We start from the raw sequence: 144,179 nt of genomic DNA, 5'->3' as shown, positions 1-144,179 counted from the left end.
TTTGTAGTTTAAAAAGTTTAATGGTCTCAAAACCAAAAGTCATAGCAACACAAGTTAGACCTCTGCAAGTTGGATTGGTGTGCTTGCTTAAGCAAGCCCACCTAATAATAATAATAATAATAATAATAATAATAATAATAATAATAATAATAAGTATGTCGAAGAACCATAGTTGGACTTGCTGAAGCAACCCACCTAACAAGCATCTTTGTAAAAATGTCAGTTAGATTTAATAACCTCTTTGTTTTGTTTTTTTGTAGATAAACAGGCATGTTTAGGTTGGAATAAAGCAGGTAAAAGAAGCCTCATCAGCTTAATTAATGTCTGGGATATTGCGCAATACAATGTGTTGCATGGCTAAGTAAGTAGCTAGGGTTTTAGGGTGCCCCTGTCATTCTGTGTTTATACTTTTCACCAATGACGACAATGACCACAATTAATGTCGGCAACAATGGAATGTTGATGATGTATTTGCGACTTGTCAAACAGGAGTCGCCCTCTGGGTATAAACCGTAGCAAAAATCGTCAAATGGAGATCGTCAACAAAGATAAACCAATGCATTTGGGGATCTTTTCTCTGTAAACACGCAGTATGTTAATGACAAAATTCAGTTTTATCTGAAAACAAATCCACAGATGTAATTTGACAGTTCTAACGAAATTATTGGATACCCACACAACTTCGTTTTTATTCACACATTGTGACATTTGTTTGCAAATGTAAGTTTATTTATTCACAAATCTTTAGTCATATTTACAAATCATTTTGCATGTATTGAAATAATCGTTTACAAATACAAATCAAGAGGTGTTTGTGTGTGGATAGTAAATTTGATTTGTGGTTAGTGTTTTTTGTTTTTTTGTGTACACATTTGTGAGTTGTACTCTATTTATTCAAATTTCTGAATGTCTTTTTCAGCTTTTGACAACTTCAAATATCTAACTTAAAACATAAGTTGTTGTATTGAATACACGTATATGTCTCTCAACTCTAGTATTATTACATTTAGATTATATTATGCTGTCTCAACAAGGTCTTGGTCTACATTAGATACCACTGCTCACTGTGTCACATGGCTGTGCGTAGTACAGTCAGAGACGTTGGAAACTAGTTTTGTGATGCCACCTCCTGGTCATTCATATGACTTGCATACTGTTTATTCATTTTAAACTCACAGAAATCTGTTCTGCTAAATCCAAGTTAATTGCATTTAAATAAGGTTACTTAAAATCTGCTGGATATTCTTAGCCTATTTTCATATTGATTTACTTTTATTCAAAGTCTCTTACGCATCTATTTAGCTTTCATATCATGCACAAATAGCAGTCATATCTTCCTCATTAGAGAAATTAGAAGTATGGATAATGAAGGTAGCTATTTTCCAGTGTTAGATGCATATATTATCTTTAAATCCTTAAATCCTTTAAAAAGGATGACCATGTCTAGTCATTTAAAAAAAAAAAATGACTGGATACTTCTAATAATGGCAATGCTGATCATCATTTACTGTTATGAAATGATGATGTACGGTACTCAGTTTCATTGGAACTGAATTGATTGATGCGATGTCCACCCTGAGGTCATTGATGTCATTGGCTATGACCTGTAAAGTTTTTCACTGGCCATGGCACAACACTGCTGCCATGTTTCCTGGGAACCAGTGGGTTTTGATCTAATGTGACCATATTAAGGAAGCTTGTGGGCACAGTGGCAGACATTGAGCAAGGGAAGGGAGTTTTGATGCAAGCATGGACATTCAAAACCCAAACCTTTATCTCTCCCTTCTTCCATCTCTCCTTTTCTCACTTTTTCTCTAACTCTCTTCCTGTCACTCAATATACAATACAAAATATACTCTCTGGTTTTCTCTTTCTTTCTTTCTTTCTTTCTCTCTCTTTCTCTCTCTTTCGCTCTCTCTCTCTCTCTTTCTCTTTCTCTCATTTTGTCCCTTTTTTGGTTAGACCTCTGTCCTTGTTTCGAAAAGGATATATGAAGAGGAAGTGTGCAGATGCTATTTGAGAATTCATAACATCCCAACATTGTTTCAAATGTGCGGAGACACATAATTGTATATTAGTCATATCAGCTTGATAAGGATATCAGATGAGATTTTTACCGAAACAAATTAAAATCAGTATTGCTCTTCCAGTAAAAGGAGAAAACAGAGAAACACATGACAAATACATGTTTTCTATTTTATAATCATATTTCTTTATTCTGTCTTTCTTGCTTATGTAAACAATAGCACCTCATCCTTCTACCCAAAACTATAGCTTTCAGACCACAGTATAACAGATGACTAAGGCCATTCTCTTGTCTGAAGGGGGTCCTAGATAATGTGTTTGACTGAGGAAAAATGTTCTGATGGGGTCAAAGGTCAGTTGTAGTGACCTTCAGTCCATGGCTTTCCTGGCATTCACATGCCCTGTAGTACTGCAAAACAAAAATAACCCTGCTTCATCCACCACAACAAACCCTGCTGGGGTTTTGTGCATAGTCTGAGTAGATCCTGTTTAAAGTGACATTTTTGCCTCCAGTGACCTGCAAACATCCACCAACAGAATCCCCTGGTCATGCCTGTGGAATTTACAGTGCTTGCAAGTAGTCTACTGTATATAGTAGTATGGATCTAGTAGTCTACTGTATATAGTAGTATGGATCTAGTAGTCTACTGTATATAGTAGTATGGATCTAGTAGTCTACTGTATATAGTAGTATGGATCTAGTAGTCTACTGTATATAGTAGTATGGATCTAGTAGTCTACTGTATATAGTAGTATGGATCTAGTAGTCTACTGTATATAGTAGTATGGATCTAGTAGTCTACTGTATATAGTAGTATAGTAGTCTACTGTATATAGTAGTATAGTAGTCTACTGTATATAGTAGTATAGTAGTCTACTGTATATAGTAGTATGGATCTTATATGATACAATTGTATGATGTTTATAGACAAAGATAAGAGACAAGACATATATCAATACCTGACATACTGTATGTATCATGCTTGGTTTATAATGCTATAAAAATGTACAATTAAAGGAAACATTTAGGCAAGATTGCAATGCAATATACTATAACTAGATAAGTACTATGTAATTACTTCAACTACTGTGTAATTCAATAATTATTTTTTATCTTTAATCTCTGGTGTAAGTAGATTTATTGTGTTAAATCACACAATAAGAACGCAAGGTCCACCTTTTGTTTGCTTTGTGAACAAAAGATAATTTTTATGCTTATGACGCCATCTAAACTGAGTTGAAGTGAACTGAAGGCGTCCCATGGGAGGTTGGCTGTGGTGGGAAGCCCTAGTAGAGGGTTAAAGGTACAGTAGAGTGCGTCAGCTGATGTGTGGCGTAGTTTAAGGGATGGGGGGATAGATCCTCACACTGAGCTCACAGCACAACGCAGCTTCCTGCCCACTGCTCCTGACAAACAGCTCATTCTGAACTCATATCATGTGCCTCTGCCACTGGCTCACACAGCACTGCAGCAGGAAGTAAGCCTTGTTTTCTTCCCCCCCTCTCCTCTGCTCTGCTCTTCTATTCTCTCCCACCCCCATTCACACACTATCTCTCTACTATATTTTCTCTCTGCTGATTCTCTCTCTCCTGCTCTGTCAGGCGTAAGAGCTGCCTATGTGTGCTGCTCTGTAGCACAGGCAGAGAGAAGGACAGTCAGGCTCTCTGAGGGGAACAGCCACTACAAAGCATCGGGATTGGCCCCCAGTCTGCTTCCTTTCCTCTGACCAGAGACAGCCAGCCATGGAGGCCCCGGTGAGGGAGATAGAGCTGTCGCTGGGTAACGAGTCTCTGCCTCCTCCTACCCTCAGCCCAGCTGTGCCTCCCTACGTGAAGCTGGGTCTGACGGTGGTCTACACAGTATTCTACTCGCTGCTCTTTCTCTTTGTGTATGCCCAGCTGTGGCTGGTTCTGCGATACAGACACAAGCGCTTCAGCTACCAGACAGTGTTCCTGTTCCTGTGCCTGCTATGGGCAGCCTTGCGAGCTGTGCTCTTCTCCTTCTACTTCAAGAACTTTGTGACAGCCAACACTCTGGGACCCTTTCCCTTCTGGCTGCTTTACTGCTTCCCCGTCTGCCTGCAGTTCTTCACCCTCAGCCTCATGAATCTCTACTTTGCACAGGTGAGTGGAGCCTGAACTATGTCCATACTGTTACTGGGTTATAAGCAACTTGGTTTCACCTGTATCGTTTGTTCTGATGATTATGCTTGTTAATGTTGCTTAGAGAAACGTTTGAGAGCTCTATCTCTATTCTGAGAATAAAATCTGAAGAGATGCAGTGATTCATTCAAACATGCACAGGACAGGTAGGTTACTCAGGCCAGAGGGAAGGCCACAATCTCACTGAGAGGCAAAGGCCATCACTGGTTTTCTCTCTAACCATTTGGCATGGCAGTTGAAAACAGACTAAAGCTGACAGGTACGAACAAGGATTTTGTCCAGTTTAGCCTGGGATCTAAGTAATACAATGCAGAGTAGACTGCAGAGTACTGTATACTAACATATTTTAGAATTCACACTTATTTTTAACATACACTGTTTAAAATATTCAGATTTAGGCTATACATCTGTATAACAGTGTAACAGTTGCAATTGACACAAATGCTGGTGGTGCTACAACTGGCAAGTAGCAACTGCATTCACTCTACTACTTTGAGCACATCTAGAGGTTCCTGTTTCAAAAGAAAGCCTGGTCGCTTTTTAGCAGAGGAAAAGCAGAAGTGAGAAAGCCTCTAAACTTAAAATGTGACACATTGAATCTCTTGGGGGGGTCACATAACATTTTTTTCTTTTTTCTAACAGGTTGTATTCAAGGCAAAGTCTAAATATGCACCAGAGCTTCTCAAGTACAGGTAAAATAGCTATCATCAGAAAACCATAAAGAGTAGGATCTCAGGCAAAAGTATCAGTGCATATTTCCTAAAAAACTAAATATCCAAATATCCCAAATATTTCAATAGAGATGCAGGGAATATGTAATTATTCTTCCATTTATGCATATGATGTATATGATGTATATGTACAGTACATCATAACATAACATCAAGTATAACCACTTCTCCCTCTCCAGGTTACCCCTGTACCTCCTCTTCCTGTTCATCAGTCTGGTGTTTTTGGTAGTGAACCTAACATGTGCCCTGCTGGTGAGGATGACCTCTACAGAGGCCCAAACCATTGTGCTAGTGAGGGTAGCCATCAATGACACACTCTTTGTCCTGTGTGCTGTCTCACTCTCTCTGTGCCTCTACAAGATTGCCAAGATGTCTTTGGCCAACATCTACCTTGAGTCCAAGGTAAGGACTGCTCAACAGTGGTATACAGTAAATAGATGTTATACATAGGTATAAGGTAGTGGTATAAGATTAAAATAAAGGCCAGTTTGAGCTGATACTGCAGATGACAGATGACAGTATAAAGAGCATAACACGTTATAAAATTAAAGTATAGAAATATGTAAGCTGCTTCCTAAAATAGGTCTTTTCCTCCAAATGAATTGACTGTTCTCCATGCTAATGTGTTTTATCAAATCACACCTATCATTTGCCAAATGGACTGCCTACTGTAAGTTAAATCTGCTATGAAAGTGCGCTTTCCACTTGATCATCACCGTTGATTTTAAGCTTATGCATGATGAGTATGTGTTGCCTAGCAACGCGGTGCCTGCATTGTGCCTTTTTGAGTTTTCTGTGTGCACATGTAAGCATAGAGAGTCAAAGGGCACAGTTGGATGGTCATTTTGTTGGTGTGTGACTTCACTGACAGCCTGATATGGTGATATGGACATGATAAAGCGGACTCCTCACAAGTTATCATTATGTTATATCTGACTCCAAAATGTGTTATGGTTAATAATAATGATAATGATTACATTAATGATAATGATTTGCTCATTCCTGTGATAATGATTTGCTCATTCCATTAAGAATACCCAATATGCTACCACCATGTTCTCAAGTTGCAAACAATGAATCGCAAGGAGTTTACGTTTGGTCCAATACCTGAAACTGATCACTTGACTCTACATGTTGTTAATGATGCATGTGAACATTACACCTTAATGGTGAACTCTATCTCTAATATGTGATAACCTGGTAACGATTATGTTGTGCTGTTTTAACAGAACCTTTATCCAGCACACAACATCACATTAATGCACATAGGAAGAATGAGAATAGAGTATGAGCAAATTAACCATTTTAACAGTTTCAAGTGAACATATAAAATAAACAAACTGTAGTAAACAAATGGAAATTTAACCATACGTCTGACGCTATGTGTGTCAAGGACAACACAGGAGACCAGTGCCCATAGGCTACCCAGAGAAACTGAAATAATGAATGGTCTGTATCTTCCTTAAATATCCTCCAAAGATAGATGGGAGAGGCCAGTTGGCCTATACTATATACTGTACATTACAATAGCAAAGGAATTGACAACAATCAAGGTGTGATACTTTGGCCAACATCTACTGGCATTACGACTGCCAATGGCCCCTGGTGTGAGCATTGATTACTTTGTCTTATGATGACTGTTGGATAGATGATTCACTTACTTAAACAAATGTATTGTTGTACGTCGCTTTGGATAAAGGCGTCTACTAAATGCCATAAATGTATATGTAAATTATATCTTCAGGATGTCCGCCAAGCATGCTCATTCAACTGTAAATAGGTGTTCCGGGCTGAGAGAGGGGGGCATTGATCAGCATTCACAACGGAAGATCAGACTGTGGTGGAAAATCTAGGGTTACCACTTAGTATTCGGTGACACTACACAAATAGGCATGAAGTGTAGTGTATCGGACATCTGTGAGTATCTGACATGTGGTGTGTTTTGTTTCCCATAACTCTCTATGCAGGGAACGTCAGTATGTCAGGTGACAGCTATAGGAGCCACTGTCATCCTCTTGTACACGTCTCGAGCCTGCTACAATCTAGTGGTCCTGGCCCTCACCAACATCAAGAGTATCAACTCCTTTGACTATGACTGGTACAATGTTTCAGACCAGGTAACAGTATGCTATAAATGTAATAGGCACAAATGTAAATCTAATTTAACTATACTGAGTATATACTGTGCTGTACTGTGCTGTCCTACACTAGATATTTAAATTCCATCAGTGCCCTAAAACCTCCCATACTCTATAATAAACCATGGCCTTGATCAAATGAAATGAAATGGTTATGCAGTTGCAATGTAGTTTTTATCGAAGTTAACAGAGGGATTACAGCCCTGTCAGTTTGCATCCTGACTCCTGTGTAACATGATATTTTTTCTCTCAGGCAGATTTGCGGTCGACTCTCGGGGATACAGGATATATTGTGTTTGGGGTGATCCTGTTTGTGTGGGAGTTGCTGCCTACCTCCCTGGTGGTCTTCTTCTTCAGAGTACGCCAGCCCATGCAGGATAGGGTGAGGAGAGGGTTTACCATGATGTACAGTCCAGGCCTACATTAATTCTACAGTACACGATCCTACACAGATTTTATATCACAACCTGTACATATGTATTCCATCTTAATTAAATGAATCCCAGCAAACCCCAGAATAGATTCAACACAATCTGTGTCTGTGTTGTTCTGCAGAGTGGATCGGGGATCCCAGGACATGTTTTTTCCTCAAGGGCATATTTATTTGACAACCCACGGCGCTATGACAGTGATGATGACCTGGCATGGAGCATCATCCCTCAGAACATCCAGGCTAGGTAGATACAAACATACCCGTGTTCTGCTCATTTCATGGATTGGCCCAAGAGTAAAAAAGTTCAGGCGGTCAGTCAGCCTTTTATTTGTTGGATACACCACTATATACAGCATATATATATACATATATATACATATATGTATACATATACATATATACATATCATATCATACTGCATCCTATTTATTCTGCTTATAATGCTACTACTAATTCAGATACTGCTTACACTGCACTACTTATACTATACTGCACTACTATACTGCTCATATACTGCACTACCTGTATATACTGTTCACACTGCACTTCACTGTTGCTTTTTTGCACTTCTGGTTAGACGCTAACTGCATTTCGTTGTCTCTGTACTTGTACTCTGGACAATGACAATAAAGTTGAATCTAATCTAATCTAATCTAATATGATGTTGTGGATGGAATCACTATTGTTGATATTACTACATCAAGTAGTAGGGATCTAATGATAATGTTTCTTTTTCCATCACAGTTTGGCAGTGGACAGCTATGACTGGGGTAGCCGAAGCAGCAGCCTCACAGCTTACATAGGAGGGGAGGAGCCCTATCTCCCTCCACCCCCAGAGGAGTTGAACCCTTATTGAGCCAGTTCCTGTTTGCCCTTAGGCTTTTTTTGCACACACCTCCACAGATAACACCAAAACGTTAAGGGCCAGAGGTCTAGAGTCTAGACTCTAGACTCAAGAGGGTGAATCTGACTCTGGACTTTATACATTGTATTTCTACCCACTGTTAAGTCTTATCTTAAGTTGCTAAGAAAAAATATATTCTCTCATGGCCAGTAAGTATGGAGGTGATGAATGAATATCTTGCACATTCTTTGTACAAAAGTATTTTCACTATAAGTCTTCTGTATACTGTACATGTCACAGAAGATGATTAATATATTTCCAAATCTTTGTATGTAAAATGTACATTGTACAATTTATTCTCAATGTATCTTTTTTATATGGTCACATGTAGAGTTTTTCACAAATAGTTCAAATTTGTCTTTTCAAAATTGTATTTTCATATAGGCATAGTTCATTTTGTTATTATTGTTTAATGAGGTGCAAGGAAATGCTTGTGGGGTCCATTACAATTGACAACACCATTGACAAATTGACCTCCACCATTGACCGAATTTACCTTTGGTAATTATTTTGTGCGTTTTAATGCACACTACGATGGCATAATAATAAAGAGCACTTTTAAGGAATATCTTGATTGGGCACAGTATGTAAGTATGCTGGATTTTGATCACTGTTTTCAAGAATTCCCAACTGATACTCATAGAAAAACCATGAATTTGCACAACACATGGGAGAGACAGAAATTTGTCTTGTAGGCTCATTTTCTATGTATCATATAGTAGGCTATGTGGCAAGATGCCATGTTTGCAGAAACATGACTGTGACAAAGTTTTGCATGTACAGATTTTTGGCATACTGTATTTTTCTTCATGAATCTCAGCAGTCAGAGACAATCCATAACATAATTTAATGAAGTAGGCTACAATATTCATACTTGAAAAAATAAATAAATAATATATTTTGAATAGTTTTAATTGTTCTGCTGCAACAATGAAAACATTACACATTTACTCTGACTTCAATATATGAGTTAAATGTGCTAAATGTTGTTTCTCGTGAATGAATAGTGTACTTTGAATCATTTTGGAAAACAACAAGCCTGAACAACAAGCCTCGTCGAATATTCTAGTACATTTCTCAATTGTAAAGATGCCTTTCAATGTATTACAATAGAGGTACAGATATCTTGGCAAAGTGCCCTTAAAGTGTGCCAGTTCAGGAAGTATCAGCACAGAGGCCTGCACACAGCTCAGAATACTGACTGGTATACAGTCACAGCGCCCTCTGGGTATTGAGTGCTGACAATGCAGTTGCACCCGCTGCAGGCTAAGTGCACAGTGATTTTGTTCAGAGATAGCATATGAATACAATCTACAGATAATTTAATTTAATTTGTCATTTAATAATGTACAAAAATCACATAATCCTAATTATAGTGGGCAGCTTGAGGCCACATTTTGAAGAAATCATGCCTTTTCAGATTAAAGCACCACATTTTACACAGAACAAGGATGGGAATCACTTGCATCTTATAGCAGGGTCAGAGTGCAAAAACACTCGTCTGACGTATTTTAACACGGTATGAATTTTTTTTAGGAAGTAAACACAAACCTTGTGTTTCGATAGCTATGATGCAGCTGCACGTGAAATAGTAATAGTTCAAGATGGTATGCATAGTGGAGGTACCAGAAATACACATGAACATTTATTTTGCGTAAACATCCCCTTTAAAGAGCAATTTTAGCTATAGGGCCATCACAGATTTCCTCTTATACCCCCCTGGCGGCCGCTAATATCGCTTTGGGGCCAAGACCACACTTATTTTGAATGGCAAAACCGATTATTGGTGCAGTAAGCCAATGATGGTTAATAATGTGTTCAAGGGTGTAATAGAACACAAACATAAGACAAAAGGGTGTCCTTTGAATGGTTGGCAGAAATATGACAGAAAAGTCCCCTCAAAACGGTCACTGTTATTTCATCCCTAGTTTCAACACATAGAAAGGGACATATTACTAGTATGTACTGATTAAAATGATATGCAACATGACTCCTCATATGATGTTAGTGTTAAGCAATATGACAAGAAATCTGGCCTGAGCATTTCACTCTATGGGAAATCCCATTTTAGTAAGGTGTCTTAATGATGAGAGTAAAAAACCTTTCTACTCAGATAGAAAGGGACCTAACATTTGGATAGAGGGCCATCGTAGATTTTTATCCAAACTGGCAGTACAGGGCCAATAAATGGTCATAACTGAATTATTGTATAATTATTGGTGCAGTAAGCCCAATGATAATTAGTAATGTTTGTAGGGTTGTAGAGAGAATAAACAAGACAATATAGTGACTTCCAGTTGAGCACATTTCCAGGCCTGACAATTATACCATACATCTAGTACATGATCTCCTGAGGGGAAAGAAAAGAATCCCACATTTACACATCATTCAGAGACCCAACAAAAGACTGTGCTGCATCAAACCCTTCACCATAGGAGTCCTGTTCCTGACCAAGGACGACACTGGGGACCCCAGTGAGGGATCCGCATGGCTGACAGAATTCCGGGCTTCCATACTTGAGCAACAGTGGAGATGGTGGAGGTAGAAATTGGAGAACGGGCTCATTGTAATGCATGGAATGGAATAAGGAATGGTATCTGTTTTTATATGGACGCCATATATCACTCCAGCCACTCACTCCACCCTTGCTAATTGTCTTGCCGTCCTGGATGCAATGCAACTTCATCAAACTCAACTGCAACAAATCTGAAATCATACTTGTTGGCCCAAAGTCCCACTCTGCCCAAGACTTCACCCTCAACATGGTGGCTCCACATCAAGAGAGGTCCGTAACCTTGGTGTCATCCTGGACTCCACCCTCTCATTTGAACCACATGTCAAACACATGGCTAAAACTGCCTTCTTCCACCTCAGGAATGCTGTCCATCTCCGACCCTCCCTGTCGTTCAGTGATGCAGAGATCATCATTCATGCGTTTGTTACTTCCAGGATGAACTACTGCAATAGTGTTGTATTTGGGGCCACCAATAGAGTCCTCAACAGACTCCAACATGTTCACAACTCAGCTGCCCGCCTGCTCACTAGAACCCACTCCAGAGACCACATGACTCCAGTCCTCCAAAACCTCCACTGGCTCCCAGTCCGAATAAAGATTCAGTTTAAGATTCTCCTCACTACCTACAAAGCCCTCAACAACATGGCACCCTCCTACAGCTCTGAACCTCCTCCTTCAGCACACCCATACCCAGTCTCCTGTCTGCTGATTTTCTCTCCATGAAATGTAGTGTCTTTGAGTACTGAGAAAAGTGCGATACAAAAATAAATGCATTATTATTATTATTGATGATTAAACAAGGTCGATGATGTGTCATAATTAAGCAATAATGCCCTATTATCGTCAATATTGTCACGGGTAGGGGGAGTTGTTAGGCACGATGCACAGTGCAGGAATATTGACGATAAATCACGGCCTCTAGGGCATTATTGCTTTTATAAAACGGTTACCCAACAAATCTGAAAATTGTGACAAGAAACAATGCTTAAAGTATTTATTTCGTGATACATTGTGGTGGTTTTGCCCTGCGCTGAGAAATATAGTTCCCAAAAGTACAAACAGATACACAGATCTAGGCCCGGCGTCAGGGGAAAGTAACTATGGGGACAACTGAAATTTCTGAGGGGGCACCACTATTTAAGCAAAACAAAGACAACAAAATGACGAAGCTCGATTTGGGCTTGGTCATAACAAAGGTTGGATAATGTTTTCATAGAACGGCATACAATGCAGCCATAGGCAGATGAGAGAGGTTTATGTGCCGCCCTACAAAGAGATTTCAACGACATTGCAAGTAAACGATTCAAACTTTATACTCAAAAATATATAGGTTATAGTTAGCTGGCTATTTCTTTAGGTAGGCAGGTAGGTTTATTTCCTCAGACGATGTTGCTGCCCACCTGACAATACCTTCAGCCCAGGCACCTGGCTTTCATTCAATCAGTGACACATTCACTCACATAAACAGGTGTGTTTGCCTAGAGAGGTGTTTTACGAAAAGCGACAAATGCATTTCCAGAGTCCAGCCAAAATCAAATTAAGAGTTTTTTTTGCAGGCGGGTGGAGCAATTAGCTGATTTTGAGACAGTTAACCCTTTGTGGAGCGGATAAAATGAATTGACATAAGACGGTTCAGAATTATCACATTTTTGGGGCACAAAATGTAATCGCCCCCGTGGCGCTAGGCCCGGAATTAAGCGTGACATTATGAACGCCTCTTGGCCACTCACAATGATTGTTTCCACAACCCGCTGTATATATTAATTAATAAATAACAGAAAGTTGGTTTAAAGCCATGCCAACAGACCAATGAGCATGCCCAGTTACTGACTGACTGATGCTCTGTGTTGGATTTGCTACAAACTAAACACTTTGCATTTAGACCAAACTACAATGTTGGACATATGTATGCATCTTTATGCATATTAGCCATTATTAGCTTTTTTATAGCTATATTCATTATTGAGTTAGTGATTTATTCCAATGAATGTGTTTTGTGAAAACAGCAAAACAAAATCAACATCAACATGCAGGTAGAATATTAACAGGTTACAATAAATGTTTGCCTTGAGAGAGGTGTATTAGTATATTAGTGTATTAGTATATTACAAGCAAATGCATTTAAACATACAAATAGCACTTGATTTGTATGACATATCAGTCTAAATGCTCAATGAGTGGCATTCCATTAGAGCAGCATTACTTTTAATAACATGATTTGAGGCTATATGGCATAATGAAGGTTACTTTTAATTACCTCACTCTTGCATCAGTAGATTCATCATCATATATTAGATCATAGAACTCAACCACAAATGCAGTGTGTGTGTGTGTGTGTGTGTGTGTGTGTGTGTGTGTGTGTGTGTGTGTGTGTGTGTGTGTCTCATTAGTCTAAGAGCTTGTGATTGAGGAGAGCTCAGAGAAGCAAGCTCCCAAGTTTGTGTGTGTGTAGATGCGTGTGCCTTCTTTCAATTATTACAAAGCAATGTGGTATGTTTATCATATGTTTATATGTTTATGTTTATAAATATTCATCCATCTGACATGATATATTCAACTCTACATGGTAAACATACTCTTCATAACATGTATGAGAGAAGTGTCACAGGCCTACACTGTCATTAGCGTTAATGCCATCGGTACTTGTCAATGTCAACGTCTTTAAAACTTTGCCAAACACAATATCTCTGCCAGAGAAATGGTCCATTCCTTGAATATCTATTCTCACCCAGATAAGCTCAAAGCAGCATTACACTCTAGCAAACAGTCCAGCGAATACCTCTCGGTTTCACTTATCACAAACCTTTTCGAAATGTTCGGAGGTTTCTCAACGAAACGGCATGTATTTAGCATACTCTCCGAAAGCAATTCATCCGAAACCACACAGACGCGTAATACTGGGCCCGTTGCGCACCTGCCTTGCCCGCTCATTTTACCCACTGACATTTTTCACCCAGAAAGTAAGCCAAACTTGCACTGCCATCTTGTCTCGTATACAGTTCTTATGTAGACATTCTTAGTTTATAAAGACATGAAAATAAAATAGCTAACGGATGTTATTGGACATCATAGCCTAATCAATAATGGGACATAAAGTCTATCTACAATATCTTATTTTCCATTTCGCAAGCTACAGTAGGGGCGGCGTTTTTAAAGCCCATGATGTGTGAGTGTGTGGGCCAACAACCGCAGAATTTGGTTAGGGTCTACTTTTCAAAGCAATTTTGCGAAAACTTATTTTACTGTAGCTAAATGTGTCACTAATAGAATTCCATAGAATTCCTTGATTGCGTAATGCTACGTAATCGAATGTTGCAGTTGCGAGGAATCCTAATCCATCTCTTTGATAGAGCATCACAATACAAAGACATTCTTTTAACTTCTGAAGAACTCCATAAATTAGTTCTTCTTTGCTCGCAAACAAGACAGTCACACAGCGATAACCTTACATATTACAACATTAATTACGGACGACAATGGACGACCATTACTTTTCAGGTGAGAATACGAAATTATAATTCAAATTGTAGTTTTAAAATGCAGCCTTGTATTGAAAATGTAAACCTCAGTGCATGGGGTTATGTAGGTGAAATGTAGGTGAAATTGTCTCAAATCACTGTATACTGTTTTTCTTGTTACCAAGCAATACAAGAAACAAATATTGTTAAATATCTCCTGCATTGGTGTAGGATTTATTATTAATGGATTTTAAAATACTTTCTGTAGTTTTTAAGAGTTCAGAGAGGGGAAAATGATATGTTTGTTGTCTAATATCCTTTGCCTTCAGAGACAAAATCAGTTGTGTTTCCCCTATGTTTCATGGTGTTCCTTTCAGACTTCTCAGATGAGAGGGTGAATCAACTCAATGCCCTCAAAGGGCCTGACAGCGAATACATCGCCCAGACCTATGCTGAGATGGTGGGAGAGAAGTTTTGCTATGCCCCAGCAGGCTGTGAGGACTTCCTACTCTGGGTGGATGACTGTTCCCCAACCTCACCCCACACTCTGGATGACTGTTCCCCAGCTGTTCTGCTACCAGCATGCTTACTTCTTGCGAGCACCTCAAGTCAGCGTCAGTGGTTGATATCAGTCTGCCCCACCCTGGTGAGGACATCACACCAGCAGCAGTCAGTGGTACCAGCCTGCTCCCCCAGGCCAAATCTATGTTCCAGTCCTTCTGTGAGCTACTGGTGAGAAATACTTATATGCTCCAGCAGCCTGCGACAACTCTCTGCTCAGGATGGATGAATGCTCCCCATCCTCACCCCCCACTCTGGGCAGGCCTAGCATAGTGTGGGAGCCCATGGTGATAATGGACTCAGCTTCTATTCAATTCCTGCTGGAGTTGGAAGAGAAACATGAGCAGAGTGGTTTGTAGCCTGGTCCACCCTGGTGAGGACCTCAAGCCTGCTGCCGTGGTTGACACCAGCCTGCTCCACCCCTGGCAAGGACCTCATGTCCAATGCAGCCAGCCTGCTTCTGTCTGGTGAGGTCAAGTCTTCTGAAGTCAGCCTGCTTAAGCCTAGCCAGGACCTGAAGTCAGCAATGACTAACACCAGCCTGGTCAACTCTAACCAGGACCTCAAACCTGTAAGCAGTAAGTCCTACTGTCCCTCTCTGTTACACTGTTGTACTGTTTTTTTCTCATTATAGATTTATTAACACATTATTCATCTTTATTTATCCTGTATGAATCAATATTTTCATTAAAACAATGTCATTATCAATGTGAAAATGAAATAATGTGTTTATTTTTGTTCATTGAAATGTGATGGTAAAATGTTCATGCAATTGTCACTGTATTACACATTTTGTCAAAACAGTATTCAATAAGTTTCCGGTTGTCGCCGATGGGGTAGGCACGAAATAAACTCGCTCCTGTTACTTTTCTCAATTTACCTTTATTAACCCCAACATTTTGTTACAAAAATTAGCCATGTGGATGATATCGACAATATTCTAAGCGTAACACAGAAAAAAAATGACAAAACCAAAACAAAGAGAGCAGTCCAGTAAATCCGTCCCTTCTGGTGAGGCTAGTGGTAATGACGGTGAACTCAGCATGGCATCGATAGCAGACCTGTTTGACTCGAGGCTTGATGACCACCGAAGAGCCCTCTCTGCTGACTTCAAAGCGTCCATTTCGACCCTCGAAGCAAAGCTAGACCCTATCCAATCGACAGTCTCGGACCATGCTCAGTCGATTGCTTCGCTGGAGTCCAATGCTAACGCACAAGATGGTCGTTTGCTAGGTCTGGAGGCAACGTGCTCCAGGCTAACCGAAAACAACGCTAGGCTACAATCCAAGCTCACCGACTTGGAATCACGCAGTCGACGGAACAACATCAGGATCGTTGGCCTACCCGAGTCCATTGAAGGGCCACATCATTCTGCATTTTTTCCGGATCTCCTGGTGGAGGTTTTTGGCATTGGTGTCCTCGATTCACCCCCCGAGTGTGACAGGGCTCATCGCTCACTGACGGAGAAACCTGCAGCTGGCATGAGGCCTAGGTCCGTCACAGGTACCAGCAAAAGGAGAAAATAATCCGTGAGGCCCGCTCCAAGAGAGGCAAACTGCAGTACCGAGGCACTCCCATCGCCATATACGAAGACTACGCGCCGGAGGTGGTCGAGCAACGATACAAATATCGGGAGGTCATGTCGGAGCTCTACAAGCTAGGCCTCAGGCCATCCCTGCTGTTTCCTGCCAAGCTATCTGTCGTGTTGAGGGAGGTAGGAGGAGATTCTCCTCGGTAGCTGAGGCCAAATGTTTTATAGCATCCATCAGTCCTGATGCTAGCATGGTTATGTTGCTGGCTCCATCGGTCTGCTGTGTGGGCTGGGGTTAGCCACTTTAGCCTATTGTTGCTACATTAGGCTCCTAGCATGAGGGCCAACTGGCACTTTAAAGAAAAACATTTTTTTTTATTTTTTTTTTATATAACCTTTTTTCCCAAGTGTCATTCCAAATATATACACAAGTGTATACACATTCCATTGTTTTGTGGCTGCACTGTGGTTCATATCCTATGTATACTGCTTGTACACTTTTCCTAAGTGTGCCAATACACATATATACACATTCCATTTTAATTTGCTCAAATGTCTCAATTGAGAGAGAATGAGTGCACCAGATGAAATTATACTTTTGTAAGTTAAGGCAGAGATTTGGAGGAAGATAATTGAATTGAGAACAAAACTGATGTATCTCTAAATTAATGGTATTACTGATTTATTATTACTGTTAAGTATAATTGTTCCAACCAGCTCTACAGGGGCCATTTTGTTCAGGTCAACCATAGTGCCTGTGTAAAGCTCGGCCAATGCATCTTTTGGGCTTCTTTGCGGCCTCAGTTGTTGATCCGGTCACTTTTCTGATCGGGGGTGAGGCTCTGCCCATTGTAGGCTTATCCCTTTTCACTGTTGTTTTAATTGGTGTGTGCATTGCTACCTTGCACGTATAATCAGTGTCTGGCAGACATACTTTATTTATTTATTAATTTTTATAAAAAAAAATCTTATTTTGGAGTTTGGAGTTATTTGGTGGTGGTATGTGATTCTGTGTTCTCTTGTTCATCCACCTGCATTGTATGGGGTTGTCTGCTGTTAACCCTGTAAAGCCCAACCAATCAAAAAATAGCCAGAAAATTCTAATTTCTTGGAACTGAAATCCCCAAAAAATCAACAAAATCCCCCAAAAATGTTTTGCCATATCATTTTGTTTGTGATATTTTTTTTGTATCACATTTGATACATTGGGGTTTTTGGCAACTTTTTGCTCACAACAATGTTAATTTTAGATACAAAAACAAATTTTGCCCATAACATTTTGAAAATATACAACATTTCAGGCAGTTTTTTTTTTAGTTTTTTTACATAAAACTTTTTACAGCCTTTTTTATTTCACTTTGTGGTAGGCACGAAAACAGTTTCTGTCCTTGTTCAGGCAAAGATGCACCTTACACTTCTCACAGTAGACATGTGAGAAGTGATTGCCAGTGCAGTGCTTGCATCTCTGTCGGGTTTCCCATGTTGGAAAATGATCAATGTCATCCCTTCTCACATCAAGAGGCACACTGCAGCTTGGCCTTTTACGGGGTGGTGTTGGAGTCGCTTCTGGAGAGGATAGTGGTCTGCCACACTTGATTTTGGCCTTTCCTGCACTTATGAGAGAAGTGCCAACAAAAGCCTGAAACCTTTGCAGAGCCATGGGTTTCATCTGGGGCTCTAGCTTCTTCTGGTCTCTTCTGTAGAGGTTCCACGCATTGACGACTGCCACTGTAACAGTGTGCCACCAGATGTACACGTACCATCTTCGGGATCTGAAGCTGAACTTGTAAAGTGCAGACAGCATATCAAGGAGATCAACACCTCCCATGAACTTGTTGTATGTTTCAACAATGGCTGGTCTGGGAACCATTATGTGAGTTTTGGATTTGCGATCCCAGCGTTTCACATTTCCCACAGGTTCAATGCCAACAAAAGAGGACATCAGGTTCACTGCTTTGTTGTCGTACGAACTTACAATGATGTTGTTGTCCTGGTTCACTCTGAAGTCCATTGACCCTCTTCCATTTTTCTTCAATTCTTTTTCATCCATCATGGTGCAGTCTTTCACCCTGTTCATCCGGACCGTGCCAAGGTAGTGGATTCCTCTCTCTTTTAGGTGTTGCACCAGGGGAACTGATGTAAAGTAGTTGTCTGCAAAGACCTTGTGATTTTTTCCTGCTGGAAGTGTTGATGTCATTTTCAACACAACTTCTCCTGTAACACCAACTTCAACTCTGTCTGGATTTTCTGCACCTTGACAAACATCAAAGTCATAAAGAAAGCCACTTTGTCCAGCACGTCCCCACATCTTGAAACCCCATTTGTGAGGTTTTGCAGGCATGTAGACACGTAGATGAGATTTTCCCTTGAATGGCACCATAATTTCATCAACTGCATGGCATTCTTCAGGAGGTATGCAGAGAAACTGTTCTCGCAGTTTTTGTAACCATGGCCTGAGCTTCCACAGTTTATCTTTCTTTGCATTATCAGACACACTGAGGTTGTCCTGAAAGTGAATCAGTGTCAGAAATTTCAGAAATCGACCTCGAGACATCACATCACAAACTGCAGGGAACTTTGTCTCCATCTCTCAATAGGCTTTCACACAGGACATCTGTACTAACCCCATATTCATGTACATGCCTAGAACCTGCTCTATCTCTTTGGCAGTTGTGTTTATTGACATGCCCTCTTTTTGTACACTGTACAGGTTTGTTTTTTCTGTAGTTTCCTGTAGCATTTCATCAGTGACAAACTGTTTGAAATACATGTATGGTGTCCAGTCACACCTGTCCTCTGTGCCTTCCTCAACACATGCAATGAAATCGACAGATGGAGCTTGATATTCAGTTTTTCTCCATCTGTATTCTTTCCTTTTTGCTTTGCCCTTTACTGACTCCTTCCTGATTGTGTCCTGTGTTGTTGTTGGGACCTCAACTTCTGTGCTAGTCTGGGCTACACTTTCATCTTTGTCATCAGTACTATCTGAACTTCCATCATCATGCATGGCCTGAGGAGTCCATTCCTCATCATCATCTTCCCCTAACTCCTCTATGTCACTTGAATTGCCATCAATTATCATGCTAATGACATTTTCAATGTACTTTCTTTTTCTCTCTTCTTCCTCTATTCTTTTTGACATCTGAAAATACACACATAACAAATCAAAACAAACAAAAAATGGCCAATATAGCATAGCGATTATGATTTTATTGTGAAAATTTTGAAAATTGTGAACAACAATTGTGAATTGTTATTGTGAAAATACCCCAAATGTATTTTAAGATGGCATTTCAGTCATTAATTAGATTAATTAAATCATCAAAATAGTGTGTGTTTGTATTGTGGTAGGCATGATGTAGACTACATTACAAACACGTGACATAACAGTTCAGGGATAAAGCACCTTATATACCTGCAGTATCAAATTTGATACACACATTTTTAACATGATTTAACTGTAATATAAAGAATGAATTATTAAGTAATCCACTAGAGGGCAGCATACATGTATCAGATTATATACAACGGGTTTTTAAGGAAAGTATTGATCATGTTGATATAGATAGAGGTCTCGGAAACTCGTGTATCAAATATGATACAAATGGTTTTATTAGGGAAGGAGGCCCCGGAAGACAAGTTTAGCTGTTAAAGCTTTGAGCTATATTGCTCATTCATGGTTTGCATTGTGGGTATGGTCACAATTCTGGGTTGTTGTTTTTCCCTGTTTGTTTTACTTTTATGTATGTACTTATTTCTGGCCAGTTTTTTCTCTTTTCTTTCTCTCTTCTCTTTCTTGCCTTTCCCTTGGCTTCTCTCACCCCCCCCCCCCCCCCCCCCCCGTAACACAATGCGCCTTTTTAGGTCGACTCACTACCTTGTGGATTCCTAGATGGCTACACCTATGACGACGACGGGTAGAAGTGTACGTCTAATCTCCTGGAATACTAAGGGAATGAACAAAGCTACTAAGGTTGGTAAGGTCCTGACACGGTTGCAACATCTTAAGGGGGACATTGTATTCCTTCAGAAAACTCACCTCCAGACTTCTGACACCCTTCGTATTAAGAGGCCGTGGATGAGTCATCTATTCCACTCTAAATTCTCTCATAAAGCAAGAGGGGCTGCAATTATCATTCATAAAAACGTCAGGTTCGAACTGACAAATTCAATACTAGATGTTAACGGCCGCTATGTTGTGGTTTCGGGCATGTTACAAAACACACCAGTAATTCTTGTCTCCATTTATGTCCCCAATTGGGATGATGACAAATTTTTCATAAATAGTTCAGGATGTGAGCCTTGACAGATCATCCCCTACCCAAGCCACCCTGTCCAAATCTGGTGATCCAAATCAGTTTGGACTCTCGGACCCATGGAGATTTAGAAACCCTCAAAGTAAAGCTTTCTCCTTCTTTTCGCACAGGCACCGAACATTTTCACGAATTGACTTCTTTCTGCTCGATAATAATTTGTTGCATCTGGTGAATACCATCCTATAGCCACCTCGGATCATGCCCCTACATCAGTTGACATTCAGTTTCCTCTTGCTATCTCCCCTCCTCCTTTGTGGAAATTTAGCTCGCACTTGCTGTCAGATGGTGAATTTAAAGATTTTGTGGAGGCACAGATTCGTCTCTATATTGAACTTAATGATACTTCTGACGTGGGCAGTGGCATCTTGTGGGAGGCTCTTAAGGCCACGATCCGGGGGCAGGTCATTTCCTATATCTCACATGTGAGAAGGGCTGAGAGGGCCAGGTTAGCAGAAATCTCAGACGAGCTTCTCATACTTGATGGAGCGTACTCTTCCGCTCCCTCCCCCATCCCCCAATAAAAAAATGGCTTCTATTGCACTCGGAACATGACCTTCTGTTGATGCGCATAGTAGAGAGACAACTGATGCAATCCAGGCAACGCTTTTTTGAACAGGGAGACAATGCTGGGAGGCTCCTAGCGCAACAGGCCCGCGCCGCCAGTGCCTCAAGATTAATTCCGAAAATCAAGTTGCCCTCGGGCGATCTTATCTCTGATCCGGCTGAAATTAATAAGTCCTTCTTGGAATTCTACACCAAACTTTACACTTCTGAATGCAGTGTTCGCAATGACCCCCAATCCTCTTAACTCATTGACTTACCCTAAGATCAACGAAACCACCGCTAGGGAACTGGGTGGCCCCATTTCCACCGTAGAGATACACAATGCGATCAAATCTATGCAAAGCGGGAAGTCCCCTGGTCCTGATGGCTTCACAGTCGAATTCTACAAGGCGTATTCTACACTGTTAGTCCCAATTCTAGTTAGAATGTACAATGAGGCACTACAGGAAGGACGATTACCAGCAACTTTGTCTATGGCCTCCATCTCTTTGCTTCTGAAGAAGGATAAGGACCCTACCTCTTGCGGTAGCTATAGGCCCATCTCGCTTTTGAATGTTGACTGTAAATTACTTGCCAAAATCACACTAGGAGATTACTCAATGTTATTCATTCTCCCTCCTCTAACTCCTGAAATCGTTTTAGCACTTGACGCAGAGAAAGCTTTCGATAAGGTGGAGTGGGGCTACCTGTTTTTTATTTTAGAAAAATGTGGCTTTGACTCCCAATTTATCTCCTGGATTAAGCTTTTATTTGCCTGCCCATCTGCATCCGTACATACCAATGGCGTCCGATCACCCCCTTTCCCTCTCCAACGAGGAACACGCCAAGGTTGGCCAATTTCCCCACTCTTGTTCAACTTAGCTATCGAGCCTCTTGCCATCTGGCTCAGAGGTCACGATGGGTTTGAAGGCATCACTCGCCACGTCTGGTCCATAAACTTTCCCTCTATGCTGATGACCTTCTCCTCTTTGTTTCCAATCCCACATCCTCTCTTCCCCCAATTTTGTCAATATTAGACCAGTTTGGTCGCATTTCAGGCTACAAACCAAATCTCCAAAAGAGCGAATTATTTTCGCTCTTTTGGAGATTCTTTGACATTGGCTAATGCCAATGTCAAAGAAGATAGAAATCAATCTAGAAAGGTCACTCCTTCAAATGAAAATGATGCTTTTTCTAAACCCTGTGTCTACTGTAAAAGAGAGCATGCCATGGAAAGATGTGAAACAATGTCAAAACTCCCACACAAGGAGAAAGTGGAATTTCTTAAGAAACATGGATTTTGTTTTGCCTGTCTGATAAAGGGACATCTCAGCAAGACATGTAAGAAACGCCTGACATGCTGCTCATGTGATAAGAAACACCCTACGCTCTTACACATTGAAAACTGGCCACCAGATGGCGCCATAGAAACTAAAGCACCTGCAGTAGCCACAAACAATACCAGCTGTGGTACAGCCGTTCAGGCCAACTCTGTCACAGTCAGCCTGCCACCAACCGACCAAACAGGGGCCGGCAATACCGACCACAAACTGGCAATTGTACCTGTGAGAGTGAAGGCGACCAAGGGTAGTCATTCAATAGAAACATATGCATTCCTGGATCCCGGGAGTTCTGCTACCTTCTGTACAGAAAAACTAATGGAAAAACTGTCTGTCAGAGGGAGGAAAACAGAAATTCTGCTTCAAACCATGAGTTATGAAAAATCTGTGAAAACCTTCAAAATATATGGACTGGAAGTATGCAGCCTTGATGGCAAAGAATTCATAGAACTTCCAGAGGTCTTTACACAACGAGCTATTCCCGTAAGCGATCAAAACATCCCGAGAGAAGAAGATCTTAAACAATGGCCTTACCTTAATGAGGTCAAGTTGAACTCCATTAAAGCTGATGTGAATCTGTTGATCGGGGTGAACATCCCCAAAGCTATGGAACCACTCAAGGTCATCAACAGCCAAGGCAATGGCCCTTATGCCGTTCTGACACATCTGGGATGGATAGTGAACGGCCCACTGGGAATCAGCTCACATGTTGACAAACATGGACGACCACAGATAACAACGAATAGAATATCAGTGGCTCGCTTGGGCGATCTTCTGATCCAACAATACAACCAAGACTTTCCAGAATTGACCTATGAAGAGAAAACCGAACATTCTTTTGAGGATAAAAGGTTTTTGCAAATCATGAAAGAATCCTTAAGAAAAAAAGACGGTCATTATGAAATCCGACTTCCTTTCCGTAAGGATGATCTTCGTATGCCAAATAATAGGCAAATGGCTGAACAAAGAGCATATAGCCTTAAGAAAAAACTTGAGAAGGATGAGTCTTTTATGTGTGTTTTATGTGTGTTTTATGAACGATGTCTTAGTGAAAGGACATGCAGAGATGGTACCTGAAGAACAGGTCCACCGGACTGATGGAAGACTCTGGTACATTCCCCACCACGGAGTGTACCACAAACGTAAAAAGACAATCCGGGTGGTCTTCGACTGTACTTCGGCCTACCGAGGTACCTCTTTGAACACTGAGTTATTACAAGGCCCAGACCTTATGAACACCTTGCTAGGGGTACTTCTGAAGTTCAGACAGGAACCAGTAGCTGTGATGGGGGACATCGAAGGAATGTTCCACCAAGTGAAGATTCCTGAAACGGACGTGGACTTTCTGAGGTTCTTGTGGTGGCCAGGTGGTGACACTACTCAAGCACTGAGAGAATTTCGAATGACTGTGCATCTATTCGGTGCAGTTTCATCTCCCAGCTGTGCAAATTTTGTCCTCAAGCAGACGGCCGAGTATAATGAGGGAAAAGCTGATAGCTCAGCACTGAACACTATTCGTCACAATTTCTATGTGGATGATTGTGTTAAATCAGTTCCAGATGAAAACCAAGCCATTAGTCTAGTTCAGAACTTGAAGAAAATATGTGCAACTGGAGGATTTAAACTTATCAAATGGACCAGCAACAGTCGTTCTGTCCTTGCGTCTTTACCTGCAGAGGAAAGGGCAAAGGAAGTAAAGAACATTGATCTTGACCAAGACAAGCTTCCTGTAGAGAGAGCACTTGGCATGCGTTGGCATGTTGAGTCTGATACATTCTTCTTTGACACCACTCTGAAACTACAACCAGTTAGTCGAAGGGGAATCTTGTCTGTGCTCAATTCTGTCTATGATCCTATGGGATTCTTATCACCAGTTATGCTCACAGGAAAACTGATACAGCAGGAGCTGTGTAAGATCAACTGTGGATGGGACGATGAAATCCCAACTGCCCTTGCGTCAAAATGGAGCGAGTGGCAGAAAGATCTTCACAGGATCTCTGACTTCAAGATTAAAAGATGCTACAAACCCGTGGATTTTGATGTCACTGACACCCAATTACACCACTTCTGCGATGCCAGTGGCTATGGGACAGTCAGTTATATGAAATTTACCAGCAGAAGCAGACCTCCTCACATTGTGTTTGTGATGGGGAAAGCGAGGGTTGCACCCCTGAAAGTGGTCACGATTCCCAGAATGGAGCTCACCTCAGCAGTTTTGGCCGCCCGTATCGACAATATGCTCAAGAAAGAACTGGAGCTTCAGATCTCAGACTCCTTCTTCTGGACTGATAGTACTTCTGTCCTGAAGTACATTCTGAATGACACTCAGAGATTCAAGACTTTTGTGGCTAACCGAGTATCTGTGATTCATGACCTGACACAGAAATCTCAGTGGCGTCACATTAGGACTGATCTCAACCCAGCAGACAATGCGTCTAGGGGAATGCGAGCCGAGGCTTTTCTGAAAGAAGGATGTTGGCTTAACGGTCCAGACTCTCTGGCCAAATGCGAAGCTGACTGGCCGAAACTTTCCACAGAACCACTCATGCTTTCTGACAGTGACTCAGAGGTAAAGAAAACTGTTGTGGCCTTCGCTATAGCAGCACATGAAGACCCTCTGACTCGCTTTATTGAATACTTCTCATCATGGGACAAACTCATCAGATCTACGGCATGGCTTTTGAAGTTCAAGCGGACTCTGAGACACTTTATCCAATTGAAAAAGGCAGGTAACTCACACAGTGCATCAGTTAAAAAAGAATATGCAAAGAACAAGCAGCTATCCGACCAGCAGCTATCCATGCAGGATTTTACAGATGCTGAGGAATCACTTGTTGCTTATGTGCAACAGAAAGCCTTCAGGGATGAAGTGAATGCCTTACGAGCAGGCCAAGCTGTAAGAAGGAGTAGCAGACTCTACAAGTTGGATCCCATTCTTAATGATGGAATACTGAGAGTGGGAGGTAGATTGAGTAAGTTGGCTATGCCGGAGGACTTTAAACACCCGGCCATTCTGTCTAATGTAGACCACTTCTTGACACTTCTTCTGAACCACACCCACCATCTGGTAGGTCATTGTGGAAAAAATCAAATGCTTTCTAAGCTCAGGACAAAATATTGGATTCTCAAAGCGAATCAGGCTGCAAGGAAAATAACCCGCGACTGCACACTCTGCAGACGATGGCATGGCACTGCTATGAAACAGAAAATGGCTGATTTACCGCTCACACGCATAACACCAGATCTTCCCCCATTCACTCACACTGGCTTGGACTATTTTGGGCCCATAGAAGTCAAGAGTGGCCGTAGCAAGGTGAAGAGATACGGAGCCTTGTTTACGTGTCTTGCCTAAGTGGCTGTTTTGTACAGTGTGCCCAAGTGCTGGAGAAAAAGGAGTGAAAGTGAAGCTGAACAAACCTTCTTATCCCAGCTAGTGAGAAGCCCAAGAGGTCCACAATCAGCCATGAAGTGCTCTGTTTTGAGAGAGAGATACTGACATTACAGCAAACACTGCACCTAGAACACTTTATAAATGGATCGGCCCTATGAAAGTCATGTGACAGCACCACAATAATAACCTTTCTCATACAGATTATTGCTGAGATCTTGCATTACCTGCATCACTTACTTGTTTGGAAAGGAGAGGGGATGGGGGTCAGTGGGGTACAACAAGGAACTGTATCAACTCCCTCAAAATGAAACTACATATTCCATAAATTGGTAAAAAAAAAAAAAAATACACACTACCAATAAAATCTGTAAGCAAAAGCTTTAATTTCAATACGCACCCTGTAGAGGGCAGTGTAAGACAACATAATAAGTCACAGGATCACCATAGGATAAGTAATGACTAATAATAATTGAGCCATGTCACAATTTATTCATCACTCAAGAGTTATAGTCATACTTTGAAAAGGGCAACTTTTCTAGTGGATTCATGTGGCATAGTTAGTACATGAAGAACACATGCTCACTATGAGTGAATCATGAAATTATGGGCATTAGCATTCATTGCAATGTTGTCTACAATGCAAGATATGATAATGAATAGAAAAAACACATGTTTACTTCAGAATCACTGTTTATTTTCTCTATTAGGCACCAATGACACTGCCCTTCCCTGTCTCTCAAAGTTTAAGAGCAAAACATGGTGAAAACCACTGCACCAAACTGTTATAGCCAGTTGAATATTTACAAGTATGCCCTTTAATTGATCCAGTGTGAAGCAAGGACAAAGATCCATGATACACAGTTCCTGGACAAAACAGCAGTCAAGTAAAAAAAAATTGTTAGAACTCCACCAAAACCCAAACACTTTTGTTTATCAAGTGGTATTTTCACTACACCACTATCCAGTATCTGAGGTATTTGCTCAATTAGCGTATAGCATATTGCTAATGGTTCACCACTTTCATTGAGAATACAACACATTTCTGGTCAGTGTCAGGGGAGACACAGAGATACATAAATACATGTTCCTAAGTGATTGGCAGCTAGAATTTAATTCATATTTTAAATTTCTTCTTTTAAATCTATGAATGTTCTGTTGAAAGGCCTAATATGTTTTGTGTGAACTATGGTGTGCGAGTCCACAGTGACAGCTATAAGGTGTGGTTAAATGGGGGGGGGGATTCTGGAAAAACATTACAAAATGCAACCATCTTTCCTCATAGTCTACCACAGCCGGAAAGGGGGCCAACAACTGCAGACAGTGCAGTTGACAGACAGGCACTATCTGAAGTAAGATTATCATAGCCAAAATAAAAACAAAATAAATACATTTCGTCCAATAATGTGTTTTAATTCAGATCACTCCTTATGTTATCCAAAACTCAAGCGCATTTTAACACAGCTTAAAACAGATCATTCCTTGTGAATCGCATTAACACAACAAGCGTATGCAGAACATTGTACCTTTTAAGGAATTAACCGCAAAACCAATAGGTTAAAGATAACAGATGAACAGTCTCTCAAGGCTTAATGCATAAAGCATTTTCTAAATGTAAGCTTTTCTTTTTCTTCACCGAAAAGCCAAAGGAAGAAAGGAGAGTCCTTTGCAGTACAATGACATCACATTCAAGGTCAGTTGGGTCAGCCATGTTTGATGGAAAGTGAAAAAAAAATCACTTTTTTTCTCCATAATCATGCATCTCCCACCCACTCTAGCAGGGTCCACACACACACACACACACGCACACACACACACACTCACACACTCACACTCACAACACACAGTGAGTTTAGGTATCTCTCTCTCAAAACAGAGCACTTCATGGCTGATTGTGGACCTCTTGGGCTTCTCACTAGCTGGGATCAGAAGGTTTGTTCAGCTCCACTTTCACTCCTTTTTCTCCAGCACCTGGGCACACAGAACAAAACAGCCACTTAGACAGGGATGTGGGTAAAGCTAACAAGCACATCTTTACATAAAAGATAAGCATTTAAACACAAACTCAAGCACCAAATCTTATGTTCCACAGCACAGATATATACCAGTGCTGATCAACAGGACAGAGAACATTGACTTGGAAGGCAATAACACAAAAGTGTACACAAATTAACTGAGTAAAAGTGTGGACGAAGCCTACCTGTTAGGTATTTTTCTTTAGCCCTGGCTCGCTCATTAGCGTCGAAATACCACACTGTGATGGCATACCTGTGGAGACAGATGAAATGTGTGTGTCAGAGTGAAGGCATCTTGGAGAGGGAGTGAGACAGATGGACCAGAGATGTCAAAGCTCTGTTCTGGACCAGTGAGAGTGGTTGAGGTTGTGGTTACAAGATGCTGACCTGGTGGCGTGGGCAGGCTGGACCTCATGAGGGTTCCTTCTGTCCGACCAGAAGAACAGCAACCTGTCAAATTTGGGTTCAATGTCGGCAAACTGCGTTTTCCCTTCAGGGAATATCCGAAGCAGGCCCCCATGTTCCTAGAAGACGAGACAAAAATGATGTTATGAGTGATATACAGTCATTTAAAAAAATATTTTGTTTGACATGGAAGAAAGAAATGGATTGAGAACAACAACTGGGTGAAGGCTTGAGGGATTAAAGGGCTCTTCAATTGTATGTCTCAGTTACAAACATAGGGCTATGAAAAAGAAAACACACAACACACACAAACAAACACACGTAAGGCCAGGCCTTGATATCAGAATGAAGCTATACATGGATCTTTCTCAACTCTGTGAAAATGTTGGTAAATAATGGGAACAATTGAACATGGACATTCCACAGCCATGTCATCCCCTGATGGTGTCTTGATATCCAGGCAACCAAATTCTATAACATAAAAGCTAACCAAAGGCCCAACAGTCACAGCCAATCACAAAGTAAATGGCAATTAACACATTTACATGTCTAATCTGTTTTCTGAGGATGGCTCATTTGAATAAAGGCAGAGATCTTTCGCTGAGAGTGAAAATACAGTAATCATACTATGACAAAGCATAAAATATAAATATAAATCTTGATCAACAGTCAAAAACCGAATGTTTCCTCAGAACTTGCCAAACCGTTCATTTATCTTTTCTAGTGTAAGTCAGAGAGATGCAAACAAACAAAAAAGAGCTATCGGATAGAGGTAGTAATAATACATTGGACCAGGCTTGGCTGTGTGTGAAAACGTATGTTCAGTTGAGTTGTTGACAACTTTCCCAATGTATGCATTCAACTTTTCATACCACTCAGAATTTTCACAATAGTGGCTAATGACCTCCTAATGGAAGGACAGAGAATTAGTCTAGTCTCTATTATACAACATATTATCTTCTACAGGCAAAACAGCTTTCCTATAATTAGATAATTCCCTAAGCAGGTCTGGAGGTCAAGTATTGGACGTGCCTTTTTCCTATCACTGGTTCCTCTGAAAAAAACAAAAAACTATCCCTCCTCTATATTATTGTTGCTATTTGTTATGACATTATCATTGTTTCCTGATATGCAGCATCCTGTTTTTTCCCCTTAACTAAACTGGTAAGTTCCTGCTCCACTAAGCCAATGACCTTTGACTTTTTTTTTTCTTTCTTTTTTGAAGGCTCAATGTTATCTTCCATCTCGGGATGTGAGAGACATGTTACAAGAGAAGTGACTAGAGTGAGGATTATTCTCCTCAACTGGAGAAGGGTTGGTTAGTGTGTTAGTGTACACTGTATGTGTGGGAGGTCAGATGTTTTGGAGAACACCTTGTTCCCCTCCACCTGTCTGTGCACTTCCTATGTAAGCGTCCTAACTGTGAAAGCTCCTTTGGGTGTGTACTTCATGCTGCTCTGGTCTGGTCTGGGAGGATTAGCTGGATCCCTGTGTTTTAATGGGATTATGGGAGAGGGAGAGTCGCCGAGGAGACTGACTGAGTTGTTTAAATAACTTCAGCTAACTTTGCAGTGCAAACGTTCCAATATGTGTGGCCAAATCATCTCAAATTAACTCTCTGACTTGGTTGGAAGTTACTTCGAGGTGATTTATTTACTCATACTGTTTTTTTGGTAGTGGTGCCTACAGTAAAATGAAGTTAGTAGTGGCTATTTAAATAACTTTGAACCATGGATTACAGTTTCTCCTGGGCCACAGACTATTGTCAGGGTAAAGAACCATCTGACTATAAGATGTGAAATAGTGGCCACTGTAAAAAAAAAAAAAAGGTAATAGTATTGGTAATAGTCTTATCATAGTGGCCAGGGAATTAGGGATAAATGAGAAACATAAAATGGTATTGAGACACAGTGACAGTATTCACATACCTTGGCATCCCAATCTTTATTAAGGTAATATATGCATGTGACACATCGCCCATCCCCATTCGGGTTATCCACATGACGCACGTATCCTGTTCCGTTGCCTGGATAACATGCCACCATTGCCTATAAACATAAAGGAAACACAATGATTAGAAGGGGTGATTTGCCAGAGCATAACATAATTACATTTACAACATTTGAGCTCTCTTAACAATTGTCATAGACTGAGCAAGACCAAAGCCCTGCGACCCTGTTCTCCACCTTTTTCTCTACCCCAAATGGTTTAAAAAGCATAGGATTTGTGTAAACAGGGGCTCCTGTCTGTTCTGCTAAACATGTTAGATTCAGTGCATACCCTTCCCTCCCCTCGAGGGGGAATTCCTGTTTTACCCAGATGTAAGATGGCAGCAAAAAGCGAGGTGCTTCCATTCCGTTGGAAGTGAGGAAAGGGGTAATTCTATCCCCTCCAATATCCACTTCCACCAAGTCAACAAAAAACATCCCTTCGGCGTGAAGGGTATCCCACAATTCATTCAACATGCCACTTCCTCTGCCATTTTCAAAGCAATTCAAAGATGTAAGGCATACAAATGTAAGCAGCTTGCTATATCTACTGTTAAATTAGATGTCTTTCCAATGTGTATAGCTAAAAACAATACAATTATAGCTATGTATAGGAAGGAAATGGTATTGATTTTAAATCTCCTTCCCTCGTTTACTTCCCTTTGTTCAGGTAGGCTTCACTTGCAGAAATGTAATCTAAACGTCAGTGAAGGGCTTACTCATTAGGAGGAGTAAGGAAGGCGATGTGTTAATTTGGAATGAAAGGAACCCCTAGGCTTTTAGACCAACCCTACATATTTTAATCCATACAGGGGAGAGCACACTTGTACACAAGTACACATTTGACAAGTACATGTTTGAAGGAATTGGGACACAGGGCTTTGTGTGTGTGTGTGTGTGTGTGTGTGTGTGTGTGTGCTAGTCTGTCAGGGAGGAGCAGGAAGAGATTGGTTGAAGTAACTCAATTGTATGTGTGTAAACATGCCATTGTTTACACACCACATTTGTGTATGCTAACTTCCTTGGCATGGGGTGATTTTATTGTCCCTACCCCACCTGAGACCACAGTGTGGTGCGGGCTCACTTACAAACCAGTGTTCAGATTATAAACTTTAAACTAGCGGGAAAATAAACCGGAAATATCATAGCGCATGTCAACTTCCCCTTGCCGTTTCCTGCTCTAACAGGACTTGCATGGTCTGCTAGGGGTGTTTGCAGTAAACTCTCATGAGTTCTTGTAAACCTCTAGTGTAAACAGCGGACACACTCAAACAGCACAAAGAAGGACATTCCCAGAGGAATATCACAGATGAGACTCACTCTGTGCCAGCACAGGGCCAGTTTGATTGAAATGCTTGCACTTCCTACTCTGCAGCAAATATATATATATAGTATTCATATATATATACACACACACACACACACACACACACACTTAACACTTTATTAGGAACACTATACTAATACTGGGTGGGGCCTCCCTTTGCTCTCAAAACAGCCTCAATTCTTCGTGGCATTGATTCCACAAGATGTTGGAAACATTCCTTTGAGATTCTGGTCCATGATGACATGATTGCATCATGCAATTCCTGCAGATTTTTCAGGTGCACTTTCAAGCTGTGAATCTCCTGTTCTACCATGTCCCAAAGGTGTTCTATTGGATTCAGATCCGGTGACTGGGAAGGCCACTGAAGAACACTGAACTCATTGTCATGTTCATGAAACCAGTTTAAGATGACTTTTGCTTTGTGACATGGTGCATTATCATGCTGGAAGTAGCCATTAGAAGATGGGTAAATTGTGGCCATGAAGGGATGCACATGGTCAGCAACAATACTCAAATAGGCTGTGGCATTCAAGCAATGATTGATTGGTATTAACGGGCCCAAAGTGTGCCAAGAAAACATTCCCCACACCATTACACCACCTCCACCAGCTTGGACTGTTGACACAAGGCAGGTTGGGTCCATGGATTCATGCTGTGGGCGCCAAATTCTGACCCTACCATCTGTGCCTCAGCAGAAATCGAGATTCATCTGAGCAGGCTACGTTTTTCCAAACTGTCCAATTTTGGTGAGCCTGTGCCCGCTGCAGCCTCAGCTTTCTGTTCTTGGCTGACAGAAGTGGAACCCGACGTGGCCTTCTGCTGTTGTAGCCCATCCGCCTCAAGGTTCGATGCGCTGTACATTCTGAGATGTTTTTTCTGCTCACCACAATTGTACAGAGTGGTTATCTGAGTTACCGTAACCATTCTGTCAGCTCAAACCAGTCTGGCCATTCTCATCAACAAGGCGTTTCCGTCCACAGAACTGCCGCTCACTGGATGTTTTTTCTTTATTGTACCATTCTGAGTAAACTCTACAGACTGTTGTGCGTGAAAGGAGATCAGCAGTTTTAGAAATACTCATCAGCCCATCTGGCACCAACAATCATGCCACTGTCAAAATCAACTGAGATCAACATTTTCCCCCATTCTGATGGTTGATGAGAACATTGCATGAAGCTGCTGGCCCGTATCTGCAGGATTTTATGGATTGTTCTGCTGCCACACGATTGGCTGATTAGATAATTGCATGAATGAGAAGGTGTACAGGTGTTCCTAGTAAAGTGCTCAGTGAGTGTATATACAGTGCCTTCAGAAAGTATTCAGACCCCTTCACTTTTTCCACATTTTGTTATAGACTCAATTTAAAATGGGTTTAATTAAAATAATTTGCCATCAATCCACACACAATACCCCAGAATGACAAAGCGAAAACAGGTTTTTAGAAATTTCAGTAAATTTATTAAAATATAAATACAAAAATACCTCATGTACATAAGTATTCAGACCCTTTGCTATGACACTCTTAAAATTAGCTAAAATACAAAAATGTCATCAACAAATCACTCAATAAATTGAATTGAGTCCATCTTAATGCAAGGATAATAGTTAATGTAATTTTGGAATTAATATCTTTGTTTTTATAGGGTCTCTGATTTGCATAGGAATTAATTACACTTGGCAAAAAGACAATCAAAACAAACAACAACTGAAGATGGCTGTAATACAGGCCTGGCAGAACATCATGAGAGAAGATACTCAGCGTCTGGTGGGGTCAATGGGTCGCAGACTTCAGGCAGTTAATGCATGCAAAGGATTTTTGACCAAATACTAAATATGAGTGCTTAATTTGGACATTTGATAAATCTGTCCCATTAATTTTGGGTACCCTAAATAGGGGGACTATGCATAAAAAATGGTGTAATTTCTGAATGGTGAAACCAATATGGACACAAATACCATCAAATAAAAACTGATGATTTCTACTTTAATCTAATTAATAATTGTTTGATTTCAAATCGAAGCCTTTGGAGTGTAGAGCAAAAAGAAGGAAAAATGCTTCACTGTTCCATCACTTACACAGGGCACTTGGACGTGCCAAAGGGAGTTAGCATAACACCTATGACGTTCCACGTTAAACAATTACCAATAGGCGAAAATAGACAGTTATTTGATCATAACAGCAGCAGTTGTTGTCTGTCGGGGATAATCCCTCATACCACTAGTACATATAAATGTGTGGAAGTAGACCTAGTGTATATTCTCGCATTACTACATTCTGTCAGCCTAAAACATCGATCGCCTCCACTCTGTGCCAATTACTCATGAAATTATGGAATGGTGGATATCTTTGATAGGGTACAAAATCAAAATCAGATTATAGGAAAATATGCATACATACTTAATAGAAAATACGTCTGGAGATCCTTTATGCACAAACTACCGAAAGTTGTAAAATCCCACATATTAAATCGTAATATTTTGAGAAAATGCTAGAAACTAGCATACAATAGGTCTATGTAAATCCACCCCCACGCCATTGTCTTACGACAGGTGGCGTCATTCCTACACACTTGTAACCTCGAGCAGTCAGTTAGAATAATGTAAAAGCACCGGTTTCGTTTCATGTGAAATGTGAGTTGCTCAGCTTACCGAACATCTATGCTAGTTTTCGTGTACATTTCCAAACTGAACAAGTGTACAGTAAACATGTTGTCCCATACGAATGATGTAGCGCCCCTCTATAAACGGAGAGTGATGGAGAAACCAGTCAATGAAGCTAGACATTTATTCATAAATGTTTTACAATGACACTCTGGTTTTCTCAGTTGTACAGTGCTGTGTCCCCCTTGCGCACAGGGAGGGCTTTTCTCTTGGTTCGATCACCTTCTGTGACCAAAGAGAACAATAATTTGGGCGCCATTAGGCTACTATGATACCAACTCTGTATTAATACAAGACGCCTTTACTTCAAACACAATTTCACCAATAGGCTAAGACAAACTATTTGCACAACCAATATTTCTCAGTCTTGCTTCTTACAGCTTTGCTTTGACTTATCAAAATATTATTCCCAAATTCGTTAGATAAAACAAACTATTTGCACAGGCAAATTATTTGGTTACAAACGCAGCTGTCTATAAACCAAGGTTACACAACTCTGGTTTCTGTCGGTATTAAATTATGCTGCATAACAAACCTCACTCACAAAATATTATTCCCAAATTCGTTCGGCTTTATGTCTACAGCTGCATTCGTAGCCAGACCCATCTCTATGGCAAGACCCATTATTCACCGAATTTTCATCAAAATTGCCTCAGTGGTCTCGGAGAAAAAGCTTTTGACATATGAATGGAGAATTTTAGCAGTCCCCTCTCCGATTTCATTGTTGGGGGACAATAACGGCTGCACCTTCAACCACCAAATTCCTTTGCTAGTTGTAAGGTCACGTAACTAAGAAATTCGCACAATGATCCTATGATGTATGTCTTTTTACATTTACTATTATCCACTATTGCCAGTGACCTTAAGTAGGCCTACAATAGGCTACTGTAATACTAACCATACAGTCCTGACAGGAAACCAAAAAGGTGTGAAATTATATAAAGAAATGCATATAGGCAACTGTAAGACTACACTAAAGTGGCAGGTAATCATGATTAATGGGGGTTGCAAGAGATAATGGAGAATTGGCTATTTTTTCCGTAAATCGCAAATGAAAAAGTTGCTACAGGTCCATTAAACAGCATTTGGAGACATACAGCACATAGAATTTGGTGTGCCACTGTAGGCTTGTTTAGTGCTTAGATTATGATATCATACACTTTATCTTGTGGTTACATCCGTTGCCTACAACTAATAGTATGGGCATTTAATTTGTCAAAAATATCCATTCTAACATTCACAGTGAAATCCTGACTGGTGTGAACAATGGACATCTTCATATCATATTAAATTATCTCCACCCACTCACTACCGTAGACCCCCTCAGCCTCTATGCCAACTGAAACTTTGCTGAACGAAATTTTAATTTTAGCAGCCATGGCCACTAAAAATGTAAAAACTCTTTAGCGAAAGCAAATTGGGGCCCACTGTCATAGAATAATGTATGTTGGCCATTTGTGTTTCATTTCATTTGGGGACTTTTGGTTCTCTTGACACAGCAAATGGGACTGGAATGCATTGACCACAGGAAATGTCGTTGCTCTTTCATTGTATTTCACCATAATGTTGAGGAGGCACTTACAAGAGCCTATTTTGCTAAGGGAACCAAGACAACCGTTCTTCAGGCAAAAACCGGCTTTCATTCGTATAACTCTTTATACTGCCATATTTCAACACAGCTGCACTTGCCTCAGTCCATATTTAGCTTGCACCAGTCCAGTGATACTGCACATGCCGGTGGTGACCTCAATCAGTGCCTTCAAAGCTGTCTCCAAAAGACCCATATCTCGAAGGGGTGAGAGTCTCGCTTCAGTGACGCTGCCTGACAAACTACTTTGTTAAAAATGTCCCCCCGTTGGTTGCCTTGTGCGCTCTAAGGGGTGAGGGGAATGTAAACTAACAAAGAGTTTCCTGTGAGCCAAACCCCATAGACATTAGTAAAGTTGTGTGTGAAAAAGCAAAAGGGAGATACAGTGTGTGTGTGTTTGAGAGAGAGAGAATGAGAGTGGAGGATGGAAAAGAGAGAGTGAACTGATGTAAACTTTGACTCCTGGCCTCTCCAAGGAGAGCAGTATTTGAATGGTCTTGCTACATGCAGTGCGTGAGGGAGGTTCGCTGATTCCCCGCCAGGCTCATACTGGAAGGCCAGAGATGGGTAAACATATTAGTCACTGCCAGGAAAAAGTGTGTGGATGAAACATGAAGGCGGGGGCCGATTTTAGACCATAGGTGTAAGAGCCTTCACACAGACAGAGGCAGCAATGCCCCCTCTTCACCACGCCTTCACACACACACACTATCAGGCACTATTGGCAGGAAATACTCCAGCAGCACATGCTCACATTTGGAACTCTTGAGCTGAGAAGGGTTGAAATACAAGAGATATTATTCCCATTTCATCAAATAGGCTAGCATTGCCTCTACTTCAGTCCTTTCTGAACTCCCCCCCCCCATAACACATGATAACATAGTCTTGAACATATGTTATTCTCTGTTAGCACGTGGGAAATGGGAAATTAAAATAGCTTGCTACAGGAGGAACAGGGCATTGTCTATATTTGTCTAGAATGTAATTGCAAACTGCTCATTGGACAGTTCTTAAGCTCATTTATAGATTTGTTTAATATAACTATATTGGTCAATGTGGTCCTCTGTAGCTCAGTTGGTAGAGCATGGCGCTAACAACGCTTAGGTTGTTTGATTCCTGCTGGGACCATATATACTGAAATGTATGCACTCAATGCAATGTAAGTCGCTTTGGATAAAAGCATCAGCTAAATGGCATATATAATGTGTGCTCTGAATTATCATAATCTGCTTAACCTCTTGAAATGTACAATGTATATCTAATAGTTTGAATCTTAACACAGGAGCCCCCCAGGGTTGTGTGCTCATCCCCATACTGTACTCCCTGTTCACCCATGACTTTGTGGCCAGCTCCAACCATCAACTTTGCTGATGACACCAACATGGTTGGCCTGATCACTAATAACGATGAGTCAGCCTACAAGGAGGAAGTAAGAGTCTTGGCGGACTGGTGCCAGGATAACAATATCTTTCTGAACATCAGCAAAACTAAAGGAGCTGGTCATGGACTTAAGGAGGAAACTAGACCAACAAAACGTGTACAGTTAGTTACCAGGTACGCTACTTAAACTTGATTTAGAAATTAGACTGTTACTGACAATTTGGTTTAGGCCAATGTCTGTGAAAGATAAGTAGTTTATTCCAAATAACAGTAGCCCCTCTTGTAAAATCATCTCTCTCCATGTTTCATTCTCTGCAGATTAATCCCAAATATCCCCTTCCCCATATCTCACTATTGCCCTTTCTTTATGGGATTAAAATGTTTTTGAAGTCATGAGATGTCTGAAACAAGAATGCTTCAATTATTCCTGCAATTGGCCCTGGGGTTCTTAGTGGTTTCACATGTAGTTTTTAAATGAACCTTAAATTAATGTTTAATTTTTATGAGTGAATAAGTTTCTTCACCAACCATCTGTCAGTTGTTTACCAAAAAAGTGGTGGGGAATCACGCTTTGTTGTTGTTTGAATTACAGATTGTACCTTTAAAGTGTGCTTAAAGTCCACAAGAACCAATTGATGATTTCTTTCCTTGCCATCTTCATCACTAACCACTCTCTCTCTCTCCTTTCCCATCCCAGCGTCATTCTTCCGCGTTCCTTTGTGGCCCTCATTAGGAGGCTGACCCTGCTCTGCGTGCCATTTATTTACATTCCACAGACACAGCCTCAGAGGCTGGCTGGCATTCGGAGGGAGAGAGCAGGAGGGAGAACAAGAGAGAGGTGGGGGGGGAGTGAGATAGAGAGAGAGAGTACGTCTTGGGGTGGAGGTGGGGTCCTTGGACCAGTGCAGACCTTTAGTATACATTTAGGCTGTCTTACTGCCACTGCTCTTAACCAGGTTTCTATAGACCAGTTTCTTCTTTGAGCATTCTTAAACAAACAAGGCATCTCTGGCTAATGCCCAACAATTCATTACTGGAACAATAATGTTTGGCTTGTTCCTTCGATATGAAGTGGAACAAATCCATGCAGAGATTGCCTTGTGCTAATGTTTATTTTCCTGCCCTGTACTCAATTAGCCTTAGACAACTGCAAATCAGACCTCAAATAAATCAAGCTTACATTCAGAGGACGGGGAATTGAGCATCATTATGTCCAGTGGGACACAAAACAAGCACGTTCTAATGTGACTTATCCAAGCAGGGATTTATCAAATTACACCAATATCTCCAGTAGGGAGCAGTCCTCTTGGATGGATAAAAACACAAAAATACTGCATCTCCTACTGAGAGTGTAGGTGATGTGAATGTTCTTGACACAAAATGCCAAGCACCTGTTACCTGCACCAAGGTCTCTGATCACAGGATAAGTGAGTTAGACATAAAATAAACACAATTATAAAATAAAACAAAATTTGTTTTAAGTTTTTCCCTATAACAGGTCCTAGGCAATTCTCTTTTTCATGCTCTGGTGGTTTGGGGTTTCAACTTCTCTCTAGAGCCTTACACAAGGGAATTGCAAACAGTGCTCTTTGAGGTCCAGCCCAATACAACATTTAAGAACTCTCACTCCTTGCTACACTCAATGCCTCTGGATATTTCTGACATTAGAGTGAAGCTTTTTATCACTTTAAACTTGGAGAGCATATTGATGTAAGCCATGAATGAGGGCTTGAGAGAGGGGAAAACTGTAAGGGGTCCGCTCTCAGCGGAAAAGACGCTTATCCAAACACTAGCACAAACAGTTAGGATAGAGACCCTGGAGTGTAGGGGAGTGTGGGAAACATGACAGTTTGGGGCTTGCAGAGGATAACTTTTATCAGTCAGATAGTGGTGCAACCCAAAAAGGAAGTCACTGTTTAAGTAACGACCTGGTTCTTATTTGTTGAGTGAGAACAATGGAAACAGATATATAGTGCTAGTGCTACCTTTAAACCTTGCTCCGTGGCTAGATCACAGGGGAAACACAAAGATTATTTTTGGTAACACTGTAAATCATCTACAGGGATCACAAAAAGGTATAATGCAGGTCTACCATAGCTAGACAAAAGCTAAAAGCAAAGTCTAACTTTGTGCAAGCATCCTAGGCCATCCTCTGGGATGAATTCCAAAACTGAAAACAGAAAAAGGCAAAAGAAATAGTTTCCACTGTTCAGTGAAAAAACACTTGAATATTATGTTGAAAAACACTTGAAGATGGCAATGCCATAATGGTAATTTACACGCTAATGTCATCACCTCACACAGCGGCCTCCCATACAAATCCCATTTGTTTGCCATTCATAAGATTAGGGAAAATCTGGAATGAGGCATGAGCACTAGTAACCCAAAACCAGCGTCACTGAGAGCAGAGGGAAAGTGTGCAGTTCAGCTAGTGTGGGAGCCAAATTAACTGTGTCCATTCTGTAATAGGATCAGACAGTGATACACTTTCTCTGCCAGTGATAAAAGCATTCTCTATGTTTCATCATCCTACAATAACATCTGAGTTGGGTGGGATTTGTTCTCATGTTCATGTTGGATATCCTTTATATAATGGAGCTTGTGGTAAAAGAGGAGAGGATAGATGGATAGATGATTCACTTACAACAAATACATTTGTTTAAGTAACTCGCTTTGGATAAAGGCGTCTGCTAAATGCCGTAAATGTAAATGTAAAGGAGAGGTATTGTAACCAACAGCTGAACTTTGTGTCCAAAGTTCAGCTGTGTGTGCTTTTTCTCTATCTTTTGCTCTTCTGGTCTTCCTCCGCTCATCCCTCCAACTGCGAGCAGTCAAAACAGACCCCTTCTTTCTCAATGCTCAGGCCAGGGGGCTCAGACAACCAAAGAATAACAAATAGGAACACAATAATTGAACATGCATTAGAGAGGGAACCTTACACCAAAGTCAAACCTCATAGCCTATAGTTCAATCACTAAAGGGAGTTCTTGACAACTGTAAAGGCCAACAGACAGGTTACTAGGGTTATGGGTTGTTCTGGTGAAAGTGGGTGTCACTTGAGGAGGAGCGTGCGGGTCTCAGGCAGCCCAAGACTGAGCGTCTCTCAGGGGGACACCACCACATGACTTCCTCTAGCCTGCTCAAATTCTGAGTAAAACAATCTAGGTCAAGTGTCATCTTCCTGTAGAGAGCAGCAATCCCGACATTGCCACTTGCTAAATGTACATACACAGAGGGTTCTCCATGATGTAATATGTTGTTTGTGTTACAGAATACAAGACATGTTTAAAAGGAAATAAAACTGCCATCACCTCAGCCTTGAAACACAACTTGAAAAGGGTGAAAAACATATTTAATTTTTATGTAACCCTTAAAAAAAACATAGGCAGAGAACATATTCTCTTTTAGCAGGGATGACCTGGAGAAGAGTTAGACTACAGGGGAGAGAAGAGGGGTTGAATGAGCCAACTGGAAGCGGGGGATGATTACAGTAAGTGGCCATGATGGCATGACAGCCAGATTGAGAGTTTGCTTGTTAGTCTTCACAATGTTATAGAGGGAAAGCGATAACAATGACACTAAATAACAATTTAGGAAATTTATTTTTCCTCCATCTCTCCTTTTGTGAATTGAACTTTGTGTTGTCTCCCTTTGAGCCACTGACCCTGACAGTTTTCCATTTGTGTCATGCTGACTCCCCTTGTACAGGTCCAGGCCTGGATTGGACAGGGCTATTAATTCTCTAAGCTGTCGGCATTGGTGGCGTGCTACTTGGCTGCATAACTGCATAGCACACCCCTGAGTAGTTACTCTGAACCACGGTTACTCTGAACCGTGGAATTTGTGCTTTCTTGTAAACACTTTATCTAATATCAACAACAGGATGACCACTATGGACCAGACTGGGGAACAAAAAGACAGCTGGACATCTTTAAAAAACATACAGCATAGCAGACCTCTGCACAATTAACAGAACAAACCAGCAGGCAGCTCTGGATTTTTTAAAATGTAAAATGATGTCCATGTGTTAATGCTAGGTGAGCTGTAGCAAAAAGATTAATTGGGATGTAAATATCAAAGCCATCATCTTCTTTCAGTTTTATACTACAGAACACTTTTCAACATCTTAATCCTAATCCTTTTAGGCCCTGACCTAAGTGTGCCAAACTTCCACCGCCCTCAGGCTTTGGGGTCAAAGCCATGGTTAACAGCACCCTGTTCAGCTGGCAGACTTGCTGGATATACATGCTAAGCATTGGTCCGGGATCACCCACCCATGACAGCACATATCCCGGTAACACTTTACAAAACTCGCCCCTATACCTGTGTAGTAACATGGTAACTACTGTAGAAGCAACATTGTATTCATGTTGTTATAGTCATTAGTTCATTACATAGCATATGGATGTCGAGCGGTTTGTGTTATTACACAAATAAATTACCAATGTACTATGCAACTAGTGTAATTACATAGTAACAACACAGGTATAGGGGCAACTTAGTGTTAAGTGTGACCTATATCGATAATTTAATATATGACCCCAGCTTTGGATTCAATTCTAACCATCTTTTAAGAACGCAGATCAAAATCTAGTAGCAAAAGCACAATTGCAGCAGAGCAGATGAGGCCAGCGTTGTACTCGTGTGGGACAGATTATTTTCCCAGGAGAATAGGAGCTCATCCTCTCCCGGGTCCGTCTCAGGACATGGGGTCATGGTGATCTGATCAGCATTAGTGAATGGGAGCTATAGAGCACCCGGGTCACACGCAAGCCAGGGGTCAGACAGGGCTCACTAGGAGGAAGCTCATAGTCTGCAAGGGCTAGGTTGGGAAGATACTTTGATCTTGTTAATGATACTGCTGTGCACAATCTAAGCTAAGTAGCATAGCAGTCTAGCTGTTATATAGTCTGAAAGCATTATTGACATATTTAGTTACTACGTTAATAGCTATAGTTGATAGGATGATAGTGATAACTGCTACTGAATTTGCCTTTGCAGTGGAGTAAAGGATGTTTGTTAGACTTATTTCTCATACTAATGAGGCCTAAATCATAAAGATAACTGTCTTGGTTCCTCCAAAGGTCTACCCACATCTTTCCTATCTGTCAGCCTGTCTTCTATGCATGTCTCAAAGGCCTAAACAACCCAGACACACAGAAGTGAAAGATGAAATGAGTAAAAGTCCTATGCCACGGATTCTTTCAATGTAATTTCAAGTATGTGTAAGGTGCTTTAGACATTAGAATGAATGGGACACTAGTGACACTAACAAAACAAAATATATCTGTGAGCAGCAATGAAACAGGGTTCAAGCCATATAAGCACCATCAACATCAACACCAAAGTCGGTACAGGTCTTCAGGGGGATGTCCTTGATGCCCATGACAACTTTAAATGTGAAAACTGAACTGGATTTAGTTTAGTAAAACTGTTTTAATAAGCCTATATGAAATGTGAATTTTGATTTGTGTGTATTGGACCATTTTTGACGGATCACTACCAAAGTCAGTACAGGTCTTCAGAGTGATATCCTCGAGGCCCATGTCAACCATCATGTAAATTGAACAAAATGACCTGGATTGATAAGTGTTTGAATATTGATATATGAAATATTAATTTGTGTGGGATTTTGTCATTAATGAAAGAATCGATGATTTTGAATCACCTTGGTTAGCGACAAGTGCAGTGAACATAAAGTACGAAGATGGCGGAAAATCAATCTAGGCGGAATTTATTGAGGCAAATTTGTTCCTTGTGAGGACAGGGATCAGTATAGTGGATTTCATTACTCTAAGGCAAACAGGCCGATCATTGTAGGAGACTTATTACAGCGCCACCTATAAGCCGACGGGTGCCATTTATGGTTTCAGAGAAGTAGTTGACGTGGACTTCCCAATTAGAAAATGTTCACCATTCGGTTCTTTGATATATGGCCAACGGAAAAATTACATAATATATAATAAGAACTCTTATAATTACAATAGGGTTTCAGCTAGTGCTGCAACTATAGATTAATCGATAAGTCTAAACAATTAATTTACAAAAAAAACATGTTTTTGAATGCAATGATATTGAGATACCTTTTCCAAATGCATTAAAGCGTGGGTAGCTGTAATGCCATCATTCAGTGGTCATATACTTCATTTTATATTGAAATGATCAGTTCATCATAGCACATTCATTTGATTAATACATGTAAATTCTGTGGAGTATGGATGCCTACTATACAGGTAAGGGTGAGTACACGCAATTATCCATGTCTTCCTACTATTGACCTATTTGACTTTATAAGTACTTCACTGTCTTATAAGAATAGAACACCATCAGTTGGCATATTGTGCGTATTTTGATGTGACAAAGCGTTTATCATGACATGAAATGTATTTATGCCCAGCTAAATGCTGCATGAAATGCTGGGGGGAAAGGCGGCTATCGTTTTATAGAACGCTATAACTTCACTAGTCACGCAAGCATACACTGAATTGAATGCAGCCCTTTCAATGTGAAAAACTTAAAACTTAGCAATAGCTGCCTAGCTACAGTACATAGCTATCTAACTAGCATCAACACTTCGCTTACATTGCTGCGCCATCCTGTGTGTCCCACATGGTCCTTGGGATGCTTTCTTTTCGTGTTCGTGCATGGCAGTTGTACTGCTGTATGCCATTTGGGCTTTGCACATGAATAAAGCACCATGTTATTTGGTTTCTAAAGTATTTCCACACTTTCGACACTCTGGGTCAGAGTTTTTTTTGGAGGAGCCTTCCTCCATCTTCAAAACAAAACGGTAAGTCAGTCATAAATATGCAAATCAACAAATGTAGAACGTCATGCATTACTTTGATTAATCGCTGAAGCCCTAGTTTCAGCACCTTGTGCATAAACCCCTAAATATGGCCACGAAGTATATAAGTGAGAGGGGAACTCAATATCCAAACATTATCTTGGTGAGTAGTTTACAGATAAGGAAGCCTAAGTGGAATATGCTCATTTGTATTTTGAGTTAACCATCCCTGTAAATAACATGCACATTGTCCGCTTTGGATCTACTTCCAAATACTACCCTGCTCTTCTTTACTAATGTCCACTCATCTGATGAATATTTCCTGCTACACCATCCTAAAAAAGGCTTCTTGTTTGCGCACATCAACTCTATGCAGCAAGCGATAAGTGGTCTTGTGCTGAAAAACTCAGCTGCATAAGCATGTGAAGAAGATCTTCACAATGCCTGAAAAGCAGATATACAAGAGCATTGTAGGAGGTAATTATGAATGAAGTGTTTGATAGCATTAGTAAGCATAGTCTATGTTAAATTATTTTTCAAGCAGAATACTCCCCACAATTAATTGGATGTAGGAATGATTTAAACTTTGACATCATCTATGGTAGGTGGATTCATTAATTAATAGTTCCATGGAGTACTTACATTTGCTGCACTTTCACGGGACAGACAAGTACATGACACAATGTAATAATACAGTAATAACCTATGAATTAACCGTTTGGTTATTTGGGATTCATAATAGCAAAGAATAAGTTATCAAATATGTGAATTATTTGAAGTTAGTAGGCCTACCAGAATTACCACGTTGGTTCCAAGTAAATACAAAATATGTAATTACCAATGTAACAGTAGCCGCCTACTGTAAAATAAAGTGCAACCAGGAATACATTTCTATCTACCACGTTTGAAACGTTGCAGGTAGAGAAACCCGATATGAAATGCAGTTCAATGACGTGTGAAGAAAGGTACTATCCATAGGCCTGTAGTTCGCTCTCTAAATGGATTAGTCTACATTTTGAATGCAGCTATATAGGCCTATGCCCTCTATTGAAATAACCATAATTTATTTGTTTAACCTGCACTACTTACTTTTGTCCTTCCATTTATTGTGTAGTTTCCCAGTTTACCATTACAATGCCTGACCAAGTCGTCCATACGACTCAAAAGAAAACGTATCTTCTGGCACCCGGCTTCCCTTCCCTCGATCCATATTATTTTGTCTCCACGAATATCTTTAGTGGAGTCACTTTTTGGACTGACCAGCTGGCCGTCGGTGAATTTGCCGGTTTCATGCAAGGCTTTTACGTCTTCTAAAATGCACAACCCAGTGTCCCCTCCTAGAAAGTTGTCAACGACACAGATGCCATGCTTAGTCATACATGGCACTATATACTCCATTGCAAGTTTTTGAGGCGAAGATCTAGTTTGTCCGTTGGGTTTGGTATTATTAGATCCATCCCCGCCTTGGTTGTTGTCAGGGACCCCGGGTCCCTCTGCGTTCGTAATAAACCCTTTCATGCTTTCACCGCTCGGGGATGCGTTGTCCTCTGGTTCTGCATGGTTCTTTTGTTGCGGTTGCCCCTTTCCCTCTTTACCGTCCTCAGACGGTTGCCGGGGTTCGAGTTTCTGTTTTGAAATCAGCGTCTTCTCGGCCTCTCTGCAAATAAGCTTGTGCTTCTTCCAGTGCTGTTTCTGGTGTTCTTTGCTGCAATAAAAGGAATTTCGGCACCGGCCGCACTTCAGTAGGTTCTCCATATTTCCACAAAGTTCACAATACTGTCGCTCTCGGTCCAAATCCAGTGTACTCTGCTTCTCCATATTTGTAATGGATGTGTGTACGGTCTCTTTAAATCCAATCCTTTACACGCGCCCTGCTACTAATAAGTTTGGAAATGATCCACTGCCTGCCACGCCACACCGAATGAAACGGAAAACCATCTCCCCACGATTTAAGACCTAATAATTTCATTACACGTAATCGTTCATTCCAACAAGTATAAAAGTATAATGAGAAAAGGTGCATTCAAACACACCATTTCGGTCAAGTCTGCACTTCGTGCAATCCTGAACATTTTCAGGCTAGCCATCTGTCCGAGTGTGTCGCATGGCGCCGTTGTCTCTACGCCTCTGCGCCCTCCCTTCCTCGGATGTCGCTTCCCTGCCTCTCACGTCAGCGTCCCGTGGGTTGGACTTGAGCATCAATCCAGTAAAAAGAAATTTAATTCAAACACTACAATCTGAAAGATTTATATTAACATGTGAAAAAGCAAAGGATGTAGGCCTATAGTCTATGATTACTTGTTCATCATTGGCCTTTATGAGTAGGCGTACGCAGGCAGGCATAGGCTACAAGTCAACAAATATGTAAAAGTAAGATTTGTGTCAATGTATTTGCATCTTTTTGTAAATTGTGTAATTGCATATATCCTCTTTACAGCCTGATACTACTCGGAAGCATTTTCTTGGTGAGCTTGGCAAATGCCTTTGAGTGAGAGCAGAAAAAACAGCCTACTTTGGACCTCAAAGTGTATTTTAAATATTTTGTAAATGTATGGCCAGAATACAAAATACGCACAATGCATTTACGTATGCACTGCATTATAATTTTGCATCCGCATATGCACCATGTTTTGTACATAGCGCGAACAGCAGCTCTACAACTGGCATCTTCTTCTGCAGCCTATTCGTAAACCACATCTGTGTTTGAACTCCAATTGTGAAACTCCGCCTACCTACTTCCGGTCAATGCAAACGTCTGTAAATGAGGATTTCTTCTAAACTTTATTTTGCATTTAAACATGATAAATTGGAATTAACCCTCCTGCGGTGTTCAGGTCAAATCTGGCCGATTTACAAATTTAACTAATCATAAATATCGTGTTTTTCATTTGATTGCCTCAAGATCTTATGATATCCTCCACACTAGGCATTTGAACATATAAAATTGCTGATCACCACTTTCATTGAATTTTGAGTGGTTTAGTCAACTTTGTTACACCTGTGGTGTTCCCGGTCAAAAATGACCAGCCATAAGAAATGAATGGGAAACACTAAATTATGTTCATCCAGCAGATGGAAAACATCCCCATACACACACCCAGTCACCCACACACCCACAACCACAACCACAACCCCCTCAGCCCCCACCCCTCCGCCCCCCACCCTTTCATCTATCCCCCCACTGCCCCACCCTGCCCCCCCCCCACACACATTCGTGCCCCCTCCCCACCCCCTGCACACACACAGAGGGCGGTTGGTTCTCACACCTTCAAAGCAAACAATTTGGTGTTAGTTATGAGAACCTTTCTTTCTGTGCTTACTGTATGTGCCCATCCCCCCACGGGAACCACACCTTCCAGACTAAACAATGTGTCATATCTTCTCACAGACCCCATATATAAAGCCTTGTTTGTGCCTTGCTCTCATTTTACTCTGTGAACACAATGTATAAGCGACTGAGAAGGCGACTGTCTGTCAGAGAGGCTCTGGACCATATTTTCAATGATGGAGAGGAGATGGAAATTGAACCAGAGATAGAGGAGGACGTCTCGGAAATGGAAGACAACATGGATCCAGATTTTGATCCAGACTTTTATGAGACTGACCAACAGTCAACAGATGAAGAAGAGGCCCCTGAGGAAGAGATCCCTGAGGTGACATTCCAGTCCAAGAATGGCAACTTGCTGTGGTATTCATCTTCCATGGATAGAGAAGGCAGAGCAAGAGAGGAAAACATAGCGAGGATGACCCCAGGGCCAACACGGTATGCAACATCTCGTGCGGATGACATCAAGTCCAGCTTCCAACTTTTTTTACCAGAGTCAATTGAGAAAACTTTACTGGACATGACAAACTTGGAGGGGAGGCGTGTGTTTGGGGACAAGTGGAGAGAATTGGATCGGGCATACCTCCAAGCCTACATAGGTCTATTGATTCTGGCAGGAGTATACCGGTCAAACAACCGATTCCCCCCGAACAGGGAAAAGGACAGAAAAGGAAGAGTTGCAAGCTCTGTGCCCCTATGTTTACCTCTAGTTGGAAACAAATGCTACACACATGCATTGTCACACAGCATACATGGTTTCACCTTAAAAAGGTCTTTAAACAAAATTTGGTGATGATTTATGGTTTTTGTGTTAAAATAATAGCAGTTAAAACAGGCCGGCCAAATTTGGTCGCGAACACCATGAGTGGCAGGATAGCAACGAACACTACAGGAAGGTTAAGGAACACAGACAATATGCTAATCATCTTAACAAATATATATCAATCATAACCATATAACATTTGGTATAGTATTGCCCCAGAAGGGTTTGTAATTGTTCTTATATCCTAATTACCCTGATGAAATGGTATTGCCCCAGAATAATGGGCTGAACAGAACTATTTTTCAAAGATTCCAATTAATCTCTGGTACCACTCTACTCTGGAACGTTTCTAGAATGCATATCAGGTGAGTATGAATGAGTAGTACCAGATATAATAGATATACAATAGAGTGGTACAAGAGATTAAATTAAATCTTTGAAAAAAAGTTCTGAATAGTCCAGTTTATACAAATATAATAGGCATGTGTAAAGTTATACGTAATTGCACCAATATGTACATTTTAACTTTTTCCAAAATTGAATATACATTCTGATGGGTAATTTTGCTTATTTCAGCAAGTGAAGAAATACCACATTCCAAACAGTGATTGATTGGTAAATAAAACATGGTTTGTTTGTTTGGTTTTATTTTATTTTGAACCCGCGAAAACGGCGAAAAGCGAAACCGGAAATCTTAATGTTGCCATATGGAACTTATTGGAGTTCAGCGAACACCGATGTCAACCACGAGGAGGCTGGCACTGAGCGGGTTGCACGTACACAGTTTCTGGAGAGGTGGTCAGCGGTTACAAAGGCTCTTGCTGCAAATTGTTTCATGTTCTTTGTCAAAAGTACTACTAATAAAATGCATACATAAAGGCATACCATAAAATATGAATACAATTCATATTCTTAAAATCTTAAAATGATTCATGTATCATTATTAATTTTGTAATGCAATGCTCCTTGCACCTATACAAAGGCACATACTGTATTTGGTAGAGTAATAATAGTTATAATTAATTCAAGAAATTCAGTTTAGGCATTATATAGACGTGACTTTACAGACTAAATGAAAGTGTAAGAAAACTCTTAAGCCCAGAAGGGTCGTAAATTAGTGTATCATAAAAGTGACACCCGTATGCTCTACCAAAACTAAATTTCCCAGAATGCATCTCTCTCATTTACGTGTGTAAAAAGCGCGCAGGTCCCAAACAACTCGAAACCAAAGAGGAAACCAAGGGAGCCGCTCTGATGCCTAAGCGAATTTAGAACCTCCAACGTTTTATGTTTTACTTTAGACATTATATAAAACAATACAGACCATGCTTTTACCTTTTCTGAGTTTTCTCATGTCCCCCGTTCTACAGATTTTTTTTATTTTGACTCAAATTAGCTCTAATGTTCAAGGCACTTGTCTTGTGGAACTTCAGTCAGAATTATTGTTAAAATCGCATTGAACCGCTGTTTGCAATCGTTGCCCACAATTAGCTACCTAGCTAAAATCTAAAGACGTACTGTCAAATTAGTTATGAGTAAACGCGAAGGTAAAGTTAATTGTTATTAGAAATATGATGGTGCAGACAGTCGGAAAATAACAAATGTTTTAGCGAAGTGTATTCTGGGTTTTACGTCGTTCTTAGCTAGCTACAGAGCTGTTTGCAACAGATAACTCGCAGATTATGGAACAACACTTTGATTTGCTTTTGTAGCTTAGCCTATTTATTCTTCTAATGCACATTTAAGTACCCAATCTCACGTGTCAAGGTTTATCAGAAATATTTGTTTTCTATGTGTAGCTGTACAATATATTGTAGAGCAAAATATGATGCTGGAATCTGTTTGTTATCCCTGCAGGTGACGGATGTCCTCGGAAAAGGAGAACTGAGGCTGCACAGACTGAGGACCGTGATACTAACGTGTCCTCACCTGTAATATCTGCATTCAAAGGTACCATACAACATTTTGGTAGAATCTTGCAGTCACTTGAAAATTAAAATGTAGTAATGTTGATGTAGGCTATATGCTTTGGCTTGGCTTATGGACATCATTAATACAAAGAGATGTGTGGTCTACTAATCACAGACTTTCTTGCAATGCAAGTTTTTCAGCAGGAGCTTGACACCAAACATGATAAATATGAGCGACTGGTCAAACTCAGTCGGGATATCACAATTGAAAGCAAGAGGACCATTTTTCTACTGCATAGAGTGACCAGGTAATTATGTGCCACCAACACCGTAGGCTATTTTCTCTTAGGCTATGGTATAGGACAACGTGATTTGGAGGTATGGCTACACTAGACTAGCTATGGCATATCCCACTAACATTGCAATGTAAGCAACGTACATGTATGTGAGTGCAGTGAAAGCTCTAAATTCTAAGCATAGATCCAAGAACACAAACACAACCCTGCAGGTAATTTGTTGAGTTATGTCTTAACAGCATTGCTATGTACAAGTGAAAAAGTCTGGTACTTCCATTGGCCAATTTAATTTTATTTGTGATTTTTCCCTCTGTTTGGGACAACCGTAGACTGTTGAGTGCAAGTCCCACTCTTGATATTCCAATGACTTATTAGGTGTCTTGCTTCTGAAACTATTGTTCTTCAACATACTTATTATTATTATTCCAATTCTTCCAACTGCAGCTACTCCTACAACTTTTAAGGTATTCACACCAATCCAACTTTGAGAGGTCTAACTCACGTTAGTGAGGTCTAACTCACGTTGCTATGACTTTTTGTTTTGATCAGGGATGGAACTTAAGGATTTTGGGCACTGGCCAGCCGGGCTAGTAGACAAGAATTGCAACTAGCCCGACTGATGTTACTAGCTCAGTTTATGTAGTCGTATAAGCGAGTTGAGTCCATATAGGTCTACATCAGCTAGGTGAGCTCACAGCAGATATAGACCTGTATTTGCTTTCCAATGGGAAAGGCATTGAGAATAAGTCAAGAGTCAGAGAAAGGCATTAAAAAGGCTTGGCAAAGCTCTTTCTTTGATAAGTTATGTATTTACTTACTCATTTATTTCAGTACAGAGTGCAATGTTCCAGGAACGTTTTACAAGGTTCAAATGAGGTTGTAACACAAACGGTGTAACAAGTTTGGAAAATAACAAGGTGTTAAAATAACAACAAAGGTGGTGTTGCTTTAAAGAGCAAAGGCTAGCCCATTTCCCAGTGTTTGGGGCAGCTGCTTTACAAGAAGAGCACCACATAATTTCACCATCAGTACAGAGCCAGTCCTCCCTTCCTTTCGTCCATGTCGCCAAGAATGACCTCTCCCTTTTCTTTCAATACTTTTTGTTTTTGAGGCTATTGGTCAACTCGCATTTCAGTTAACTAACTAGCTACATCATCATGAACACTGTCGCCAGTGGCCAGCCCAATAGCCACAACTAGCCCGCCCTCCCCAAAGCAGAAATTCGAAAATAGCATTTTAATAAACGTAAAAATCACTTAAGTTTGCCAAATACCTTAAAATGTGTTTCCCTCTAACTGAAAATCTCACTCGCCTGACGGGCCAGTCAGCTGCTGTTTTTACACGCCCCTTCTGAAAAACACTTGCCTTGAATTTCCATTCCCTTTGATACTTATTCATTTTTTTAAACTACAAACTTGAAAGTGCACGTTTTAACATGGAGGTCTATGGAAACCAAAACATGCAATTTTTGAACCACTGCCACTCCTACACCTTTTTGATACCAATTAAACTTTTTAAAGTATTAAGCTTTTTGTAACTCCAAAACCTCTCATCTGTTTGGCATGGTGGAATGTTGAACAATCCATGAGCTCCTTTGTTACTGCTACTGCCATGGACCTGTCAGGACTCTTAAATGAAAACAACAGAAAACCTGTAGAACAAATTCTTAGAATTGTTACACAATAAAGCTCTCTTTGCTACTAGTTCTACACCACTGAAACCACTCTCAACCACTTAACCAACCAACTCTACCACTCTCAACCACTCAATCAAGAAACTATCTACCTACTCCACTGGACTACCCCAGACTCATCTATCTATCTATCTATCTATCTATCTATCTATCTATCTATCTATCTATCTATCTATCTATCTATGACCTAACATACTATCTATCTTTCAAACCTTATGTCTATCTAACCTTTCAACTACCTAGTATCATCCTTTCTTCCTTTCACCAGTCACTACTGCGTCACTCAGTATAACACATACTGATTAACCTCTTCATTGTTTTGATCTTTCTATTCATCCTCTCTTTCATCTATCCATTCATCCATCTAATCAATCAACCTAACCAACCTATCTCACTTTCTTTTAACTACCCGGAAAATCTTCCTAAACTCCGATAAAAGCTTTCTGATACCTATTAAACCTTTTTAAACTATTAAGCTTTTTGTAACTCCAAAAACTCTCATCCGGTTAACCAAACAACTCTACCACTCTCAGCCACTCAACCAACCAACTTTCTACCCAGTACCCATCTCTAACATTATACACTCCCATAATAAGACTACAGTATCTCACTTACCCAGCAAATCTACCTATCTATCGAAACATCTTTAAACCTTTTCCACTACCAAAATAAGACGTTGCAAGCCCACATAGTTTCTTCTGGAACTTCTTTTTCTAGGTTCTTTCACTATTATTTATTATTATTATTATTATTCTGCCTGCTACTCCTCCTACAGCTTTTAAGCTATTTACACTAATCCAACTTTACAATGTGCAGAGATGTCTAACTTGAGTTGCTTCTATTCAACTTTTTGAAAGTCTTTATACTTTTAAAAATATTCAGCTTTTTGTACCAAAAAAAAAAAGTTCTACCCCACTGAAACCACTCTTAACCACTTAACCAACCAAAAGAGAATGTTGACTTAGTCCAACATTCTGAGAGTCCCATTGATACTGCTCAATTCTCTACCCACTCCACCGAGCTAACCAGACTCAACCTATCTATCTATCCATCTATCTCTCTGTGTAGACTGACTCTACTTAAAGAACTTCCATTCAGATTTTTAATACTATTTACACTTTGATATTTACTCAAATTTACATGAAATCCTATTCCTATCCTATACCACTGTGTGCACAGCCAAAACCGATCAACCTATTACTTCAAATCAACTTTTAAATGTCCAGACCTGTGTAACTTCAGGTACTTGAAAAAAAACTTTGAGCAGTCCTTTTTCTCCCTCACATTTATGATTATGATTATGATTAATAATAATAATATTTATGATTATTATTATTATTATGCCTACTACTCCTCATACAGCTTTTAAGCTATTTACACAAATCCAACTTTACAACGTGCAGGGATGTCTAAGTTGCTTGTATTCAACTTTTTGCTTTTTAAAATATTCAGCATTTTGTAACAAAAACAAAAAACAAAACAATGTTGAGTTAGAGTAAATTTGCATTAAATCCTATTCATGCTTATATCGCTATGTGCACAGCCTAAATTTCTTAACCTATTAACTTCAAATCAACTTTTAAATGCCCAGACTTGAGTTTTCTTTTTTTTTTTATAACTTGTCTAATGTCTTTTTTTTCACATTTATAATTTGACTCGAATTTTCCTGAAATCCTATTAATTTCTTTGGCCATTCGCTCTGAATGACATTTCAAAATGTATCCACTTTTTAATATTTTAAGTTTGACACCTCAACTCAACTGTGTAGACTGACTCCACATACAGTAAAGATCTTGTATTCAGAGTTTTGATACTATTTAGACTTTTCAAAATGCATGAATTAATATGGGTTTCTATGAGGTTCATCTTTTAAGCTTGACAACTCAAGGCAACTTTAAAATGTGTAGCGTCTGAACCTACTTAAATAACTGATTGTTTTATACTATTTATACATTAAGCATATTTACACTATCTATTAATCTATACATCTATCTATAGTCCAAACCATCTTTCATCATTATCAACTACCAAAATAAGAATTTTTTATTATTTATAAACCTTTTCTAGTTTAATTCATTGTTTCCCATACTGTAAGACAGTACTCTGGACTAGAGTATTGACATCAGAGGCTGAAAAAATAAAATGGAAAAAAATAAAACTAAAGATCCTGACTCTGACATCCCATTGAGATTTAAAACAGTTACAGTTATGGTAGGGTTGTCCCAATTATCCCACTTTTCATCTACTATCATGGTCTCTACCTATCAAGTCCATTGAGGATAGCCTAGATGGATACTGTAGATTAGGGTGTGATTTGCTGGCAGGGATGATGGAGATTTGCCCTCTTCTGATTTTTGTATCCATCTCTCTGATCATTATCTTTTATCCCCGGTAGGCACACGGTATATCCCCACTTTTGATATGGGCATGTACATTAATTCCCAGAACAGATATCCTAATGCCTTAACCTAGCGAATTCATTCTTTTTGTGAAGTTTTTTTCCCTTAGGTTTATAGGCCTGGCCTAATTATTGTTAATAGCCCAAAATCCTTTTGAAATCGCCAACTGGTGTGGTAAAGTGCAGGAGCGTCCTATTTGAGAAGCTGCGTTGTTGAGGCAGCTTGTTGATGTATTGTTTCAATGTTCTCTGCAGCATGATTTCAATGTCTGTCTGCTGCATCTGTCCTCTCGTTTTGTGTGCTGCATGCAAACTGGACTGTCAAAGGTAGTCACTAGCAAGCACTAGACAGCTTACATGCTGGAATAGCAGCTGTGTGATGTGATTATATACAAGAATGATTTTCCCACCGTGGTTCAAAATATGTAAAAAAAAAAAAAAAAAAAAAAAAGATGAAGAAGATATGTTTTGAGTTATGTAAAGGACATGTTCTCCTGAAGAGGCCTGCAGGAACCTCCGCTCTAATTATTATGTCTTGAAATTCTCAAATCGCACTCTGCTGTAGATACTGAACATTGGAAACAAAACATTGAAGAATAGAGGACAGGTTAAGAATAAGACATACATTTATTCGCAAGTACGGTTATGGACATGATGAAGCAAAGTCAATACAAGTGGTCACATGACCAACTAACACAAGTTAACGTTACATTATATCTGACTCGTTAATAAAGATTGATAATGCTTTGCTCAACCCTGTGTGACAGACAATAGATCATATCGGATCCTAAATTCCATCAAGAATACCCAAAGTGCTATTTTACCATGCCCTCAAGTAGACATTAAATGGGAGAACCTGGTCACGATTATGTCATGCTGTATTAACAGAACCAGGAAGAATGAGAATAGAGTATCAACAAAATAACCAATTTAACAGTTTCAAAGCAACATGTGTGTCAAGGACAACATGGGAGAGTCACTGAAAGGACATATTTCTGTCCTTCTCCTTAAATATCATTCACAACAAAAGGACAGAGGTGTGAGACACATTACAATCGCAAAGGAATTGACAAATGGCGACGTGTGATTTCTTCAGGATGTCCGCCAGGCATGCTCATTCAACTGTAAATAGGTATACACATTTAAATCAAGGCTGGCACCACCAAAATCCGTTGACAATACTGTACACACAGGCACAGCCTTCATAAGTGAAGTGAATCAATGACACATTGTATTGATCTACACATTGTGGGAATACGTTTTCAAGTCACTGTTGTCATTCATTGGTCCTGTAGTGTACCAGATGTAGAGGAGGTTCTGGCAGAGTCAGACTTGAAGCTGGACGGTGTGAGGCAGAAGATTGGTCAGATTGCAGAGGAGCTGAGAGGAGAGGACTTGTATCAGTTCCACAGAGCTTTCACCCCAGGTGAGTTTTCTAAGCCCAATGCTTTGCTTGGCTAGAGTATTCCTTTATGCATGGCTACTTACATTAGAATAGACTTTACTATATGATGCACCTTAATGTGAAAAACCTTCGCTCAGATTAAGTTTTCTACAATAAAAAAATATCTGTTTTTGAATGGGTAGACAAAAAGTAGTTTTAGCTGTTATCTAGCAGCTGGGTAATTATTTTATTGTAGTCACAAGAATTCTGTGCGACGTGATCACTGGCCGTTCCCACCAATAAGATGGGAACGGCCACTAACACCCCCCCCCCCTCCATCGACGCCTCCTTGCCTGATGAGCTGAACCACTTCTATGGCAGCTTTGACAGGGACAACAAGGAGGTGGCCATCAAGGCTGTGCTCCCTGCAGATCACCAGCCCCTCACACTCTCTCCCTCCGACGTGTGTCCGGCACTGAGCAGGACTAATGCACGTAAGGCTGCTGATCCTGATGGCATCCCCGGACGCGTCCTCAGGGCCTGTGCTGTGCAGCTGACTGAGGTTTGGACTGACATATTCAACCTGTCCCTAGCCCAAGCAGCTGTCCCTGCGTGCTTCAAAACCACCTCCATCGTGCCGGTGCCAAAACACTCCACTGCAACGAGCCTTATTGACTTCCGCCCAGTTGCACTCACGCCCATCATCATGAAGTGCTTCGAGAGGCTGGTCCTAGCTCAACTCAAGACCTGTTTACCACCCACACTGGACCCCTTCCAATTCGCATACCATCAGAACAGGAGTACAGAGGATGCCATCTCAACGGCACTTCACTCTGCCCTGTCCCACCTTGTCAATAGCAACACCTATGTGAGAATGCTGTTCATTGACTTCAATTCAGCTTTCAACACCTCATCCCCTCCAAACTGATCACCAAACTCAGTGAACTGGGCATCAATACCTCCCTCTGCAACTGGATTCTGGACTTCCTAACCAACAGGCCGCAGTCTGTTAGGCTACATAACCACACCTCCTCAACCCTCACCCTGAACACCGGCATTCCACAAGGCTGTGCGCTGAGCCCCCTCCTTTACTCCCTCTTCACCTACGACTGCACACCTGTACATGGCTCAAACACCATTGTTAAGTTTGCAGACGACACAACGGTGATTGGTCTCATCAGCAACAATGAGGAGGGAGGAGGAGGTCCAGCACCTGACAGTGTGGTGCACCGACAACAACCTGGCTCTCAACACCAGGAAGACCAAAGAGCTCATTGTGGACTTCAGGAAGTCAAAAGCTGGCACACACACCCCCATTCTCATCAACGGGACTGAGGTGGAGCTAGTCACCAGCTTCAAGTTTCTGGGTGTCCACATCTCTGAGGATCTCTCCTGGATCCTCAACACCTCTACCCTGATCAAGAAGGCTCACCAGCGTCTCTTCTTCCTGAGGAGACTAAAGAAGGTCCATCTGTCTCCTCAGATCCTGGTGAACTTCTACCGGTGCACCATCGAGAGCATCCTCACCAACTGTGTCACAGTATGGTATGGCAACTGCTCTGACTCTGACCGGAAAGCACTGCAGAGGGTGGTGAAAACTGCCTAACGCATCACCGGTTCCTCACTCCCCTCCATTGAGGCCGTCCAGGGCAAGCGATGCTTGCGTAAGGCACGCAGCATCGCCAAGGACATTTCTCACCCCAACCATAGACTGTTCACCCCATTCCCCTCCGGGAGGCGCTACAGGTCTCTCCGCACCCGAACCAGCAGGTTCAGAGGAAGCTTCTTCCCTGCGGCTGTCACCCTACTAAACTCCAACTCTGCACCTAGATGACAACCTACCAACCCTTTTTTTTTTAATGCTACTGTTAATACACTGCACATATCTGTACATACTGTACATATCTGTTTATACTGTTCATACTGCATTCCATATTTATTCTGCTTATAATGTTACTGCTAATACATATACTGCACTACTATACTGCTCATATACTGCACTACCTGTATATACTGTTCACACTGCACTTTTCTGCTTTTTTGCACTTCTGGTTAGATGCTAACTGCATTTCGTTGTCTCTGTACTTGTACTCTGCACAATGACAATAAAGTTTAATCAAATCTAATCTAATCTAATAATCAAAAAAGGCTCATGCATATTTTACAATGGTGTAGGAGAAATGTTCAGAGTTTGTCCTCGGGGTTAGGGTTATGGGTAGGGCTGTGTAAGGGAAGAGATTAGCTTCAATGGTAACTATGCAGGTGCTAGTGCCTGCCTGCTTCTGTGACCTGTTCATTTCATATTCTGTCATGTTAATGTAAACTTGCAGTGTGATAGCTTTCTTGCACAGAAATATATTTATTTATTGTATTTGTCTACGGATCTCTCTAAGATTTGTTTGTTTGTTTCCAATGTGTCCAATTTAGCCCAACTGTAGTTATTTATTCAGATGCAAAACTATGGCCTATTGTTTAAAACTTGCATGAGTGATGGCATTTTAAATTGAACATGGGATTTTGCATGCATGCTTTTCATTGGTTCCAGCAGTAGGCTTCTTGATATGTCAGTGGGTATATGCTCTGTGAATTCATTGTCGCTTCTCAACCTTTTTTAGGCTAAAAAAGTTCCCTGCCACAATGTTGCGATTTGCTGATGTTTGTTGCCATCCTGTTTCATGACTAAATTGTTCCAGAAATGTAGTCATAATAATTTAATATAACTCCAGCAGGTGCATCATATTGTATTTTACACATCATAATTCCAACATCATGGAACTACATAGCAACAGCCAATTAAAATTGTGTCTAGGTGTGCGTGTGAAACAGAATATAAAAACTGCCATAACTGAAAAATCGATCGAGTAGGTCACACAAGTCAAAGTAAACCCAATTTTAGTTGTTTTTACAACTTGAACACAACTATATCACAGTGGATATCACCTCCTTTATGGCTGTTTTTTCCCCAGGGGTGAATGGCTGTCCACATTTCGCTATTAGCAGGGAAATGTTGTAAGATGCAATCAGGCCACTCGCATTTTGGGTGGACTTTTTTTGCAACGGATTGCTTATTATGTGGCTTTGTTAAACCTTGCCCGCCTTATAATGGTGGATCTTGTTGACAATTTTACTTTAACATTTTGGTGGGGCCACTGTCAAAAATGCTCAGATGGATGTCAGTGGAACCACAGTCAAACAAAACGCATCACCTGTGATGAATGCAGTTGGATATAGCCTACATCAAGACAGCCTATTAGAAGAATATATTTTGCGATCATGCAGCTTCTATTTCCAACATGTTAGCTTTCTGTTTAGCTATAACCACTTGCTATGTGACTACTTAAAGATGCGGCAGACAGCAAATGTAATGTAAAAACATATAAACAATAAACAAGCCGCCTCGGGCAACAGTGTAGCTCATCAACAAGCTGGCTATGCAACAGTGTAGTTCGTTTTGTATAATTGCGGATGTACCCTTAAATATGGGCTGCTCATCATAATGTCTTTGGAGTCTAGAATCTCCCTCACACATTGTCTCAAAGATGCACCTGAATATGCCAGGGTTCAGAGAGTCCACAGACTAATCATGTCCATGTAGGGTTGATTCTGTTTTACCACACGATTTAATGCAAACAATTATTCTACCCAGCACGTACTTATTCTCCTCGGTTATGACGCTCAATGTTGTGTCGGTATGCGCCGTCAAGTTGAGCAACAACGATGGTGTTCCCCATTAAACCCAGTTTAATTTCACTGTCCACATGAGATCCACAACCCTCATGTTTGGAAAGCCTTTCCGATAAATGCTTTTAAGTCCTTGAATCCCGATTTGGACCAAATGCTCTCTCCACCAAAAAGAAGGCACGGATAGCAAAAAAGGCTTTTCTTGCCATCTCGGATACAACTAGTTGTTAGCCATGTTTTGCTCTGAAACCACTCAGGGTTGAAACAGTGATTTTGGGTTAGGGTTATATTTAAATCCATAGGCTTGTGTGCCCCTAGATGCTTAATATCAACTTTTTCCTCCAAAGTCAAAGTGCTGAAGCAAATGGTGAGTAAATAGTCCACCTCAATCATGATGACCGGTGATATTTGTGCTTGTGATGTCAGATTTTGTCTTTCTCTGGTTGCAGCACCTTTTTGAACCACTAGGGACGACCACGGTGGAGCTCGGCCCCTTGAGCTTGCCGTTGACTCAACGAAGAGGCATACTTTGAGCATGGCCCCACTACCATATATGATGGTGGGGCCAGAACAGGACTGGCCCCTCTCTGTCAATGAAATATTTTCGCACAAATATTTGTGCGCATACTCAAAGTGTGCCTCTCCATTAAGTCAATGGCAAGCTCAAGGGCCCGAGCTCCACCGGCCCCACGGTACTGCAGCCAGAGAAAGACAAAAAGCCTAGAGTATAACAGTAGCACAGAGCCAGCCAGCCAGCCAGCTGCGAAAAACAGCAAATTTCACACATTTCAGAGTTTCCATACTCAAGGAAAATAAACTAAAGCACAGCCGTGAATGTTTCATTAACCAAAGATTAAAATTGCTAACAGGATATGAAGATACAATTATATGACAGGGCGATGCTTAATTCTCCCCACTGACCCTGAATAACGAAACGCCACTGTTTGTTGATATGCTCCTTTATGCGTGAGGGTTTCACAGCCTCGTTTGCTCACATAGCAAACACATTGGAAGTTGAGTGGAGAAGCAATTTCATAAACCCGAATTCCAGATAATCAACAGAATACTATCTGCATTTTTTCTTGCTAGCTTGCGCCATTTTTGCAATGATACACACAGATACAGATATGAAATCTAATATTTATTATGGGGCTGTTATTTGTATTTGTTTATGATTGGACATGAAGGGTCAAGCCTGAAAACAGTGCAGAGTTGCCCAAAACCCATGGGTGCACTACCACTAGTCCCAAGCCCCAAGCATTTATTTCACTTACTGACCCATGGGTGCACTGCACTATCACTACATATACACTAGCCAGGTAGCGTGTTCCAAAGCGTTTATTTCCCTGACTGTACTGTTGCTGCTTCTCAGCACCTTTCTGATGCTGAATATTCGATCAGAGAAAGTCGCTGTTCTGTTTCCAATGCTTTTTGCCAGCTTGCTTTCTATGCATCTAGCGTCCCCTGCCGGCCTGCTATGCGGACCGAGCTAGGTCCACTGCTAGACGTAGCGGGGCTGGCTAGCTACATGATGGCATTGGAAATGGCTAACTATAATATCAACTAGAATGGCTGTCAAACTGATCCAAGTTTGTGTTGGGTCATTATCCTATTAACACAGGCAAGGTTCAGGCATGTAGGACGGATGGGTGCGGGGGGGTGTTGTCAGCAGGTGTCTTTTTTTAAAATGTACATTTATTTTTGAACTTGTACAACTTTATATATACAGATCTCTTGTTCTTGTGACGGTGTGTGTGACAGTACTGTATGTGAAAGTCTGTGTGCGTCATCTAGGCTACAACTGGTTAAATTGTGTGACTGCTGTTGGATTCTATACGTTTCACTCACACTAACCACTATGTTATTGTCATATCAAGTCACCAGAATTGCCTGTTTAACAGGTGATGGGCAACACAGCCCCGCCTTCACCCCACTCACAACATTTTAGGCAGCACACCCTCGCGAAATATACTTCCTACGTCCCTGGCAAGATTATTAAAATGCACATTTGGATACAGAGAGCGGACAACTTTTCATGAAGTCGGTCTTACTATGACTACAAATCCAGCAAATTATTGCAATTACACACAATGTGTAGGACCACACAGAGTTATTTGTAAAAGGGCTGTTTTAGGCAAACTGCAAGAATCCTTGGTCTTTCGCTCATCTTCTGCTGGTAAACTAGGCTACTCAAGTTGGTTGTGTATCTTAAAAAAAAATCATAACCCTTTCTAAATTCAATAATGCAAGTCCAAAATATCTGTGTTGTAAACACATGTACGCCCTGTATAGCCTGCAGATCTTTTTATTTGTTTTGTAGGGTATGCCACATCCTTTTTATGTATCGTGTTTTTTGAAAATCTATTGTACTGTGTATTGAGACCATGTATGAAATGCACTTTTAACTTAACTTTGTGGTCTAACATTTTGCCGCGTCATTCCTTTGATCCAGTGAGTAGGCATGTCAGCCTACAGCTGCACTGAGATCAAAGACTGACTGTTCTGATGTTAAGCGGAGAAATGCTGAAAACATTTACAGCACCTCAATCTTTTGATTAACATCAGGATACAAATGTGAAACTTAAAATGTTAAGTATTGCATTGGGATTCATGAAAAGCCCCCTCAGACAGATCTACCACCCCCCTCCTGGCTGTGCGTGGCTCAGCGCCCCCTTGCAACTTCAAAACACTCCCTGGGGGGTGGTACCACCCCATTGAGAAACACTGATATACGGTATACAACTACATCGTTTTTGTCTGTCGTATGTGCCATATTACGACTGATTTATGCTCGGAAAGGTGTTCTGTCTAATTAAGCTCTAAAGAAACGTTTTTACTTCTCTCTTGTTCATTCATGGTTGATACTGTAAGGTGATCAATTTTCCTGGTTACCAGATAAAAGACATTTACATTGACGTATTTTAAAATCTGTTGCAACATATTGTATAATGCTTTAAGTGGCATGGTTGGAGTGATGAGGAGAAATAATGACTGTGGTGAAAGTTGTCTCTTTTAAAGAAGAGGAAAAGAAATGCAGCTCATTTGATGTTCAATTGCCGCTCTAAAAGTAAACTTGGGACCCAGAGTTTCCTGTCCTGTGATTATTGGATTGTTGTTTATGTTTACACAAGGATGGGAAATGAATGAGGGAGTAATCTCAGCTCCCCACACCTGGCTGCCTTCTTGTGCAATTACTCAACCTTAATAACTCCAGTTCCTTCATTTATTCTCTCAAGTCACAGGTATTTTATGGTCCTCAGAGGCTTATTACTGAGTTTGAATAAGTAGTTATTTGTATAACTTTCACCTGTGTTTGATGCTCAATTTCAGCTTGCCAAAAAAACTGTCCAAGAGCTTACATAAATAATAATTAAAAACAAATCTCTCACTCTTTCTTTTTTCTTTTTCTTTCTTGTCCTTCAGGGATCCAGGAGTATGTGGAGGCTGTGTCTTTCCAACACTTCATCCGCAACCGCACCCTGATCAGCCTGGAGGAGATCAATGCCAGGTTGGTCTTCATGAAGGAGGACAAGGCAGAGCCCAAGGTATGTGTCAGACAAAACATGGCTCTTAATAGCCATTATATTGCACACATTTGTACACTATTCAGTGAATGTAGTTTAGGTATTTCTACTCATGCTAGATCTACAACATTACCCCTTCATATCATGCAACCTGTACCCCATAACCTGATTCTCTCAACTTGATTTAACATGTTCAACTCCTCCATTATGTATTTCATACCTGTATTATGAAACTCATTCAGCCTTGTCAGATTGGTCAGAATCCCTAATCTCTCCCTCCTGCTATTTGTAGAAGAACATGATGGGTGCCTGCTAGGGGTGGGCAATATGACCTAAATTTCATATCACATTTTCCACACTCTGAATGGTAACAATATGATATCACGATATACATATTATTTTCTGAATCACATTTTATGAGCCCTGTAAAGTTTGTAGATGACAAAGATTGCTTTTAACCTGTTAAAACCAGAGAAAGTGAGACATGGGACAATGTACACTTTTTATTATGCATATAATATTGCAAATAATTGAACTTTTTGACTTTCTCAACAAATAAACTGCAGGATAAGCAGTTTGCTACAGACGACTTTTTTCCTACAACCTTTTTTCAAGGAACAACATTAAAACAAATGAATACACTGCAAACATGCAGGGTAGATAAATAATAAGAGCTGAATTAAACAAGAAAGTTAAAATGGGTAGTTCCACTTTAGGGACGCTTACTCCCACATGTTTCAATAAAAAAACATATCACCCAGTCGTGTGAATACTAGTTCCATCTCTCACAGGTTGTGTGCTAGAAAAACTAGCCTATCAACAGTCTCCGGTTTCAGTGTTGACCTGTGGCATGTGACAATGTTGCCACCAGTGCTAAATGCCCTCTCTGAGGGAGAATGTGGCAGGGAAGCATAAGTACTTCTTTGCCAGACAGCTAACATGGGAAATTAGCTTTGTGGACCCTCCACTATTCAAGTGGGTCTGTCTCACTATCAGCAGGCAGGGGGTACAGGTAGCGATCCAGCTCAGACTCAATGGCTTGTCTCTCTGTATAGGGAGCTGATGCTGCTGGTGTCTCTTGTAAAAGCTGCCGTGTCTTCTTGTCTGCGGCGAGGACTTGAGCGACAGCCTTTTCTTGCTCAATACATCTGTCAATCATGTTCAGTCGAGATCCCCACTCTGTGACCAGTTTGTGTGGAGGCAGGTTCTGTTCACTTTGCGTATTCGTCAGGGCTGTCTGCTTTTTCCAACTGTAGGAAAATGTCCTCACCACTTTCTTGCATACTCTAGTGGCCCGGGTAATCCGAGGGTCTCTGACACTCCTCTCTAGAAGTTAAAGAGAGGAAATCTTATGAGATACAATAAAAATCATAATACATAATCTACACCACTTAAGATAAATCAATGCAATTCATCTGTAATGTATGGACATCTTTACAAATGTAATATTCAGACTTACAAACAGCTGGTAAGATGAGATCAATATAGGTTGCTTATAAGAGGAGAGAAAGAGGGGGGGGCCTAACCATTGCATTGTCATTTACACAAGCTTTTTATATGTACATTTCAATCTTACCGATGGCAAGGTGAAGCCTGTGGCCGAAACACTGGAGTCTTTTCAAGTTATTCAAATCCAAGGCCATCACAGTGTTGGCTCCGTTGTCAGTTGTCATACACACTTGGCTCAATTCTTTTAACCCCCAGACAAGCAGTGCATCCTTCAGGCCGTGTGCAATTATTTCTGTGTGGTCCTTCGGGAAATATGACGTCTGCAGGCATTTTCTTTGCAGCTTCATTCATCGTCGATGTAATGAATCGTTAGGTTTAGATATGGCTCTGTGGTACGGTTCGACCACACATCGGTCATGGGAGCAAAGAATGGCATGTTATGTAGTTCGCTCATAACTCTGTCCCGACACTGGGTGTAGAGGAGTGGTAGGGACGTCTGGCTAAAGTATTTACGGCTTGAGAGCTCATACTTTTGGTCCAGCGTTTGAACCAACTTTTTGAAGCCCCCTTCACTAGTTATCACTCTCCATCTCCAGCTTTCTTGTCATGGGAAGACCAGCGGAGAACGATGCTTTCAGTGATGTTTGGCCGTGAGCTGCTTAGCCTTCGAACGTGCTCCGCTGCTAGGGAGACTGCTGCCCGCATTCTGGCGGACATGATTTATTTTGAGGTGATGGAAATAGTTGGTCGTGTTACCTCCTTTTGTAGTCACAGGCCGCCGACATACACTCATCGAGCAGGAACACCAGGGTCAGAATTTGGCGCCCACAGCATGAATCCATGGACCCAACCTGCCTTGTGTCAACAGTCCAAGCTGGTGGAGCACACTTTGGGCCCGTTAATACCAATCAATCATTGCTTGAATGCCATAGCCTATTTGAGTATTGTTGCTGACCATGTGCACCCCTTCATGGCCACAATTTACCCATCTTCTAACGGCTACTTCCAGCATGATAATGCACCATGTCACAAAGCAAAAGTCGTCTCAAACTGGTTTCATGAACATGACAATGAGTTCAGTGTTCTTCAGTGGTCTTCCCAGTCACCGGATCTGAATCCAATAGAACACCTTTGGGATGTGGTCGAACGGGAGGTTAACAGCTTGAAAGTGCACTTGTAAAATCTGCAGGAATTGAGTGATGCAATCATGTCATCATGGACCAGAATCTCAAAGGAATGTTTCCAACATCTTGTAGAATCAATGCCATGAAGAATTGAAGCTGTTTTGAGAGCAAAGGGAGGCCCTACCCAGTATTAGTATAGTGTTCCTAATAATGTGCTCAGTGAGCGTAGCTTGCAGACGATAGTGTCTTGGTTGAGTTTGGATATTTTGAATCCAAACCAGTTCCAAATTACAGACAAAGCTCCTTCTTTCTGAACTAATTGTTCATCCTCATCATTAGCAGCCCCAATTGCACAAGCACATTCCACGTTCACTAATTTTAAATGCTTCTCGTTTGCACGGTTAGTTGATGCACCTTTATCTTCTGATAGCCAAGCTACAGCAGCAACCCTTGGCAGACGCACATGTCTCTTGGTGGCCGTGGTGTGAGGGAGTAAAGGGTATAGGCGTGCGTATAGCTCGACAACAGAATTTTACGTATATTATCAATATAATTATAATTTCACAATATAATTTCAAAGTTGTAATCTATAGTTTTGGGGATTAAAACAATTATTGTAGACCTACCATTCTGCTGATATATACAAATAAAAAAAGAAGTCTAGACATAATATTTTTTTTTTAAATGTGCTATACCCTGATATCCGTGATATGCCAAAATCCGTATCACGGCACAACGTGATACCGCGTAATCTTATATTCTCCATTCAGATTTCAACCTGGTTTATGTTCTAACTGTAAATGGGATGCGCATGGTCATTCACTCTCTGTGTTGAGCCATTCCAGTTTAGCTTGGGAATGCTTGTGTAACTTTCCAACTGAAGAGTGAATTTCTGATAACAAAGCATCCACATACCATGATACTGCCATCATCATGCTTGAAGCTAGGGATGATGCTGACTGGATGACCTTTTTTTTTAGAGATTTAAAGATTTGCTTTTAGAATTTTTTTTTTAGTTTTTTTGGCTATACTAGAGCAGCATGGGAAAAAATGAACACCTGCCAAATGCGGGTAGATTTTGGCATTGGAGGGTAAATGTGTAAATCTTACCAGCCACTGTGGCAACACTCTGCTACTGCCTCCTCCACCTGACTGTAATTGCTGCGCATGTCCTGACTTGGAGACAAACCTGAGTTTATGAGCTTTCTTAGTTGAACGGTAACATTTATGGGGAAAAAAACTATACACGACAGCATGAGAGAAATAAAATATGCAGGGGAAAATATTTAGCAGTATTTTGACACGTAGAGGCACGAAACTTAAAGCTATAGGAGGGAGTAATTTTCAATGTGTCAGAAGTCGTCTTTACCTTAATGTTGGTTTAAAAAAAAAAAAATGGCTGGTAAATTCTCATCCACCAGACACCTTTTAAATGCCCTGACTTGAGTTGTTTTTAAATATTTTTATACCATTTATAATTTTTTACTTGAATTTTCCTGAAATCCTATTCATTCCTATGGCCATGCACTCTGAATGGAGACATTTAAAAATGTATCCACTTTTTCATAGTTTATGCTTGACACCCCAATTCAACTTTGAACTTTAAAACTCCACTTAAATACATTTTATTCAGTGTTTTGATACTATTTAGACTTCAAATATTAAGCCTTTTTTAGGTTGCATGAATTCACATGGTTTCTATGAGAACCATTGGGTTCCTATGATACATTTTAGAATGCATGTTCCTTTCATGTTTTAAACTTGACAACTCTTTAAAATCTGTACTGACAACTTCTATACAGCTTTTGGATACTATTTAGGCTTTTTAAACATTAAGCACATTTACTCTGATGTCTAACTTGTGTTGCTTGTAATTCAACTTTTTTAAGCTCTTTATACATCTTTTGTAACCAAAAAGGTAAGAATGCATTAAAGAGCTATTTTAAAGTCAAGACACCCATATCAGTGTTGATTCAAAATAAATAAATAATAATAATCAATTTTATCAGGCTTTCAACAGTTCTCACCAAAATCTAACACTGCAGACTATGTCACTTAGTAAAAGGTGAACAAACCACCAACACCGCTTTACCTATAGGAAACTGCATGACAGTGCAGGGGTGAGGGTTATCAACAATAAGACAGCAAAATAGTTTTTAGTATAATAAAAACAAATGGGAGATGGAACAATTAATGTTGTTGACTTCCTCTACTAGTAGACCAGCTAGCTAGCTATTTTCAGGGGACACAATATACACTTTCATAAATGGATGGTGTCATCTAAACCAGGCATCTCGTTCACCTGAGGGTCAGGTGCTAGGGGCGCAGGTGCTCACCTTCCAGGTGACACCCACAGACTACTTGCTGGGCGTGGCCGACCTGACGGGTGAGCTCATGCGCATGTGCATCAGTAGTGTCGGCAACGCCGACATCGACACGCCTTTCCAGCTCAGCCAGTTCCTGCGACAGATTCACGACGGCTTCTCCTACATTGGCAACACAGGGCCTTATGAGGTGTCCAAGAAGCTGCACACACTGCGCCTTATTGACAGGATCTCTAGCGAGCCAGCAAACGAGGAACAAATACATTACAGGATCTCTGCGTTCAAACACTCCATGCAGTTAGCTTTCTGGCTTGCTAGGTAACTATAACACAAATGATTCTTACATTATAATTGTAATATTCCCAGGTAAACTTCTGGCCAGCGAGGTTTCAGCAGATGCAAGTCAGCTAGCTAGCTAGCTACCACAGCTGCTCTGACAGAAGCTATTGCTAATCAGCTGGAGGGGTGATAAACTAACTAAGACTACTGGAAAGCTTAGTTTGTCTAGATAGACTAACCACCACAAACACAAATGTATCTTTCATGACAAACGTTGTGATACAAATCTTGATGAAGTCTTCACTTGATTAGCTTTTACTAGAGTCAGCTTGACAGCTTGACTATATGACTTTATTTCAGGTAATTGACCTCGGCAAAACAACCACCAGGGGAGGTATCATTGAGCAATTGATACGTTTACGTCTTAGTGTTTACAAAAATTGCCGTCTGAGTTACATGAAGAGTAGCTTATGAAAGGATAAATTATTGTCTGGTCGGAGAAATTCAAAATGATGATCTTGGATAAACGTTAATTTAGAACAAATCATAAATTGTTTATAATTAGTTGAATCACTTATAACTAGTTTATTACCAATATTTATTAATGGTTTACCAATATTTATAACTGATTATGTAAAGTGAAACACCATTTACCATTTATGAATGGTACTAAAATTAATTAGTGAGTTACAAACATTTGTAACCAAGCATAATTAATGTGCACATACAGTATAACGTCTAAAAAAAAGGCACTCCAAGTGAAGTAGCCTCACCTTTCATAATTGCTTATGAACAGTAATTCATGTTTATAGGGGACATCAATTAAAGTGATCAAACATTGACCAAATACTGAGTTTGACCAAATACTGAGTATAAATAGCGACACGAGAGAGCTTGCACATATGCACTTGCACTTCCTGGTTTGTAATGTTTTTTTGCAAGTCCTTCAAAATAGAAATTATTTTTCTGCCCTATAAGCAGTTTAGATACTAGTAATGCTGAATTGTAACCGGATAACCTGCAGTAACAGACAGTGACCTGTACTGTATATTGTAGCAGCCATTAAACCCAAACCTACAGATGTTGACCATCATTGCTTCAGACTATGATTCTTAGCACAGTGTTGCCTGTGCATTATGTCTCTTTCATTATACCATTGTACTATTTAGACAACATAGGGCACACACTGGACTATAGAGACATTTTATAGAGACATTATTATAGTATTAGACAATTATCATGACATATTATTGTTGTTAATTTAAACATTTTCTGAATGTTTTCAATGAATGACCAGAGAGGCGTGGAGAACAGGTCTGCTGTTGCTGTTGTCCAATGAGCTCTTGCCATACCAGAAATGAATCAATAAGTGGAGGGTATCAGTTTCTACCATATCTGATGAAGGGTAGTCATTGTGATAATTGTAGGACAGAGTGGTGAATGAATTTGCCAGCAAATCTGGGCTGATGTCACAGGCATCTTCTGCTATCCTGTATAAGTTATCGTTAAACGTCAAAATAGGTTCTACCAAATCCATGCTTACGTTATTGGAAAGTGTACTACCGACTATCTACAATGATGTTACCATATGTAATCAATGACAAATAAGGCTAAATCTGCAGGAATTTTATGCAGTCAATCTGTCTGAAAATTCGTACAGTTGCCATATGTTCGTAACAAGCCTCTCTGCTAGTTGAGAGCCATCCACTCTGCCACCTCGCATGTTTGTTTCTATATCATGTTCATAGGTAGGCTACGACAGATGGATAGCTAGAGATAGGCCTACTGCAAACCCTTACTGTTAGCTGGTTTAGGCACCTAGCGGTGGTGCATCTCTCTGCTGTTTGACACAACAAGTCAAAAAGTTTAAAAAATGAACTTCAACTGTCTATGGTGAATTCACTGGCTGGTACACTTTAATTTATATCCCCCAAATATTAAATCATTTCGCCAGTTATGAAGAAAGGTCATACCCTGTGTTTTAGTGGGGGGGCGGGTTTTTCAACTGCAGCTCCCACTCTTTGGAACAGGCACATAGAAATGGGGGGGGGGGGCAGGGGTGCGGCCGCACCCCTCATCAGCGGGGGTGTGTTTAGTTTTTTTACATTTATTTTTATTTATACAGATCTCGTGTTCTTGGTGATGGTGTGTGTGACCGTATATGGAAGTCTGTGTGTTATCTAGGCCAGCGTTTCCCAACCGCTGTGCCGCGGCACACTAGTGTGCCGTGAGAGATCGTTGGGTGTGCCATGAGAAATTATCCAATTTCACTTTTTTTTTTATTAACATTTATTAATTATTATCTGCAAATAATATGCCATTGTCGAGTGTCTGTGCTGTAATATAGTGACTGGCAGAGTAATGTAATATTCGTCCGGGTGGCAGCAGGTAGGTAATTGCCTCGTTCCTTCTTAGAGACAAGAGAATTAGTGACGCATGCGACAGGTCGTGGTGACAGTGATGGAGAAGTTTTTAAAAAGGAAAAATGCAAACTCCGAACTGGGCCCTGGACAAGATTCTGACCCAGGTAAAGGCCCTAGTATGAGTGGTGGTAAAAAGAAAGCAAAGATGGTGAGCTTGAGGCAATATAGCGAAAGCTATCTTTCGTTCGGATTTACTTTCACCGGGGATGAGACGACACCGACTCCGTTATGCTTGGTGTGTGGCGAGAAGCTGTCCAACAGCGCCATGGTGCCAAGCAAGCTTAAACGCCATCTCCAAACGAAACACCCGTCGCTTCAAAACAAGCCGATGGACTATTTTGTTCGCCTGCATGAAAACACAGAGAAACAGGCAACTTTTATGAGGAAAAACCACAAAGGTAAATGAGAAAGCCCTCAAAGCTAGTTACCTAGTTGCTGAACTCGTAGCTAAATCAAAAAAGTCCCACTCTGTGGCAGAGACATTAATACTACCTGCCTGCAAAGCCATTGTCAACGAGATGCTCGGCCCTGACGCGGTTAAAGACATAGCTAAAGTCCCGCTCTCAGATAACACAATTGCCAGGCGTATTGCTGGTTGTGTATTGGCAATACAGAGGATGCAGGTTAGAGACTTGTGTGAGCTCAGAATGCGAGGAAGCAATACTGTTTGCAGCAGAATGACACCTGTTTCAAAAGCACACAAAGGAAAGCCATAGTCTTTCATATGAATGACTGTTGTTCATTTTGTGATCCCCAGGGTTCACCTGAGGGTCAGGTGCTAGGGGCGCAGGTGCTCACCTTCCAGGTGACACCCACAGACTACTTGCTGGGCGTGGCCGACCTGACGGGTGAGCTCATGCGCATGTGCATCAGCAGTGTCGGCAACGGCGACATCGACACGCCTTTCCAGCTCAGCCAGTTCCTGCGACAGATTCACGACGGCTTCTCCTACATTGGCAACACAGGGCCTTATGAGGTGTCCAAGAAGCTGCACACACTGCGCCAGAGTCTGGGCAAGGTGGAGGACGCCTGCTACACTCTGCGGGTGCGTGGCTCCGAAATCCCCAAACACATGTTGGCTGATGTGTTCTCCAGTAGGGCAGGTCTCATGGACCATGATGAGGGGGTTGCTTAAACAGCTACACAGCTTTGTTTAAATCCTCTTTGGTGTAACCATTTCTCTCAGTTTGGCAATGTGGTAACGTCTGTATGTGTTTTTCTATTGCATTTGATGTCAAACGATGTGTCACACATTAAATCATTTGTTCTGATCACTGGGTCTTACAGTCTCAACTGTGCCAATGTTATGACAGTTAATCCCAATGTTGGGCCATAAGGATGAAGTTCATTATCAAACCCTGCACTAGCTGGTGTATTAGAATGTGGAATGCCACACTTTCTTATTATTTTATATTTTCAATAAAAGTGAGTTGTTTGCATTTAAATCAGGAGGCGTTAATAAAGGATTTGTGAGTAACTACTTGCCCCTTGTCTCATTGTAGTGTGTGTGTGTGTGGTGTGTGCAATATATGTTCATGAAGTTACACAATCATGCTCTAATTGTGAGAAGCTCCTCTTTGAGGTGCTTTGATGATTGTGTGTGTGTGTTTGCTGGTGGTAGTTTACTTCTCTCTCTCCCTCCCCTATCACACTGATGATCTGGGGTAGACCTAGCTCACTGGGAGAGACATGTGACCTGTACATTGTATGTGCTATTCTCTGCCTAGCTCTGGCACACACACCCCTCACCCCCTTCTCCAGGCAACCCTCACCAGGCTGGAATGAAAGCAAACTCCAAATAAGGATTGGCAAAATGTTTGCCTAACACAATGACATTACTGTGTTTTTATGGAATACACAAAAAATGTAGATCAGGATATCTTAGGAGTGTGCCTGGCTTAGTTTTTGTGTCAACCACATTGACATGAACCTTGTGGCTTTCAGCACATTACATTTACATTTTACATTTATGGCATTTAGCAGACGCCTTTACCCAAAGCGACTTACAACAAATACATTTGTTTAAGTAAGTGAATCATCTATCCATCAGTCATCATAAGAAAAACTAATCAATGCTCGGACCAGGGGCCATTGGTAGTCACAATGCTAGAAGAAGGATTTTTTTTTTTTTTTTTTTTTTAAGTGTGGGGATGAAGAGGTCTTTAGGAGGGACCGTTACGATGTAGCCTGAAGAGATGGGTCTTCAATCTCCGGCGGAAGATCGGTAAGTGACTCTGCAGTCATGACAGCAGTGGGAAGCTCGTTCCACCGGCGGGGCGCCAGGACAGTGAAAACAGCACAGTGGCTGACCATTGCTTGCAAGTAGGGAGGGGCTGTTCCCTTTGCCGCCCGGTAGGCGAGCACCAGGGTCTTGAATCTGATGCGAGCTGCTACCGGGAGCCAGTGAAGGGTGCGAAGGAGGGGAGTGACATGGGAGAATTTGGGGAGATTGAACACCAGACGGGCGGCAGCGTTTTGGATGATATCTGCCCATATCATTGTGGAACATGGGATAATTCCACCTCAATTCACAAATGTAGACAAAGTAAAATGTTTTTATTACAGTGATACATACAATGGCAGAACTAGTGTGGGGAGATTTGAGATTACAGGAGTTCATGTTTATAAGAATCATGTTTTTTCATATGTGCGTAGTGTGAGTGTATGACTGATCATATCACTGAATCATTTCTAGCCTCTAAATACTTGTATGTTCTGTTGAATCTCTAAGCTTGTCGGCTGATGTTCAGGGCCAGAATGTCCGCGGGCACCACAGGGTCTGATAAAGTGTTATGTATATGATCTATCTGTTGTATCTGTATGTTCATTCTTAATCTGTTGATAGCAATTGACGTACGGAGTGCATCATCAACAGGCAAACATGTAATTCTAGGGTATGTGCTCTTCCTATTTGTGGTTTGACAATTTTTCTGCTGTGATGCTGGAGATTGTTACCTTGTTGCAACATGTTGCAACTCGATTGTAATAAACCCAATTGATACCTGCTGCATTGGTGAACCTGAGAATAAACTACAACAATTAGCTTCAGTTGAAAGCAGGGTTTGTTGGGTGAACATTTAAACCATAACAAAACTTCCTCTATTTGAGGTTTTCCATGTTTCTTAACAGCAGTTGCTGTGCTCCATTTCCCTCTATGTAGGAACTTTGTACTATGTAAGAGGACCAGAATGGAAATAACGGACCTGAATGGGTATTGTGTTTTATACTCAATGGTTTTAAATGTTGCTTTATATGTATTTTTGTTGTGAAAAAAACAACAACAACTCAACTTAAGGATTAATGTAATTTAAACATTCGACATTCGTTTTCACCCCATTGCATGGTGGTTGGTGTTTGGTGTGCTTGTAATCAACATTCCATTCTCTGTAATAAGTTTACTAACTGTATTATTGAACTGTATACTGATACCAGTGTTGTTCTACGAAGAGTTTGAATCTGAATATTGTGTAAGTACGCCACCCTGTGGTTAATAATGATATTGGAAAAATACCTGAAAAATCTGATACCTGAAAAATCTGCAGCAATTGTGTGATGCAATCATGTCATCATGGACCAGAATTTCAAAGGAATGTTTCCAACATCTTGTGGAATCAATGCCACGAGGAATTGAGGCTGTTTTGAGAGCAAAGGGAGGTCTAATAAAGTGTAATAATAAAGTGTTCGGTGAGTGTTTATGGGCCTACAATTCCTCCAAATTGACATTTATTTGAGAACACTAATATTTTCATATTGTATACATTTGGCTGATGTAAATCTTATTGTAATATTCAGCTGTGTTTGTCTTACCATATTGAATTTTTTTTCACAAAACAGTTTTGCATAGAATTTAGTTGAGTAAGATATCTTTATTATTACTGTTTCCAAGCTATTATGTTGATCATTAAATCAAATTATGAGTGAGTAAAAAAGAAGAAAAAAAGCCCCCTCATAGAGACCCTCACCTGCACATCTCTATAACCAGTTTGTATTGCCAGACCCTTTTTCTTGTCTTCCCACTTGCATTGTTTTGTGCAAAATAAGTAAATAAAGTTGTCTGCTGTATTACTTACTGTGTGACTCTCAAAGAAAAGTATTACATTTAAGGAAAGTACAACATGACACCAGTAATGCCTAGAATTGCCTCTTACACCAGAAAATACAGCCTGGAGCTGCTTTACTTGCTGTTATCAATGTGTCCCAGAATAGTAATGAGGTCAGTCTAACTGGCATTCCCCACTTTTCATATGGCCCTTTACCATATACTGTAGCTGAATATGTGCATTGCATCTCCCGCCATGCACGAGACACTGACAGGATGTCATGGTTTCAGAATTGTTTGATACATGCTAGAGAGTAATAACACATACAGTACAGCTCTGATATCTTGGCATGGCAGTGTATGAGATCATGAGTTTAGGTCTAGTGATCAGACAGTTGCTTGAGTTGTTTGCCAAAAGACATTAAGTGCCTCTTATTTTTAAACCACAAGCAGTTGCCCTGATTAGATGGCCACCAGACATGCAAGGCACCACACTGCCAGAGAATCAAGCAACAGTGGAGAGTAACAAAGACCTACTCTGTTGTGTCGGGTGACTGCCATAATGTCTCTTAGCACTCTTTTCCAAGAAAGACAGTGGTCAGCAAGCAGAAATGATTTTGGAGGAGATATGAAGAAGAATAAAGAGAATAGGCACAGCTCTGCTAGGGGATGCATAAGGGTGTCAGAGCAACAAAGAACATGTCATCAACCAATAGTATACATCATAGCCTACTATTTAGGCAATCAACTCATCCTTTTTGAGCAATTACAGGTTTGAGACTTTTCAAATAAGTCTCTACCAACATGACACACCAGACTATTCACAATATACACAGATTATTCTTGGTGAATTGCCCAAGCTTAATCAACTTGGTTGGGGATTGTTAATGAATAGTCTCCACTCTTCTAGTCTCCACTCTGATGTTCAACCTGGTTTATTTTAACTGTAAATGGGACACTCATGGCCATTTACTCTCTTTGTGTTAACACATTTGGACTTGTCCTTGTGTATTTTTCCAACTGAAGGGTGAAATCATACCCCAATGATAAGGTGTCTCTCTCAGTGGTTAGCAGATTCACAACTTAGACTTAGACTCCTGAACTTCTCAGTCCCTGCTCACAACAAAGCATCCCCATACCATGATGCTGCCCTCATCATGCTTGATGCTAGGGATGATGCTGACTGATTGCTTCTGATCTAAAGCTTTGTTTTTTAGCTACAATTATATTAAGTAAGTGTCAGTTCAATTATATGTGGCAACTCAAAGCAGGAATCTGAAGTATTTTTTCAGTAATGGTTTTAATCTGGCTTCTGCCATACAGGCCAGTTTTGAGGAGTTGGGATGTTGTTGACCCATGGATAGTTTTCTCCCATCTTAATATTTCAGGTCTATGGCACTTTCAGAGTCGCCACTTTAGCACAGCTACGATATTTCATTATTCTCTGGCTATTTCTAGCATTTGTTTCATAATTTTGGTTTCACTTTTTGGGTTCACATACTTTTTCTCGACACTGTATGCCCATATGCCTAAACCTATTGCGCACCATTGCATAATTTCCATAGGCTAGACAAGAAATGACATAAAACATATTGAATTGAATTGAAATAAAGATACAACTATGTAGGCTCTTCCTTGTATCGAACTCGTTGTAGGCTCAGTCATTGGCTGTCGCCTACTTAAAAGGCGGCCTCAGGGATTGGGAGTCAAATTCCATCACACGTATGAGGAACTCCCCGGTCCTCCAACACGACACATAACGGGCCGAAGTGCGGAAAATGTGCTATTATGAACGGATAACGTTCCATTCGACTGGATTAATGGCCTTTATGCATAGGATACTATTAATGCATAGGATACTATTACAGCGACCGTTATTTGTTTTCTCTTTTTAAAGCTTTTGACAGGCTTCTTTGAAAAAAAAAACTTACGAGCGTCATTTTCATTATTGTAGGCTACGTCTATTTGTGGAGCACGAGATTATGACTACGACTATGCATTAAAACATCAGATTTTTTATCATTCCAACGTTATCGAACAAAAACCTGTAGATTGTATGTAGCACCGTGTGGGCACCGAAACGACAGGATTGAAAAGGCAACATTTCGAAGTGGGAATACTTTCCACAACGGAAATGAGATCAGTCTCAATGCTTGGATGCGCTTGGCGAGGGGATTACATTTTTGAAAACATTAACATTTTCTCTTATTTGCTTATCTGGGAAATCTGAACGACTTCACTCTAATATGTTTGCCGGGCTGATGGGGCTGGAATGTCGTAGGCCTACCTGCACTGACAGCGACCGCGCTCAGCATCACCCCTCCACAGGAGTGATGGAAGGTAACCACGACTCAGTGACCGTAGTCGTTTTCCAAATGTTACATTTTTGTATCCAGCAGTATTGCGAAGATAATACATGACATGGTTGATGTGACATGGTTGATGTTCATAAGATATACACATTTTTGGAGTTATAATGGAATTATTTATAGTATAGGCCTAGCCATTGATTTTTTATAAACTATAACTTTGACTATAAATTTGTGAGTGGTAACATTTCTCCAGCCCCATCACTCAGCTGTTTACCAAAAAAAGTGGTGGCCAACCACTTTGTTGTTGTTTGAATCCCAGATTGCCCTGGTCATTGTCATAAAACCTGTTTGGAAGTTTTAGCTTACAGCTTCTTTATTAGAAACAAACCAATTCAACTGACATTGGAATGTTTAGTGAAATGTTGCATATTTGCTATGGTGCCACCTCTGAATATTTAACTTCTCTCTGTGTTCTACACATGCAATAACAATGATTACGATGACAATTATGTATTACAATTCCATATCAGGCTTCGTTTGGTGTACTAGCCAAATTGCCATGGTCTGAGCGATGATATTTGTTCGACTCATTCTATTTCTATGGTCACAGCCTTGTAAGTGTTTCATGTATAAGGTATATGACCAAGTATATAATATCCAGACACAGACCATTTTAAAGCCATTAGACAATTCTGTCTGTGTTGGCCATGCCAGGCCATATGACTATTTCCTTTGTGAGAGAGAGAGAGAGAGAGAGAGAGAGAGAGAGAGAGAGAGAGAGAGAGAGGGGAGGGGGGGGGGCATTATTTTCAGCTGGTTTATGTTTTCCATGTGATTTGACAGGAAGTGCATGGCTATCTGTGCCAAATCTGCGTCAACAAAGGAATTATTGCATGCAAAGTGGTGTGTAGTTGGCTTTTCACATGCACTTTCACAAAAGATTTCTCAAAAGATCTTTCACGACAGATTTCTTTGTTATATATTTTTTCTGTCACTTGTGTCCTACCACTCACCAAGGTGATGGTTTTTGCTCTGGCACACATGTTCCTGACTATTTTATGTGACCAAGGGAGAAAAATGTGTACTGACTGAACATTTACTTTCACTTCCCCTATTCTTGAACACTAGTCAGTCACAAGTGCCACAGTGCACATCTGGTCAGCAGTAGCAGTTCTCATGAAGCTGTGTAAAGCCTGATTAGCCTGCTCCTCAAATGTTTGTGTTTTTACAAGATCCTTCACGTTCCTCTGCTCTTTGCTGAAGAGCCTCAATCAACCAATGGGACAGAAGTAGTTGTGGAGGGCCTCTTTACATAAGCCCTCCTGACAGAGACTGAACTATTTCTCAAACGTGTACACGGTTGAGTGATTTAGGTGCTTGTGGTTGTTTCATCCAAATGTATTTTGTATTACTGTTAATAACTTTAAATTAAATTACATTGAGGCTTATGTATAAATGAGATTTATTAGCTTAAAGTAAGTCACTGTTCTGGCACAAGTTTTTGTTCAACCTTATTGTTAAACAAACACAAATCTGGGCCTCTTGAGTTGAGCTTTGCTTTTCACTTCTCTCTGGATTCCTGTCAAACTATTTTAGCACACTGCTGGCAGGAAGCTCCACATGACATACTTAAGTGCTGCAGCCGTGATGCAGACGGTTTCTTCGTCCTCACAATGTACTGTGGGGCGTTTCCTTCCCCTTTAAGAGGAAGAGCAGTCCTTATGTAACGTAAGCATGGTCATATAGCCACCTATCTTTAAACCTTTCTTTCTTTAAATTTGAACAAAAACAACCAGATGGTGTATGGAGCGGCTACAGTGTGTGTTCTCTGGGGACTTCTCAGGTTACAGTTGGGTTATGGTACAGTGACCACGTCTGGAGAGACTCTAATGGAGTCCAGTGTAACCTGACCAGAGGGCTGTGGTCTCCGTGGACAACAGACATCACAGATTGTTCATCGCCCTGTCTGTGTGCTATACCCCTCTCCCTGAGGATATTGCTCAGGGACTCCGTCCCTCCTTCGTCGCTCCCTGTCTCTCCATGTATCTTCCTCTGTCCCCAAAGTAATGTCTCTTTCTCTCTTGGTCTTGCTTTCTCAGCACTAGACATTTTTGAGGCATGACATCATCTGAGGGTCATGGAGGTCAGTGCAATAGTGAGGATGCCTTGTTGGGCCATACCTTTCTAATGTCTTGCATTTCTATCGTGATGTACTGCTTATGTTGACACAGAAAAGTGATACATTCATTGAGAGGCCTAGAGTGTTTGACAGTACTCAATGTCCTTTCAGGTTGGATAGGCTAAAAAAAAAAATGGTTTTTTAATAACTTGTTATGAAATCGTCCTAAATAGCTGGGTAGTTTTAATGACTTCTCGGGTGTGAATACAATTGATTGTCATGTCTTTAATTGAGAGCTTTTTCAACCGCCTCTGTGGGCTTTCCAGTGCCAGCATTTCTGAATGACCCCACTGTGGTGGTGTTCTTGTCTCGAAACACAACTGTGTGTTTGTATGTCTGTGTGTGTGTGTATGTCTGTGTGTGTGTGTGTGTGTGTGTGTGTGTGTGTGTGTGTGTGTGTGTGTGACTGAGGAGGAGAAAGGGAGAAAGAGAGAGCAGCACAGCTGTACACAAAGGGGCTGTTGAAGGCTCCACATTTCAGCCCACTTTACCCTCTGCACCCTGGGAGGATATCTGCAGGTTCTTTGTGTTCACATTCTACAGTCATAGAGCAGGGTGTCCAACACTTGCAAGCAAGCATTATCCACAGGATAAATTAATTTTCACTGTTGACACAATTTATTTCATTGCCTTTATACTTACACTAGTGTCATATAATTCAAGAAACACAATATGTACTGTATTTACAACATAACTATTCTATTGGAAGACTACATTCTACTGCCTTAGCTGTCTTTGCAGTTGTATTCATAAACAGATGTTAGCCATTCCAGCCAAATGCTGCAGACAGTCTCTCGATGAGGATGACTGTGAGTGTTTGGTATTTCTCAACAGCTAGACCCTCCCAGACACAAATCCTCCAAATGTGTAATTCAATTTGATAGACTGGCAGGGGTTAATGTGTAACATTACTGTGAATCCTCATGGTAACGTCACTTGGCCTAGTTTGCTTAATTGATTAAGTGCAATGCTTTTTACAGTAAATGCCATTGTCTAATCCCTACTCTGTAGTTAAGACAGAGAATGTTCCAGACTCTTGTGTTTAGCCAAGCAAGACATACATGTTAGCATACAGTATTTCCTATCTAAAAAATAATGTGCATTATTGCCTTTAAAACATAATATATCTATTTTGAATACTTTTCCTGCCACATTAGTAGTCTACTACTATCAATGTGTTTTGCTGTCAATCTGCAGCCCAGTTTAATGACTAATCTCTGTGTTGACAGGTGGCTTGGCCACAGCGTCAGCTGGAAGCTCCTCCCGTAAAAAGCCCCACAGGAAGCCAGGGTACATGAGGGCAGAGCTGCCCAGGCCACAGAACACCTCTACTGGGGGGGACGGGACAACAACCTGCCTGACCAAAGAAGCATCTGGATGTTCTTCAACTGATAATCACAATGACATCACTAAACCACTAGCTGCCAAAAGCTCCTCAGGGATCCAGCAGCAACCTGCTACAGAAAAATACAGCCCAGCCCACTGTCAAAAAAGCAAGGTATTTTTATCCTTGTCTCCAACTCCCTGTCTTCGACAGGAGGACTGTTGTATCACCAAATGTACGTCCAGCCCCCAGACAACCACCAAACCTCAGAGTTACCTCAGGTTGACTTCTGAGTCATCTCTACAGCTCTGCCCTACAGAATCCAGGTTCTCTCCTTCAGGGGACACATTCAGTTCCAGCTTCAGTTTTATCCAGCAGTCGCTGAGTTCCAGTCAGAAATCAGAGGCTGCTACTAATGTACATTCCCCCATCTTAGATCCAGAATCAGTGGACCAGACATCACCTATAACGTTAACCTCAAGGCCTGGGTTTGTCCCACCTGCCCATTCGGGACCAGGATCAGTGTCCTCTGACCACTCACCATCCAAGACACCAGGCTCTTCCATGTCAAGACAAGGAGTAGTCGGGCAACCTTTCTCAAAACTGTTAATCACTGTCCAATCAGATTCTAACTCTGTCTCACTTGTCCAATCAGACAAAGTACAGGAACTGTCTCTTGGTGAGAAATTCTGGCAGGACCGGCACTGGGAAGGTAAAGTTGGGGTGGGGTATCCCTCGGTGACCTCTGACCTGAGACAAAGCCTTCCAGACTCTGACTCCTATTCTCTGGACACAGAGGCCACCTCCTCCCTGTCTGTGGACTCAGATGCTGCCTCTGCCTCCTCTGTCACTTCCGGCTATGAGAGTGCCACCCCCGCCTCTGACCTGGGCTGGGACAAGCTGGTGAAGAAGTATGAGTGCGTCCTGCAAGACTGCCTACAGAACAATCACAGCAACACCAAGGTGAGGACTATTAGACCTCATCTAGGGATATGGGTTAGTAGAAGTTAGTTGGTTAGTTGGTTAGTTAAAGCTGGAATTCTGGAAGTTCTCACATTTCTATGGTGGATGTTCAACAAAGCTTGACTTCTGGACAATAAGGACACTTTTCACTCTGTTCCTCTCTCAGATTGAATCTATGATGTTGAAACTGCAGAGGCTCCAGCAGAAAGCTATTTTGGATGATGACTATGACACAGGTGAGTACCAAGAGAGCTCCAACTCATTCACATATTAGCCATAGATTACTACCTTATTCCAAATACAACTAGTGTATCAACTAGTAGTGATAGAGGTCTTTGGTCACATGCACTACAATGAAAAATGGGATCTCCTACTTAGTGATATGGTTTTAAGTGTCTTTTTGAAGTTTGTGTTATCAGATGGATGGCTTTGCAGGAATTCTTGTAGAAACCTCTCCAAATAAGGAGATATTTTCTTTAGAGTATTACAGTGGCACTCTCATGCTCAGATAGAGAACAAGAGGAAGTGTTTGGTGATTGTTGCAGATGGTTTTGGGGTTAGTGTATGCCTAGATACATGGATTCAAATTTGTCAACTCAGTCTTTTCTGAACATACAAAAAACTATTACTAAAAGTCTAATTTGCCTCTTAACTTATGCTGACTGCTTAAGGATCATAACTTTAGAGCCTTTGCATGTAGTATACATTTGATACTTGTGTGTGTATGCCACAGTCTATCGACACACACAGCCGCCCATCCCACTCAATCATGATTTGATTTCATGTTTATAGAATTATATGTACAGTATCATGTGTTGCTGTTTGTCTGAAAGGGCAAAGGAAGTCCAGTTCCAGAGAATGAAGTTAGAGCTTGGGTAAATCTGATTAGGCGCTGGTGGCTCTGATTGGTGGCTCTGATTGGTGGCTCTGATCATGACGTGGTTTCCACATCTGAATATTCAGATTATTTTGGTCAATAGTGAGATTTTCAAACTCTTTATAACCACTGTAAAGCTTTTAGTCTTGATACAGACCTCCTCTGTGGTACTCTTAACGGAGTCACCTACATACTGTGTTTTATCCTGAAATTCCCATTAGTAAGGCTAGTTGAAGTTCATCTTGTCATTTTGTCATTGTGGATGTGGGAATTGTGATGTGTGTGTCCCCAGAGGCCTCTATTACACTGGAATGTTCTCCTTGAATCTGAATACATGGCAGAAGCTCTTGCATGTTCAGTGAGGATATACTAGGATAGGATAATGTAACATCTTCATGATAATAGGACTATAGTTGATATTATCTTATTGAGAATGACAGTTTTATAACCCAGACATTCTGCCCAAGTGGACATTAGCTCCACCTGGTGTTTGTCTTTGTCTTTTGTTGGTTTTCTCATCTTGCAAACAGAAAACCTGTAATGTTACAGTACATATGATCAGGAAACTGTAATATCCCACTCTAGTTTAGCATGTTGGGATAGTTTTTCAATGAAAAGCTAAAAATAAATTCAAGGTTTTATTACTATTATTATTATTAGTTACATGGGACCACATATAAACAAGAAAGTTCATACATCCATTTTACACTCATTTCCTATTTACATGCGTAGCGCTGCATGATATCCAATGATGCCTCCAGCTAGTCCCTGTAACTTTTAAATGCAGATGTTATGGCAGAGGTTAATCTCAGATTTTTACTTTGTCTGTCAACTCTATCTTTGCATCAGAACCCATATCTATCTCTTATTGCTGTTGATATGTGGGCTAATTCAGTTAGTTCAAAGCTGTTTGACTGGATTATCCAATTCTGCCCACTAGAAAGTTTGAATTATTTGAAGGCTGTATCCTGACCCATATCCTAGGCCTTGTGATTTAGATAAATAGGAACGTCTGGTGTGGCTGTCAAACCTTGACCTATTTAACTGTAGTAATTATGTGGGTCAGTGAGACTTGTTTTGGTTGTTGTCTGCCTGACCTCAGGTTGAGCTCTCAGCTTGTGACTGTGCATTAGAAACTTTTTAATAACCTTTACAGAGACTTTACAGAGTTTTCTAAAAAGAAACCAACTGAATGTAGTTCATTAAGTATAACTAAAGTTATAAAGTTACCCTATTAGCTTCAGTTAATGCTACAACATAAATGAAACAGAAACTTCTCGAAATCGATCCTTTCAAACATGGTCAATGCCTTCCATTGAGTTTGGAGGGCGAGAAAGGCAGATGGCGCTGCTGCCTTTATGCCACCTTGCATTATGCCCATAGCTCCACACATTTTGGAAGTACTAGTTCAGAAATCTATTTTATCATGCAGAAAAAAAAGATGAATGAATGATTATTGATAAAATATATATGCATTTATTTTTCAATACAGTTTTTTTTCATACATTGCCTGCACTGCCTAACTTGACCGCACATCACTGGTGTGTGTATGTGCGTGTGTTTGTGGTTTTCAGCTGAACGCTTTAGGAAGAAGTTGGAGGAGCTACGGAGAGAGAGAGGCTCTCTGAGGCTGGGTCTCCCCTCCAGACAGCCTAGCGTGTCTCTGTTCCTCCAGCGGCTCAGACAGGCAGTACATAGTGCCCTCCAGAGGACAGAGGGGAACCACAGGTCAGTGGCACTGTCTTCATATCAGGAGGTCATTTTCTCCATTGTGTACTCTAATCCCCTGTCTGCCTCTTCACATGTGATATTGCTAATTTAATGAGTGTGTAGCCTACTGTAACTGAAGCTGTGTTGAAAGTCTAGACATGCTGATATTGAAAGAATAGACAGTTTAAGGGTTTGCGAGGTAAAAGCAATTACATTTGTATTCAAAGGGTAACTCTAGCAGAGGTTATGAGCATGCTCACTCTGCAGCCAGTTGTAGTATACAGGAAGGTGCGGCTCTCCAAAATAGCCCTTGTAACAGGAAGGCATTCAGGTGGGGCGGAAGCAGTGTTTGTTTTCCTAATGGAATGGTAGCCTACAGAAAAACATAGGCTTACAGTATTCAATTGTTCTAAGCCGCCTTCCATTGTTATTTTTCAAACCCTTATCATGCATCAAGTGTTATAATGGTCTAACTGCATAACTCTGAAATGATCAATCCTGCGACAGCGTGAAAGGTGTTGTAAAGATTCTAGGTCATTGTGAAATGGTAAATGTCAGGAGAGATTGATTGAGTCACTGTTTCTTTCTATTTGGTGGATGCTGACCAGGGATGGCCTGGAGACTGATGGAGGGGAGGGGCCTGACACCATGCAGGGTCAGCTGCACAGAAGAGACCGTCTGCTCCATGAGAAACGCCTGGTGGAGGTAACCTGGCCTCTCCTTACATACATTACTCTGCCTACTATACAGATCTGACGACATTATTGTTGAAATTAGTATAGATTTAATGAATAACTTACAAATGGTTAGCAATGGTTATTTAAGTTTGCTATTTGGAGCATGCTGACAGGGGTAATTCCATGCCCTTTTTTTCACACCCAAGGATTCTACAGCCAGGAACATTGTAGAATTTTAATACAGTAAAATGTCCAGTGAGAATAAATTCAATAGAATAAATGTTTGAAAGTGCTAACCTCTGACCTGTGCCCTGGGGCTGCAGGTTGAGATGCAGGAGCTGCAGCACAGACTGGGGGAGCTGCAGGAGCACAGCCAAACCCTGGAGCTGCAGATCCAGCAGGAGGAGGAGCAGCTGGAGACAGAGGAGGTGGAGGGAACTGCCCTGCGTAGCTGCAGTCCAGCCCAGCTACGTGAAATGAGCCGTGCCCTGGAGGACCTGACCACGTCAGAGAACCGCATCCAGATCTGTGTCTCACCCCCACCCTCCATCCTCAGGTCAGTGCTGAGTGCCATCTCTACTGCCCCACTGCCATCTCCACCTAGAAGATGTAGTGCACATAATTACCACAGGGGGCTGCCAGAGAGCCACTTAAGGATGACTGATATAACAACTACTCGTTCATGAGAAGGAGGATTTAGGTCTCTATCAAGTGACTTGCCCTAACCAATTCATGGATTAGATTTGTTGGGTCCAGTATGAGTAAGGGCATTATCATGGATATCTCAGAGAATCTTTAGAGATGCTCTCTCCATTGGCACATGTTGTCTTAACCTTTAAACACAAGCTCCAGTTATTTGCTGTCGAATGGTGACATTTAAAGTTAATCCCTCTGCACACTGCACTTATCATTGAAAAACATGACCCTTTGATGGCACAACTTGATTTATAGACAGAAAAGCGTGAGGGAAAGAATAAAGGAAAACACTACAATGACATGAAGCAAAGCAAGCAAGGTAGAATAGTATGAGCAGAATGTTAGTTTGAAGTTATATTAAACTAGCATCTCCCGCCGTCCCCTATACCCCCCATCCCCTTCTCTCTCACCTGCTTGATCCTGTTTTGAATTTGTATTATTTTTCACAGATGCAAATTAACACTTGCCATCACATCGGCTGAAATTAATGGTTTCCGAGCGGGCATCAAGGAAAGACCTTTCCTGTTTCCACTAGTTAGATGTAAATTGTATTTATCGAAATCTCAGTGCCGTGACCTACCATCTGTGGGATAATTTGATATCTGACATATTATTACCCTGAGTGGAACGCAATAAAAAACCTCTCTGATTGAAATTGGGTTCTGAGATTGTAGATGTTTTTTTCTACTGAGATTGGAGATTCAGATGCATCTCCTGAATGAGTTTTCATGAGTTAGGTCATTGAAAACACACAGTCTGTCCTGTGATTCTCCATCCAACCTATATGTGGCACCCTTCTCTCATATCATAATGAAATTCCTTGTTATTTCACTGTGATCAAAGCAATAGTTTACAATCCCTCCTTTGCTGAAGACAAACCTGTTCCCTCTCAGCAGATGAAATACCTCACAGCCTGCCCCTGGTGTGCAGGTCTTTTAATTCAGTACTATTTCTACATTGTGATCATTGGGTTGAATGCCTTGGAAAACAAGAAACCCCTAACCCTAACCCTTTCAATAGGGATGTAATTAAAGTGTTCACATGATAATCAATTAACCATACACTATGCAATTTATTCTCAATATTTGGTGTGACTCACACTTAATGAAGAAACATGTTAGTTTTAATTCCATCTCTGGAGAATTATAATTGTTGTGATCATATGAGCCATCAGGCTTGTAGTGCCCCCAGGTGCCAAATGTTGGAATGAGTGTGAAGGATTTCATGCTCCATTTTTTAAAAATGTATTTCTGATAAAGCTCATACTGTAGCTAAATGATCTGATGTTGATGATGCTTCCTGTTTTTCCAGAAAAAAAACGACTTCATATGCCTATAACATGATTTCAAGTTTCTCATGTACCTCTATGGCATTCTTCTGGCTGTCTAGGACCATTGACCATTGTTAGATTGTGGTGTCACTGACATTTTCCTCTTTCTCTCCAGACTCCAGGAAGAGGAGCAGGTGCTGAGTCTGTCCATCAAGGAGGCTACCGCCAAAGTAAGGCTCTGTTACTATGACCCTGATACAGTATGTATAATGTATGTCCCATAGAAACTCAACCCTTCCCCCCAATGAGCCCATAATAACTATGAATAGTGAATGAACACAGAAATGTGTTGTGACTGTTGTCTTCAGAGTATTAAGTAAGCGTGCCAGTATGATAATGATGTAGATTGTCAGTCTCTGTATTTGACTCTGTCTGAGTTTCTCTAGGTTGGATGGTTGGAGTCTGGGGCAGGGATGGGAGATGTCACCTTGACTTCTCTGTGAGATTCTCAGTGTCTCAAACTCACCCGAGCTGCTCTGTCCCACGAGACTTTGCAACTATATTAGATAGCCTGGGGCTGTGTGAGCATCAGAAAATTGCCACTTTAGCAGCCATAGCCTTAGGCCCTCATGTGGCCTAAGTGTGTGTGTGTGTGTGTGTGTGTGTGCGTGTATCTCTATAAGTGTCTATGTGGGACTGTTCCTCTGCATGTTTGGGTTTGCGTGTGTTATGGTGTGTGTGTGTGTGTGTGCGTGTGTGTGTGTGAGTGATGGTATTCCTGTGTGTGTATGACTGTGCATGTGTATTCCTCTCTGGCATGTATGTGTGTCGGTTATCAGAAAGATCTTGTCAGGGGGGTAGTTTTCCTCAAACTGATCCACAGACACAGATCTGTGTGGTGGGAGACAGCCAGGAGCAGCAGCAATGTGTCACTGGTAGTGATGGGGGGGCGGGGGGGGGGGGGGGGGGGGGCTGCCAGAGATAGGACCACAATGTCACATTGCCCTCCAGAAACCCAGCATCAGATGGCTGAACGATGGTGTGTCTGGCTGGGTCTCAAAAGGTATGCTTTTGAGGAAGCAGTATTTTATATTTGATACACAGTCATGTAGTTCCATCTCTACATTTGAAATAAGTGGTTGACACAGATGCCAAAGATCTACCCAAAGATTTGATTTACCAAGTTTGTTTTTCAATTTACAGAGGACACTTGTTTTGTAGTTTGAATGAGGCAGGCAATGAAAGTCCTAATTTCTGAGGAATCTCAAACTCTATGTGTTAAGAAAACTCTATATAATAATGTGTGCCTCACAGAAAGTGTCCCTTGTTTGTACCCTTTTAAAAACAAAGGAAAGCACTGTCTAGATCAGAAGGAAAGACTTCAGAAATCCTGCGCCACAACACTTTGAAGACAGAAAATAGTTCCACAGAAGGAGGAATTGTATCATGGGAATCACACTGCGCTGTAATTCAAAGTGATTACATTCCAATGCACATAGGTTCAAAGGGCAGAGTTGGAGTGGGCGAGAGCCAGGCGGCTGTATTGGAGGCCTTCAGCCCCTCAGCGAGTCCCCCTCCCCAGGTCCCTGACCTCCAGGGCTCTCTATCCCCTCTGACATTCTAATGGCATCTTTTATGGAGATTTCACATTTCCCTGTCTCACCACATGAAAGGCGAGCCACTCTCTCTGTAAAGGTTACAGACAAGGTATCACATTAGCATTCAGGGTCTGCTGTGTATTCAAAAGAAAGTGTGGGATTTGTAAAATATAATGCAAGTGAGGAACAAAAAGGAAATGCAAGGGGAATTTAAAATGAGTTGTCTGGCTGTAAGAGCTTTTTGAAAGGCTGTGTTGGCTATGGTGAGCTGTATACCTTACCTTTCTCTATCCCTATAGTGATGTTGTTGGCCTTTCCCTCCCTTTTCTAGGTGGTCATGAGTCAGAGGCTGGGTAGTAGTCTCCGGAGGAAAGTCAGCCAGACTGAGACACAGCTTCTGGCGCTCCATGAAGCCAAGCTTGCTGCCATTTCAGGTGCCGATACACCATTCAACCCTCCAACACTTCCTGTAATATGCTACTCCCTTATTTACCTAATTTACTTCAAATTAGTCACAGCGTATGTAGCTATTAATGGCCAAGTCATTCCATGAATGGGTGGTGTGGTTAACTGTATGTAATGTCTTGTGTGTTCTTACGGTGCAGGTAATGACTTCAGCAGTGCTAAGGAGCTGAAGGCAGAGATGAGGGCTGTGTACGTGGAGAGGGACCGTCTGGAGGGGCTGGTGAAGAGGCTCCACAGCCTGAGCTCTGGGAACAGCCAGGATCTGGACAGAATGAAGGAGCAGCAGCAGCAGCTGAAGCAGAAGCTGGAGCAGAGAGAGGTCCAGCGTGGTGAGTGGAGGAGTGGGTCATAGGGATGAGCCGAGCCATACACAGCTTTTCGTTTCACTTCTTAGGCAGGACACTGGCTAGATGTGTTTCTCTCTATTCATAGACATATGCACAAACAGTCATTAGTCAAATTTGTGATTTTGAAAGGCAACTGTCTTTGCCCAAGCCTCCCTTTGATACTGTATATCAAACATAAATCAAAACCACCAAAAGGCAGGCAGAAGATGCACGCTTTGAAAATGTTATTCTGTGTCAGCGGAGCCTACATCAATTAAAGATGAATTTCCTCCTAAATGGTGGAGAGGAGGTCTCCTGTCAAATGGGACACAACTACAGATGAGTCATCAGGAGGATTGGCAGGCAGGCCTGAGGAAGGAAGAGAGGCCCAGTAGTAATGAGCTTTAGATTGTGTGAAGTGTCCAATTACCTTAGAGCTAGGACACATAACCCTCCTGGCAGCATCTGTGTGCTCACACACTCCCACCAGAGGGAATCTGTTTGGTGCTCAAGAAAGGCACTTTATATTGGCTTCTGATGGTTTGGCCTCATGGCCATGGTATTGGCAGAGAGATAAATGGATTTTGACAGCACCAGCTGCAGTGCTGCTCTCCCCTGTCCATCCTTCACAGGGAGATTTCTAAAAAAGGTCACTTCTCTCTTTGAGGCTGGGGATGGAGAGAAGGGGGGAGGGGGGCAGTGAAGTGACAAGCCCAGGGTGGGCAGTGAGGGGTGGGGGAGGCTGGTCCATATAGCTCTGGCTTTGCCATCTCAAGGCTCACTACTCATAATCATATCCTCAACACATCTCAATATTGAGATCATTAAGGCCTGTGCCCTGTGGCTGCATCATCAATGTCAATCTGCTGTCTTGCGAGGTATGTGCCCTTATATTTATAGTGTCACTAGGGGGCACCATTTCATTATTACGGAAAGGTAGAATATGGTTTATCTCATTTTTGGGGTATGTATGGCATCAAATAGATATCACACAAATGGGCATTTATGCTTATTGTTAGTCTACTCATTCCACTACAATTCATTCAGTCCATGTTCTTGCACCATATCACTCATTCTGATGCCTCTTCTATATTCTCACCTGTTTCATGAAAAATAGGAAATCAGCAGGATACTGTATGCATTTCCCTGTGATTTCCATTCTTCAGTATCTATTTCTGCAGCATAAAGCACTATGAGTGCTTTAGTCACTACTCAATTTGTAGAGGTACACAACTCCATACCAGGGACAGAAAGAGAGACAGAGAAAAAATTGCTTACCTTGGCGGTCGAGACACACTGAGCCTCATGGTGAAAACACGCCTGGCTCTACTGGTTGTCACAAGTGCACAGTATATATGCCATTTAGCTGACACTTTTATCGAAAGCGACTTAAATTGTACTGAGTGCATACATTTCCCAGCGGGAATCGATTCCACAACCTAAGCGTTGTTAGCACCGTGCTCTACCAACTGAGCCACAGAGGACCACAAAATGGGAGGAGAACGCCAGTGTGGTTAATATGACATGCACACGCTGTCCTCAAACAAAGGGATTGGAATCAGGTGGGCCCACGTCATTGTGTGGGGAGAGATAGTATGTTAATTATTGGTTCTGTGCCATGCTAAAGTGCACAAAGTGGGCGAACACAATACGGTAGGCACAATGGCTGGCTGACACAGAGCTAGGCTCTTATTAAAGTGTCAACCCCTTGAGTAATAAGGGGCTGGCACACACACGCTGGAAAGTGATAGCCCTACTCAAAGCCTAGATGGTGTGCCATTGTTTTTTTAGGCGTAACTTAAAATATATTATCATCATGATTGTTGTTCTTTTATGACAAGAAGACAAGCCCTTCTCTTGTGTAAATACTCATTGTCTTGTCATCAGTTTTAGCTCTAACTACACAAGGTTTTTAAAGTTGAGAGCCTGTAAGAGCAGTGTGCAGAGCTTGCTCACAACCAATTTGTAGTTATGAATGGATACAAACCTTTACAGCGGAGTAGTTTCCATTGTCCGTCTTTGCACCCTGGTCTGATGTGTCCCATGAAGGTTGATTGTTGGCCTGGAAACCATTATGCAATAAATTACCACTGGCAAGAGTGCTGATGAATTCCTCTCCCACATATATATTATGCTGATAGCATAATCTGTCCCCTGATGAGATCTCCAGGGAGACTAAATACACAAATAAATAAAATAAAAGAGTAAATTACCTAAAACGTAGTTTTCACCAGAGTTTTGGTTGATCTTGTTATTATGCCATGTTGATTTAGAATATCTAAGAAAGACTCTATACTGTAGGCAATGATGATATTAATGTATGCACAAGCGAGCATTGCTAACAGAGTTGTCGTCCTTCAATAATATTTGTAGGCATTTTTATGTGGGGAGAACATCTTGTTGGCTTGAACTTCACCATCCCCTCCTGCTTCTCTGCACCAGTCACAACCAATGTCACCTCTGTGTTATGGTGCATGATGGGATAGGTGTTGCTTCTCTGCCTCTCAGCAGGTTTTGGGAGCCCGTCCAGGGCTCACTTCACCGTGTGCCAGCTCCAGTGTCACATCAAAACACTGTCATCTAATTTTAATTTATATAATCAAACAAATGCAATTGCCTGTGACTGAAACCTATATGATAAGGTAGATGGTTTATTCATGAGGCTCTCTGTTTCAGGGCACTTTTAGTAAGGGTATGATGGAGGACCTAATGGTTGAGTAATTGAGACTAGTTAAATGGTTAAATGGATTTGTGAGGGTGTTTTCCCTTTGTGTCTGAGGTCATGGCAGGTTTCATTGTCTTGTGGTTTGGTATATTCTAACATTCCTTTATGTGGTATCCTTACATCTGGTGTTTCCTTGTAGATTACCTTAGTGCAGAAGTAAAGCAGTGTTTACTGAACCTAATATTGCAAGTAGAGTTTCATGAAATTAGCGCCTACAGTGTTCTCCTGCATTGGTGAAATTCTTTCAGATAAGATAAGTATGGCTTGTTTTAGATTTGTACAATTGCATTTGTATGCTGTTTTTTTAGCCCCCCATCAGTCCTGGTAAGCATATTGATGTATTAATGCAGACTACAGACCAGTCTTACTAATACACCTTAACAACAGGAGCGGGTCTACAACCAGAGTGCTTCATTAAGTAAAATGTATTTCTCTGTGGAGACAGGGTTCTTAGCTTGAATGAGAGGATGTATCTGCCTTGTGGTAGCTGGATTTTTCTAAAGGATTCAGAGTCTATAATCAGATGAGAGGTAAATGGAGCAGAGAATGTGAGCAGGTGATGGTAAGAGAGGTTTTGTGGAGAGCTTTAAAGACGGGGCCTTTTGGTGAGCGCTCTCCGCCTTGTCTCTTACTGTCAACGAAGATTCAATCATCAGGAGATTTTCAAATGCAGCCTTTGCAAAGCAAAAACCTCCTTTTTAAAAACATGTGGTGAGAATAATCTCCAACATATAAATGGAACCCAAAAAGTATTTTAAGGCTCATCAGAAAGAATCCTTGAGTAACAAGTTGAAGAATCTAAAAACAGCAGTAACCTAAAATTGTACACCTGTGCATTATGCTATGCTGTGTTAGCTGACATCTTTGTATTTTGCCATGCTTTGTGAGCCCAGAGCTGTAGACCATATGTTAATAAGTCTTAGTCAGTTTCCTGCTCAGACATCCATCTAGCTCTTGTCCCTGCTGGCAGGTGTGTTGCTTTTGGGGGTCAAGCCCCAACGACATACAGTATCATGTAATCATGTTGCTGTACATTGTTACAATATAAGTGCTTGTGCATATGCTGACTATGTGTCTTTGTTGGCTGTGTTGCTATTCTGCTGAAACACCCAAGCGCAGGCTTAAAGACATTAATCACAACCAGTACCTACAATTCTATTACAAAAACAGGCCATTTCTCTTCTCCCTTCTATCATGCTACCATTTCATAACATGAACATCCGTGGTGCTGCATTTGCATATGGAGTTGCCACTAATTTGTTTGATGACGCGGGGCCTCACAGATGTCTGGGCTTTTATTGTTACAAGTCAATGAATGAATCACTGCATTATTCACTTTCAATTAGAAACTTGCATAAATACTGTAAATGCACGAGCAAGCCGATGCACCGTATCGTATACACTCTCATTATACTGTAACAGCCTCATCATCATGATTTATGCCTTTCTTTATGCCTGCTCCATTCACTCTATCATTGTATGTTGAGTGCTTGTCTTCTTCATGAGCATATTCAATGCAGATTTTATTCACATGGCCTGCCAATGGCAGCAGCACCCCACAGTCTAACAGGATGTAGTAATTTCACCAAATCTATGGTTTCTCCTGGTGCAGGAGTTGGCCTGCTGTGTCTTACTGCTCTTTGTCTTTTCTTGTTAGCAAGGATGAAGCCCTCTGTGGTTAAGTGTCAGATCCTCCTCTGTTTGTGGTAAGACGTGCTAAGATTGAATCTACTCAACAATTGGTAGAAGTGATTTTGAGATTCATAATGCCCAGCATCAGCCTATTTTATCTCTAATTTGAATGGTATTAATATGCATGCATGCATTAAGCTGTCCTTATTTCTTTGAATCCCCCTCGAATTTGGACGTTTGATTTGACAAACACCAGTGAAGGAGAAGGAAAACTCAACATTGAGACTTCACTGTCATCTTGCATCTGTACGTGCCACCGGCGGCACAGCACAATACAGCCATGTATTATTCAGTGGACTTGTTGCTGCTCACAGTTTAACACAGCCAGCCCTCAGTATAGATAGAGGTTCAGGAAATGGACCCTGTCAAGGGGGGTGCTGTCTAGCATAGCAATTAGAGAGGTGATAAGGGAGATGGTCCACATACTGTATACCAGATACAGCATATGATATCAATCCCACAGGCAAACACAGACGCAGACGCAGACGCAGACGCAGACGCAGACGCACACGCACACGCACACGCACACGCACACGCACACACACACACACACACACACACACACACACACACACACACACACAATTGATGCTAAGCAATACTGTTCCTGGACATAGGAGAAATGACTCTGGTTTGACTGATACAGAGAAAATGATATGAGAAATTAGAGCAAGAGAAATGGGACATGAAATAGAGTTACACATGTACATTGGACTCATTCTGGAATCTTCTAGAGAGCCAATGCCCTCTGATAACCACACAGGAGACAATCATGAAAATTTGATTAAAAAAGCCCTGTGTGGTTCCCATTTCAATCAGCAATCAGGAAACCCAATTAGTTTGTTCTTTTTCTGTGTGTGTGTGATTGATACAGAGAGAGATGGTCATGTTGCACTATGTTGTTCATTGCTACATTTATACAGCATGTGTGTATTTGACTAATTAGGGTTTGATTACAATGGTATGAAGATGTCGCACTGCTACTGTATTATTAGGATTCCTAAAACAGCTGTGTGTGTGTGTGTGTGTGTGTGTGTGATATTGTGTGTCTGCCCGGCCCTGATCTCATGTTTCATACATGAGCTTATTAACACCCCTCAATTTCTCCTCCTCTGCATCCTAAGGAATCACACACACTGTCTAAGTCCTTAGGCAGAGCACGCTGGTTTATAGAGGAATATGATACAGGGTTTGGAGGAGGAGGAGGAGGAGGGAGAACAAGCCAGTGAATCTGGCTTCGCAGAAAGGCCTCTGCCATGATACCATTCTCCTCTCACCCCTGGGCTTATTCTAATTTCATCCCTATTAAGAGAATGAAAACATATCTTCTACCCTCTTTCCCCATCTATCTCTAGAGAATAACAGCTGTGCTTCAACAGTTCTGCACAATGCTAACATAAATGGTAATGATTGCCTTTCAATACAATCCCCTCATATGGATAAGGTCTAATGACTTGGTTGGTTTAAACTTTAAACTTTTTTTTTTTTTTTCCTACACCCCTCGCGATCGACTTGGGACCAGTCCGCGGTCTACCAGTAGACCGCGATCGACTGGTTGGGCACTCCTGGTTTAAATAGTTGATAGTACTATGCATTTAGATACAATGCATTTGGAGCAGTGATTTGTTGCTAGGAAACTGAATAGACTGTTTAGAAAAAGTGTAACTAACTCTCTGTGCTCTGTGTTTCTCCACACACAGAACGGAGTCTGAAAGACAATGCTGTAAAGTACATTGAGCTCCTGGAGGATAGACTGCACAGGTAAGAGTGTTGTCTAGCTCTTTCTTCGCCCTCTCTCCTCCCAGTTATTCTCTCCTCCTTTTCTCTCTGATTCCCCTCTCACCTCTTTGTCTCTTAAGCCCCATTCACTCTCTCTCTCTCTCACTCACCTCTTGCTCTGTCTCTCACTCTTTCAATTATTCTCTCCCTTCTTCCTCTTCCTATACCTCTCCTTTCCTTGCTTTCTCTCTCTCATCTGTCTCTTTCACAGTAGTATACCTCCACATCGCTATATCTACATTGCTTCATTTGATCTCTTTCCATCCTCCTTTACATGATCATGTAAACCAGTTCAAGCACTGCATATCTTTTCTCTTTCTATTTTTGTTTCACTCCTCTAAATCAGTGAAGGCAGTCCCTGTTTTGTCGTGATGGACCCAAGAGTGACATTTTCAAAATGGGATAGAGATTTGCTGAATAGATGAATGTTAGAGCAGAGGGTGAGGAGGGGCTGACTCAACTGTCTGCAACAAATGTCTGTTTATGTTTCCTTATGGAAATCAGACTAGCTTACCTCTGTGACATAGACAGATATTAAACCACTCTTTGTCCACAGACAGAACTAAACTGCTCTGAGGAAAGTGGATTTGTTTTTATCAGTATGTTGTCAGTATTGTTATCACCAGTAGAAATGTTGCGCTCTGTTGTGATTAGTGTAAATCAGAAGCACTGGCTCCTGTTGTCCAGAGATGTACACTGCTCTTGTTCGTATGCCTCATGCCCTTCTGTCTACCAGGATGAATACATACCAAAACGTTGATATATTAACTCCACAAAGCATGCATACACTACTGTAAGGTTGCTCCAGATACAATAAGACTAAGGACCTTGATTGGGCACCATACTTCTGTACCAAACTATTCTTACATGATTCCTTCCTGATTATGGTTACCTGTCCCTGTTCATTTCCATAGAAAATGTGATTGTATGTGAATGAAGCTGCTTAAAGTACATCCACACACCAACAAACACCATCCATCATACAGTACTTATTAGTGGGCTTGCTTCATCAAGTTCAGATATTTTTGCTCATACTTATTAGTGGGCTTGCTTCAGCAAATCCAACTATTATTCTTTCTATTATTTATTCTTATTATTATTAGTGGGCTTGCTTCATCAAGTTCAGATATTCAGCTGATATTCAGTTGATATTATGTTTTACTATCTATCTATCTATCTATCTATCTATCTATCTATCTATCTATCTATCTATCGATCTATCTATCTATCTTCCAACCTTCTTTCAACTACCCAGCTAATCTATCTATCGTCCACAGGTAAACCATCCTTAGACTTTTCCCACTACCAAAATAAGACTGCAAGCCCACAAAGTTTCTTCTGGAACTTGTTTTTGTAGTTATAATTCAAATTCTTCCGCATGCTACTACTCCTACAACTTTTAAGCCATTCACACCAATCCAAATTAAAACATGCAGATACATCTAACTCACGTTGCTTGTATTTAACTTTTTGCAACTCATTATACTTTTTGAACTATTCAAACTTGAAAGTGCACATTTTAACATGGAGGTCTATGGAACCAAAAGATGGAATTTTTGGGCCATCATTACACTTACACTTTTCAAGCTATTCACACCAATCCAACTGTAAAATGTGCCAAAAAGTCCAAATTATCAACCTTGATAAAAGCTCTCTGATATCTATTAAACTATTAAGGTTTTTGTAACTCCAAAAACTCAAATCTGGTTAGCATCGTGGAATGCCTTATCAGGTAGATTGTCAAAATCAAGTTTAATATAGCTTCTCATGAATTGTAGAGATGAAGAGTGGAAAATACATCACCTTCCCCCACCAATTTGTGAACAATGGCCAATGCTGGTTTGTGCTGTTATTATATTTTTATTCAACACTGATGTTCTTGATCACATTCTGGTTGATGGGAGAATAACATAGTGGTTTGTGTGAGTGAAAAGCATGAAAGGATCGGGTTTCTGGTAAATGACACAAGGCCTACAGCTGATTCACCCGAGTGCACCTGTCCGGTCCCGATAAACAGCTCATGATCATGAAAGTGTTGCATATATTTGTCAGTATATCAATCCCAGCTCATCCAACACTGCACCACAATCAAGCAGGAGCCTATGTCAATGCGCACCACTACAGAAAGTGATCACATATATGCTTTAGGAGTAGCCTAACCAGTGTGATATCTAGACTACCAGAGTGCAAGTTGCTATGAGTGGGGGAAGGTGAGCAAATTTGTCAGCAAATGTGGACTGATGTAATCTGTCTGCTGTCCGATATAGGTTGTTATCATTAAGTGTCACAATAGACTCTGCCAAATCCATGCACACTTTATTGGGAAGCTGATATCTTATCAATGACAAATGAGGCTAAATCAGCTGGAAGTTTACGCAGTCAGTCTTTCGGACAATTCATATAGTACAGTCACCAAATTTTGTAATGATTTTTAATGATAACAACCTGGCATGTCGGAAGGGGGTGTGTGGCCGCAGTTCTCTGAAATATGTAACATTAAAGGCTACAGTAAAATCAATGTTTGCATGTCAATTTTCTATGAACGGAATTCGTTTGATGTATAACTTTACTGTCCTAGGGGAGGAGTGGGACCTTACGAATTATATCTCTCCAGTGGCTCGATAAATTGTCATGTTTTTTTTTTTGTTAATGGGAAACGATTATGAATGCCAAATACGCGACAATTTGCTCACCTTCCCCCAGTAATTCTATTTAAATATATTTGAGCACAGTGGGCCTACCACTCTGTATTTGATAAGTGTTCATGTTTGGAATGTCTCCCATGGCCGGAGCCACTGATTCTATTCAATTTCGTGGACACACATATTCCATGTCTGACATCATTTTATGAAGTGTCCATGAAGGCATGATTTGTTCTAAATTAAGGTTTATAAACATATCCATCATCCTCAACGATGTCTCCTGGTGGTTGTTTTGCGGAGGTGAATGACCTGAAATAAAACTCACGCCGTCGCGGTACTCCTACGACATTGTCACACCGGTGGCCAAATTCTAAACTCTGGCCTACTGTCTGTCTGTCTGTCTGTCTGTCTGTCTGTCTGTCTGTCTGTCTGTCTGTCTGTCTGTCTGTCTGTCTGTCTGTCTGTCTATCTATCTATCTATCTATCTATCTATCTTTATATTCCAACCTTCTCTCTATCTGGCTATCCTATCCTCTGGCCATCTTTTATCCATCTGTCCATCCTACTGTCACTGTATTTCAACTATTCAGCCATCATCCTTTCTCCCTGTCATCAGTCACACCTGCTTTACACAGTATAACCCATACTGATTAAGCTCTTAATGTTATTTATCCTCTGCTCTCTCATCTATCCTTCCTCTCTTTCATCTATCAATTCATCCATCCATCCATCCATCCATCCAACTAACCCACCAAACCATCTGTAACTTTATCCACTACCATAATAAAACTATCTCACTTTCTTGACTACTACCCAGCACATCTATCTATCTATGTATCCATGTCCAAACCATCTTTAAACTTTTACCACTACCAAGTGGGAGAGTGAGAGCAGGCTGAACACATGGCAGGCCCAGAAAACACATTTTATGCCTGTCATCCCCTGCCACTGATCCAAATATGTTTGGAGCAGGGCGGCATGTAACACGCCAATCTGGGAGTAGGTGGGTCACCTATCTAGAATCAAGTCTCATGGTGGGGGAGCAGTAAGCCTCCAGTTTCGGCGGCACACCCAATATTTATCCAAGAGATCCCTCTCCATACTCAGGGTGTGTGTGTGTGCATCTCTGCAAAACCTGGCACACACTGTTCCTCCATTTCCTTACTGCACCCCCCTGTGTTAATTGATTATATAATAATTATAAATAAAGATAGCCAGTTACAATAGACAATCACTATTGACAATAGACACCCCACTACCCATCTGTACAGTTCCTCTACTGTTAATAATAAAAAAAGTATAAACTAATCCTTCCTTCTTCTAGCATTGTGACTGCCAATGGCACCTTGTCCTAGCATAGATTTGTGCTTACGATGACTGATGTATAGATGATTCACTTACTTTAGACAAATGTACTTTTTGTCGCTTTGGATAAAAAGCGTCTGTTAAATGTCAAAAAAATAAATAGTAAAATAATAGTAACACAAGTAAAAATGTAAACATTCCAGCTCACCTCACGAAATCCAGAGCTGGCCATATTCCAGCCAATTCGAGCTTGGCTCTGTATTATATTTGGTCTGATTGAATGGGCAACAGGCCACTTGCATATTGTCAAACACACACACAAACACACACACACACAGACACACACACACACACACACACACACACAAACACACAAACACAAATCTGCTGTCACTCATCCACTGTGGCTCATCCACTGTCAATCACAAGAGACTTCCTCTCCCTGCTCAACACTGTCCTCTTTGATTGGGACAGCAGGACTAAATAAACAAATGAAGTCAAATATAACTCAAGAGCCCTAATGTACCATGGATGTAGTGTCATGTGAGAGTTATACGGAAAGGGGGAACAGTTGAGATTCTGTTCTTATAAAATGTCTGGTCTCTTTGGAAACGGATGCTGTTAAAAAAACTCTGCCTTTCTATAGACTCAAACAGGGTTATACACATTCTGAAATGTACTGCTGGAAATATAATATGTGACTTGGATTAGCATGAGCTATGAAAATACGTCATATAGATGCTTGGGGCAAATCTTTTTCTTTCTCACCAGTTATCATTGTTCTGGTTTGTTTGTGTTATTTTATAAAGCCCTCTCTGGAATGTCACTAACATTCCAAATGATCAAAAGTCTCTCATAGGGCTGATATTCTCCTTGTTATTGGTTCATTCATTGCTTTATAAAAAATATTTGCCTCATGAGGGACCTGAGGCCATGTCATTCTGCACAGCCTTTGCTAGGCAGAAAAAAAGCTCCCCAGTCACCAAACCTTCTCACATGCCTCCCTTTGTCTGCCATCCACGTCACCTTAGGTAAACCTGAGAAAATAACCCTCTGAAAATAACATCTGAGATGCTGTGAGATGGTAAAGGTGAAACATTATAATGCATTGGTGTACTGAAGCTTTTTATGCAGTTGCCTTTTTTAGACACATGCTATAGCAGAGGCACTGGGACTCAGGTGAGTGGGGAATGGCCAAGGACCTCTGTTGCTGTCTGATAACTCCTACTAGTCTCCCCCCCCCACCCACCCCCACCCCAGCCCTTGTCTGGATTCCCTGTATGTCCTTGTATCAGAGAAGTCTGAGAGGGAGGGAGAGAGAGAGAAAGAGAGAGAGAGCAGCCCTGACAGTGCTCAGTCCCACAGAGAGACAGGAGAAAGGACTGAATCTGCCCACCTCCGCCTCTCATTACTGAGCCATCAGGACAGCAGCACGTCAGCACGCCCACATGATCCTGGCACTGTCAGATGGCAGGGCAGGAGGCTGCCACCAATTAACCCAAGGCCAGAGGTTCACACAGCCTGGCTTCAGCAAGGCTTCCTCACTTGCATATGGAGAATTAGACATGTGGACTGTATTGTTTTCTGACTTTGTTTTCTCGTTATGCTTTGCATTATTCTTTCAGCTCTTGATATTGCTGTTACCCTGTCTTTGTACATTTAAGCTGTTACTGTGGGTATTATTATTTTCTGGCAGGTCAAAAATTAGGCTGTGTGTGTGTGTAGTGTATGTGTCTGTGTGTGTGTGTGTGTGTGTGTGTGTGTGTGTGTGTGTGTGTGTGGTGTGTACTGTGTAGTGTGTGGATATGCTCCTAGCACATTCACAAAGCAACTCGGCTGGCTCTGATTGATGTCTCTGGCAGTGAGGGTGTGTGTGTGGCCCTCTCCACTCTAGGATAGAGAAATAACATTGGGTGCCTTCCCACTTTGGCAAATTTGAAAAGCAGCAGTGTTGAGTGTTGAATGGGTTTGAGGCAGGGGGATGGGCATCCCAATTTTGCCATTGTCTGTGTGCCAAATTAATGGTGGTGACTGATTTAGAGGCACACATTCTCTGAATGCAGAGGGTGGTAGCCTTCTCAGAGCCTGCAAAGTAAAACAATATTGTATTAAATAACAGACCAAACTTGAAATGCATAGCCCTACCTGTCTATCACACAATAGCCATGAAGTCTGTTAACCATTCAGTCATGGATGTCATGGAAAGGGAAATGATGTTCTCCTGTTCTGGATAGTAGGCTATTTTTCCATTCCCATCCCAATGCTGCTACAACCTGATATACTGACTCCTGTCTCATGAAACATTTATTGTAGGACCCTATATTTCCGTCTCGTGCCTTATCTTCGCTATTTCGCACTGCCTAGCTGTCGCGTGTATGAAAGGTATTAATTTTATACATGAGAGCTAACGTTTGAATGTTATCATAGAGCGTCTTATATTAATGTTTAACTGGTTAATTAAACTGTTGGCTGCACACAATCTGCACATCAAGCTGTGTCCACACATGGGGCGACACTACAAAACGACCAGTGGTCATTCATTGTCAAAGGAAGATGGCGACTTCTATATATATATATATAGAGAGAGAGAGAGAGAGAGAGAGAGAGAGAGAGAGAGAGAGAGAGAGAGAGAGAAAGAGAGAGAGAATATTAATGCGTATGTGTTTTGTTTTTGTCAGTGTACTGTATGGGTGGTTCTGCTGACTTTCCCTGAATCACTCTTGAACATGGAGTGCTTGTCACAATATATCTCCTTTCAGGGCAGAGGGAGGGAGAACGGTAGACACAGACAGAGAGATAGAGGGATAAGTAGACAATACTGTATATGTGGGGTGGGTACAACTACTTTAGAATAATGAAATTACACAAATATCTTCTTTCTATTGTTGCATAGTATTCGTTGTAGTGCAGGAAGTAAACTTAGCAATGTCAGGATGTGTGCATATGTGCTTAACCCTTAGATACCCAGATCTGGACATCTTATGAGCATTTTGCATCCATTGAATTTCAGAAAGTCACCCCTTTGACCACATACAAGACACTTTCAGAGGAGCAAAATTTCTGTGTTTACATTTTTCAGAGAAAATGTATACTGGTGTAATTACATCAATTGGCTATCAGACAGTACCATCCTTTTGTGAATTGATTGCGTACAAACATTTTACCAGGTGTTTAAAGACATTGTTGCCTATATGCAACATTTGGCATTAAAGGGTTTAAAACGATTTGACTGAGCAAGCAATGCATTGGGAGAAGATTGCCATTCTCTAGACATTATATACCATTTTTGTTGTCTTAGACATATGTTTAGCAGTGAAATTTGGAGACACGATTTTTTTCTCCCTCTCAAAATTGACTTTTGAAACTCCAAAGACTCGAAAGTCAACTATTTTGGGGTCAACTCCCCATCACTAGTAACAGCATAAGTCAGACAGTTCTGATGGGCTCTGAGTTCTGAAGCATCGCTGAGCTTCTTGTTTTGAGAACATAATCAGTCATCCGCAGACGCTGGAATTGGGCTCTTCCTTTGGCCGAGTCTGGGCCTGCATCTGTGAGGTCAGAGGGCTAGAGTGAGGGAGAGTGGAGGATGAATAATAGCAATTCAGAGAGTAAACAAACCACAACAGCTTCTCCGGTGGGCCTTGTCCTCAGTGGGCCTTGTCCCGTTCCTTTTCTTAGAATATAAAAGAAGTGCAATCTTTGAAGGGTAGGCTGGGTATTCAAAGGATATGTCCATTCCTCACAAGAGAAGCAGCGCAACTCCTGGTCCGGCACACTCCGGTTTAGACTCCCGCAACTCACTTCTGACCGTGCTACCCGGCTCAGCCATCAGACCTTTTCAGCTCATCCAGAATGCTGCAGGCTGTTGGATGTTCAGTCTCCCCAAATTCCCCCATGTCACCCCCCTCCTCTGCACCCTTCACTGGCTCCCAGTAGCAGCATCAGATTCAAGACCTTGGTGCTTGTCTACAGGGTGGTAAAGGGAACAGCCCCTCCCAATCTGCAAAAGATGGTCAGTCCCCAAACCCCTGCCTGATCACTCCGTTCTTCCACCTCTGCTGGCCGCTTGGCACCGCCATCTCAACGAGGACGTAGTGAGCATCCCTCCACTGACAAGTCGTCAGAGTCACTATTCACTACTAGTCAGACCCTTCTCTTTAGTCTACACCTGGGCTCCTCCTTCTCAGACCTCTAACACCCTTGACATTGTACAGTACCTGAACTTATTTATTTATTTATTTTTAATCTAACAACTTGTTGTCCCTTTCTCTAGCACTGTGACTGCCAATAGCACTTGTTCTTATCTAAAGTTTTACTTATGATGACTGATGTATACTTTATTCATTTGAGACAAATTATTATTATTATTATTTTGGGATAAAAGTGTCTGCTAAATGACTTAAATGTAAAAAAAAAATGTAAAGACTCCTTTCTTTTGTGTAGATTATGGAACTTTATACAACGGGTGGTTTGGATTGTTTTGCATTGTTAGAGCCTATGCAGTTTATGATGTATTAGACAACATTAAAAAGTGCCATCGTTTACATCATTACCTAGCAACGCACACTACTACTACATGAAAATGTAGTTAGTTAGTTGTCTAGCTAGCTATCAAACCAGCTACATGAGCTGTACAAATGATGTAAAAAAAACAAAAAAACAAAAAACTTTTAATCCAGCTCATAGCCAGCCAGCTACTGTAGCTACCTTTTGACCACGTCACAGCCATGATAAAAATGTCATAACACATGGCCTCTCATGTGTTATTGCTTAAATAACTTTTACTGTACATGTCTTCTTTTGTTCCTTTTTCTTTTTGTGAAGTGATCAGATAAGATGCCTCTTTGTAGCTACTCTATGGTGGCCAAAAACCACAACATTGTGTATGACGGCATCTTTCGCCACCCCATCACTACAGCTGGAGTGTGTTGATGTGTGTCGCTCTCTCTCTCTCTGTCTCTCTCTCTCTCTGTAGCTGTGGCTGCCCGGCACTGGAGCGGGTTTGGGAGGCAGACCTGGAGGCCTGTCACCTCCTCCTGCGTGGCCTCCAGCTACGCACCCCCAGCTGTAGTGGGCCAGACGTTGAAGACCTCTCCACCACAGTGGTACATCCCCATGCCCAGCAATGCACCAAAGAGGAGGCAGACTGTGCTATGCTCACAGCTCTAGGGGGACGATGGTGCCCTGAGGCAAACCTGCAGAACTCAGAATTTGCCAAGGTAAGGCAGCAAGAGGTTTTGAATTACACTTTAACAACACAGAGTGTTTTATTTAGGAAATGCTCAGGCATGCATACTGGAATATGTTGGACAGATTGGATGTTTGCTGCCTGCCGGTGAAACAATACAATTGCAAAGAAGGGGCTTTGCCACATTTGTAATGCTGTTGTTGATGTTGTTGTTGTTGTTGCTAAATCCATAGAGGCATTTTATTTATTCATACATATATATTTAAAAAATGTACATCCCATATCTAACCAGGAAGTTCAAATAAGGAGAGCTTGTGAACAGGGATAATTGTTTTCTTAACATAATGAAAACCTGATCTTAAAGAGCCATGCAACGCATCAGTCAGTCCCATAAGCACACTATCATCTCCAGTCCACAGTAGTGGAGTCAGCAGCAGAATGTACTGGTGATGATTGGCTGATTGATGATGATTGACTGGTACTGATCTGTTAAAGATGAACTAATGATTTTCCTGTTGAAAACGGTGTATGTGGCGTTGGTAGTGGTCATACGCATCAATTCTAGCTGAAAAATCAGAGTGTGATTGGTGGTGAATTGTGACATCCCAATTTACCCTGAGCAATTTTGAAGGTTGGGCTTTGGCTGGTACATCAAACCACACCTCCAAGAAACAAATCTCATTCTCAGTTGCATTTTTTGAAAAGGAGGAGGAGGAAAATTCAAGGTGAAATCAGCCAGTGCAGCTAGACATACCCTGTCTCTGTTTGCCTGGAGCTCTTCCAGTACTGGAGAGATAGAGAGAAAGGGAAATGTATCTCAGAGCCGGAGATCCCACTCTCTGTAAAGCATTCAGTATGATGATGTGTATGCGCACGCACGTGTGTGTGAGTGTGTGTGTGTGTGTGTGTGTGTGTGTGTGTGTTTGTGTGTGTGTGTGTCCGTGCATACATGTGTGTGCGTGCTCTAGGCATGTCTCTCCCATAGTCACCCAGGGTCCACATCCTCAGGGTCTGACCCCGGTCCAGTCTTTCCTCCATACAGATACTCCTCCACCCATGGGGAGAGTCTGACAGGCCTGCCAGAAATGGGAAACAAGCCAAGACTTCTTACATTGAAAGCCTGAAGTGTTAGTGTGCTTGCCAAATATGTTTTTGTGGGATTGTATTTTGTTTTTGGCCATGTTGAGCGAGGATAGAATTTGGTTTGTATACTAATGGCTGCAAGGAGGGAGCAAAATTTTGCAATTTTGCATCAACATCTACACCCCCTAGTTTCCTGTAGTCCCATTTAGATCTACATCATGATTTTGTTCAAAAGTGGCCATGATTAGGTTGTCTTCATGATTCGCTGTGATATTCAAGAGCCTTATTAGTTTTACAGAATGTTGGTGAGGATGGAATGACTGTCCTAGGGGAAGAATGTTCCGACTCATATCCTCCAAAGGCCAGGTGCCTCACTGGGCTATGGGAAGCCAGAAACATTGTCATTCGAATCCCCCTCTATCACCTTCTCTTCCACTTCTCCCAATAACTATTCTTGTGCTGGTCTGTGCCATGCTTCCCAAGTTACTATTTAGACAAACCTTCACTACTAACCTGTTGCTTTTGCCTGCTCTGCTCTATGATCTGCATGAATCTGTCTTCTTTTTCTGTCTCTCTGCTTTTCCTTTTTTTCGTGAAGCCTGGCCTCTCCTCCTAACCCGTCCCTAGGCTAATGAAGGTGAGACAGAGCCACCTCTCTCTCCTGTCTGATCTCAGTGCACCACATCTCCACTCAAATGTTCTTAACTAGGCAAACATTTAGATACTCTAGTATGCGTTAAGAGACCAGAGCAGGGATGTGAAATTACTTTCTCCTATTTTTCCTTGTGGATAAGATGGAATTTTACAAAGTAGAAGCAAATCGGTTATTGTCAGACCTCAAACATAACAACCCACAACTGAACTTGGCACTGCCTGCTTGATCTTACTATTGTATGAGATTGAAATTCCCTGTCACTGCTTACAGGAAAGATCATTAAAGGGGAACAACTGCAAATGTGGGAAATGTGCCTTAACAGGAATATGGGAATGTGCCTTCACCTGCTACCCAATATTATGTCATAAAATGCATATATGCCATATCTCAGAATCAATTTGGCTTCCCGATCATGGTCTGTTCGCTGTGACAGAACGTTATTTTTTTTCAGGGATTTTGCTGTATTCTACAAAGTTCTATTCTAACGCTGCCGTGAGTGAGGGGCGGTGTAACCCTGTGACGTTGGTCTTGTTTTCGCCCTAGCTCTGCTCTCCCTGAGTGAGAGAGGTGTGCACGTTGACAGACAGTCCACTGAGTCAGAGGGGTTAAGGCACAGACACATTTCCTACATTTGCGGTTGTTCCCCTTTAATGACTGCATTCTTTTTAATCAAGAATTAATTAGAAATGTGATAATTATGCTGTTGTTTTTTTTAGAATCATTTTTGTGCTTCCCTTAAACAATAATATGTTAGGCTCTATAAGGTAATTACTTCCTAGTTTAGCATAGAATGCCCAACACATTTTGAATGCAAACTAAGGAACATACAGCTGAGCCAGTTAATTAATTTTCCTCTCGTCAATTTTGATGATAAATAAATGCCCTCCACTCATTATGATGATGTAGCATACATACAGTACACAGAATGCATAATTGCATTTTCAATAATTCATGGGGTTTACAAATGTTTTCTTTTGTTGCAGAAATTGGAGGAGTTTTTGTTCTGCATGGAGGATAATCAACCAGAGGTAGGCTTGGATTCACTGCTTCTATACTGAATGCTCAAAATGATGCTACTTGTGAAGTCTGGGAGTAGCAGTGTCAGACCAGCAGCCTGGGCTTGTTGGAACCCTGAGGCATATCCGACATGACCTCAGTTTGAATATGACCTCTAACACTTGATACTCTTATACTATCTGATCAATAGTTAGGCCCATCTACATGACATGCCCTTGGTGCAGTCATAGACTGCAGCGCCCAAAGCCTGCATGCGGAATGTCTCTTTATGGCAGAGAGTACATCTGTAATCCTGATTACTCAGACAGAGAACTCCCCCTGATGCAGACATACAGTAGCATCCCATATGGTTTTGTTTGCCAAACACCTGGGGCCAAGTAGCTTTGTGTGATGTTAGAGCCTGATAGAATAAATAAGTAGTGCAACTTGTGTGTCCTGGATACAAGTATAATGCACTATCCAGTCAGGCGTTGGTAGATGATTGTTACTGTGCTATGATATTGTGTTGTGTTGTTTTCCCAGTTGTTATTATTGTCATTATTGTGGATGGAGTGTGGATTGTTGTAGTGTGTGTGGAAGGACATGCTGGATCTCCTTTCTCACCCCTCTCTCCTCTCCATAATGACTTCCAGTTACTGTAGCTGCTGCTGCCTGCCTGCCGTGCTGCCACATAAGAGATCCATTTGTGTGTGTTTCTTTTCTTGCTCCTGTTCTGTCCTCCTGTGTCTAATCCCACCTGAATGTCTTTCCCATTCCTCTTCCTCCTGTCATGCTGGTATGTAAGTGATGGTGGTGGCAGAGAGGAGGGGGGAGACATCATCAATTCCATAGATTCTGTGCCTTCAATGCTCCTATTCCTAGAACCTGTGGGTACAACTGAGCTGTAGGTTTGGGTGTACATTTGATCAACAATAATTTATTGTTACATGCATGGTTTAATACATATACACTACAGTGACATTTAGTTAATGAAAAAGTAGTTAATGAACAGGTCTTTGACCTGTCCTATTCTATTTTTGGCTAATACTGACATAATAATTCTACTAATAGAGACCCACAGCACTAGGGTTCACTCAGGTTCCTCGTTGTTGTAAGTTTGTTTGAGGTGTTTCATTAGCCTATGAAAAGGTGTTACATTCTAGTGTAGGTACCAGAATAGACATTAGATGTGACTATTCAGGCCTGATTCAGACTGTTCTGAGCCGCAGGTAGGGGATATTTTCTACCTGCAGCCTTGAGCCAGGCTTGGCTGCCTCTGTGCCGTCTGACAGGGTGGGAAAAGCGATGAATCACTGTATGGATGATGGAACTGGGGCATGACGTCCGCAACAGGGCTTGGCTTGCTCTAATTTTGCATCCCCCACTGCCCTATCTACCCTCTAACCATCCCCTACTGCCCTATCTACCCTCTAACCATCCCCTACTGCTTGCCTACACTCTAACCATTCCTTACTGTCCTGCCTACCCTCTAACCATCCCCTACTGCTTGCCTACACTGTAACCATTCCTTACTATCCTACCTACTAGGGATGGGCATTCGACTAAATTGTCTTAGTCGATCGTCGGGAGAATTAACGATCGATTTTCGATTCATCATTAATATTTTTATATTAAAATTCACTATTTATAGGCTATATTCAAAATGCAATGAAAATACAAAAACACAGCGTGTTTTCCTCATTGAGATCTTTATTACAAGATGAACAACTCTTGTGGCAGTTAAACCGGATCCGTTCAATTGAAGATGCGCGCTGCTGTGCTCTAGCAGCGGAGCCTGCAGCTAAGCCGGTGCTTATAAACACAACTGACCCTCGTTTTTTCCCCAAAATAATAATAATATTAAAAAAAAAAAACAATCATGTTAAACAATAACTTAACCAAAAATATATAATACTTAGGTCGAACAGGTTTTGCCAAATGTAACTCAAAACTATCAAAAAAGGCACCAAGTCGAGAAAGAGGGAGATTAGCCTACCCAACAATGAATTAGGCTTATTAACAAAGCTTCATAAAAAATAACCAGTAACTCACATACAACTTCAGCACCAGTCTACTGATTTTTGTTGAGAAAGATGAGCATGTTAACATGCTCTGGGGTCAGACGCGACCGCAGCCTGGTGACCGTCAGTCCAGCCGCCGAAAACACCCGCTCTGAGGAGACCGACATTTTCTGTGTTGAGGTAAGAAAGCCCAGGTGCCTGTGACGAGGGTCCAGCATTGATGAGATCATGGGGGCGGATGACACAAACTCATCAGACTGAACCTGTAAATATATGATGGGGGAATCAATAAGAAAAAAAATCTAAATCTAAATAGGCAACACAACGCAGATAAGAGGCAAGTAGGCTATGCATGTAATTTGGCCTACTCCAATTGGCTATTTATTATGGAAATCATTTAAACTAAAATAAAAAAGTTTAGCTTACCTTCATTCGCTTGATGAGGGAAGACCGCACTTTTGCTTTGAATTCGATGAGTCTGGCCCCGTCTTCTTCACTGCGCATGAGGTTAATTCTTTTAACAGCTCTTGCTTCCGTTCTTCGTAGTGAGTTTCTATCAGTCTGGTAATAGTACGTCGTGATGGAATGTGATATGCTGGTTCCAATAAATTTATCAGTTTTCGAAAACCTTCTCCCTCAACAATACTTAAGGGCAGCATATCCATCTCAATGAACTTGCAGATCCCTTGGGTAATTTTCTCTGCTCGTTGTGCATCGCAGCTCCTCCGTGCTAACACCGAGTTGATGCTAGGTTGAGACTGAGAGGAGGATGCACCGCCACTAACCAGGGTCGGATGCGCGTTGTTCAAGTGGTACATCATTTGAGTCGTGGCCGAGTTATACTTATACACAGCTTCGCAGTGTTTGCAGTTAACTAAGTCATTTAAAAAAAAAAAAAAATGGTCCCACACCACACTTCGCCGTGACCTCTTCATGATTACTTTTGAAATACACGGAAACTCGCAGGTAACTGAGTAGGCCTGTGGCGTTTTTTTCAAATATTGCCCCCGTGTGGTAAAATTAAGCAATAAGCCCCAAGAGGCCGCGGGTTTCGCTGATTTTACAACAGGTAAGGGGAGTTGTTTGGCACGACGCGAAGCCTAGTTTCATCGACTAAAAAAATAATGTCATCGACGAAATTCTAATGATCAATTAATCGATCATCGATTAATCATGCCCATCCCTACTACCTACACTCTAACCATCCCCTACTGCTTGCCTACACTCTAACCATCCCTTACTGTCCTGCCTACCCTTTAATCATACTACTGCCCTGTCTACTCTGTAACCATCCCCTACTGCCCTGTCTACTCTGTAACCATCCCCTACTGCCCTGTCTACTCTGTAACTATGCCCCGTTGCCCTCTCCACCCTTTAACCTCCCCTTCTGCCCCCTCCACCCTCTCTGCCCTCTACACTCTCCACCTACCTACCCAGTCTACCTCCAAACCACCCTTTCCAAACCACCCGCCATCTACCTACAGTTTCATCCCATATCGTCACATGCAAACACGATCTTTAACAGTTCATGACGGTTGTTGGTAGACCTACATAATGGAAGGTTTCATGCATTAAAGGGCATCTTCATCCAATGCTATCATTGCCCCTGTAAAGTTAACTGATGGTGTTAATACTGAATGTTATCCTCCTTCCTCTCTTCTCTTTTGTCCTTCAACTCCCTTCTCTCCTCACATCTCCTCTCCTCTCAGGATGGGTCCAGCGAAGCTGTAGACCTCTTAGAGCAGTGTGAGCTGATTAGTGACAGACTAATGACCTTGGAGGACGACCTGCAGATTGCCATACTGAACCGAGACCAGGCCCGCACCCATATCCTTTCACTGCAGTGTGCATGTGCGTGTGTGTGTGTGTGTGGGTGTGGGTGTGGGTGGGTGTGGGTGGGTATGGGTGGGTGGGTGGGTATCGATTGGGTGGGTGTGGGTTTGTATTCTTACTCTCACATATAAGTACACTCAAAATGTTTTGAGTAGGAATGTTACATGCCTGCTTTTTTACCTTTAGAAAAGACCCAGGAGCCTCAGCTTGTCTAATGTGACATTAAACATTTAGGGAAGGAATTAAAGATAAAACTGACAGATGTTCAGACATTTTTCCGACACAACTCAATATATATTTTTTGGGTGGACTGAAAAATGAAAGTGGGTAAAAAGCCCATGCAAAGTTATTAGCGAGCTTTGCATGTGGGCTGCCAGTCACCATGAGCTGAGATTAAGGCAGAGAGACAGGGCCAGCGCTGTGGCAGATAGTGGAATGTCACTGCAATGACTCCGCTCCTGTCACATCTTAATGTCCACACTCCCTCCCTCCCTCCCTCCCTCCCTCCTTCCTTCGCCTGCTCTACGTGAATCTGGGGGAAATTAGGGTGTCCAGTATAATGATTCAAATGAAACTGTTGAAACTGATTACAGGTCACAGTACTGTACATCATTTTCATGTCAATTAGTTGGCTGATTGAAAAAAGATTATTCTGTTTTTCTCTAACTCTATACCCTTTACAGTTTAGGAAGCGAAAAAGATAATATTCAAACATGGGGCTAGAGAAATATGGTAGACAGAGTACTCTCTTTCTCTGTCAGGACTTATTTCCTGCACATGGACTGACAAGACAATTTTCACAATCTGTCCCAAATGATAAAGAAGATTATTTGGTTTTAGACTAATCCTCAGATTCTTTCTACTGTATATGGTGTTTTATACCCCCTGTCTGTTTAGAGGCCCAACATTGCTTTAACATCTGATTAGTGATTCCTGCCCCCTGCTGTGCCAAGAGACTGTCAGAGAGCAGAACTGGCCCTTCTGGTGGCTCTATGATATTATATATGCCCAAAGGAGCCTGTGTAGCAGACACAGCTCATCCCACTCCGCTAGTCAATTTGGTTCTAAGGGCAGAAAGAATCTGCTTTGTTTCTAAAGAGTCAGTGGGCAGAGTTTAACAGGTGCACAACTTTTGAAAGCATGGCAGAGGTTTGAACTGAGAATCATGTAAATAAAAAGAGTTAAGTTGAACAGACGTTACGTCAGCCTGCTCTTATTTGCACTGTCAGTCTGACTCGTTTGTGGTCTTGAAGTGGATGTGTGTCTGTAATATGTGGACATACACGACACGGTCATGGTTTTTGCAGAGTGTGCAGATGCTTAGAAAAAACACTTTGTGTGACTAAAAGGTTGTTGTCTGGAATGCAGTGGTTGCCATGGAGACAAGACGGCTAATACACTCTCAAAGGTTTTAATCAAAACCAAGCTCTCTGATAATGTACTGGATGGGTAAATGGGGGTCCAGAGACAGACAGAAAAAAGAGAGACAGACAAACAGATAGATACTGTAGACAGATATGGTAGATTTTGGTGGAAGTCCTGAACCTGCAACTGAACATCACTACATTTGGCCGATGCAGCCTTTGGAAGTCTCTCTGATCCCTCTGCATTATTCATGAAACGCTCTTTAATGGCTGGTTAATTATGAATGAGGACAATCTGTGTCCATTTGGAGAGCAAAACGAGCCATCAGGCCCCATCTGCCATGAAAGGCATCCCTTTGATTTGCCACTTAAGCTGGACACTCACACGATTAATTTGGGTCTCTAAGCAGGTTAAACAGTCCCCCATTGATGAGAGTCTCTATCCCTTTCATTGGAGGCCTATGAATTATTTAGCTGGCCAGTCTGTTTGGTTGTGTCCTTTCACTGCAGTCCAGCTTCAGAGATGAAATTAGTTCATGAATTGTGAATTGAATGAGGTTAAATTGAGTATGACTTAATGATCTCAACCAGTAATCAGAGTTTGGTGGCCAAGTGGAGGGAGATTGATGATTTTTAAGTGTATGTGTGGGTATGTCTGATTCACAGTATCTTTCTGTGTGATTGTGTGTGTTTGTGGGTAGCACAATCATGGAAATATTTTGAACGTGATATTCCTAAACTCCTTCTGCACAATCCCTTGAGAAGGAGGTCCGGGAGGTAAAGGCCACTCTGCAAACCATGCTGATGCAGCTCAAGGAAGAAGAGGAGGAGGAGGAGGAGGAGGAGGAAGGAGAGAAACAGGAACAGGAAGAAGAAGAGGAAGATGATAACCTCATGGAGGAGGAGATTGAGGAAGAGGAGGATGAGGAAAAGGGGGAGGAGGTGGAAGAGGAAGACCAGTACTTCAGTGACAGCTGGGAGATTTGACCTGTGGGTCTAGTGTGTTTTATGGGTACTCACTCACAGACAGGCTCTCTCTCATGACTGACCCCCAGCCACGCTCAGTCTGAGAGGTTGACCTCAGCTCTGCAGCAGGACTGACCCCATATCCATGTACTGTAGATCCCCTGTACCGTCAGCCTCTGGGGTGTTGCTGTAAAATTAAACATTGAGAATCATAAGAATCTGAAGCCTTAGTGATATGTTGTCTCAACTGATACACAATTTTCTATGTCCAGATTTAATGGGTAGAAAATGCATGAAGATTTTTCATACAGTTTCAAGACACTTTAATGGAAATCATGTAAATTCAAAATATTAGCTTTGGTTAAATTAAACAAATGTGCCTTAGGCAGCTAAGCAAAAATATAAATGTTTATTTGTTCTCACTGCTACGAAATAATGTTTTCTTCACAATGTCTTATACAGTATGAAACAAAACGCAGTGAAAGCACATTTCAGGGCAATACCGTTGATGAATCTCACCAAAAGACCATTGCTCCGTAAAGAGGAGGACCAAATGGACAATACAAATGCTTTTCATTACGATTAGACTTAAATCTGTTATGTTTTAGTCTATGATATTACATCTGTATGGTTCCACTGAGGTGTAAACTAACTTGAAACCTTTATCATTTGTGCGTCCTGTGTCTTTAATTAAGGAACTGGGAATGGTGGTGAGGCCGCTTGTCTGCCCACCCATCTCAATGCACTGTTCCATGGAGAAAATGTTGGGAGAGATAATATGCCGTATTGTGTTTAAACAGTCATGCCTTTAGTTAGTGTCACAAGCATTGAAAATATCAAAGAAGTTCTTTGTCACTGCTGTTTGTTCTCTTTTGTCTTAAAAAAGCACTTTGTTTATTTTTTTCTTTGTTGCTTCTTGTAATGAAGGATTGTTCAAACTGAGAGGATTTCACCACTGAACAACATGCTCATTCCACTGGGTACCACTTGACTGTTCTCTTGCTAAAACCAGACTGTCCTCCAGTTATGCTCCTATTAATCATTGTTTTTACAAGCCCTTTTGACTGTACGGCTTGATACCACTCTTTTTTATTTCATATTTATTCATTGTAATGACTCACTAAATACAGCATACCATTCAACTCAATGTGGTGGTGGCCTTACTGTATTCACGTATCCTGTGGTGTTTTCCTTCTATCTTTTATGTGAAGACATGCTGTACAGCCAAATGAATGTGTTGATGTCTAAAAGGCCTCAATAAGGCAATAAAGGCCAACTAGTGAGGTCTACAGGGGATACATGGTCCTCTATTGTTCTCACACCTCTGCCTTTCTTGGCAGTGTCAGCATGGTCAATGGTATAGCCTCATCTGAACAATGGGCCTTTTTCACAGCCCTGCCAGGTTCCAAATAGACTGCCTGCCAGGCCCATGGACAGCACATCCATCAGCTTAAGACAGCTTACACAGAGAGCCTGGCAAAAGACATCAGCCTGCCTAACACTCCTTCCCATAATTGAATCTGTGTTTGCACCATACTGCTTCCCACATGGCTGCTTTGTTCTAGAAATGGCAGTGGAAAAAGTCCAGATGGTTATACAGGGGGCAAATACTAGGATGAATCACTACCTAGTGCAAGATGGGGCACACAATTGTTATCCCCAATCCTCTGCACCCCTCTGTACAAAATATATTACAGCTTCTGTTGATTTGTTAATTGAACTTACTGTATTGAGAGAGACACTGTATGTCAAATGCAGTAGCTTCGCCTGATGTGTAATTTCAATTGCACTGGTGCACATATCCATCAATGTTTTGTTAGGTAGACTGCCACTGACACTAAGCTAGCCTGAGTTGCACTGCTGCACACACCCATTCATGCTGTCTATTAAGTAGGCTGGGTGAACTACTATCATGCCTCCCGAGCTTTGCTCTGGCTGTGTTAGAAGTCTTTTTTTGCTCTAATGGTAAGGTTTCCTGCAGTAGGAGATTTGGAAGGTGGGGATCTGTGTTAGTTTCTGCCTGCTTGATGCCTTTTGGAGTGTTCATGTATATTGTGTGACAAGGTACATGTACAAACCCTTTGAACCACACGACACACATAGATCATAATGTATGCCCTTCCTAGTATCCTCAGTGCCCTGTTTTACCCTATCTCACAAACATTACTAATGAATTCAAATGTCCTAATGTTCTATTCATGAATTCCACATCCTCAGAGTTTACCATTTGGAAACTGACACCTCCATAATTTCTAAGTGACTGGGTGTCAGTTCTGCTGACTGAGGCAGTATGGGTGTTTGTGTAACTGCTAAAAATACAATACAGGGTTGTAGACAGATCAATTGAATGCACCTGATGTGATCACTCCTGGTGCACATTCTCTCTACTTTGGCCATCCTTCCAAATGTCACCTAATCACAATTCATAATGCACTACACAAGCTCTATCTGAGGCTAAATGCAAGCAACTGTTGAATGCTGTCAACTGGGAAAATAATTAGGGAGGAAACTCTCTTGGAATTAATAAGCATTTCAAAATCATAGAGACTCTGACAAATTTGAATTGGAAAGAGGACACAGATGAACAATCGAGGAGGCGACGCAGAGAAAACAGGACATAGCTTGCTTCTTTCTTCCCTGTTCCGATCTTGACATTGGAAATCACACTTAATTATGCACACAATACCAGTGGGAGCAGAGCTGTCTCTCTTCTGAAACAGGCCTATTTTCTGCAATTTATCGCTGTATGAGAAATGACAGGCTTGGAAGGAGTGATGGAGGCACAACTCTGCTGAGGGGAGCAGAGTTGTACACTCTCTGTATGTAATTGTTTGTGATTGTTGAAGCTTTTACTGGTCTTTTAGGGATTCAGCTATTATCGAGTTGAACTTAACATAAGTAATTCATGATTTGGATAAAACGTCTGTAAAAATGTAAAACGTAAAAAAAAAAGTAAAATGTAAAAACCTTTGTATTACAGTTGGTATCAGGGAGCAAAGTGCTTTATTAAGCAGACATTGTCATAAAATAAATAAATAAAAGAACCACATTGGAATAACAGTGAAGGACTCAACCCTCAATCTGCCACGGGCTAACATGTCTGTGCTGCTATAGCTGCTGTATTAATGACATCTTCTGGCTAACATGTCTGTGCTGCTATAGCTGCTGTATTAATGACATCTTCTGGCTAACATGTCTGTGCTGCTATAGCTGCTGTATTAATGACATCTTCTGGCTAACATGTCTGTGCTGCTATAGCTGCTGTATTAATGACATCTTCTGGCTAACATGTCTGTGCTGCTATAGCTGCTGTATTAATGACATCTTCTGGCTAACATGTCTGTGCTGCTATAGCTGCTGTATTAATGACATCTTCTGGCTAACATGTCTGTGCTGCTATAGCTGCTGTATTAATGACATCTTCTGGCTAACATGTCTGTGCTGCTATAGCTGCTGTATTAATGACATCTTCTGGCTAATTGTACTGCAAGCTTTGTAGAGATAATATGACAACACAATCTGCTTCATACAAAGTATGAAAGACTCAAAGATCCGCACCAGAGTTTACAGTATAGTGCCACTGCCTCTGTGATACACAGCTGAAGTAAGTAATCACTTCACCATGCTGTGTGACTATATCCACACTCTCTGTCTGTTTCTTCTACTTTATGTACTGTAATTCTCACAAGTTAGTATAACTATGCATGTAAATCTAACTACATCCATCTGTATGTAAAATAAGGCAGAATTGAAGTAATCTTGTTGCATAACATATTCCCCAGATATCCTGATCTGTTCAAAACTGTACATTACTTCAGATCCCTAATTATGCAGAGTATAAAGCAGCACAGATGAGCTCCATTCAGTGGAGGATAATCAAATCAAATAGAGGGCTTATGTTTTGAAAAGACTCAGATTTTACACAGTAGGAGGAAGTGGAGAGCCCCAAGGTGGTGCCTGTTCAATGTGTTCCTCAAAAACTATTTAGAGGAGTTTGGAAAGTTGCTGATTGGTTCTATTGGGATGTAACTCTTAGATTCAGACATGTATATGTCATGTTGCACATTCATCAGAATGATCTTGGATCCAGAGATATTGCTCTGTTATGATGTTGCTCTGGCTGGCCAATCAGCTAGCACATGTTCTCTGTACACCACAGGAGACCTAGAAAGTAAATACAGTACATTTGTGCATTAATCAGACATTCATATCGGAAATGAACCAGTGGGATATGACTGTCTTGAGTGATATCATGTTTTTTTTTACAGTAATACCATTCCTTCAATGAAGGAAGTCAAAACATAAGGATAATGCTAGTTTGCACTGTATATGTTTGTTGTGGTTGTTGTTGTTGTTTTGACTGGAAGGACATTGCCGAACAGGACTATTTGAGGAAGCAGACACACTGTACCTGTGACAGGAATTGGTCCTGACAGCAGGCCCCCACTCCACTGCGTTTGAGCCACACTGCCACAAGCATAAACTGAGCTCCCAGGATGCACACACTAGAAACTAAACAGGATGTGAGCTACTAAACCCAGGTGGATGACTTCCTACTCTGGATAAATGGTACTTCTTAACCGTACACGGTAACACTTTACATTAAGGTCCCCCTTGTAAAGGGTTTATAAATGGGGGATAAAAGGATAAAAAAGTTAAAATATGTGCTGTCAAAAAGCTACCATTGTGCTGTCAAAAAGCTACCAATGAGACAGACAAGTTTTTCAGCCTCAAACCAGTCATGACTGTTCAATAAATCAATACATCCAAATTGTAAATTGTTTTCAAGTTTCTTTCCAGTGAATTTCTTCTTTTATTGAATTTCTTTTATGTTACATGATTAGCAAAGGAGTTTAGAAGTGGAGTGTGCAGTATTTATTACACTTGTTTTCAAAATATTGAACAACAGTGAATTGATGAAGCATTAATAACTGGCTCCTGATTCTAAGAGATTTATTAACTAATTATAAACCATTTGCCCTGTACACAAGATGTTTAGGCTTTCTCATAGCGTCGTTCTTACTGCTAAATGCTTATAGTGTGCTTACTCTGCACATAGTCATTCAGATAGACCTTTAAGCCTATGTTTTTGTTTTCCACCTGGTTAGATGGATTTCATTAATCAACACAATCATTGAAAAATGTAATTGATAGCATAGTGCGAACCTCCTGTACTGTAATGTATGACTTTTGTTTTCTCTATGTCTTTCCTCAGTCAACAGACCTGATGTAATTGACTGAGGTAATACAGTGTCCTGTTACTCCTCCCAGTAAGAAGCCCTTAGAAGTACAATGAATGTTTGCTTCTGACGTCTCTCTATATAAAAATTGTTTTCACAAAGGCAATTGTTTTAAAGCTCAGCCTTATCTCTACCCAAAACAACATCAGATGAATAAGATCAATGACAAGTGGAACACTCCATAACAGAAGAGAAAATCTCTTTAGAAAGACAAAAGCATGACCATTAAAGAAATCTGTAGCAGCATGATTTGACAGTCACTAAGAGTAGGACAATATTGTGTCTTTACTTCCAAATCTCAGACCATGAACTCAAAGACCTATTTGGATTTTCTTGTGTAACATAATATATTCAATATTCTCTAAATCTAAATCTATTATCTTAATCTAAACTATGTCACACACACCCTGCATAGCAGACCCTGTCAATGTGTTGCTGTGATAAACAATAGGGTTAAACCTGGCCTGAGAACTGAATGTATAGGCTTTCGCTCAGTGTGCTAATACACTGTATTGTTGGATGCAGCAGACCCAAGTTTGGAACCAAGTGGGTCACACTGCACAGATCTAAATCAGGCGATTTGACAAGTGTAAACAGCAGTATCAACAACGGTGATTTGAGGAAAACATGAACGAGGAATTCATGTTTGTGAAAAACAGCACTTACCTCCCTTTTTCAGTTCCACTGAAATACACTAACTCAAAAGACACAACAGACACGGATTCACCTTGTAGCATCCCTAGGGGACAAGGCTGTCACCTGAGAGCTGAAATATCATGCTCGCCCTGCCATCTTTCCCACTTAGCCTTAAAAACAGACAGATCCCACACTAAGAGGAGACAGAATCGATGGAGCTGATAGATGATGCTGGCCCCTTTAGAGAGAGCCCAAGGTGTATGCTAGCTGTAATGAGAGGTCCTCAATGGGGAGATTTATACTGCAGGAGGCTGGGCACACGACACTCTTCCCCACCACTGAGCTGCCAGTTTGGGCTAATGAGATTTAGAATAGTCCCTGTCCTGGGGAGTGAGGGTGTGATTAGAGATACTGCCTCTCAGCATCATTAAGTTAGACAGCATCTGTCTGGGCTCCACTGCTTACAGGGCTTCAGTTGAAATTGACACAATGATGAGGCTAGGGCATGGTTGTTGGACATCTGTTTTTTAAGCGTGAACTGTGTCTTTTTCTAAGTATCTATTTTCTTTGTTTTCCAAATGGGGGTTTTGTTTTTTTGATGGCTTAGGTCTGATATGTGGGTAATCACACAAGATCTAAAGGTCTTTCATGATCACACCCATTATCTCTCAGCCTCATCTGCAGCACATGACACTCAATCAGGACATCTGACCTGGTGTTAATGTCAGTGCACAATTTGACCTTGTTTTTCCACTTGTACATTATTCACCTAAAAAATGCCATGATGTCATGATCATGCTGACTTGGCTTGATTATAAAAATGCAGTTCCCAGAGTGAATGAGCTATCCTTGTGTGGAAGGAAGCATTTAGTAAGATTGCTATTGGGAGAATGAGACAACCATGAACAAAAGTAAATGCATACATTCACTAATTGAACACATTGTCTACAGTAATATACACCTACACATTATACTGTGTCATAAACACATTGCCCATACAGTAAACTGACACATACACACACACACACACACACACACGCACACGCACACGCACACGCACACAGACACACACACACACACACACACACACACACACACACACACACACACACACACACACACACACACACACACACACACACACACAAAAGAAAATATCAGTGGTGAGCATACTACGAGATGGTCAACACCAGAGTCTAGTTGTGTTGACTCTTGCCAATCCTGATTCAATGAGGTGTTGCACCACTAATCTCTTTTGTGTTAAGTGTTAATGAATCCTACCCTTGCTGGGTGGAGAACATTAGGCACAGTAGGCCATCTCTCAAAGCATGTGAGTTCTCTCTCTCTGTCTCTACTGTCTATCTCTCCATCTGTCTGTCTGTCTGTCTGTCTGTCTGTCTGTCTGTCTGTCTGTCTGTCTGTCTGTCTGTCTCTGTCTGTCTGTCTGTCTGTCTGTCTGTCTGTCTGTCTCTCTCTCTCTCTCTCTCACCCCCTCTCTCACCCCCCCCACACTGTCACACAAACAATGCACTGACAGTGTAATTTATAATTATTTAAAATTATTCTAATTTATAGTGTACATGCCCCACAACCATTTCACAGCCTCTAGCCTCATTGCCATTTAGTCTCACACAGCCTACAAGATGTATTGTTCTGCTGCTCTTTTTTGTAAATTTCTTTGTTTGTTATTGCTATTTTGTTAATACTTTGCTATTTTGTAAATTTCTTGTCAATATTTGCTATTTGTTTTTTATGTCCATGCACCAACCTCACCAAGTCAATTTCCTGTATGTGCAAATATACTTGGCCAAATAAATTCTGATTCTGATTCTGATTCTCTCTCTCTCTCTCTCTCTCTCTCTCTCTCTCTCTCTCTCTCTCTCTCACTCTCTCTCTCTCAGTCTATCTCTCTGTCTGTGTCTCTCTCCCCCGTTTTGAATCAGACATCTTACAATTTTCAGAAATTGGCCTTATATGACTATCAATCCTAAATATGATTATCAGTCCTCATACACACATTAAATGAATGTGTCCACAATGATGTTGCAAGACCTCTAATGCATTCTATCCAGCTTTATTGGAAAAAATTAAACCACTCTAAGTGGCACATAGCCGCAGAGGCTAGACAGCAGCCAGAGGACATCAGAGCCTTTTGGGACTTTGGAGAGAGGAGAGAGAGAGAGAGACGGGAGTGACAGATGGTAATGTTGGTGTCCCTGCAGGCGAGGAATTAAAAGGCGAGATGTGCTCATCTGAAAGATGCAGGCTCCAACACTAGTCTCTGAACAGATACCTGCTGCTGGGAACATTCAGTGCCCTTTCCCTTATAGCCTAAAGTATATATCGCCATCCTCTTAGCTCCTTTGAGCGGACAACAGGAGGAAGTTCTATCATTACTCAGTCAGTTCTATATGATTGTTTTTTTTCTCACATGTATGTTCTGAGATAAACCTACAGTATGTTGCGACAGATACAGTATCAGCAATGCAGCTGGCTTTGAAGAGACAAGCCCTTTGAACCTAAGGAATGGAGATGAGTCTAAATATCATCATTAATTATCACTTCATTACCATCTTGCAGTATAGACTATGGACATCATCTCCACCAGGAAAAATCCTTTCAAATCCAAGGCAAAGCAACATCATGTCTGCACTAATTTATTGGAATGGTACGTAGGGTCACAGATTATGATCACTGTAATATGCACAGTGCATACAGGAATCCTATTTTGCAATCCATAATCTGTTAACCCTGGTTTAAGATCAATGTCACCTATATCTTGTGTGATTATACTACGGTTGTATGTCACTCTGATTATGATCAGATTCATCTTGTGATTTATCCTGATGCCCTACAAACCAACGTATCCATCAGTTCATCCAGCATTCATATCCCATAGGAAATTAGTGAAATCACTTAACTGTCCGGATGAAATTTAAGGCAGTTCTATGGTCTTATCCCTAACTCCCAGGCATATTTATCTGAGCAATCGCTGAAGAGAAGGCTGGTGTGTATCTCTATACATGAATAGCAACAAGCTGCCTAGTATTAAAGTGTGCATGTGTGTCTCCAGGGCCAGATTTGTGCATGTGTCTTCTCAGGGCCAGATTTGTGCCTGTGTATTCTCAGGGCCAGACTTGTGCATGTGTCTCTCGGGCCAGATTGAAGGACTGTTATTGTTCTGTCTTTCTATACTCACCTGGACATTCCTATCATGATATCATGAAACTGATGGAACTTCCCTTAGCCTGGCAAGAGCAAGTCTATGCAATATACTGCTGTAGATTGATGATGGTCTATATGATAAAAAAAGATGTATAGCACAACAGCATCTTACTGGTATTGTGAACAAGTCTTACGTCATGGAAACAAATATATAGCATGAAATAAATTATGAAGGCATAAGTAGCTATTAGATGATCTGCTACCACTGTGCCAAAAACCAACAATAAAATAGGACTTGATATCATTGCTTATAACCTTTCTTGGGGAACAAACTGCTCCTTTTTCACAATAGCAAAAATATAAAAAATATTTTAAAAAACAACTCTAGAAACAAGAAATGCGGCAGTAGCATGATTGGAGCACATCTTGGACAACATTTTTTTAAATTTGTTTTAAAACTCAAAGACCTCTATTTGATATCTTATATAATAATATGATTGTGGACAATTACATTTTTTTATTGCTTTAGAAAAAAACGAATTAGAAAACGTGTAAGAAATATAAACCTGCCTGTTCTATCTTCGAAAATAAATAGTTCTGTGGTCTGTCTCAACCACCCTTCACAGGCTGTTGGTGTTGCCTGAGCAGCTGCCAGAGGGACAGTGGAAGGGGCTTTCATATCCAGTCCAACCTACACTTGGATCAGGAGGTGGCTTTGTTCTACCATTCCAGGAGGTTTCCAGAGGAAGCCGGTTCTCCTGAACTGAAGAGTCAGGAAGAGGACTTGAAAGCCAGTCGTTAAACACCCTGGGGGATCTGTCTCTGTAGTGGCCATGAGGTTGTCATGACACCCTGAGGTTGTCTCCAACTGGACTGACCCCCCTGGGAGAGGAAGGTCCGCTTTTAATTTTCTTCTGTTTTTTTCCCCTCTGTTTTATCTTTTACTTTGGCATGGATTCTTCATTACCAGAGGTGCTTGTTCATTGTGCTTTATCATTAAAACGTACAACAGTTGCTTACCTTTTTCTTGAGAGTGAATATAAACTATCCCAGCAGGAAAAGGCACAGGGATTGTTGCTCATTATTCTTACAGAATTATTCTTATTCTTTCATCCAGAAAAATTGGGCAAAACAAGATGGAAAGGCAGGAGAATAAGCTGAATTGTTGTTTTATTATTGTATTTACTTATTACTGTATGTACTTCTAATCTATGCTTACTTTACAGAAATGTGGAACATCCAACATTAATCCTCCTACATTAATGAACTGTCAGCAAGTAATAATGAAGGAAACCAAACAATAAGAACAATATTAACAACATCCATGGGAGCTATAACTACTCAGCTGCCCTCTCAGTGTTGTTGCCATTAGTAAGAGATCCTTTCTCCACATTACTCCATGGCATTTTGCTGGGGTTATATGCTTGCAATCCTGTTACGCACACACACTGTAAGACATCCCTTTAGCTTGTCCCAGTGCAATCTCCTGCACACCAGAGTGTCCCATCAGGGCCACTGTTCCATCAGGCACAAAAGACATGGAGCTGCTGGGTGTATCTATCACAGAGCGAGCTGCCAGATAGGTGAGATGGCAAGGTGAGAAATAACAACCCTATGGCAGTATGTTTATAGGAGGCTCCAGTGGCGGTGCAGTACAGAAGGGAAAGTGGGTTTCAAAGGTACAAAGCAGAGATTCCCTTAGCAGAGATTGAGAAAGAAAGAAAGAATAAAAGAAAGAAAGAAAGAAAGAAAGAAAGAAAGAAAGAAAGAAAGAAAGAAAGAAAGGAGCATCCATGTCTTAACAGGTACCTTTTTTTTTATCAGGCAAACAGTAATGTGTGAAATGTTTCTGACAAAGTATCAGGGACATGATTGTGTTAAATCTGAATGCTATATAATAGTGGTTCCCAAACTTTTAACAGTCATGTACCCCGTGTCGGTTATTTTGTAGCCTAATTGATATTCTATGAACATTATCCCTTACATATTAGACACTGTGATCATATTATTCTGTTGGATAGGGTGCATGCATTTATTTTTGGGCTGCGTCAGAAAGGTAACATTTGAATGAGAAAATTGTCTGTTGTCAAATAGGTGTCTTTTTACAGCAACCCATAACCATGGCCCCTCTCTGCCTAACAACCCTTGTTGTCTTCTTCCATTCATCACTGAGGCAGTTTGCTGCCTGGCCATCATCAATTACCACTCAAATTGAGCTTAATAACTCAGAGAGCGAAGTGAACCGGCACCCGGGGAGAGGCTGTGTGCTATTTATAGTGCCTGATGTTCCAACTGAGGAAACCATTATCCTGTACCATTCAATGGTTGGCTCAGGTACATATCTGAAATATGACCCATATGTAGGGCTGAGTTTGATCATCATCATCATCATCATCATCATCATCATCATCATCATCATCATCAATCAAATAGAGGTATTTAGTCAGCTCTTCCTTGCCATCAGTGCCAGTAATCAAAAGAGGCTGAATGGAGAATCTAATCTGCAGGTCCTCTGTGGCTTCTCAGGTAATAAAATAGGACAGTTCATTGTAGTCAACTTTGGCTGTACCCTGAATGCTCCAGACTCACTTTTAGTTACAATTTTCAGCACTTTGAGTAGACAGCTTAGTATTTCCTCTTAAATTGCTCTAACTTCATGATGGCTACTCTCCAAACCACATAGTCATTTAAAAGCAATAAGTGAACAATCATCATTGCATAAAAATAGCATCTGCCTACTTCCTAAAAAATCTAAAGAAAAAGTGTGGATGATGCACTCTTTTGCAGTGCAATGTGTCTATAATTCACCATCTATCTTCATTTGTCACAGCTCACTCTGGGATGGTGGTATATGAGCAGTGGTGCATCGGTGTACCCATGGACTGATTGATGTCTCCATTGGTACTCTCACTCAAGGCTAATGTGAATAAATGGCAACACATACGTTACTGCTCTGAGTCTCTTCATGCAACATTAGAGCCACTCTGTAGAGTTTAAGCCAAAAGTACAGCTCCACATTCATAACTCCTCAATCGCCACACTTTGTGTGTCACCATGAATGTTAGAAACCTCATCACATGCCTAAAGTTTTGATCTAGAATGATGTGTTTTTCAGCAATGGATTTGTTCTTCTTTTTAGAAAATAGATGGCATGTTAACTTTTTAACCCTGTTGAACATCTGGATTAGAGACTGTCTTGGTGCTAGAGATGTTGTACTGTATTATACGTAATGCTCATAAGCATCATTTGGCTTCCCCGATGCAAGGAAAGCAGGCACAGCAAGATCATAAGGTTAATCGTTTTAGCATGGGAAAAACAATAATCTGCAGTTATTATAGACAGTTCCCACAGATTACATATAGGTCTATGCTTATTGACTAATCCACCTCTGGGGTTAACCAAGAGTTTTACCCTGTTTAGAGAAAAGAGGACCTTACATAAAACAAGAGCAGTTTTATCTAAAGACCACTGGGATGTTGCCACATGTCCTAATCCATGTGATGATTATAATGCATCTGTAGTTGACATAGGGCATGTCTGAAACCACTGTGAGACCACACTCTAATCCATTCACATACTGTACTGTACTTTGGTCTAAATGAGGAAGCCCACGTAGTGATAATACTCAAACATCACATTGTTTTGATACTGTAATACACCTCTTAGCCATTATCCCTCAAATGTAATGTAGAGATACAGCATTCATGGTAACTAAACAATCTAATATTTCACCCTCCATTGTCATGAACTTACTGAACCCATCAAAGCTCTCTATCACTCTGATATAGCGAAAGTTTTGCACGGCTGAGCACACACAGAAGACCTCCTTGATACAGACCTATGAGACTATTGTTTTCTGCACATCTGAAAGAACGTCATCTTTACAAATGGCACATTTGGCTCTTTGAATACAAAAGCCTGACTGAAAACAACTTTTATGCCCACTGTCAAGCAGAATTATTCTCCAGCACAACATCCCCATTCACATTCACTGTGCCAATTACTGCTCTCTCACACTCTGATGCATCCACTCTGGGATCAATTGCTAACCATTTAAAATGTTGCATTGTAGTCAGTCTAACAGGCTGTTACACGACAGCAACAATAATCCCATGAATCACAAACCTATGTATTGCACATACCAAGGTCTACACCCTGGAATTTACCCAGAGAGAGACTCAGATAACTATAGGGCTGGAGGGTGTCTCCATATGGTCAGGCAGAGTCTGAGTCATCAGAAGAATGAGGGAAACATTAATACAATAAGATTGGTCATAAAGATATCACAGTGAAGGGAAAGGAAGCAAAGTGACTGTTTACAAAGGTCAGACTGGTCCTCGCACATTTGTAAATGATAACATTGCGGAGCTCAAAGACCACCCGTTTCCGACAATGAAAAGATAATGAAAGATGACTTTTTCAAATGTGAAGAGGTGGCCTTTTCCAAAAGCATTTCATCAAACATAACTATGATGATTGTGCGCATAGACTGTAAAGATGATTGTGTGGGTGATTTCATATGCCAACGCGGGGCTGTAAGATGTTTTTCAGGTGCAGTAATAGTAACAAGAGGACTGATGATCAACTATCAAACCATTACTCCTGTCTAAATGATATAGCAGTGCTCAGACTGTTATTACTGTATGTGGTGTTTGTTTTGACAGTGGTCCATGGGAAGTACTAAAGGTGTTAGTCTGAAGTAGGAGGTTCAGGCTAAAGGTCTCTGACTTGCAGTTGTCACTACCTCCACAGTTTACCACCTTGAACAGGCTGGTGGACAGGCTGGTGGACAGGGCTGATTCTTATCTGACATGTCTCCAGTTCTTAACTAGTGAGGCTGTAGGAATGAGAACAGGTATAACCTAAGAGGGGAGAGAGGGAGTGGTGCAGCGGAGAAGACAACAGTGAGGGATACAAAAGAGGGACACAAAACTTTTTCTTCCCTGTCAGTATATCTTACCAGGACACAGCTTCATCCAGGAATGCCTCTGTGTTGGAGCATTTGAGAGTAACAGCCACTAATGCACTGACCTCTCACCTTTTGTTCCTGCAGTTCTAGGGAGAGAAAAAGTACATGTACCACACTGCTAGCCTGGGGACTGAGGGCTGGATGGAACAATCGCCCAATGCACAAAAAGCCTTCTCCTTCGGTGGGGGAATATGACTGTATGTCATGTGGCTTGTGGTCGGCTCACTGAGCTGTTGTGTATTGTTTTTTTTCTAGCTGAGTGGATCTTTCTCAAACTCCCATGAGTGCTGGTCATTCTGTTGAGTGTGCAGTCTGAGGTTATTAGAATGACACTCTTGTCTAGACACATAGAAACTGAATCAGTTTTAGCATGATGAGGGAGTCAGGGAGAAGGGAGCTTATAAGGATGCTGGAGAAGTGATAAAAGTTAGAGGGCAATTAACTGGATTCACATGGCGATGGTTGCTATGTTCCTTCTCTGTTCTGCTGTGGAGCTCTAGGGTCAGGAGTGAGGCAGTTGATATGTTAGCCATGACCTAGTGGTGTCCTAGACTTGAACAAGGATAACACCCTTCCAAGTCCACCGATTCAAGGGCGAACAGAGAGAATTTCTGCGGCTCGTGAAGCAGAACACAAGCAACTAGAGACTCCAGGATTATTTAATTATCATTGTATTACATTTCTTTGATGTATAGAACATTAATTGCAATGATCTAAAGACAAGTGCTCCTAGTATTGAGTGACTGGAGTGACTGAGACAGCATGTGCTGCAGACTATTTATACCCATCACATCACAACATGCCATACAGCAATGTGATAGGGGTGGGTCTTGTGCACATGCTGACACCTCATTTGTTCTAATGGGCCAACCAGGGAGACAAATACAGACCTCCAAAGACAAGTAGGCAAATCTGAGGTACAATTTCACTGAGAGACAAGAGATTTTTTTTCCAATGTGTTCGGAAGCACAACACAACTCGGGCAATATGCAAATCATGCATGTGCAAGCTTCACAGCCTGATACAGCAAATTGTCATATTAGGGTGGATGTTCTGATGGATTTTTGCATTGTATCATTGTGCACGTAAGATTGATTTGATATTAGTTCCGTTTGATTGAAACATCTTCTGGAATGATTTTGTTTTCTTATTGATCAGACTTGAGATTCTGCCATAATCTGATTGACATTGAACATAGCTTTTATGATTGATGTAAGACACACTATTTTCTCAACTTTCAGAAAAATATGTGAAACCTATATCTAAATTCCCCTAACTGTCCTGAAAAAGGAAATGTATTACACTTGATAGCTCACATGTATTGGATTGTTATGAAAGATTAATTTATGAGAAGAGGGGGGAATTCAGAATAATAACTATTATTAACTGAATTCAGAATTATAACTCCAGAGGGTGCTGGCACCACTGGCTTAGTGACTACAGCAAAGCTAATGTACTGCATTCCTACCATGCTTTGAAGAAAGAACAGGCGTTAATATATTGTTCAGGTCCACACATCACTTGCTTGATTATCATGGCCATTGGTCACACCTGTGACATACAGTATAATGTATATGGCCTGTTGTCAGCTTTTGACGTTGTGTCACATATGTGTATTTTCTCCCACAAGCCAGTATATGAGTCTGTCTAGACATACTCTCCTCCTGGGGATGTATCTATCTGCATGGTAGATATCATGAAATCAAAATATGCTTTAAAAAGAACTGAAGGAATACATGGTGACATTCACAGGGTGCTACACTTTTAGCTGGTATTATCAACTGTATGTGATTAGTTGACAAACATCATAGTCAGGTACTATAGTAATGGTGAGAGTCCAGTTCCTGTCTAACTCCACATGAATTAATTAGAAGGAGAATTTACACTGTCTCCCTCCCCGATACCCGCCACCATGGTGTGAACCGAAGGGATCAGGTGGCCAGGGGCTGACAGGCATCTCAAATGAGCCATGAAACGACTTTGCCAGACGGGGCTGAAGATTCCTGGGGATTGTCTGTTTGGGCGTGCACACACTCACTATCCTTCTTCATAGGGGATGGAATTAATGCTTATGACTCTCTCTTTGTCACAAGTGATAGTTCTTGTGAAGATACCTCCTTGTCTTGTCCAGATACCCCCTTCTTTTTAATAGCTCAATATCGTCATCTTTTATGATTCAATGTTTTTGCCTCCCGCAGGCTTCAAAGCAAGTAGCACTATGAGAAATATACAGAAACAGTAAGGTTTCTACCAGCACGGGAGGACAGATAAGTCCAAATGCCTGTGAGTGTCATCTTCCCTGAAGATTAGTCCCTCAGAGTAAAAACGGTTTCCTCGTCGCCACGGTGACCAGATGGGAAGTGTGCATCACACAAAGATGGACTGCCTCGTCTCGACACTGACACATCTGTTGCTGTGCAGCTTGCCACATCTGGTTCAACCACTTCCTGTTCTTATTGTGAGGCTCTCTGAAGTGAACAGCACTAAGACCAGCAGGATGAGTGATATATCCACTCTGATGTGTTTCATATAGCCACCCTATTGATGATGTCATCCAGCAAGCTCTCATTATCTGAAGATCTGATTATTAGGTCTCATACTATTGCATACAATGCCAAATAATCAAACTATTCACATGTACAGATGCTAAATGTATTTTCATACTTATTCCATATTTATGCTGGTAGTGCACCATGTGTGCAACATGTACACAATAATATGGAGTATGAAATAAGGAAAATAAAAAGGGGCAGGAAGACCAGCAAGGAGAGAGACAAAGAAAAGGGAAGGGAAGGGAGATAGGGGGGGGGGGCATGGGGGAAAATAGCTGACTTGGTTGTTTTGTTTAATTTTGCTCAGTCAGGGCTTTTCTCACTAGATGCCCATGGCTCCAGTAGCCTATTCTGTGTTTGGGTCCAACATACTCCTGGCTGATGGGCCGGCACTAGAGAAATACAGATGGAAGATTATAGTTGGCCTTATTGCCTCTGCTCTGGTAACCCGCCCATCTGCCGGAAGGGGATCCTGGAAACTTTCTCTACCTCGGGGTCAGCAAAATCCTCCTACTGTAAATGAAACTATCGTCTGGATGTGGCTGGTGCCTGAATCACACATCTGTCTTGGTTATCAATCTCTGTTTGCAATCCACACCACTGGAGAGTGACTGATTGAGGTACAGTTATTGAATTGGGTATGGCACTCAAATAAGAACTATAATTTCATCACTGTTTTTATATTTTTATCAGCAAGATAAGTCTGGTTATTACTGAGACAAAGAAAGGTTTAAGCTACCGAGAGTGATGGCTGTACAGGGTGTGTCCATTATGCATTGCAAGCCCTCTGTGGTGTTCTCTCTAAAGCCAAGAAAGAGCCAGCAGATCTCCTTTGCAATAACTTAGGCAAACATCCCAGGGGTAGAGGACTGCTCTCCTCCCTCAGCTACACCTGGACCACATCTGCATAATGACTCACACTGTCACCAGGAGCGTCCACGGTGTATGCCCTGGAGAATTAACAAAGCAAGTGATTATATCTCCTCTGATAAGCTCATAGGATGGCTTCATATTTGTACCTGTACAGAACTGAGAGTATATACTCTATAATAATAATAATAATAATAATTACAGCTCAGAACACAGTATATGAGATATTAGCCTCATATCTTGGATATAAAGATTTCTTATGTGAGATCTCTCCCTCTAGGCAAGGTATTAGGAATAACACGTGTCTGTGTTTCTATATGTGTGTTGAGGGAAAACTATGATCAAAACCCTCAGAGAAACATATGGTGTTCTAGTTTAGCTACAGATACCTCCTGCTCTTGCTTTGTTCCGTATGGCGATTTGCCTCGGGGGCTTCAACAGTAAAAACACTATTGTCATCAGAAAAAGCTGGAGGGGTCTGCTATAGAGATGATTAGTGGAGCCTTGGAGTGGTAGGGGGGATTGTAAGTGGTGTACCCCCTGGACATGGAGACATGTTACCCACAGCACTTCAGGAGGAACTGGGCCAGAGGTGGGATTTATGTGTTACACTGCTGCATTTATCTTTACTTCTATAACATATATGCCTCTATTCCTCACACAAAACATAATGTCAAAGAGAGGGGACAGAGACAGAGATAGAAAGAGGGATCCTCTCATATTGCAAGATGCCAAGTGTGGATTTGATTATACTGTATAGTGTATGAGGTAAATCACTCAGTGGTCAATTGTTTAATCTATTATAAAATTCCGCAATTCAGCACAATCAATCCAATATTATTATTATTTTGTTACCTCTATAGATGGCAAAATGCACGCACTCACTCACTCACTCACTCACTCACTCACTCACTCACTCATTCACTTACGCACAACGCACCATTTCACTAAATGCCAAACAGTCCTGAAACAGTCTGGTATGCAGGGACCTGCTACAAAGTCAAGCCAGAGAGTAAAGAGCATTTCTCCTCTCCAAGAGGTTCATATGAGACAGCACATAGAGGAAAAAAAAACTGCAACAGTGTATGTTAGACTGACCTACATAAGGGAAACCTTTATAATCTGGGTACATATTCTCTATGGTAGGGCTAATTCAATTGACAATTTCGTAGAGCTAATGTGCTCTTTCCAGGCACATCCATCCGTCCCCCATGGTGCCTGGCTCACAGATTACATAAAAGCATCATGAATGACAGAGAAAGGCACAGTGTGTGCTATCATGCATACTGACTGACCTATCTGTGTCATGAATGAAAGAGTACATTTGAATTTGTATGACATGGGGATTGGAGAGACAGACTGTAGAACCAATGCTGCAACACTGTAGTGACTGTTAGAGGATGCATTTTATGATGGTGGTTTAAGGGATTTTTCTCAGTTATTCTATGACTTTGTTTTAGTTGATAGTGCTGCCACAGGTCTGTAGACAGGGGTATGAAAGACCTGGTGCGGGGTCACTTCAGACATATAGACGGACAGAGGCATCAAGAGGGAACGCTACACTGACCATCACTCCTGCTGAGTCTCAGAATGGACCCAGATGGGCTTTGACACACGCCTGCTAATCTCTTTGTGTCAGCGTAAAGAGAAAGGAGTCTGGTGTTATTTTGGGGGTGTAGTCTCCATGGCCCTCAGCTATGTTTTTACCAAGGATGCTCTGGATATACTGTATGTAAGTGAGATGAAGAGGACTTATTTTAGACCAGGCTGTCAATTTTGTGAGGTACCACTTTCCTACACACAATCACTACCTGAGGATACACTTCCACCATAGACACTACTGACATTTAATGTAAAGGTTGTGGGAGGTCAGTAGAATGAAATTACTATTTTGCTGATGAACCTCACAGAAGCAGGACACAGTACAGTATCAAATGCAAAACAATTTTAAATGAATCAATTCATTCCAGAATCTCAATGTTCACAGCCTGATAAGTAAAATTCACAATGTATCAATTCTATTATGCTTCTTATTGTGTCTGTTTTATAAATATGCAAAAACTGCACACAGAAGTAGGTTAGTCTTCAAGTCATAATGGGTTGAGATTTGATTTGATTTTTCCCATTAAAGATGTCATCATGGTGTCAGTCACATTAAAATGGCTCAATGTGTAAGTCAATGGGAAATTAGTCGCCCACTGGGCATGTAATGCACTATTCTGTACTATCCGTTCCGATCTATAGGATTTTGAGGCAGGTTTAAGAAAATATGTTTTTTCCAGCCATAACATAAGATTAGTAGCTCTTTCATCCACCCAGCTGGATAACAAGTGTTTAATTGGAAGACCATGTATTTGGGAATTCATTTAGAATATTCTCTTGAATCTACCAATAAATAGAACATGAGAGTGCAGGTAACTGATGATATTGATGGCACTGATGTCTACAGCTTGTGCCCTGGGCTTGGTTCGATGGCTGGTCATGAGGACAGAGGTAAACACTGTAGAGACAGCGATTACTAAGAGCCCTTGAGAGACTGGAAGCAGTGGAGAAACTACTGTATACTGTACATACAGGACTCACCATAGCGGGCACCAAACCAGAAGGGGTCACTCTGTCACCATCACTTAACTGTTGCTTTGCCTCCTATTCACACCAAGGGCTGTTCATTTTGATTTGGGAACATAAAGCCTCTCTGAAATGTTCCTTAGTATAATATTCCAACTGTGAGGGATGGGTTGTTAGCTGCATTAACCTATTAAGACCTATGAGAAAGTAGTCGCAAAACGCTTTGTACGCTAGACTAATCTTGGTGAGAGCAATAGCCTCTCAAATCTACACAAATGCACACATGCACATATGCTCACGCACGCACGCACGCACACACACATTCCAATCATCTCACTTCCGATTGCTATTCACATACTGTAGCTGCACCTGCTCCAGTTACGCTGTCCCTCTCTCCACTTCCTAGGGGAAGGTGAGTGACACATGCTGGGCTGAGTAGAGCAAACTGATTTGTATTAATTTGCTAAAGATCTCTTGGGAGAAGGGAAAAATGTGTGCTCTCTCACCTCCACCAAAGCCAGCCGTACAGACAGAGGAACGATCTAATCAATCCAGCTCTCCCCAAAGGCTCATCCAATCAGCCCAAGACCTGACATGAAATGAATCACTACAATGTCTCTAACAAAAGATGGCAAGAGAGGCAAGCCAAGCATAACATTCAACGGCTATGAGGAAGGCAGGCACACACACGCATGCAAATGAAAACCTAGAATCAATACTAGACATTGACAGCTCTTTTATGCCTGCACAAATGATGTGACAGAACACACCTGACTTACCAGAAACACCTGTCAAGCCAATTGTCCCATTAGTTTGGTTACCCTGAAACAGGAAGACTATGCATAAATAGCATAGTTCTAATTTCTGAACAGTGAAACCAATATGCACAAAAATACCATCAAATAAAAGCTGGTTTCAAATCCAAACTTTTGGAATGTAGAGCAAAAAGATGAAAAAATGATTCACTGTCTCATTACTTACGCAGGGCAATGCATGTCAAGTGTTGAGCTGACATCTTAGCTGTCTCAAAATACAGATCTTCAAAAGGTCCTTTGATCACAGTGTGGTCTCTCCACAGGGATTATAATAAAGGATAGTATTACACCCTTGAGCAGACAAACACACACACACACACACACCCACACCCACACACACACCCACACCCACACACACACCCACAGCCATTCCATACATTATTGTAATACAATGTGTAGCTGTGTTGAGGACTGAGGGCTAATTGTGCTTGAGAACAGCTTGGAGGTTAATTGTGCATGGTGTGCTGGCTGTCCACAGACGGTCGCAGCAGCACACAGGGGGGTGGAGATAGATTGATCAGAGCTTTGAAGCCATTTCAGATCTCTTCCTCCCCCACCAACACCACTCACTGGTATTTGCCGGTAAATTTGGACATCGACCAGCTTATAAGCCCCTAGTGTTGCTCTCCCATAGATCCCTGGAGTGTTTCTACGTCCAGGTCTTGACCGATGGGCAGATGTCACCATATGAGGCCATCAAATGCTTGCTTGATTCACCTGTGATCTACTGTACATAAAGTAATACGACCTGATTCATGCCCTCCAGGACCTGCATGGAGCAATGTTTGTCCTCTTCCCTCTTCAACTGAGTCTGATTATACCTGCCCTCTGTCTGCCATCAGTGTGCGTGGGTTGACATCAGTCATATTTTACATAAGTGGTAGTGAAATAACTGCCCCCATCCTTTTCTTTTTTTGATAAGCTCCTCCTCACAAGAGAGTACAGTATGTGCTCTTTCAAAAGCTACACTGTGTGTGCTTCTCTGAAACCCAGTCCCCTCAGGACAGATCAAAAGAGGATCCTTGTAGGGGATAAATGCCACCTCTAGCTCTCTTCTCACTCTCTATATAAAGGAGCCAGAGTATAGAGCATGAGAAAACACAACATTCATACATTTCCTTAAGAATCTCACAGACAAACAAAACCACAGTAGATAACCCTCCAAGGCGTGTGAAGATATTGACAAAAGTGTTTATTGACAGGGCATGGCTTTGGCTGTGCTCTTCTGCATGTGTCCACATTCTGCTTTTCCTTTTATTCCCAGCAATAGGGTGCATGGCAATACTGCAGATAACAGGTGATTTTTATCATCAGCTTTGGTCGGTATGCAACAGTTTTGATACCCACTCATCTTTATCTAAAACCCCACCTACCGAATGTCTGTATGCAACTGAACATAACTATTTGAATCTTTTTACTCTATTTCTTTTTTATATATTGTAAATGTTGTAGCTCAAGCTAACATTCCACCCAAAGAGAAAACTTCAGAGAACACAGGAAATGTGACAGCTGGTTGGCTATTCAAACGAGAGGAAGTATCCGGGTAGGAAGCAATAAATGCCACAGGACCTGCTGTGCAAACAGCATGTAAGGGTTAGGCATAACCACAGTACATGGACAGGCAAGATGGAGGGGTAGGATTAGAGAGATACTGCTCCCATGGAAACCCAGGACCCTGACAGTGCATTGCTACAAATGGGCTGTGCATTCTGATAGGGTCTGTGTATCTGTTTCCCAAGTAACTGATTTGGTCTATGAAAGGGATGATTTTAAATATTGCAAAAAATATCAAATGCAATCCAGTGGATTGTCAAATCCATCAGACAGTTTGATGCAGTAATCATAGTCCTCACTGTAGCTTGATAGATGCTCACATTTAGGGAGGGCATTAAAATGTCTTCAATACATCTTCAAGTGACTCCAAGATGATAGACTGGAACTATTCAAGTAATGAAAACATCTCTAACTTTGTAAAAGCTCATGGATTATACGATCTACAGATATGTTCACTCAGTTATAAAAAAACAAATAGAAACCACTCTGTGTAGACATCTCATATTCAATGGGAAAATGAATAAAGAAATAACTGAGATTAAGATTGGCATGGCTGGCAACACATGTCTGGCAAAACAAGGTCTTTAAGCCACTGTCTGGCCCCAAGGTGGACACACTAAACTTTGATTTCATTTGATTTTATTAGGAGACGGCCAGAGCACAGTCTGACGAGGAGCTGACAGGCGAGACAACAGACAAGGCCCCAGAATCCCTCTGGCTGACAGCTCTGACTGCCCAGGAGCCTATACACACACACACACACACACACACACACACACACACACACACACACACACACACACACACACACACAGCAGCATGCTTTCCATGTTTGCTTCACTTTACACCCCTCCTCATCCAGCGTGCCAAGGGAAAAAGGTTAAATGAAGCATCTTGAAGGAGTGATGGTAACCTGTGGAATTGTATTGAGAAATTGATAAGCTCCCTCCAGCATGTGAATCCTCACGGTGTGAAGCTCTAGGGACATACTGTACCATCGTCTCACTCCCTCAGAAATAAGGGGGGGGGGGGGGCCTTTCTATCTAATGCTTCCTTGATCATTGATCAAAGCTGTCAATAGGGAGCTACCATGCTGCTCACTCCTCCTCCCTCAAATCAATCCACAGATTTTTTCCCCCGTTCCCAATCAGACAACTAGAACTGTTCTCTGTAGCTGCCAAATCCCATTTAGATACTCCAAAACATTTTTCACAAATTTCCCCTGAACAGCAACACACAGCAACACAGCAACACAGCAACACACACACACACACACACACACACACACACACCCCGAGGGAAATCACGACATGCTCATTTGCTCATGGCCAGTGACCTGTTGTGTGGTTGATGTGTCTGCTGCACATTTTCAACCTAAATGAGATCTGACTTAAAGGTGAAATACTGCACCTGTGGGCTTTCTCTGCTATGTCTGTCATATAGGATAAAGTAAATAAGCTCAAGCTGCAAATTCTAGAAACAATTTGACTACCTAACAGACCAAATTATTATGTTGATCTGTATGTAAGGGAAATGTCACGCTTTGTGATAATCTTTCCCTTGTATGTACTGTAACACTGCCTTTGCCTATCCAACACTTCTGTGGCATGCACATGTGATCCAGTCTAGACTAGAAAGGAGATTGTGTTGTTTTCAACAGAGGCCTTTGGCAAAACTGACACTGTCTGAAAATCCATGTGAACCAACCATTAAGGGAACAGAGGATACCTCTGGTGGTTTCAAAAAAAATATTCTCTCACCCCTCCCTCCTCTCTGCTTTTGACTTTGTCCAGTGCTTCAAGAGCATGCAAGCCCTCAGGTTCTGGTGTCTGTGCAGTGATCAGCTGATTCTGGCTTAACAGGACAGGGTGGAGGTTCATGAGAGAGAGAGACAGAGACAAAAGGCATCTACCTAAACCAAATCAGAGTAGGGGAAAAATGGTTTCTTCCATCTATGGCCCTGGAGTGGACATTCACTCCCCCTCCTCTACATCCCTGTCAAAGTCTCTGTGAGTCGTGGTTGGAGAAGGGAGGTGCCAGTGATGCCTAATCAAAACATGACACTATAGAACCAAGACTGTTCTTTCCAACTGTCTGAATGAGTTACCCTCTCTTTCCCTGTCTCTTTCGAATCCAGGAAGTATGTCCATTTGTGTCCATTCAAGAGTTACAATAAAAATAGACATCAAAGCATAGACGAAATTGTTTGTTTGCTTCTCCTGTTCTCCATTGTCTACTTTGCTACTGCAGCACAGGCTAACTCCAATAGACAGGATTCCAACGGATCCTAAGTTAGCATAGTTTAAATTACATGCCATAAACTTGTCATAGAAACTTCAAACAAAGTTAAGTAGCAAGTTATGCTTGAAAGGATTTATTGACGTGCATAGGCTACTATTGAAATAAAATAATTATAGTCTCAACATTGATTTGCTCAGAACTGGAACAAATTTTCCTCTCAGGTAGCTTCGTGCTTCATCGTGGGCAGGGTTTTCAACATCAACAAAACAGCATGACAGATTTCTAGTAAGCTACCCAGCTAGCAGGCTTGTTGTGGCCCGTTGTCGGCAGAGTCGGCGGCCCTCTATCAGCAAAAGCTGCGGCATTGGTAGAATGTTTGTCATTGATTTTACGATGACCCACAGCGGCAAACCGACACCACAAACAGTGGTCCATTGTCACACTGCCATCGGCTAGCCGAGAATTCATATCAGTGAAAGATAGGACCGCCATCGGCAAGCCAACACCCGTAACCGGCCCTGAGTCAGTCCACTGGTGGCACACTGCTCTGGCTGTTGGCAAGCCATTCTCTTTTGCCACCCTCTTATTTAGTTCATTAACCCTCATTAACTTAAATTCTATTTACTCATTTCAAAGCTGACTTACCCCTTGAAAGCTCTCATTTGAGCTAAATAAGAGTGTGACAAAGGAGCAGAGTGGATGGCTTGCCAACAGCCAGAGTGTGCAGCCAGAGCACTTTTTGCCCTCCAAACTCTGCGCCAAGCCAAGATGAGGATTTTTTTAATGGAAAAATAGTAATCTTCTTTTTTTTTTTTATTTACAAAATATAAAGATGTTGGGCGCCACCAGATCCAAATTATGTTTTAAGAAAATAAAGGTTGTGGACGTGATGCGTGTCCATTAACAGACCATTCAGCAGAAGTGACAGCTCCAAACTTCAGACAGAAAAATATGGTCAGGTAGATTTTTATACTAAATATCATGAAGTGGTCCAAGCCGTCTGGTGCACAGGGGAGAAAGCGGGAAAAAAAGTAGGAGAATGAAAAGAAAGCTAAATACAGAGGTATGTCGAATGACTGTTTGTGTTTATTGACGTTTATTATTATTATCCACCAAAATTATAGCTAGCTAGCTAAAGTAGCATTGGGAGCTAGCAGCTAAGCTGCTGCACCTATAGTATTGTTGAACCAGCTTGCTAGCTACCTGTTATTATCTGTTTGTTCCATCTGACTTGATAAATCACAAATGATAAAATTATTTGGTGTAGGCTACAGGATAAGCCAGGACTACATTTTATATTATAAAAAGAGGTTAGGTTGTGAATAGAGATGTCGAAACCCGGTTCTAAGACGCGTTTGCTCATCCGTCACTCACTCACTCATGGCTGAGCGGGCGAAGTGGTCAAAGGCTTAGCTACATTTCACAAGAAGTTAAAAGAAAAGGACAAAGCCAAAGGCAATATATGTAGTCGGTTGTTCTCTTGCAAGGGGGCAACTTCCGCTTCTGCTGGACCATCCTCCTCCACCTCATGTATGCCATACCCCAGCCACGTAGCAAGCCCCTTTCCTTGACTATGACAAAGTAATTAATGCTAACGCGAAAATACATGAAACATTCGCCAACTTGATTAATTTAGATGGTCAGCCCACCCCTCGCCAATCCACAGCTGCTCCAGATGGCTTAACGTTACCTCAAACTCCCTTCTCTCTGGCTGCCAGGAGGATGCAAAAAGATGAAGTGGACGAGTGTCACAGAGCTGTCACTCAGTTCATCATGAAGGGCTTGCATCCGTTCGTCACAGCGTGGTAAGAGGTTGAGAAGCAAAACATTATCACAAAGTGTCCCCAAAGTAGCCATTACCAGTGATGGGTGGACTAGTCTAGCACAGGATACATTACACTTTTCATTTTTTTCTGTATTTACAATATTGCTGCAGAAAAGTATATACATGTTATATATAAGCAATAAAAGCAATGACAGTTCTGTTTTTAAGAATTGTTTTATTTCCTCCAAAACATATTTATAATGGTATTAATAATAAATTATAATAATAATAATAATAATAAAGCATTGAGTCGTTAAGCAGTATGGATAATGGTATAGAATCGATAAAATCCAAAGGATACCCATCCCTAATTATGAATATAATTCATACCCACTTATAAAAATATGTTTTGCATAAATGGCCTGCCAGGCAGTTAAAAAGGATAGGCATATTTGAAACTAAAATAAAACAATTTAAGTTGAGTGTTGGGATTTACTTAAGCCAGTAAGCAAGGCTGCCTAGTATTATTTCAGATTGGGACCTACACAAATCAACTGCATTTGTATGCATGTATGCTTGTTTCGGCTTACGTCTATTACATAACTTTCCAGGTGCACTTCAGAAATATCAGGGACAGCCCACCAATGCACAACCCGGGGGCTCTACTGGGGAAGGGTGAGTCCAGTCAATTGCACAATGCGGTAGCACTTTTATTACCAATATATAAGTTATATGTCTAAGCAACATACACAATGGGTATATAACTATATGTTATCTATGTTTGACATTGCCTGCAGGTGAAAGGACACCAATCATAACATCAGCCCCATGTTTACGTACAACAGTACCTCTACCAACTCTATCTACCTCCACTGAAACACAGGCTGCTGAAAGTAAGTCCACTAAGGCAGCACCTATCAATACTGCTGACTGGCCAGCCCTGTCTGATAAGGTGAAAACAGAGTTTGTAAGCAGAGGACCCTATCAAATAAAATCAGAATTTACTTTATGAAAAGAGGCCCTGGGTGAGCTCAGCAATTGCAAATGGGTTGGTAGGCCAAGGAAGACTTCCACAGTGAATGAACAAAGACTGCTCACCATAATTAAGAAAAAAGAAAAAACAACAACTGTCCCACAGATCAGGAACACTCCCAGGAGGTAGACATGAATGTGTCAGAGACTACCATCCGCAGAATACGTCATCAGCTAAACTACATCCCCTTCACTGCAAGGTGCAATCCACTAGTTATCCTCAAAAGGAAGGGTCAGGTTACAGCTAGTGAAAAAGCTAAAAAGCCTGCAGATGTCTGGGAAAAGATATTGTGGACAGATAAGATGAATATTATCATGGACCAGAGTGATTGCAAGAGGAAAGTTTCGAGAAAAAAGTATCTGCCCAAGATTTACAGTGCACCACCTCATCTGTAAAACATTGTGATGGGGGTGTTAGGTTTGGGCATGTATAGCTGCCACTAGAACTTACTAACTTGTCTTAATTGATGATTGTAACTGCTAACGGCAGCAGTGTACAGAAACATCTTGTCTGCTCAAGTACAAGCAAATGCCTCAAAATTAATTGGATGGCGCTTCATCATACAGTATTACAATGACCCCAAACATACTGCTATAGCAACAAGGGAATTTTTCAGGGCCAAAAAAGCGGAAAGTTTTAGACTGGCCAAGTCAATCTTCAGATTTAAATCCAGCTGAACATGCATTACATTTCCTAATGTTAAGATTTTAGGCAAAAATACCTCAAAACAAACAACTGAAGATGACTGCAGTACAGGCCTCACCAGAGAATATACCCAGTGTCTGGTGGGGTCAATGGGTCGCAGACTTCATTGAAGATTTTCTTCAATACTTTTGGAGCTCTGAAATCGGGGGAGTATGTTTAAAAAATGTTGTACTTTCTAAATGGTGAACCCAATCTGACCCCCCCCCCCCCACACTGAATTCAAGATAGAAATATCTACTTTGACCCCCCCACTTAGTTCTGCGGTAACTTAAGTCGAATTCAGATCAGTTACACATGCAGGCTAAGTCCCTTACCTTCGCACAATTTCTTAAAATGAAACAAAGCTCCATGAGAACCCTGTACCCAATAGATAGGAAGGTATAACATTAATCATCCAACCACAATTAAATCTGGATTATGCTGGCAGAGGTATAATAATGCGTATACACTGTCATTTTACAGAAAGTATTTGGAAATATGCCCAAATATCTCTAACCCTCTGGCTTAGAAGTGACGTTAAGCCAGCAAAGGAATTTACTAATAGGTCTGCATGGAAGGGCTCAGACTTACTGTAAATCAGCTGCCAAAGTCTAAAAAGTCAGGACTACTCATGTAGCCATGCCTGGGGTTTATCAGTAGCAGACTTACACAAAGACAATAAGGAGTTTATTATAGCCACTGTTGAGTCAGTATATGACATTGTATTATTCAGAAAATAAATCTTGGAAGTTCCTTGAGATCTCAGTGTGTCATTGAGGTACTGTAGAAATGTGTTTTGTCATTTGAAACATTTTACTACTGTTAAAAACACACATTACAAATCATCGTTAAAACACCATATGATATGCTGTACTGTGTAGACTGTATACACAGTCCAATATGGATGGATGGAGGTGGCATAAAGAGAGTGAAATATCAATTTGAATGGTGGTTGCAGACACACCTCATAGTATAGACATAACAGAAAAGAGAGGTTTCTAACAGGACAGGCACTTATTCAAAACTGCATGACCAGCGGGCACTTTTCACACCTCTGTCACCATGGAAACCAACCACACAAAATCGGCTGATCATGTAGAGTGACATGCCAGTGAGAGTTTGTTTACGCCCTTACAGGATAGGTAGACAAAAAGAGACCTTTCCATTCTGTGGTTACAAAACTACAGCATTGTAATTCTTCAGCTGAGAGCACTCTTAAATGGATGCATTCTAAAAGGCTGAATAGCATGGATCAGAAAGATTATTCACCTCTGCCTTTTTAATGAAAAATAATTACATCTGCCATTCGCACCTTTCAATTGCTATTCATTTCTCTTATCTCTTACATCTCGTCTCAATAATGCGCTGCCTTTGTGTGCTGAATTAGGCCCATTGTATGCACAATGCTCCAATAGGCGGAATCATGATCTTTCATCACTTTGCCTTTTTGTGCACAGAGAAATTCATTTAATTTATTTTATTAGAGTACAGCTAAGCAAAGCCATTACCTGCCCCCTTTGTTACAGCTACAGGGCATAAAGAGGGCATTTCTAAGCATAGTAAATATGTTAACAAATGAACACACAAAACATTGGCCACTAACAAACAATGTTTGGAAAATACCAAGGACAAACAACATGATGCTCAGCTATAAATTGTGGATATGTTGAAAACATGCACACTTTTATAACCTTTGCAAAGAACAAACACATCATGTTGCCCTACTTTGTGCATAATGTGAATATGTGTACCTCTGTATAAAGTAACACAGAAACTTGTGAGCTTGTTTCTGAGTAGACTACATGTAATGAGATAGTGGAGCCCAGGTTTGTTGTAATGGCAGATGGCGGTTCATTAGATCCTGTGTGTTGTGTGTTTGGTGTAAAGCGTGGGGTGAGTGGGAAGGATGTTTGTTCCCATCAGCAACCAGGCTTTGAGTCAGTCTCAGCATGAGAAAGTCTCAGGCATGAAGAGTGTTACTTCTGTACCACAGGAGAAGAAACTGTAAAAGTGATGGTTTAAGTCGAGTTAAATCAATCCGTGTGTGTGGGTGTTTCAGTGTCTGAGAGTGTGTGTGTGTGTGTGTGTGTGTGTGTGTTTAAATGTCTGAGTGTGTTGTATTTTTTCATGCAAAGGGTTGCTCAACATTATAGCATAGATAATATTACAATATACTGTATGCAAAATGTTTTATAGTGTATTTGGCACTACCCAGTGTTTTTACAAGCTTGAGTGAGAGAATGTTCTTGGAACTTGAAACTTGGCATCACCACCGCTGTCAGGAGGCCCTCAGAACACTGGGTGTATAAATCAACATGTGAAAAAGGAAACAATAAACAAGAAAGAAACATGACAAACTTCAACTTTGTCACAGATGTCTCATACCTAACACTTCCCTTCAAGATAGTGCATGTGTGAATAAAGCAGATGACAGAAGTGGAAAGAGTACTGTAATATCTTACTCAAAAATGTAAGTAAGAGTAAAAAAGTAGCTTATCAAAAAGTACTCAAGTAAAAGTAATTTGCGTTACTTTCAAAATAAAAATGTTACCTTGATTATTGCATATCATTGTACTCTGTAATGAATTATTAAAAATCTAAAATACTCATAAGTACAAATTGACTTAATTA

At 41.2% G+C, this 144,179-nt stretch overlaps 4 protein-coding genes across 4 annotated transcripts; 3 read left to right on the top strand and 1 right to left on the bottom strand.

Annotated features, from left to right (window-relative positions):
* Window positions 1-3,619: 3,619 nt before the first annotated feature.
* gpr137ba (G protein-coupled receptor 137Ba) lies at window positions 3,620-9,132 on the top strand. Its single transcript, XM_083694525.1, has 7 exons — window positions 3,620-4,149; window positions 4,831-4,880; window positions 5,099-5,321; window positions 6,887-7,036; window positions 7,311-7,439; window positions 7,613-7,734; window positions 8,235-9,132. The coding sequence occupies exons 1-7, from the start codon at window positions 3,769-3,771 to the stop codon at window positions 8,344-8,346; spliced, it is 1,167 nt and encodes a 388-aa protein (XP_083550651.1). The 5' UTR covers window positions 3,620-3,768; the 3' UTR covers window positions 8,347-9,132.
* A 17,538-nt stretch (window positions 9,133-26,670) lies between these two features.
* egln1a (egl-9 family hypoxia-inducible factor 1a) lies at window positions 26,671-46,311 on the bottom strand. Its single transcript, XM_083695089.1, has 5 exons — window positions 45,287-46,311; window positions 30,395-30,514; window positions 28,449-28,585; window positions 28,247-28,314; window positions 26,671-28,017 (listed from the first exon to the last, which is right to left on the bottom strand). Exons 1-5 carry the CDS (start codon window positions 46,013-46,015, stop codon window positions 27,962-27,964), a joined length of 1,110 nt encoding a protein of 369 aa, XP_083551215.1. The 5' UTR covers window positions 46,016-46,311; the 3' UTR covers window positions 26,671-27,961.
* A 3,273-nt stretch (window positions 46,312-49,584) lies between these two features.
* tsnax (translin-associated factor X) lies at window positions 49,585-72,247 on the top strand. Its single transcript, XM_083696237.1, has 6 exons — window positions 49,585-49,832; window positions 50,143-50,235; window positions 50,389-50,503; window positions 55,878-56,008; window positions 63,071-63,192; window positions 71,528-72,247. Exons 1-6 carry the CDS (start codon window positions 49,817-49,819, stop codon window positions 71,903-71,905), a joined length of 855 nt encoding a protein of 284 aa, XP_083552363.1. The 5' UTR covers window positions 49,585-49,816; the 3' UTR covers window positions 71,906-72,247.
* A 4,808-nt stretch (window positions 72,248-77,055) lies between these two features.
* Window positions 77,056-114,623, top strand: disc1 (DISC1 scaffold protein; the record flags this gene model as incomplete). Its single annotated transcript, XM_083694626.1, has 14 exons — window positions 77,056-77,149; window positions 80,530-81,587; window positions 81,754-81,823; window positions 84,039-84,192; window positions 84,783-84,879; window positions 85,175-85,407; window positions 86,993-87,047; window positions 88,747-88,849; window positions 89,021-89,209; window positions 95,324-95,384; window positions 104,325-104,568; window positions 107,259-107,303; window positions 111,002-111,120; window positions 113,242-114,623. 14 exons carry the CDS (start codon window positions 77,056-77,058, stop codon window positions 113,474-113,476), a joined length of 2,757 nt encoding a protein of 918 aa, XP_083550752.1. The 3' UTR covers window positions 113,477-114,623.
* Window positions 114,624-144,179: the final 29,556 nt, after the last annotated feature.

The sequence above is a fragment of the Argentina silus genome (assembly GCF_951799395.1).
Source record: "Argentina silus genome assembly, chromosome: X".
Taxonomy (NCBI): domain Eukaryota; kingdom Metazoa; phylum Chordata; class Actinopteri; order Argentiniformes; family Argentinidae; genus Argentina; species Argentina silus.
Note: the sequence above shows the minus strand (reverse complement) of the source record. Positions and strands in the feature narration are given on the sequence as shown.

Coding starts and splice junctions, on each gene's coding strand:
- tsnax (XM_083696237.1), top strand. Junction 50,236..50,388: donor TGTAATATCTGCATTCAAAG/GTACCATACAAC, acceptor TTGCAATGCAAG/TTTTTCAGCAGGAGCTTGAC. Junction 50,504..55,877: donor CTACTGCATAGAGTGACCAG/GTAATTATGTGC, acceptor TTGGTCCTGTAG/TGTACCAGATGTAGAGGAGG.
- egln1a (XM_083695089.1), bottom strand. CDS start 46,015: ATGGAGAAGCAGAGTACACTGGATTTGGACCGAGAGCGACAGTATTGT. Junction 30,515..45,286: donor CAATAAATGGAAGGACAAAA/GTAAGTAGTGCA, acceptor TTATGTTTATAG/GCAATGGTGGCATGTTATCC. Junction 28,315..28,448: donor CAGCCTGCCCACGCCACCAG/GTCAGCATCTTG, acceptor CTGTCTCCACAG/GTATGCCATCACAGTGTGGT.
- gpr137ba (XM_083694525.1), top strand. CDS start 3,769: ATGGAGGCCCCGGTGAGGGAGATAGAGCTGTCGCTGGGTAACGAGTCT. Junction 7,037..7,310: donor GGTACAATGTTTCAGACCAG/GTAACAGTATGC, acceptor TTTTTCTCTCAG/GCAGATTTGCGGTCGACTCT. Junction 7,440..7,612: donor GCCAGCCCATGCAGGATAGG/GTGAGGAGAGGG, acceptor GTTGTTCTGCAG/AGTGGATCGGGGATCCCAGG.